The 130,000-nt window shown below is 40.8% G+C and overlaps 3 protein-coding genes across 5 annotated transcripts; all 3 read right to left on the bottom strand.

The window, feature by feature from the left end:
* Positions 1 to 15,133: 15,133 nt before the first annotated feature.
* Positions 15,134 to 76,398, bottom strand: sugct (succinyl-CoA:glutarate-CoA transferase). Of its 3 annotated transcripts, XM_061064313.1 has the most exons (15): positions 76,233 to 76,398; positions 75,287 to 75,335; positions 75,104 to 75,177; positions 74,925 to 75,010; positions 73,559 to 73,609; positions 73,233 to 73,353; positions 70,675 to 70,766; positions 70,089 to 70,232; positions 63,908 to 64,003; positions 56,113 to 56,184; positions 55,924 to 56,021; positions 55,189 to 55,291; positions 19,524 to 19,587; positions 17,767 to 17,838; positions 15,724 to 15,860 (listed from the first exon to the last, which is right to left on the bottom strand). In XM_061064313.1, the coding sequence occupies exons 1-14, from the start codon at positions 76,351 to 76,353 to the stop codon at positions 17,816 to 17,818; spliced, it is 1,194 nt and encodes a 397-aa protein (XP_060920296.1). In that variant the 5' UTR covers positions 76,354 to 76,398; the 3' UTR covers positions 15,724 to 15,860; positions 17,767 to 17,815. The 3 variants fall into 3 exon arrangements, with proteins under 3 accessions (XP_060920293.1, XP_060920296.1, XP_060920297.1); XM_061064310.1 differs by lacking the exon at positions 17,767 to 17,838 and having other exon boundaries at positions 15,134 to 15,860; XM_061064314.1 differs by lacking the exons at positions 15,724 to 15,860; positions 17,767 to 17,838; positions 19,524 to 19,587 and adding an exon at positions 49,877 to 51,061.
* On the bottom strand, positions 28,165 to 31,307 carry LOC132994140 (uncharacterized). Its single transcript, XM_061064315.1, has 3 exons — positions 30,473 to 31,307; positions 28,918 to 29,315; positions 28,165 to 28,729 (listed from the first exon to the last, which is right to left on the bottom strand). The coding sequence occupies exons 2-3, from the start codon at positions 29,292 to 29,294 to the stop codon at positions 28,276 to 28,278; spliced, it is 831 nt and encodes a 276-aa protein (XP_060920298.1). The 5' UTR covers positions 29,295 to 29,315; positions 30,473 to 31,307; the 3' UTR covers positions 28,165 to 28,275.
* Positions 76,399 to 82,223: 5,825 nt separating the features above from the next.
* LOC132994133 (activin receptor type-2B-like) lies at positions 82,224 to 116,813 on the bottom strand. Its single transcript, XM_061064304.1, has 11 exons — positions 116,251 to 116,813; positions 92,912 to 93,119; positions 88,947 to 89,053; positions 88,657 to 88,802; positions 88,081 to 88,224; positions 87,805 to 87,948; positions 87,081 to 87,229; positions 86,776 to 86,890; positions 86,528 to 86,666; positions 85,902 to 86,032; positions 82,224 to 85,362 (listed from the first exon to the last, which is right to left on the bottom strand). Exons 1-11 carry the CDS (start codon positions 116,300 to 116,302, stop codon positions 85,150 to 85,152), a joined length of 1,548 nt encoding a protein of 515 aa, XP_060920287.1. The 5' UTR covers positions 116,303 to 116,813; the 3' UTR covers positions 82,224 to 85,149.
* Between the last annotated feature and the right edge of the window lie 13,187 nt (positions 116,814 to 130,000).

Here is a 130,000-nt window from a genome sequence, read left to right as displayed (position 1 = left end):
ATGTCAACAGGTGAGTTGTGTAAAAATCCAGCCCATACAGTTGTCAAGAAGAAAGAAATGAGCTATAGAGACCAAAAACTGTTTTTGTACCGGGCTATAAACATGTTAAATCCTGCTGTAGAGTAGGACATTTTAACATGGGGCTAAATGGGGACTGACTCACTGCACGAGACAGCCTCTAGTGGACACTAGCTGCAACTGCAGTTTTTTTGGCTTCATTTCTCAGCCCCATGTGTTAAATGGTTGCAGAAAAACAATATTGAGATTCAAAGTACTAACAAACTGAAAGATAATAATTCACATTTTTTAAATAGGCTACATCAAAATATATTAGTTTATTTAACTGTAAACTCAAGGATATCTAAAGTTTGACACACTTTTGGAATGGGCTGAAATTTTTTATTAATTTATCCTTAATTAAAAGAAAAAAGTTCATCATTTAAACCCGTAGTTCTGACCTAGTCTAGCGTCAGGACCCACCACCGACTCCTTAAAAAGAAATGGCGACCCAATTCATGATAGTTTTAAACCTTTTAGATTGGTTTAATGAAATGTTGGGCAGTTTGGACTTCAGACAGAACAAAAATAACTGATTTTTTTTTTTCCAAGCACACATGTGCGACACTTAGAACAGCTCAGCCATACTCTTTTGGGTCACTACCAACTAGTTGAGAACCACTGGTATGAACACACACACACACACACAGAAACACACAAACTGTGCTCACTGCCTGAGTCCTTCTCCCTTGACACGGCTGAAACACACACACTTTCTGAACTTCTTCCCACAGAACAACACACACGTACTCTTCACATAGACACGTCCAACAATAGGCCCTCAGTGTGGTCTGACAGGCTGGTCAGGCTGATAAAAGACAGGACACCCTCTGATGAGACACACAGCTGTTAGATATTAAATATTAGAGTCTCTATTGTTTCTGTTCAAACTGCCTTTGTGTTCGTCGTCTGTCTCCGCCTCTCCCCACCTCTGAACGCTGTGTTCACACCGCTGCTCTCAATTCAAATGACTTTTTCTCCTCTAAGGCTCGTCAAGAACAAAAACCCTCAATTTCACCTATAATATATTCAGGAGCCCTCCAGAACATCCTAAAAATCATCAAGTTTTAAAGTTTTCTGCAGTATTTAAGTTTTAAGTGGAAGCTGCTGAAAGACAGTTAAATGGAAACAGTAGTCGGACGCAGCAACAACTGATTATACTTTTGTTTCAGAAAGGAGTGAAGAGTTGGCTTCACAAGCAGACGGCGTCTCCAGCCTCTTTACCGCCTGTCACATGTACTCAGTAGGAACCTGCCCTCATCTCTGAAGAGTGTTCTCTGGGAAACCCCAATTGAGCTGCACGTTGCTGGGCTGTGAGCACAGGTCCCTCTAGAGGAAGTTGGGTCGTCATTCTGTGGGGCTCTTCAGTGCTCCTCTTCACACAAAGGAGCAGATAGCGGTCCTGCTGCTGGGTCGATGCCCTTCATGCTACCCTCTTCAGCTCTCCTCGTGTAACTGCAGGTATCCTGGCATTCTCCTCCTCTTCTGACTGTGCTGGGAGACGACGCCAACCTTCTTGCGGCCGAACGTACAAATGCGTCATCCTGGAGGAGCTATACCTGCGCATCCTGACTGGCTGCAGGATAGCGCTTCATGCTACCAGTAGTGAAGAGGACGCAGACCACAAAACTAAAGAATCAGTCAGGAAGGAGAAGGAGAGGTAAACTCTGTGTACACCACATTTAGAGCCATCCCTGTTTGGGGGTCGTCTTGCTTTTTGACTCTCAGTTGCACCTGTTGTCATTTTTATTTGCACCAAAGCAGCTGAAACTGATTCACAATCACCTGTGATCCCAAATGGACAGATTGATATCCCTGAAGTTGAACTGACTTGGTGTTGTACTGTGATTCCATGTTCCTTTAATTTGTCTTGTATTATCATGAACCTAAACCGAGCAGGTATGGGTTTCTTAGTCAGAGTTACGATGTACAACATTAAGAAGTGAATCAGTTGGTAGAAATCAGAGAGTCAAACAGAGTTGACCTCACAGTACTGATCTGTAATCTGTGAACACACTTTAATTTTCTGCTTCTTTCACAGATTTCCAGGTGACTGAAAGGTTTCCTTTTAGGGGGAAATCCCTTTATCCAGGGGATCATGAGGTCCATAATGATCCTGAGAGTTTCTTTATTTTCCATTTCAGAGGAAATTGTAAAGCCTCACATATTTTCCACAGGCACATAAACACATTTTACACCACAACATGAAAGACTTCAAACATCCATGGTGACATTAAACCACGTCGAGCCTTTGCAGACTGATCTGCTATCAGATAAAACATCTCTCCGGGTTCGATCGGGCCAAGGCTTGACCCGACAATGTGTTCTGGATTATTCTCACACAATAGATCCCATGGCGGAAAACCTCGTCTTCACTCCTGATGGCTGCAGAGACGCTGGCCCGTGATGACCGCCATCACCGCCTGGTTTACACCATCTTGTTTCCATCGTCTTGGCGAGACTTTGGCCTGCTGGAGGATGTCAGGCTGAAAACAAGGCCAGATGGTTTTTGATTGATTTAGTCTGAGTCAGAGAGGAAACAGTGACTGCGACTTATGCATTTGTTTTTTTCTCGCACTGACGGACTCTGAGCCAAACCCAACCACATGTAGAGCATCTAAACTTCCTGACTTCCTGTCACTCATACACCGTTTTTCAGGTTGTTCAAAAACACTGGGGAATATGACAAACCCAGTGTTACAGTACTGGAGTCTAGGACTCTGATCAGACACGAGTCCTTCTGACTCAACTTGGACTCAAGCACTGATGTCGGACTCAAAAATGTACTGCATTTGAACTCTGAAGGTGGAGAGGAGTTCAGGTGCAGTCTGGTTCAGCCACAGTTTTAATATCTCGGTCAAGAATGTGCTAATTGGGCCTATAATCAATTGTCTAGTGTGTAGCCAGCCTTCATCCATCCTCAGTCCTCTTTTTTAGATTGTCTAAAGACCCTCAAACATATTTTTCAGAGAAATCAGTAAACTAGTTGTGGTATAAATAACATCTTTGTGTCCCGCTTCCTTTGGCTGGATTCAATCAGGAGTCTGCTTTGTTTCCGAGATGAATGAGCGGCTTCGTGCAGGGTTCCTGTGAGGTGAGTCTGAGCTCCTCTGCACTGTTTCGGAGTTGAAGAACTACAGTGGAAACACGTCCGTACAATGGATTCGAGTGACCTGAGGCCTCCGAATGTCTCACACATCGCTGTATATCAGGTCACGAAGGGTTTAATGAACCTGGATGACTGAGTCACAATCTGCTCTTCACCTTAAACAGTTAAATATGAACATTTATCTATTTGTTTCTCCTTGTAAGAACCACATAGGTCACCTGCTTCAGCTTTTGTTTATTTATAACTTATATATTTGACGATGACACTGCAGCCCACGGCTGGATGTCCCCGTCCCGTTCATGTCCCGTCTCTGTGACCCGTGTCTGTCTTCCCTCTGTTGTTTCCTCTGAATGGTGTGAGGCCCAGTTTACCCAGGATGACCCACCTCCCTCCCCTCCCTCGCTCACTCAGTTGTTCTCTCCCTTTTGTTTCATGTGTGTTGTTCACTTTCTAGAGGTCAGTATTTCAAACACTCGGGTGGAAACGACCCGAAAGCCTCGGAGACAGTCAGGCAACAACAGAAACTAATAAGTGGAACCGTTATGAGTTGCGATAGTGGATGTATCAATTTCCACAGGTTTAACCAAGAAAAAGTTCTACCAGTGGGGCATGAGAACCGCAGCAGAACAAGATGTGGATTAACGTGATCAAAATGTTTGATACTTTGTGTTTTAAACCATCGATTTTGAGAACCATCGAATTTCCCGTAAAATCCTGGGGCTTTACATTTCTAGGTATAGATAGATACTTTATTTGATCCTGAAGGAAATTCAAAGCATCCAGAAGCAGGTTACAAAGCACACTAGACATCCTTCTTCCAGTTCCTGTATTAAAATATTAACGAATAAAAACCTTTCAATTATTAAAAACAAAATTAGACATGTACTGTACAAATTAGACATATATTTCACAAGATAGATGTGTTGGGAAGGAATTAATCTATCAAAAACATTGGCAAGGTGTTTGTGCAATTAAGACAGTGTGCAGGAGTTTATCTGAACTTTTTGATATTGAATTCATGAAATGACCCAATATTGGGTGCAGGACTTCTATTTTTGTTGCCGTGATATCGAAACGGGCATCGATATGGTTTTATTTGAAGTAGTATCCTATAAGTTTAAAAACGCAAACTATCAACGTTTGAACTGATACTAGTAGCCTGGGTTAGGGTCAGAATTGGTAACCCTGACCAACTGTAATACGATGTTTATCAGGCAGAGTTTCAGATGAACTTGAGTATATTTTGGAAGAAGAAAAAGCTTTAGAGGGTCTCTTTAATCGACTCCTGGTTCGTGGTGAGCGTTCAGACAGTGACACAGTGAATGAGGAGGACATGTGTCTCAGTTTGAGTCAGAGAGGACAAAACGTGACCGGGCCCAGCGGGGGCAGACCCTCCGCCGGGCTCTCACAGGACCGGGGTATTGTTTCGTTAAAAGAACGCTGCTTCTGATCTGCAGTGTTCACTCTTCGGAGTTCAGGCCAAGGGCAGGGGGGGGGTCTGTGGGTTACAATTGGACTGAGTCACGCCTGGTGCTCTGGATTGTTAGGTAGTGATATAGCTGAAAGAAAGAAAAGACTAAAAGGGAAAAAAGCGGGGACATAAAGTGAGGCTGTGGTTAGTGCATGTCCCAAGCTGCAACTTCCAATGTTGGAAAATAAAGCTAATGCAAAAGTGTGAAAACAATTGGAGTTCTTTGAGTGTCCACTTGAGGTTGCTTTCAAAAACCAAGGAATCCCCAATCACAGACGAATGTAGTGTCCTGTAATGTCTGCAACCTAATCCTAGATGGATTGAGGTGTGTCCACTAAAATGTGTTGTCATTGTCCCTGACAGGCTCAGATTGATATTCTGTGTTTTCTGAACACCTATACGTACTTTATGATATTAATGTGACTGATGATATGGCTCATGACGACGATGATGATATTCAGGATGGTTTGGATGCGGCATAGAACTCTCAAGTCTAGCTGTTGTTGATTTTGTTGATGATGACATATTAACTTTACAGGATAACATTTTTTTCCTCTGCCTGTCAGCACCTGTGTCGGACTTAAAGCTGTTTGTGAGCACTTCCTGACATTGTTTCCTCCTCTCTAGATCCTTGCTTGTGTTGTACTTACTCTCAGATGTACGACGCTTTTGACAAAAGTGTCTGCCATATGACTTGTATAAGTGCCTGACAACAATACAGAAAGGATCCATACAGAGATAGACCTTTTTGTTTCAGAAGATGATTTTTTTTAACCCCAAACAGCTGTAACATAACTCTCCAAAAACACACCAGACTATATTGATAAAAAAAAAGACAGAGCAGTTAAACTCACACACAGAGATTCTAAAGGACTAAATTGAACGGAGGTAACTGAGGTCAGATGGAGGACTGATGGGAGGAAAAAAGCGGTCTGAAACAGAAGAAGTGAGTGCAGGGTGGGGTCTTAATGATCGTCATTACAGCTGAAAACAGGAACAGTGAGTCACCTTCAAACTGTGGACGTCCCGGCTCTCAAAACCAAACTACAATCAACAGCTGCACACAGTTTGTTCCATTACTGATCAATTTAACCAGAAACATACAGCGAAGGGTTTCCCTGCAAGTGAGTCAAACTGAAGGCCACAAAAACACTTCGTGTCACAGCTACACCTAATCATATAAAAGCTTAACCACTTAATGACAGCATGGAGACACTTTTGTCAAACTCGGAGGTTGAACAAGCGGCCATTATCTGATGTATTTTGGAGGTCTAAATGACTAAGCGATGACAATAAGTTTCTGAATATGTCCAGCAGATGAGTTGATCCTGCAGCAGTGATACAGGCTGTAATCTCTGCAACCTAATCCTTGATCGATCGTTGAAATATGTAGTTGTTTTTTTTCCCTGACAGGCTCAGATTGTTATTTAAACGGGCGTCGCATTGCGCATGACCAGACACTGCATCCTTTAAATATTGACTTTGCTCTGTGAGTTTCAGTCTGCTGTTGTAAAGATTATAACATGGGGCTTGGGATTGACGAGCTATCGACTCAAATCACAAGACTCAAAGTCTTGTCAAACGACTCCTGGTGAGCCAATTAAAGTTTTCAGAAAGGAAAGCACAACATTTCAATCACGGACATTAATAATGCACCACTATCTTGACTTTGTAAAACAAGTTAAAAAGCTCTGTTGAGTGAGGAAACCAAGAAAATCGTAGAAACGTTTTCCAGTAAACACTGCCAGTGCCTTGGAGATCCCCGTCCTTCCTCGTTCCTCGCCCATTCCACTCGAGTGAAAGGAATGTAAAAGAAACAGGGTGGTGCGTCATCCTGAGTCGTGCGACATCAGGACACTCAAATAGGAAACAATTGAATGAAGCTGATTTTGTTGCTGTCTTTGGCACGTGTTGCAAGCTGTTAGGTTCTAAATGTCTGAAAACATTAAGGATCCTGCCATCAGCTGTTCAAACACAACACACTCCACTGATTAAAACAGTAACTTAAGCTTGTACATCCCAGGAGTTGGTGCCTGGATCAGTTTGTTTTTTTAAAATTATATTGTGATCCAAACTTAAAAACACCAAAGTAAGACAATAACAAACAAACTGACCATTTAAGGCAGCAGTAGACCAGCAGGTCCACAGTCTGTAATAAACATGGACGTAGTCTCAGTGACATCAGTAATTGGTTTCTGAAGCAGCCTTTTGAAGCGCCAACAACGGTGGTCACCATATTGGAAATGCAGTTTCAAACTGACTATCGGTATAGTAACAGGCAAAGATTAGGAGTTAAGGCGGGGCTTAAGCCTCCTCACAAAAAACTCCCATGTGTCAGTCAGATAAGCCATGCCCCCTTACTATAACTTGTTTCCTTTCACAGTAGAAAACTGCCTGCAGGTTGATTTTGTTCAGAGGATGCGTTTGGAGCCAAACCAGCAGCTCCGGCTAAAGTAAAGCTTTCAAGCTGAAGTTTTTGTTGCCATAAAACTTTCCCTGCTGTGAATTTGACTGCTTTAATACTATATGGAGTTTCATGATGAATAGTTTAATGACATTTTTATTTCAAGATCTGTTTGTAAAGCTAATTTATTTAACCTGCGATTCTGATTTTTCTTCTTTTGACCTGAACGACTGAAGTTCATCAGCTCCTCGTCTGCAGCTCGGCAGCAGTTAAACCTATTTTCATTCAGTCTTCATGAAAACACACCTGATGAGATTTTACTGCGAGCTATCCATCATCAGCTGAGAGTGAAACCGTTGCCGCGTTCTCAGACGGCCGCCACAGGTTCTCATGTGGAAACTGAAGCAGTTTGAGGAGCATCAGACTTTTATTTAGTCAGCTGGAGGGCGGCTGAGCTCGCACACAGAGCTGCTGTGTTTCTGTAAGGAAACAGGTGTGTTCCTCATAACTCTCTCTTTTCTCCGTCTGTTTTATCGTCTTCCCTCCCGCTCTCACTTCTGAGCGTTCGGTACCAAAACGTTGCCTGTGTAATTGTGCAATTTAGACAAAGTGCAGGAGTTTGTCTGCAATTTTTGATGGATTCATTCCTCTCCTCCACATCATTTTTTTTTAAAGCTTTGGTTCTTTCTGATACTATTGATCACCAAAACAGAGATTGTATCATTTCAAAACACGAGGCATTAAATAGGAAAAGAGAATTAATCATTTTGACAATCGTATTTTCCTGCAGGTATGAGCTGTTTTCATCATCTATGTATGGTACAGTATATAATTTTTGTTATTTTAAAACCAGTTAAAAATCGTCACAGTTGAGTTTCAGGTTGAAATATTTGAAACATGCGTAGATCAGAGAGAGTTGAGCGTCTCTGTTGAATCTATCTCAGTCTCGCTCACTCAGACAGAAACGACGACCGAGCGACAGGAAGCGGAAAAAGAGGAGTATGGCCGTGCTGCCATGGCAACGGGGAGTCCACATCCTGTGCATACTGGAGGAGACAGGTGTGTGCGTGTGTGAGAGAGTGCAGGCTCTCTTCTAACTGGCTGCCAGCGTGCAGAGCAGTGCATCATGGGCTTCGGCTGCTTTAATGTTAAATCCAGCTGCTCCAGCTGCACAACACCTCTCTCTCTCTTTCTCTCTCTCTCTCTCCCTCTCTCCATCCGGCCCACATCATGAAGTGGTTTCCAAAGAGACTCTCGCTGGACGTCATATGAGGGAGTCCCGAGTTTCAAGAGTGTGTTTTTGTGTGTCTGTGTGTGTGCATCTGCGTTTTCAGCATGTGTGTATTCAAACCTGTGTGTCTCTGTAATTAACACCTCACACACTCTCACGGCTGCAGCTGAACCTGCAACTCATCCCTGTCACCTCCTGTGTGTGTGTGTGTGTGTGTGTGTGTGTGTGTGTGTGTGTGTGTGTGTGTGTGTGTGTGTGTGTGTGTGTGTGTGTGTGTGTGTGTGTGTGTGTCTGCCTCCTGTCATTGTCACTCAGTGTAATGAGTTCTGATTCAGGAAAGTCAGACGGGGTGGTTAAGTTTAGCGCGTCTGTCTCTGAACGTCACATCCCTGGTCGCCGTGTAACTGAGATGAAGTCAGGCGGAACTAGAAGAAGGAAGTCCGCCCCCATGTTTCCTTTTCAACATGGCTGCCAGAGGGGCGGGGTTGATCTGTAGTACAGTTTATGTTAACAATAGAGCAAAGAAACACTGATACGGAAAGTGAAAACTACTTTTTTTGGGGGGGTGTTGCCGTATGATATGATACGCTTTGTTGTCACCTTGGGGAAAATTGTCTACAACTCAAATGAAGTCCAGAATAACCCCTTGAATCTCTAAATTTGTTTGCTTTGTTGACAAGGACATGTCTTTATTTAATTTTGCAGCCAGTAAATGTTGTAAAGGATGAATTCTGAGGAATTTCTGACCTGAAATCTGAGCTAATGTGTACAGCTCAGCTTGCAGCCCCTCCTATCAGCTAAAGAACCCCAAGAGACTTTTTTTTAGATTATTTTTCAGGGTTTTTCCACAGGACAGTGTATGGCATCAGAAACAGGGGAGAGTAAGAGTAGGGAATGACATGCAGCAAAGGGCACAGGGTTGGACCTGAGCCTTGGGCATCAGATTAGAGGTCTATAGAGTCTGTACATGGGGCATGAGACAGAACCGCTTGGCAAACTGGCGCCCCTAATCTTGTTTTGTCAATCTCAATATTTTTTTTTATCCAACTGAAAGATTTGAGTCTTTAAATATCTAGAAGTGAGTTATAAAACAAGCTACTCAACAAGGATCTCAGCCCTCAGCCCCCTCAATAGCATCAAAACTCTGATGTGTAACGTGAAAACTTTTTTTTGTTTTCGGTATACAAATCACTGAATCTGTTTGCTTTGCGGAGAAGACCTCTTTACATAAATCTGCAGCCAGTAGAAACCTTTTGAAGGATGAAAATTCAGATGAAGAAGTTCAGACCTAAAATCTGAGCTAATGTGTACAGCTCAGCTTGCAGCCCCTCCTATCAGCTAAAGAGCCTAAAGATAAAAAAAAAAAAAAATGTGTCTTTTTGGTTTCTGCCACACAAATACAATAATTATTTTTCAAGTTGGTTCTGAAGGTTTGGTAAAGTTTGGAGAAACTGTTAAAATCGAAAGAGTTAACCCTCTGGAGAGCAGGAACAGGCTCAGGTTTTTCCACCACAGTCTGAGCAGGAACTTCTGAGAAGCCTCACTCTGCAGCTGAAATGTTGGACAGAAACAAACATGACCCTTGATAATAGCTCAGGAACATTTAAAACATACTGAGTGTTATACATTTATACTAATGTTTCCTCTGTGAGGTAACAGGTGATGTACAGGTGATCAGACCGCCGCTACAGTCCGTATAATATAACCCTTCAAAATAAAAGTATCATTTATCCCCACTGACGTGAAATCAGACTGTGACCTCAGAGTCAGAGTAACCCAACATTATATTAGTCTCTGTCTCTCTCATATAACCGTGTCTGCATTCAACATTAGGCTGGACAAAATCCCTTTTAGTTTCCTGCACACACACGCACACACGCACACACAGACACAGATACAGACACACACACACACACAGACACACACAAACACACACACACCAGATGTCAGGGAATAAGGGACACTTAAAGAGCTGGTGAGTTACGTACATCCGAATTTCTCTCTCACACACACCAAGTTCAACTCAGAGGCAGCCAACTGGGCAACCGAGCATGACGAGAACAGAGAGAGAGAACGGAGAGATGGGGAGAGAGAGAGAGACAAGAGAGAGAGAGAGAGAGAGAGAGAGAGAGAGAGAGGTCACTCCTCGCCCGTAAATTCTCTGCAGCAGCTTCTGCTCCGAGCTTCCTGTGAACAACACAAACTAACATTTGGAGAACAAAAGTCGACGGGGCTTCATTTCTGCTTTATGTTGCCAAAAGTGTGAAGACACCCTGCTCTGGTCCTATGCTCAGTTTTTTCTACATCTCTACAAGACTCTTTTTAACAACAGACAGTCAGGCACCACCACACTCCATTCACTTTGTAATTAAAAAACACAAAAATGTGTTTTTGTTTTTTACTTGGCGCCCCCTACAGTTTTGGAGTTTTGGAGTGCAATACTTCTCTCTCCAGCCACTTATGTTATTTGGTTTTTTATCTATTTGTCCTCCACGTTTTTATGACTGCAATATCTCCCCCCCCCCCCCCCCCCCCCAGCAGGGAATTCACTACAATTTGGCACAAATGGTCCCTCGGAGTGAAGGAAGATCTGTTTTGATTTTGGTGGTCAAAGTTTTTTTTGTCCATAACTCAAGATTTATTTTTCTAATTATTGGCATCATTTTACAAAAATGTTTAACAGGAAGAAAACATGACATGATGACATTTGTTTTCGCCATCTTCATTGAGACATCATGCCGTCAGGGAAAATACATTCTTGACATTTTTTCCATCCACATTTTTGCAAACAATATAACTCTAGAACTGTTATTATATTTGGCAAGAAAATCCACTGTGACTCAAGGATGAAACCTTCAGATTCTTATAAGTTAGTGAATTTTGATACATTTATTTATGCGTCAGAGAGAACAACACCATTCTTGATCGATCTCCCTTCTTTCTATGTTCTACTCGTCCTGTTTATCTCCCTGCCCAGGCCTCAGTCAGTCTGTCATTCTGTGGGAAACGGATGGATTGAAACAGTATCTTGACTGGTTGGTTTACGCATCAAGCTAAGATGTGAAGTTCTACTTTTTCCCTTTTTGAATGAAACTGTTTGTATTTCTTTAAATCAACTTTCACTTACACTTTTGCCTGATTCTTCCTGGATTTATTGAATCCCAGAAAAACTGAAGCTCTCTAAAAGATTACACCAGCTTTTAAAACACCAAAAGGTCTGTCAGACTCTATCATTACATTGTATGTTTGGATTTTGGACAACTTGACATCGACATTAAACTTTCTCTTTGTGTGTTTCTACAACACAAAGTTCTGAGTGTTGAAAGTTTTGAGGCTGGCTCTCTTTTAACCTGGACAGATTTTTGACCTAATTAGAGCTCCTGATTATTCTGCTTTAATCATGAGAAATCATTGTTAGAGTTGAAGTTGTACTGTGTGAAGTTTTCATGCTAATCAACTAAATAAATTCACGCAATCATTTTCTGCAGCGTCTTTCCTCCCGTACAGGCTCAGACAGTCGGTGATCATTAGTTTTGGTAATGAAAAAGCCTCAGATAATGCTAAACGCCTCTTTTAATGTGAGTGTGTACAGAGCCTGGAGCAGAAAGAGTTAACAGAGAAAGTTTAAAACCAGCTTCATGATACCTGAGATCTCTAAAACCCTTTTCACACATACGGAAATCTCCTGAAAAACTCCGGAGATTTCCAGGAGGAGCTGTACGTGTGAACGCAACAGCCAAATTTTTTACTCCGATATTACCCGGAGTTTATCCTGCCAGACACTTAGTATTTTTTCCGCAGATAATCCGGAGGAGCTGATGTCTGAACGCGGCCGGATATACTCCCGAGATTTTCAATTTCAGCCAATGGGAAGAAAATGACGTTTATATACAGTGACCGGCTAAAGTGTCTGCAGTGCACGTAATTAAACGGCTGCATTATGTTTTCTGTTCGTCAGTATGTTGTTCTCCTCTCTTTTGTGGATGTTGTCATTCCATTGGATTACACATAGCATTGATATGAAGGCAAATATTCTCATTATAACGTTGTGTAGTGGACTCTGTTGCTACGGCCGCTACTTCCGCGTTGTTTATTTACGGCACGTCTTACGTCGGGAAATCCCCCCTGCTGTGAGGAGCATATGTGAACGGCTAGTTCTGGAGAATCTCCGGAGAAGTCCCCCTGTAAATATCTAGATATTATCCGGAGTGCGTATGTGAAAACGGCTTAACTGAAGCTTCAGGCTTTGAGACAGGTGACTCCGAGACAGACTAGGTGTGATGAGCTTGCTTTGTGGTGCAGCCCTCAGAATCAGCCTCTCAAAGTACTCACCATGATTGTGTTTTTGTTGTCATTGTAGATAATTATCTCCTAATCACAAATAATAATATATTAATTAACGATTGACTTTATGTTATATTTTTTGTTTTCAAATTCTTACATTACATCCGGATGGGGGAGGAAGTAGCAGAGATAATCACTCCCATGATTCACCGCGAGCCTCGACATCATCTTTCGTTATTGTTTTGATTGAGAGCCCCCTGGTGGTGGAACATACATACTGCGCGTTTAAGTGCACAGTAATGACCCTTATTGAGGCTTTGAGAGACTTGAACTTTTTCGCAAACTACAGTAACTTTGCATTTTCTAGTATTTCTTTAATTTCTTCTACTGGAATTGTAATATTTTCTTTTTAGAAAGGGCCTCTATATTTGAATACGTCGAAGCATGAAAATCCTGAAAATCTGAAAAGAAAGACAGGATATGAGCGTCACCATTTTGGGGGGGGGTTGACTGAAGTGAGATTCTGAAGGAAACTAACTTATGTGACTTTCTTTATGTCAGTAAGATGATCTGATCTCCAGAGTTTGAACTTTCCTCCACAAACTCACAGAGCTGAATCAGGGTTCACAATCACAGGTCGGGTTTTTTTTCAAATCCAGGTCGACTGCCGAGTGTCAAAAAAAGAAGAGTAACTTCCATTTCTCATTCTTTGTTGAGCTGAAGAGTGTTTATGTTTCATTTCCCCGTAGAGCTCTGTCAGAGGTATCACTCCTTCCAGCAAAATGACAACAGATCCTGGAGCACTTTGTTGGGGTTTGGACGCTGAGACTTCAGAGTCCCTGGTTTGTGATGAATCACACCTGAGTCTCCCCCCTTCCTCCTGATATCCCCCACAACTCAAACAAACATGTCAGTCTGCGTGTCCCCCGACGACTCCGCTGCCTTCCAGATGCGTCACATTTTTTTAAATTCGGTAAACATCACGTCGATTGGATTCGTCCGCCTTTCACCAGAGGATTTCTCCAGCATTAATCAAACTGTCGACCTACCGCTCATCCTCCCACCCACTCTTTGTGACAACATCATCGACCCGATCAACGCTTCCAGCCGTTTCCCCGAAAGACGGGAGACTTCCGACATAAAGGATGAACCGACCTGCTGGGAGTGTTTGATTTCTGATGTGTCTCCGTGTTCTGAGTGATGACGGAGGTTAATTCACGTCATAAATAAGCTCAGCTGAAAGCCAGTGTTCTCCTGCTCGTGTCCTAGAACAATATCGGCACATCAGTTAGTGAAGCGCTCAGTCAGCATCCAAACTGTTCACACTTGATCTGCAGTGAAGTCCCCGTAGAGACTAAAGATAAAACAGCATGAATCTGCACATATCAGTCATTCTTTCATAGCAATGGGTCATAACTCTGCACTCCAACTGGGACATGTCTGATTACTTTATCAACTCTAATCAGGCCCCAAACCGTCTCGTGTGTAGCACAGAATAATGAAATAAAACAATAAAAGTGTTCTCTCCATTTATCCAGTACTTGAACAGGTTTAATGTATTTTTAATGCATCTGTTTTTCCCCCACATTATAACCCATAACTTCCAAGGAAGGTACAGCTAAAGCCTTGTTCTTAAGGGATTAGTATTACTTGGGGACCTCTGGGAATTCTGTACTTGGTGCCGAGCATTCACACTGGATGTGCATAACTTCCTGTCATTTCTGATTGGAAAAAATGAGACGCTGAAAGTATTGACAGTAAACACAGTGCTCTCTCTTTAAAAAAAAAAAAAAAGTACACAAAAAGTGATGCAGTGAACCTATGGTTAATGCTAAGTGTACACATACTGTTGGAACTATAAAGATTTCTGCTTTGAGCCTGTTGCTGCAGAGCATGTCATCCCTCTAACCACTGTTCAACATCTGGTTTTTCTGGTGGATTTTAGTTTGTTCTTTCTGTTAATAAGCCAGCTGAAGTTGCTGAAAAAGCAGAAATAGCCACAGAGACCTTCTTCAAAAAAGTTACGATGGTTAGTAATTGCCCCTGTGTTTTTACTTGATATATAATTGACATGGTCGATTCAAACTTGATTTAAAACACAGACTTTCCTTACATTTATTACAAATGATCAGAGGTCCCCAGGTAATACTATCCACCAGGTAATATAAACCTGTCCATCACTTCTTTAAGAAATGAAATTATACACACCAAAGTTGAGATGTCAATAAGATGATGAGATGTGTTAAAAATAAATCCTTAAATAACTCCAAAGTGTTTCCCAGATCATCCATCTGTTTTTAATTGGACTATCCCTTCCAGAGAGAGAAGTTAATTTGTGGAAACTTTAACGATGGATTTCTGGATACCTACAGAGTCTATTTAAAATGAAGTTTGTTGGTGAGATATCACTGCTGGTATTACTTCAAATACTTTCTCTGTTGGTGCATCCAAGCAATCAAGTACATCGACGAGATCTGCTGCCAATACAATAAAACAAATCAATACATGGTTGTGAGTATTGCCACATGTTGCCAAAAATGAAATGAAACAAGAAGTAAACACTGACACTCACAAAAATGTGATATCAAATGGAGTTTTATCTAATGATAAAAAACGTCTGCGTTTCCCTGAACACACCAACATAATCTCTGAAAAACAGAATATCAGTACATTTATCACCTTTTCTTTGGAGTTATGAACGCGTTAGCTCAGCAAAAATAAATGCATAATTACAACAGTTATTTTCTTTTATATAAATAGCAACCACTCATTTCTGGAGTGCAAAGGCAATTTACAGACAAAAAAAAACAAGAAAATGGAACCACAAATCAGGAGTGCTTTAGAACGTTTCAGGAGTCCGCTATGCTATGTAGTGATGTAAACAATATGATTTAAGTTGTGCAAAAATTTAGAAAATGTCAAATAATTAACTTTCAGATCTTAGAAAAATACGTATTACTGCGCAGAACCTTACCATTCAAATGACTGTTATTAAAAGTGTGTAGAAAATAGCTTCCCAACATATCATTAATAAATTCTTATTTTTCTTATTGATGTGAAATCGTCAATTTGTCCCTCCAAAATAATTCTTTGGAGTCTCTTTCTTATATTTTGATATTCTTATGTGTGATATCAGCCAATCAGGACACTTCATTCTGGGCCACCGCCTTCGTCTCTAGCAGCATTTTGATGATGTCATCACTGTAAGACAGGATGTCTCTCAGCACCTGCACTGTGTGCTGGCCAATCAGAGGAGGGGGCATCGGCCCAGCAGGAATGAAGCTGCTGAAACGGACAGCAGGGCCTGAAGACAAACAAACAAACACACAAACACAAGATACATTGAGTTTTTATGACATATATACGAGTCTGTTCGCTGGTTTATTATATGTTTGCATAATTAAGTTGAAAAGTATAGAGAATTCAATAATAAATGTTTGTATTCAACGCACAAATGAAGGCAGGTAAGTTTAAAAAGAGTGTTAAAATAAAAAAGTGAAATTATCCGTACTTTTTGTTTAATTTCCACATTACACCTGAACAAAACAAAAGATTCATGTTGTTCTAAAAACTCTTTTTAAACTCTTTGTTTCTGCAAAACACAACTGTTTCATACTTTCTCTTTTGGAAAACTGGTGTTGCATGACATTTTGATAGTGGATAGATTAAATCAGATTAAAAACAAGTTTGTTAATTATGGTGCTTTCTTTGTTTCTTGCTATATCATTGTTATCCACAGCAGAAATAACCTGTGGGGCACCTCAAGGCTCGATTCTTGGCCCCACCCTCTTCTCCATTTACATGCTTCCACTTAATAACATAATGTGTGAGCATAATCTTACTTTATGCTAATGACACACAGTTATACCTTCCACGGAAACAAAATTATCCACACTGCCATAATTTTCTAAGACACTGTCTTAATATCACAAAAAGTTCTTTTACTAAATAAAGACAACTATTTTTATATTCAGGCGGCAAAATTCCATGAAAGAGATTTCATAAAATTTCAGAGACTTATTCAACTTTGTGTTGTGTAAACTGTTGTTTTACCTAACATGTTATTTTTATGGTTTGCTTGCACTCTTTTTAAATGTAGTCATACCCTTTTTTTTACAAGTTACACAAATAAATGTTTAATAATAATTCATCAGCACAATGTTATTTTATGCTGACGACACACAGTTATATCTTCTACTATAACACAATGGATAATTTTTTGTAGGTCTTGACTTGGTTAATTTGCATATCCAATTTCTTACATATAGGACAAAGTAACCTCAACTAGACTTTCACTGAGGCGCTGTGGAGCCATTTTGCAATGCTCCAACACAAAAGCAGAATGACAAGTTAATTTAGCCCACTTTTGATTCTTGTTTGGAGAGTTAGGAGCATGGTAAAACTCCCCAAAAGCAATTAAAGAGGCAGCATACATTTAATAATAATTCCTTTCATTCCAAGAGGGTCCTCGCTCCAAGGGTTTGTGCTACCACTCGAAATACATCCAAGTAAATTTGTCCCTCACTCACTTTTTGTTTTGCTCATCTCCTCTTTTTGTCTTTCTCCTGTCTCTTCCTTCTTTTTCTAACTTCTGAGTCGAGCAAGCTGCAGAAACTCTGACTTTTTCACCTCTGACTGAGAGTGCGATAATAAAAGATGGATGTAACACGGAGCCAAAGGGACTCATTAAAGAGACACGGAGAGGAAGAAGATGATGATGAGAAAAAGATGCAACGATGAAGACATCACTGAAGACGCCTCTGACCTTTCTCTCTCTCTCTCGCTCCTTTTCTTTTTTAATTAATTTCCTCATCGTCCAAGTCTCTCATTTAATCTTCTGCGATGTTTTCAGTCCTTCTAAAAGGTTTCTTCTTTCCATTCTATATTTTACTTTTACATCAAAAGAGAACACAATTAAATTTAAAAAATATGACTTGGGGAGGCAAGTCAATCAAACCAACAAAATAAAAAAATTTAAAAAATGTAGGAGGACACTTTAATATATCATGCATGCTGTAAATAAGTTCTTGTGCATCTGAATTACAAAGACATTGATCCCAGGAAACGGACTATCTCCATCTCATCACACTTCATATTGGAGCGTTAATCAGGCAGAAATGCAGACAAAGAGCTCCTCCTCTGTGTGCTGCTCAGTGTGTGAAGTAAGCAGATTAAAGACCATTTTCAGATCATCCTTCATTTTTTTTCACCTCTTCATTCCCATGTGGATACACAACAGTCATGTTGTGTTGAGGCGGTTCAGAGGACGAAGCAGTCGGCAGCTGAGCGAACAAAACGAGTTATTTTAGGAAACGCAAAACAATCATCTGTTTTCTTAAAGAGCAGCACTAATGAGCTGAACTCTCACAGTTCTGTGTGTGTGTGTGTGTGTGTGTGTGTGTGTGTGTGTGTGTGTGTGTGTGTGTGTGTGTGTGTAAGCCAACACGTGCATCATTACATGACCGTGTGCGTGTGTGTGTGTTTCGACCTGGATCCTGGTTTTATGCATGACTGTTTCGGTTCTTGTGTGTGTGTGTGTGTGTGTGTGTGTGTGTGTGTATGAACAGTGCTTCTATTTTCACCCCATTAGCAACCTGTTTCCCCTCCAATGACACTCAACAAGTGTCAGGGGCACTGTGTGTGTGTGTGTGTGTGTGTGTGTGTGTGTGTGTGTGTGTGTGTGTGTGTGTGTGTGTGTGTGTCAGTGTGTGTGTGTCAGTGTGTGTGTGTCAGTGTGTGTGTGTGTCAGTGTGTGTGTAAGGACCAATTATTAAGATTATGTAATGCTTCTATTCATCCGTGCACATTTTTAGTTTTGTTTCATTCATCATAAACTCAATTTGGGTCACACATTTTTATCAATCGTCTTATTTATTTATTTGTATTTTAAAATATACATTTCAAAACAAAATTTGAATGAATACGATTTAAAGCAGCACTGTGGAGGTGTTCACCTGAAGAGTATCTGTTTTGATCTCACAGCAGAGATTAAAGTGAGACTGTGTCTAGATGAACTTTCTTGCTGTGTGACAGTTCCACCGTAAGTCACACTAAAGTCGCTGAAATCTGTCCGACTGCAGCGCTATGAACCACAAATATGCAGAATTGACTGAGATTTAATGGCAATAAATAGAATGAAAGGTTGTCGAATTACGGTCAGGGTGAGGATTCATAAAAAGTCTGAGTTCAAGATTTGTCCGGTCTGTGTGAGACGACAAGCAAACGACTCTTAAAATGCTCATTTTTTTAAATGGAGTTTGGTTCACGCATTTCTGCAGCACCTCAGGAGAATCTCAGCGCAGGTGACAGACTTTCACAATACAGTGGATGTTGCTCATTTGTGTTGTTTTTGATCCAAACACACCTTAAAATACAGGTAGGAATAAGGAGGAAATAGTGTGACAGGCATTGTGCATGTATTTCAAAAAAACATTTAGATCAAACAATTTTACATCCAAGGAGATATTAAAAATGGTTTTCAAGTTCCCACTGAAAACTGTGAAGACGAACCAAGAGGACCAACTATCTGCCCCTACACACGCACACACGCGCACACACACACACACACACACACACACACACACACACACACACACACACACACAAACACAGAGGAATGTTACGGCCAATGAATGTCCTAAGCTGCACGCTTTATATGCTCAATTAAACCTCTGAGGTACACACAACACACACACACACACACACACACACACATAGAAAATCAAAATCAAACACACTGGTGTTGTTTACTAAACAGAGATGGGGGGAACAATAAGAAGAGAGCAAAGAAAAGGATATTGTGAAGGCGGTGAATAGACAAACACGAACACACACACACACACAGATTCTGCTGTTAATACACGATGGAGGACAAACGGCCTCCTTAAAGTAGAAACAACCTGAGAACTTTCAACCAACAGAGGCTGCACTGGCATGTGTGTGTGTGTGTGCATGTGTGTGTACTCACCAGGTACAGTGATGCGTCCTGCTGTCGGGTGGTTCATGTCCTGAATGAGTCCGTTGTGTTTCACCTGTAAACAGACATCAAAGGGAAGTCAGCTGGTTCTTGTTTTTCTATTACCTCACACCAACAGCGATCGTACCACAGGTGTTCTACCTGTAAACTCAGGTGTCTTAAAGCTTCATTTGAAATCACGGTTACACCCAGGAAACACACACACACACACACACACACACACACACACACACACACACACACACACACACACACACACACACACACACACACACACACACACACACACACACACACACACACACACACACACACACACACACACACACACACACACACACACACACACACACCCTGCTGCAGCAAAGACTCACTAAAGCACAACCTGAGGATTCATCCACCCTGAAAAATAGTCCCAATATATATATATGTAGTATCCCCTGTGTGTGATCCCCATGGATTAATGAGGTATTACTGAATGTGTGAATGTGATTCAGAGTCTTTGAGGTGATCAGTTTCTGTCTGGGTTTCAGTTTGAATCTATGTTCCTAATGTCAGTTTGGAGACACATGATCATACAAATAAAAAGAGCTAATCGGTAGATCAAACTAGGGCAGTAACAACTAAAAGATCAATCATTAAAAGTGTTGGAAACTAATTGAATTATCAATTTTGTTGTGTCGTGTGACTGTTACGTCACTTACGGTGTCATGTAGCTGTTTATGTGACCTTCTTTTGCCCATTAATCTGCCAGTATGTCTTCCTTTTTCTCTGTGTTTGTCACGTTGTATTCATTCTTGTTTTTGGACTTTTTGTGCGTATTTTACTTTTGACTTCAGTTTCATTTTCTTCCAGTATCGTGCACTTTCAGCTCAAGCTGTGTTTAAATGTGTTTTGTAAATGAACTGTACTTTCACTTAATACAATGAGGGTCATAATTTAGCGATGAAGCTTTAAGTGATGATTTTCTTATGAAATAGTGGTAAATATGATGATAAATGTTTGTCAACGACCAATTTAACCTTGACGAAGACGAGACTTTGACGAGCTAAAAATAAATGATTGATAAAAACTCAGATGACACAAGTTTAGTTTCCATTTATGAGACATGACGAGACTTGTTAGAGGTGGGCTACTGAAAATCCAAGATATTTCCCCCACTGCACGTTTAACACGTCTTTCAAACTTAGGTTAGTTCCAGTCATAGATCAAACTCTTGTTGGTTGTCGGGTATGAAAGTGTGCAGTTACACCGTACATGTCAGAGCTGGTACTCGAGTCAGAACATGAAGCTGAATTATGACAGACTGGAAAAAGTGGAGGATGTGTGTGTGTGTGAATGGAAAATGAGCCTAGAACATAAACATATGTCTCACACACACACACACACACACACGCACGCTCCTCAGCATGTGTGTGTGTGTGTGTTTGTGTACTTCTCATGTCTATGAGCCTCAAACTGACAGAAAAATAACTTCATCCTTTTCTCCATCTCTGGTTTCTTTTTCACGTTCGTCCTTGTTTTCTATTTTATTTTTCCTCTTGTTCCCATCCAGTGTTTCTGATTCTGTCATTCTTATTTTCCATTAATCCCCCCCCCCCCCCCCCCCATCCCTTTTATGTCTCACCTGCATCCTTTCTACTGGATTCTCCTGTTTCTGCATCTTTAAATAATTCATGTTTTTCAAACCTGGGGCCTGTTTTTTAACATATTTGTGGTCTGAATAACTCATATATTCTGAAATCTTTGATTGTCTCCAGTAGATGAGTCATGCAGCAGTGAACAAGGCTGTAATGTCTGCCACATAATCCTTGATGGATCAAAGTTTGTCCACTAAAAGTAGTTGTTTTTGTCCCTGACAGGCTCAGACTGTTATTCTAAGTGTCTGAAAACATTACAGAAAGGATCCCTGGAGGGGAGAGATAGACCTTTTTGTAATAGAGGAAGTTGATTTTTTTTTAACTACAAACAGCTGTTCTCTATCGTATCGAGACTATCTCTCCACACAGTTACATATTCCATACGTACGGGGGACTGAGAGATAGTTTCTTCACTCAGAGAACCAAGGTTACAACGTAACCAAACATTCTCTTCAAACACGCCAGACGACACTGATAAAAACAGAGATTGTACCTCACATCGCCCATTCGTTTTGTCTTGGTCATTACAACAGTACAGCCTTAGTACAACTTATCAAGGTTTAAGAGTAGGGCTGACGCGATAGAGGGAAAAAAATGCAATCAATCGCTGTATTTCAATAGTTGATTTCAATTAATCACATTTTGAATCACATGTTTGAAATGCCATTATTTTGCTTAGTTTTAATTTTCAAATTGTGTACTTACTTGTCTTAAGCTTAAGACTATTTTTCTTCCTGTAAAAACCTGCTTTTATTTTGAAAGTAAATCATGAACATCCAGTAAAACACAGTTATAACATTAACTTAACCACAGAGAAAGGAACAGATTGAAAAAGAAAAAAACGGAAACATTGTGAAATGTTTGATGTCACAATGTGGATAATAATTCTGACCAGTCAAAGTTCTTTAAAGGGAAATGAGACGTTCACAGGCACAGCAGGGACGGTATTTTCCATCACTGTGACTATAGGGAGAGGCTGCGGTGGCTTACGTATGATGAGCCTAAAGGGACGACGTAGAATAGGATTGAAGAAATAAAAAAAATGATGTGTTACTTTCTGGACTTAAGAGGGAACTTAAAGCTGCTAATGAGATGGTAAACCATGATTTTTCTTACAGGACGAGACTGTCCTGACTGTCCCCCCCGCAACAGTCAATCTAACATTTAAATGATTTATTTATTACATTTAAACAAAGCAAATTAAACACCAAAGTCATATAATATCTAAGAAGGGATGAACTATTAACTTCTGTGTTTACTGAAAGGCTAAATTACTTTATCCAGATATCGTGTTCAACAGAGTGGAACACCAGAAACATGTTGCCTGTGGTCTCGGCTGCAAGGAGGCATCAATTATAATAAAAAATAACATACAGCAAAAATAAAATGTAATCTCAGGGGACGGAGATTAATAGATTAATAGATAAAACACACACACACACACACACACACACACACACACACACACACACACACACACACACACACACACACACACACACACACACACACACACACACACACACACACACACACACACACACACACACACACACACACACACACACACACACACACACACAGGGGTTAGCTTTAATAAGATACAACCACTGATCGATGGCTTTAATTTAAACATCAAACATGACACACTGGGCAGGAAGTCAACCAGCGCTAAGTGAATTATAGTGTGTGTGTGTGTGTATGTGTGTGTGTGTGTGTGTGTAGTCACTGCATGTACTGGTAGACAGCCTCAGAGTGTATATGTTTAAACCACATGCACTTAAATTACATCAAATATTTTGGGAACAAACGCTTTTCTTTATGAAACCTCCAGATCCAAGCCATATTGCACTACGTCCTTGTTGCTACGGAAACCATACAATCGGCAAACCATTTCAAGCAAATTATAAATGTTGACCAATTCTTTATTTTTTTCTTTTCTTGACGAAACCCAGTTTAATATTCTCACAGAGTCACGGCAAAACATTCAGCAGCTGCCGTCTGCAAAGTCCCGTTTCATCTTTCCCCACAACCGCAAACGATCAACACGAAACAAAACAAAACGAGGCCTCCGACATTCATCTTCCTGTGAGATAGACAAAACATGTTGACGAAACGGCGACCACCGGCTCAAACTCTCACAATCATGATGGGAAACAACACTGCACGGACATGATATCTGTCGACTCCATTCCTTCGCCGTGCAGTTTGGAGAGACGACTTTATAAAATGTTCAGACTTTGGTTTATTCTTCAGCCAGCCTGGAACTTTGGCCATTGCCACTGTGGTTTTCAAGAGCCACAAGTGATCATATATGGACAAGAGGGAGGAGCTGCAGAGGAGGGAGGGGTCAACAAACGCTAAGTTACCAAAGCTCAACAGTCTGTGGTGTGGCTAACTCATTAGCCGCTAATGAGCTGGGTAACATGTTTCCAGAATGAGACTCTGCTAGTGGTGAAAGATGGCTGCTGTTATTTATTCATCAGACTAAAGAAGATAAGGGAGCCTGCTGAGTGTTTCCACAAGACACACCTGGTGGCTCCTCCCTTTAATATTCTGACTTACAGTGTGTGTGTGTGTGTGTGTGTGTGTGTGTGTGTGTGTGTGTGTGGCTGTATCTGTACATGCGTGCTTACAAGTGTAACAGTATGATTGAATGCATGTGTGTGTGTGTAATTCTATCTGCTTGTTATGCAGGGTATCATTATATCCATATGGAAATATCTCTCTCTCTCTCTCTCTCTCTCTCACACACACACACTCTCACACACACACACACACGAACATGTTCCATTTTCCATTTTTTTTAAAACATTAAATTGGAGACAATAGCAAAATTGACAAAAAGTTTGTGTAGAGGCAGCAGGATAGTTAATCCACACACATTCTGGACAACACGGTTAAATAAACAGAGCTGTGTGTGACGTTTTTTTTTTTTAAAACACAAATAAACACAAATGATCCAACAGTCAGACTCGGGTGAGTAACAAACTTACACGACTCAACTTTTAGTCCGAGTACAGAATCAGTCTGTTCTGCTCTCTGACCGACTTTTAAAGTTGTTTCTCCTGTAATGAAGTTATAGATTTATTCGGTAAACTGTTTGTTTATTTGACACACAAACCTGAGAACTTCCATCTGACAGAAGACTTTGTTTCATCTTTCATCACTTTTTCCTCTTTTTGCTCTAGACGTGTGTTTGTGTGAGTGCAGTGTGTGTCGAGGGTTAAGATGACTTTTCTTTAATTTTCCCTGCATTATGTTGAGATGCTTCAATGAAGAACATCAAACGTCAAACACAGACACACACACACACTCACACACACACACACACAGGCATGCACCCAAACCCAGCTCTTCCTGCTCTGCTGTGTGTTTGAACACATGGTGTGTGTTTGACTAAAGCTTCACCTGCCAATCCTGTGTTTCTTTCTCAATGGCATGTATGTGTGTGTGTGTGTGTGTGTGTGTGTGTGTGTCTGTGTGTGTGTGTGTGTGTCTGTGTGTGCCGTGTGTACTTTGCCAGCCGCGGTGGAAAATGGCGAGCCTGAAAACCGCAGCGTCTGTGTGCAGTTAGCAGCCTGATCAAAAGACAGACGCACTGATCACAGAACAGTTTGTGGTTTTTCAGCCACGTGCCTCCTCTTCCTCCTCCGTCCTCGTTTCCTTTATTTATTTCTACAATTCTACAATTCACTTAGCAGACGCTTTTATCCAAAGCGACGTACATTTCTCTCTCATATTTATACTACTCCTCATATCCTATCCTTTTAACTCAGGGCCTGATTCACAAGAGAATTTTGCGGCTTTTGCGTCCCCTAAATCTGTGAAAATGTGTCAACTGGACACAGTCTATTTCACAAAACAAACAGAAATGGTTAAATGCTCCCCTTACTGCGCTGCAGAGCAAACAGCATCTCTGTGCGTCGGTGTATTTAAATGGCCTCACAATAAAAGTTTAAAGGGTGTCCCCTCCTCTCCGAGCTCACCATCATCATGCTGACAGAACTGAGCTCCGTCAGCATGAGAGTGCAAGCTCCACGGAGAGTAGGTGCACACAACTTCTCTCCACATTCAGACACTAAACAAGAAAAACACTGCACGGAGCAAGACCACTTTTTTGGCGGCATTCTCTGAAACAAAAGCTCTATCTCTGAAGGGGTCCTTCCTGTAATGTCGTCAGAGACTCAGAGCAACAATCTGAGCCTTTCACAGGGACTTTTAACATCGCAGCAATCACAGCCTGTTTCTCTGCTGCTGGATCAACTAATTAGCCAGAGCAAATGGAAAACTTCCTCCAGATCTCTGGTCTAAATGACTTAATTAGTACAAATACTTTCCGGTGATGAATCAAAAGTCTTATTTCTACAATTGAAAGAAAGGAAGAACCAAACCATTGAGAATTTCTTTGATTTTCTAATCTTTATTTTTTTTCCCTTGGTGTATACAAGAGTAAATAAAACAGTTTGAATAAAGCCAAAAACTCACACAAAGTTATCGCCAATCAGGTCATGACTCTTTAAACAGCCTTTTGAATGTGTTGACCTATCAGGAGCTTTGAATTCATTACAGCATCAAAACAGATTCAGGGTATATGTATATTAAACACTCGTCTAACTCCGGTCACCAACTTCTGAATGACTGAGGCCAACTCAGATGATGACTTCTTCACCCTCGTGTTTCTCTCTGCTCTCCTCGCTGTTTTAACGCCTCCTCTTCCTTCCTATCGCTCTTTACTCTTTTTACTCTTTGAGTCTTTGAAGCTAGCTGTGGCAGTCCATTAAGTCGACTAACCAGCACCCATGGGAGCCATCCAGGCCCGCTGTTGCATCATGTTACTGCAACATCAAGGCGCGGAGGATAGAGTGTGTGTGCAGCTCGATGTATGTGGAGTTGTGTATATGCGTGAAAGTGTGTGTGTGTGTGTGTGTGAAGATCTGAGGTTGCCTGAACCTGCTGCTCTCGGTTTGACCTCGACAATCAAAGCGGCGTGTGAATATCGCAGCGTTTTCATTCCTGTGAAGTGTCAGAGCAGGTTTTTCCTTCCATATACGGCCTCATATTAGCACTTAACAGGATTTTTAGATGCGTTACATAAAGCTGAAGCCTGAGTGTTTACGGTCCCAAGTGATGTGGTTTTTCATGATACCAGCTCATGACATGAATAATGCCCTTCATCGTGTTTTAGTTGGAGAAATATTTATTTCTAACTTTGAAGAATAAAGCAGCGATGTGTCACACTGGAGGAGTCATGACTCTCTGTTCAAACGTCTCCTTATACAGATCAGATAAACACAAATCATACCTTGTAAAAAAGTGACATTGCTGTTTCTAAAGTTTTTAATAACTCTGAAAGTACTGCTACAGCACTAGTAAGATAAAGCTAAATGCTGTTTCTCTAAATATTGCCAACGAAGGGAATTCCTAAAATCAAGTTATTCCCCCACAGGGCAGAGCTTCACGTTGTGTGTCACACTGAGTGGCTCACATCAGGCCGTCTCATCACTTTTAGGATCAACTTCTAGAACTATGAAGTGCTTTCTGAAACTAATGTTTGTGTCAGTGTGTGGACTAAAGGTCCAGCAGAGCTTAGCCTGATTGTTACTTCACACAGAGATGATTTTGCATTTGTCATCATCCATTTATACAGATGCTCAGATTTTCATCTTTGTAACTTTAACTACCAAACACTAGACCTCCTGCAGATTTTCACATCCAATTTGACAATTGAACCCAACAAACCAGAGCTAAAATAAAGTGACTTTAAGAATAAACAATGTCCAAAACGGGCTCTGTATTCTGATAAATGCATTATGGATCTAAGGCTGAGCCCAGGCACCCTTCAGAGGAAACTCATTAGCCACTTGTATCAGCAATCATATTCTTTTTCGATCACTACCCAACGCTCATGACTGTATGTGAGAGTTGGAACACATCGATGGTAAATGAAAAGCTCGGCTCCCTCTTCATCACAATGGTCCGGTACAACGCCTGCGATGCTGTCGACGCTGATCCAATCCGCCTGTCAATTTCATGGTCCATCTTAAACTCACCCCAGAACAAGGGGCAAAGACTTCATGTTTAGAGTGACTCTGCCATTTTCTGAAAGAGAATCATGGCCTTGGACCTTGAGGTTCTCATCCTAACCGCTTCGCACTTCGCTGTAAACTGCCCCAATGCCTGCTGGAGATCCCAGTCTGAAGAAACCAACAAGAACCACATCACCTGCCAAACCTGGAGACATACATTGTTTTAAGTGTTTTCCCAAACTACAAAACAGCATGCACACTACAAAGCAAGGTGAAGCTTAATTTATATAAAATTAATCTCATAACTAAGTTTGATCCCAATTTTCTCATTTAAACAGGTTGAACTGTTCCTGAGAAAAAACTCAACTTGCTCCTGTTGGTAGGCACCACGCATGGTCGATCCCTGCCATAGGCAACATGGTGTATTAGAAAAGTAGCCATGTATCTTTGAAAGTGAATTTTTGGTCAAACCAGGCTTTAAATTATCCGTCCAAAATAGCATTGGCCCTTCAGTGGAAGGATTAGCTCACTGGTCACACTGGCAAGCAGTACCTTGCCTAAGCAAGCTTCACACAGTTTGTTTGACCATAGTGACTGCTCCGTACCGTGCTCATGCACAATACACTTCCTTGGCCACGGCACGCTTCGGAGAGTTGTGCCTCGGCACGGCACAGTTCATGCACGAGCACAAGCATACGGGTAAGCAACGTTGACAGCCTTTATTATGGAGAAATCCAGAGTTTTCTGGCTGTATCTGACTAAAATGACTCAAATTAAAGACACAAAGTAGCTGCTCATGCTTAAGCACGGTACGACAACATTGCCAGTGTGACCACACCCTTAATCATGTTAGGATTCTGCATGGAAAGCATGCCTTGCTTGATCAGGGAAAATGTATGTTTGTATAAATTAATCTTAGAAAATTAAAAGAAATAAACGCAAATTTTGCTCTGCATTTTTAAAAAATTATTGCATCAAGAGGATTTCGAGAGTAGGAACAGAGGGCCATGTTTGGTCGTTTTTTTATGTTTGTTTAGGCTGATTGACCCTGAGGCCTAGTTGATAAGATCAAACTCAGAACTTGATGCAGGGCAGTTTTCCGGCTCTGTGGAGATAGAGCAGAGGTGGGATGAACCCGCTGATGATGCTGATGAGCAGGCTAGCTAATAGAACCTTTATAAAGACATGAGCTGATGCATGCATCAGTGTTGGAGCCAAGACGAAGACTTGGAGTGACAGAGTCAAGATGGAGAACCCCTGGGTGATCATGATGACCTTAAAGGCCTTTCTCTTCATGCTGTTCTGGCTCTCACGCTCTCGGCCCCCATCGCCCGGCCCCGGCTGCTTCAGCACACAGAGAGCGTGGACACCGAAGTACAACATGATCACCAGGAAGAACGCAGCTTTGAATATGAACAAGTAGGTTGTTTCCAGGGGGGAAAGTGCAGTGACAGTAATGGAGCAGTCCAGTATAATCAGCAGCCAGGTGACTATGCAGCACGCCAACCTGTAACTGAGAGGTCTGAACCTGTCGGGAGGAAAGAGAAAACTTTCTATAAAAGGAACAGATGGTTCTGCTGATAACACAAATGACTACATTCAAAGTTTTGTAAATTCAAAGCCAGTATTTTAAAAAAGGATACAAAATAATATAAAATCTGGCCCACCTTTGGACCTTACAGATTTAGTCAGTCCTGTCTGATATTTTTTGATTACCTGAGAAAGATGGTGGGATGCACCACAGCCATGTAGCGTTCCAGAGAGATCCATCCCTGAAAGACTGCTGGTGAAAGCAACATGAGCTCAAATATTACCATTAACAGAATATTCCCAACATTCAGATCCATCCTCAGCAGGCCGTTGAGTAACATATAGACAACAGACAAGATGCAAAAGAGGAGCTGTGCAGTGGACAAATTTAGTGCAAAGAACTCTGAGGCCACGGCTCCGTCTCCTCCACCGGCTATCTGCCTCACCACGTAGATGTTTGCGGGCAGACTAAAGAAAAAGTTGCAGGAGAACAAGCCTCTCAGCCCATTAAAGTAATAGCTGTAGTCCATGTAAAACGTGGAGTTGTCTTCGGACTGATTCATCTTCACCCAAATTTCTAGAACCTGCAGAAGCAAAAAAAATGACAGTGACAGGTCAGTTACTGACCGTGAATACTACCAGCCAAAGAAATAAATAGAATTCAACTTTTGGATATGAATTATACTTAGCCATTGGATAGGTTAAGAGCAAAACATTGGGTATGAGTGTTCTAACCCCGCCATATAACCAGTAGAGAAAGTGAATCTGCTTCATATCCACGAGGAGTTATTTTACAGGCTTAAAACTTTTTCCGAGATCAGATCGGCGCAGATAAAAGGTTCCTAAAATAAAACCATCTACATTAAGGTTTTCCTCACCGTAGTCACAAGTGTGTGTTTCCAGACTGGAGTTGCATCTAAACAACATCTATCCCCTCTTTGTTTTGCATTCAAGAGGAACTCCTGTTTGTAATTTGGCCTTTTTGTTTCTCAATTGTTTCACCACAAGCTCATTTTAAACTGGACCCACCTGTTGATTTGCATGGCAGACAGCGGGTGTACATCTGGGGCATTCAAAACAAGCTGAATGAAGACATGGATATGGTTTCTGTGAATGGCTGTGCGTTGAGGCTACGACCATATTTGCATCAGGTTTTAATTTCATAAAGTAATCTCTCAGTGGAATTTACAAACAGAACAGCAGCTGGAGCAGGACGAGATTTATCAGAGTTCAGATGACACATAATTGTGCTAATAAAAAAAAACATCTGTTTTTTAGACAAATGAACTTGTGGCTAAATGTCAAACTCTGGGTCAGGTTGGTTTTATTTTGTATAGTAGTTGAACTTTGGGGCAATGGATAAACATTGACATGTTATAAAGTATAAAGTGTTCCCCAGTAGTAAAATTAGCATCAGCATGTTTCACTAAACCATCCGCAGCAGTAACAATAATTCTAATTCAGCAAAAATTAAACACAATCCTGGTCTGGTAATGGGATGAAGGTAGAATATCAGAGATGGATTTTTGTAAACTTGGGTGAATAAAACCAATGCTGTTTGATTTGAAACACACCACCAGAACAAAACTTTAAAGATATCAGTTCTTAAAAAACAAAATGCAACTAAGTACTGATAAAGAGCATTTTTTGATTAAAATGTGTATTATTTTTTGTAAGCGTTTGTCTTGAGGTGAATAAAAAACAGTTTGTTTTAAAGATTTTGTGTGTGAGTCAAACTTACCTTCAGCTCGTCTTCAACAGAAGTAACTCAGTAATGAAGCATCATTTGGCTTTTTGTTCTCGTCACTAATGGACATTCATCTAACATCAGGTGGAAGAAGAGAAGATCTGAGTCAGCCCCCCTGCTTTATTTGCATGACTGATGCATTCATGTCGTGCAATGTGGAAGTTATATGGGTCAGAGTTTTCATATACGCTTTAAGTTATAGAAATACATGTATGTAGATATTCTGTCCAATTTCTGAAAAATGCCAGCTCACTTTCAAGAAGCTATTTCAGTAGCTCGCCAGAGTGACCAGCAGGAGCCTCAACAGTGGAGCCAACAGATTGCTGACCAATTTAAACAAATAAAGAATAAAATACAAGCTGCAGTTACAGATACTTATCAAAGAGGTTGCTTTTTCATACATAAACCTTTGTAAAAAATGATTGATGCAATTAACAACTCAATGAAATTTAAACACACGTCAAAAAATGTTTAAAACTGTGCCACTTACCCATCATGTCTGTTGACAGAGATTCTCCGAAGCATCATTTAAAAAATAAATGTTCCTCTTATCCTTAGATGTTTCCTTAAAAATTATCATAATCTGGAGATGTTTTCATCATAGTAGTAATAGAACTGTTTCCAAATCACAACAACGGCAGAAATGCAACAAAGACAGGTACTGACGGCTAGTTGTCAAATGAGACCGTCAACATTTAACAAAAGAATACTGATCACAGATATCCAAGTTTCACTTATCTATAACTACCTTATCCCTTCACAGATTCTGGTTCTGTAACAGCACTGTAACAGTGTCAAAGTTCACTCATACACATTGCATTGCAATGGCTCAATATTGGGTGTCACGATTTGCGCTATGGTGTTGTTGAATGCTGAGAAGAGTTGGAAGGACACGGCATATGAGCACACTGTGGTAGCTTCACATACACAGAAACTCAAACATGCACACACACACACACACACACACACACACACACACACACACACACACACACACACACACACACACACACACACACACACATACATACACAGTGGTGTTTCACCTCTGATGTTACACATGTAAAGGCTCATTGTGTTGCACATAGCAGGCGAGGCATAACAAGGGCGTAAATATCCGCATTACGCTGTCAATCTGCCATATAAGTGATTTCAATTTATAAGACCTTAGTTATTCATGAATAAAGTATATTATTTCATACATTCATATTGAATCGCCAACCCTATAATAATAAATTGTTTTTTATAGCGCTTTTCTAGAAACTCAAATACGCTTTGACAAGGAAAAAAAAACAACCAAAAAAAACCTTAGCAGCACAAACCACATGTGTTTAATACATTAGCAAACAACTCAACAACATAACAGTAAACTGTGTTCGGTCATTTCTTGTGTTTGTTTGTGTGTTTTAGAGAGTGTTTGTTTGTGTTTCCCACAGAGTTCCACTTCTCTTGATGTCCCCGTAGAGGATACAAACACAGAATTTAATAAAAAGGAGGAGGAGGAACAGTTTTAAGAACAGTACATCCGATGGCTTAGTGGTCAGGACACATAGCAGAAGACCACAAAGCCCCTTGTTTGATTCTAGTCAAACTCCCATTCCCCCAGTCGATATTTCTTGTTTGTTACTCGACTGTCACCAAAAATACATGCCCTAAATAAAACTAGATGAATACATTTACTTCAAAAACACATCAAGATTAACATCGTCCGACAGCCAATCACGGAAGCTCTGTAAGTGTGTAGGTTCCTCGAGCCAAATGCAAATATTGGCATGTTGACATGCTCTTATTGAAAATACTAATAGATGATGTAAAAATGGTATAATGACGCACACACACATACACACCCACAATCTGCATCACCAACAAACAATAGCCATTGTTTCTTTCATGATCGGAGGGGGCGATAGATTAAAAGGGCATGCCTGCTGTTGCCATGGTGATTTCACACGCTGACTGTCAGTTTGCGCAAAAAAAACATTCCATGACAAAAATGTCCCACAGCAAGGGAATCGGCTCATGCTGTCCTGCTCACACTGTGATTGTGTGCAGTTGTACGACCGAAATAAGTCGGGGGGGGGGGGGCAGCCGATTGAACGGTGACATTTCCAATATGACAACCACCATCGTTGGGTTTCACAATTTCTCTTCAGAAACCAATGGGTGACGTCACTGACACTTTTATACATTCGATGGGACGCACACATACACATAGATTCAATTTAATGTCACTTCCATAATATACTCTCAGCATACATGGGAGCGAATCAGGCACACTGTGTTTTGGTTAGCGTGAGAGTCTCTGTGTAAGAAGTGGAAACTTTAACAAATGGATGGAGTTTGTTTTGGATCGAAGAGTTGCCCATATGGAGACAAACGAGGAGAAAAGTTGATCAAGTGCGTGTCTGTGTGTGAAACAGCAGCTGCGCTCCAGGTGTGGAGGAGGACAGTAACCTCCTGTCAGCAGGGAGCTGTTCAGGAGCTGCAGACAGTGAGGAAAACAGCCAAGTATGAGTTCACTGTGTGGAGACATTAATCCCAAACCTTGGCGCTATGAGAGTCTGAGCGACACTGGCAGCATCAACATGGGCGGGTCAGATGAAAACATGACAAAGATAAATGAGCCTCAGATGTCAGATCCCCCCCCCCACACACACACACAGTCTGACTCATCTACTTTAACTGCTGCTGATTATTCCCAATGCTTCATACAGTATCAGAGATGTGGTACAGCTGTTAGGTAAAGGTGTAAGAGGAGAGATGGTACGATAGAAAGGGTGATGAATTAAAAATTGGAACACACTCGTGGATGAAATGACGTTGGCCAAAGTGACGTGCGACTGAGATACTTTCCAAACCACAGTCCATCGAGGAGAAAAGCATCGGGGAAATTAAAAGAACCCAAGATAGAAACGTGGCTCAGTGTGCGTGATGTAAAAGATAGATGCGAACAAATCTCTGAGAACTCATTCAGGTCATGCTACCAATAAGCAGAACACATTAGGCTTGCATGTTGAGGAAATTACGTGATGTGCGATAGCATCGTTCAATATAGCGGTAACAAAATACATTTCAATAAATAAACTAAAAAAGAGTGCATATAAGCTGTAACTTAGTTTATGCTGTTATTCAAATTTCATACAATACCTGTGTTTGCAACATTTACCCCCTGAATAAAAATAAATACAAATAAATGGTTTTGTTCCTCCAATCAATGTATTCAAGAAGTCCAGGTCAGGGCCAAATAAAAAATAAATCCAAACTCCTTTTTAGACACTCTGATATGCCTCCAGCCAACAAGTAAAATGTACACATGCTGAAGGAGAACGCTTTGCTTGACTACATTAAAAGTGTTTTTTTTTTTTTTATTATTAATTGTGATACATTCAGACTTTCCAGATGTGTTTATTGCCAAAGCTCATAGTGCTACAATATTAGTTTTTAAATCTGTATAAATACAATATATGGGTGTGGCCCCCCCCTCCTTTGTTCAAAAATGATCCATTGAAGAAGGCCTCTGGACCAAATGTTGTGATTGTGATGAATTAAAGCTTTTTGTGGCATTTAAAGAAAGTGTGCAGGGCTATCTTCCTCCTCAAGGCTCACAGGCGCGACAATATTTAAATTACACTTAATTTGGCAGCTCTTGAACATAGCACAGTGACTTGGATTGATTTGAATTCCCCGATGTTACAGGATTTACAAAGACAGTATAGACATCAGAAGAGTCAGAATGAAGCTGCTGGTTTTCCTGTCAGCCATGTCAGCAGCTCGTCTCCATCTCATCTCCCTCTTCTACTTGTCTGTGCTGCTGCAACGCCCGAATTTCCCCTCTGGAGATCAATAAAGTATTAACCTATCCTATCCTATCTCAGCAGCCCACAGTGCAAGGAAACAACAACCAATTGAATCCAGAGGATCCCCAATGAACAACGAACAATGTAACAAGTAAACTAATAGAAAATGATTGCCACAAAAGCTTGGGTAGGACAGGCGTACATGCCACTGTAGCGAGCCACCAGCTTCACTCACGTCTTCCATGTCAGTACTGTCAGATGATGAATAAAATAAAGTTCTGTCTATGGGTTTCTCTGGCGGTTTTTTTTAAACTTGCAGTTTAGTATTTTAAACTCTGGTTCTTTAAAGCACTTTAAAACACAACAACTGACTACAGAGAGAAGTGGAAAATTAATCTTTAATGTGATCTAAAGTCTATACGAAGGCCTCCGGGCTGAACGTAGGCCAGCAGATGTTTGAAGGGAGGGAGGACGAGGTGAAGAGAGGGTGAGAGGTCTTTGATAGGAATCCCCGCTTAAAGACGAGCGTGGTGAAGTCCACAGAGATGGAAGTGATAAATTCATAAAGTCGGCATGAACTCGGCACTGATCCAGGACTTATGGAGGATAAAGCTGCTTTATAAGTGATTTTTTTACGGAGGCTTTGACATTTCATCACAGACCTGCTGCCTGCCAGAAGACCTTCAAGTCATCTGTAAAACTCAGCGAAGCAGGCTGAGAAAACATGAAGATCTTACAGGAAAATACTGGGGATCACTTCAGTCACTGCAGGGTCACTAAAAAAAAAAAAAAACAACATGTAGAAATATCCAATCAAAGACGAAGGCAAGTGTTTAAACACTGAGCTACAGAAAAACATCTATTTTAAATTTCTAACCCAATTAATCAGTGAAAGAGATTAAAAAGAAAACGGACGCAGTTGGCTAAAGCTGACGTCAACACAAAGTTTGAGTCCTGAAAGTTCTCAGGTGGTGAAAAGTTGAAATATCTTCGGTTAAACAACAACTGGACAACTGGAAACGAGTCAAAGTTGAAGTTTCTGACCTTGATGCTGAGAAAAGCAGCACGACTCGTCTTCAACCTCCCTAAAAGAGCGCATGTCTTGAAGGCCTAGCTCACACTTGGATGATATGAGTTCTCGCTTGGAGCATCAGCTTGGATGAAGGTATTGTGAAACTTCATGAACCATAAATGGGAGCGTTCAGCTGTTGAATTATGTGACTGTGTTTAAACTCATAAAAGACCACACCACAAACAGCCAACGAGAGACGGATAAAAGGAGAGGATGAGTGTTTCCTCTGGATCGGGCTGAGCTCAAGTGTTCAGGCAGGAATAAAAAATGATTTCAAATGATGCTCAGTGAAGAGACAATCATCCAATCGCACATCTGATCTCTCACACACACACACACACACACTTAATGACATTTTTCCACCTCCTTACCAATAACTGATCTGTGTGTAATATCGTAAAGCTTAAGGAAAAAATGTAAAAAGAAAAGAAAAGATAAAGACAAACAATGACAAAAAACAGGGTATATGAGGAGAATGAGAGAGTAAACGACTAGGGGAGGAGAGGAAGAAATAGAGGATATGAATGGTAAAAGGAGAAAGAGGGAAGAGGAGGAAGGAAAAACGAAGAGGAGGGGTGGCAGAAAGAGGTGGGAAGAGAAAAGAGAAGGAGAGGAGCTGCAGTGATTTTCATGAATGAGAGTGAACAGGTTTATTGCGACTGAAAAAGGCAGCGTGTTTTCCATATGCAAGCCCCTCTCACACACACACACACATACACACACACACTTTGGCTCTGTCCCCTGGACTGCAGAAGTTTCCGGAGAGCAGAAAAATCCCTGCTGTGCTCCAGTTGTTTCAACCTGTGCTTGTATATTGAGCCAGTGCAGTTGTGTGTGTGTGTGTGTGTGTGTGTGTGTGTGTGTGTTTGAACACGCTGCTTTGTCCTTTATGAGTCCAAAAGAAACAAAGTTCACCTTCAGTTCACTTTTTTTCCCCCTTGTTGTCGGTGAGGAGGCTGAGGTCAGACAGTCAGAGAAAGGCTGCAAGTCGCTGCAGTTCCTCTAGTGTCCACTAAAGCCGTCTCCTGCAGTGAGTCAGGTCTCATAGAGTCCCATGTTAAAATGTCCAACTTTAGAAATAATCATTTAAACGCTGATAATTAATGATTAACAGATTAGCGGGCGTGTGCCGAGCTCTCTTTACATGTTAGCACTAATTAGTAGCTTTCTTTTTCTGTATGCATGCTAACAGCTAACTACGCTAAAGGTGGATTTAATATCACCAGCTGTAATGACTAATGTTCAAATGGATCCTGCTTTCTCCTCTGATTCTTAAACATATAAGACCCTTTGTCCACCTGCTGTTGAGGATAAAAGCTCTGAACATGCGTCTTGTCTCTATGACAACAGTCCCTTGACGGCCGCTTTATGACCGACACTGCTCCATTGCTTTTGACTGTTTCATATTGGAGATCCTTTTCTTCCTTCACTATGAGGATCGAACGGAGGACGCTTGCCCTCCTATCCTTTGTCTGGATGATGAGCTTAATAATGATGACGGACCCTCTATCACGGCTCTAATCAGACACAGAGCAAGGACCTGAGCGATCTACTACATGATTGGCTGGTTGTAAAGAGCACCGGTGACATCAGCTGTGCCCTTCTGAACAGTGAAATGATAATGACTAGAGGTGCTCAGGGCGGCTGCATAAGAAAAGGCAGTGTGATCTGAAAAAAGCACAGTGGGCGCCATGCATTTTCTCCAGACGACCGCCTGCTGCTGCGAACGCTCTTTGGGGACAATTGAAAAAGACGCTGGCACTAAGAAAAACAAAAAACAGATGGACACAGGCCCTTGAGCTACATTAAGACTGTCACCTGATGTCGATTAAGGTTTCAGACACACAAAGTCTCTTTATGGTCTCCACAGCAACGATTTCTTATACATAATAATTCATCAACAGATTTTTGTTGACGCATAAAAAGAGTCAACTTTGATTTGATATTTTGACCATTTTAAGGATAGGATTTATATGTGTTTTAAGCTCTGGTATAAATACATTGCTCCACATGTACGTCATTGGGATTTCATATTCAAACATCTGAAAACTCCAGCCTGCTCTCCTCTTGTTTGATCTCTTATATCAACACATTTTGGAATTTCAGCTCATAAGCAGCCACACAAACTCGTTTCTGCTTCTGAAATAGTCCAAAAATAACATCTGAAACATAAGTCGATGTCCACATATGTTCTCTCCGTCTCCCTCCCTTCTTTTGTTTGGATCTCCGTCCGCTCCTGATTATTTTCCGTCTGTTTATCTCTGGAGTGTCACCGTTTAATTGGACGTCCCCTCCTCCTCCTCCGTCCCCATGGGAAAGTATGCAGACACATTTTGATTTGATTATGGCTCACAAACCAAACTATGCTCAGACACATTCCAGCTTCCACAAACAGACGACGTGAGGAAACTGCATAGCAAGGCCGTGCTGCATGCGGCCACCGTTTGAGGGTTCGATTCCCTCAAACATTCGCCGTTGATGTTGTTTCGACGCTTCTTCTCCCTCTAGATGTGTCTGACTGACTTCAGGTGGCGGTCTCACTGCCAAATCTATCAATGAACCGATCAAATCCTTCACGCTCTTCTTCTCCATACAGCTGACGCACGACACCCTCTGCAGGCGGGAGGAGTCACTGCATCAAAGTGCAACAACACAAAATTGTCTAGATGTCATTCTGACTTTCATCAGAAGTTAGAAATAAGTGGAGAAGATGAGGAGAGAAGGAAACAAATAATAAAGTTCAAGTGGAAAAAGAGAAGAAACGAACAGGAGAAACTGGAGAGGAAAAGAAAAGAAAAAATAGAAAAGAAAGCAAGGTTGTCAAAACTCTCCGTACTTTAATACCTTTTCATTACCACATTTTTTAAAACATAACATACACATAACATAAATGAAAAATGAAAGAAGACGGAATAAGAAAGAAAGAAAGAAAGAAGATGAGAAGGACAATTAGGAAGAAAGAAACATAAATTAAAAGAGATTAGATAGATACAGTAGAGGGATGAATGGATTGATTGACGGATGGATGTATTTTTGTATTTGCACAATAAACACCACAGAGATTTGTGTGTTTGTTGATTTCATTGTAAAACTAAAGAAATGAAAATATATATTTTATTGAACAGGACTTTTAATTGATTTATTTTGTATATTCTAAAGTAAATATTGAACATTATCTACCTTTGCGTCAATAGATTTCCCCATGACTTCACATTCAACTGTTGCAGTTCAAAGTCGTCAGACAAATAAATAATGATGTCACATCCTGGTTTAAAGACTGCTTTAGAGAGTACAAACCCTCTTCTTCTCATTTCTCACTTATGAATTCCCTTCTCCTCTCCTCTTCCCCCCCTCTCTCTGTCTCTCTCTCTCGATCAGAGCATTTCTAAAATATGTTCCATGCTGGTTTCTGTGAGCGAAATCAGGCTCAGATGTATGTCAGCTCATCACTCTCTTATTTTCAGGCTTCCTTCTGACGACCCTAATCAAGTTTTGAGTCCAGTTGAAAGGATTTCCTGATGCTTTTAAATACGTCCAAAAGAAAACTATCAAGAAGAATCAAGGGCTTCTTTTTTTCCCTGGATTGAAGCTCAGATCACGTCCTCAAAAGATAAAAACAAGTGGTGTTTTGAATTGTGATTCAACTACTGCACTCTGAACTAACAAATATTGAAGCTGACGGTTATGAGACCCTCCCGAGTAGTCGCTGAACAAATTGGGCAAGTAAAGGTGATGAGAGGTTCCCACGGTTGAGATGTGGGGGCCAGAAGGGACCATGCAGTAAGACAAGTATCGGCATTGTTGGTACCTGACAAGCGCACAGAAACTGAGCCAGGTCTGTTGAAGGTGGCAATGCTGTTTTGGTTGCTGGGGGCAACTAAGGGTGGCATAGGGTTAGGGTTAACGTTAGGGTTAGGGTTATGTTAAATAACTTATCAGTAGAGCATAGGGGCCTAAATGGGATGAGGGGTGTCTTCCCCAGCGGCTGTGGCTCAGTTGGTAGAGTCGTCGCCTCTCAACCGGGTGGTCGAGGGTTTGATCCCCAGCTGGGCAACATGTCCAATGTGTCCTTGGGCAAGACACTTAACCCCGAAATTGCTCCTGCTGCTTCGGTGGTGGTGTATGAATGGGATTAGTTACTTCTGATGGATGATACTACATAGCGATCACTACCATGGGTGTGAATGGGTAGGTGTGACATGCAGTGTAAAAGCTCAAGTATATAAGCTCAAGTCCATTTACCATTCCCTGAGTGCTAATCCTTTCATTAGGGCACCTTGTGTTTATTTCAAAAGATTTGACAATGAGCAAGAGAAGCACAAAAAGGTCTCCATTCAAACCCATTAAAACATCACATTTAGTCCCGGTTGTCATTATAACGTCAAATCATATACTGTTTTTATTGGCTGCAAATACTTGTATTTTTCCTTTTACCACTATGAGGCGTTCCTGAGGCCACTGAAGGTTGATGTGCCAAATCTTGTCAACTCATACAGTCCCTTTATCATTCATGGCAGTTTTCTCCTGAGGAATGTTTGTCAACTTTGTCCGCACGTTACAAAAGTTTGAAACCTTGCAATCCATTCCATTTTTTTGGACAAAATATATTTTGTATTGATTTGTTTTTCAAGTATTGTATTTGTCAAATTTGTTTCTCGTGAAAAGTAACATTAACTTGGTTAATCTTGTATTTCTGACGCCTGGCAGCTGCTGAGTTTACGTGTAACATTTCACAGGAAGTGGTGACTGACTCTGTAGCCCTGTTTTCTGCTGTCAACAATCAATATCCGCGAAAAAAAAGTTCCTCCATAGTGTTTCCATCTTTTACAGGAAATACATAATCGTGAGGAATCAAATACCTTGTAAGGTTACTTCTGGTATTTAAAAACGTTGTCCTATTTTTGTTTCATTATTTAAAGTCTGAATGACGAGAAGATACAGAAGTTTTTGAATGTCTCTTGCCGTTTTGCTCGATCCTGCAGCAGCGACACAGGCTGGGATGACTGCAGTCGGTGCAAATATTCAAAGGAAGTAGACATAAAGTGCTTCAAGTTTCATCATTACTGTTGTAATGGTGATCTGAACAAACACGGTCCTCCTCCTCTTAGCGTGTTTTAAATTGACTCTGCAAGGTTCTCGTAGTCTGACGCGTACATGGATTCTATCAAACTCACCTCTCACACTTTCCCAGATGTCCCAGAGTTGCTTTCCACTTACCGCTGAGCTGTTCCAACTGATTATTTTCATTATATTACCCTCCCTCAGCGCCATCACATCCTCTTCCCTCTCTGATTACTGTCGACAAGAAAACTCTACTTATTCCTTTTCCACAGTCACTCAGAGGTCACAGCTTTGTTTTGGAGACAAAAACCTCTGAACTCCTGCATTTTACTCGTAATCTGGGTCGTTTAGGAATTGGAAAGTCTAAAACAGGTTGCTCAGTGTCCTCGTGAACCAGACATGGTCGGCCGACTGAGGCCCAAAGTTACCTAAAAACAAATGTTTCATTCATCAGAACCATAAAAACAAAATGTTCCTTTAGATTGTCTCTGTTGAGGTTAATGGTTTAAAATCCTTCCTCTGAGAAAACTTCACATCAAGATCTCTGAGAACTTCGCTGATCTAGTGAGGAATGCACTTCCTCTTCCTGTAACATTATGACCTGACAGAGTGAAGAACCTTTTCAGCTACCTTTGTGTGAACTTATTACTGACTGAATATATCAATGTAGTCCAAGGGATGTCCACAGATGGATTGTCAACTGCAGTTTAGAACTTTGGCAGCAGCCAATGCCATGTTTGGAGCCTAAAGTGGCCATATTTGAACAAGAGGGTGGGGCTTGAGAGAAGTGAGGGGTTAGCAAACAATTACTTATGGTGCGTTCCATTTACCTCAGAAGTCAGATAGCGGGGCTATAAATGACGTCTTACCGAATTGACCGTGTTCCAGTAACCAGTTGACAACAAGTCAGACAAACAACATGGACACCTCCAGGACTACTTTTGTTTTGTGAACTTATACCAGACGATGACAACACACTATGCCATAGTTTAAATGCAACATAACAACATGTCCACAGGTAGAACTTAAACAATCCTATCAGTGTGATTGGAATAATTACACAACATAAAGCCCAAGTTGCTAGGAAACACTATAGTGTACAGATTAAACTTCACTGTTGATACCTGTAGCAAGCCATGTTGGATTTTAACTTCGGGCTATCGAAGTTCCTCTAAGTTTCTGAGTCCGAGTTCCAACTTTAGGGCGCATGCCTGATGACGCATCTGACTGGCAACTAGGAAATTTCCGACTTCTGAGATCAAATGGAACCCACCACTAGCAATGGTGAACAGTCTGTGCCTTAGGCTGATCCATTAGCTGGAGAATTAGCTAGTTGGTGTCAGCTGACGGGAAATTAGGAAACATCACACCCCTGCTGCCCGCTTGCACAAATCTCCAGTGAGAAAGTGGCAGGTGACCAACAATAACTGGCTAACTTAAAAGAAACAGTCATCTCATGTCTACATCGGGTTGTCTCTGCTTAAGAAAACAGCCATCCTGACTCCATTCTTGGGCCACCACAAATATATTGATAAATAACAAACAGTGAACATGCTAAAAAGCAACATATGGTGAGCACATACAGCTAACACACCCTAGGGACACACCCTGATGCTGTCACTAATTTTGTTCCTGCTTCACATCAAAACATCATCGTCAGGAGGAAGAAAGTGAATCATGAGGATGAAATGATGAGTGGAAGAGGAAAAAGTGGAAGAGAACATAAAATAAACAAGCAGAGGAGAGGAGAGGAGTGGAAGAAAAGAGAAAAATAAACCAAACCACTTTAATCAACGTTTGAAGCTCCTGCCCTTTTTGACAACATAATTAAAGCTGTTGGCAGCCGGACTAAAATGTTTGAAGGTAAAATCAAAAGTAAACAGAATTAACCGGCTGTTATTTAACTAGATCAAATTGTTTAATATTTTGTGAGAAGGGGTTTTCAAAAATAATGGATAGCATCCCAGAGAAGGAAAATATTGAGACATTCATAGAACCATAAAATAAACATTTCCTCCCTTGGAAGGTGCATTTAGGGATTCCAGGTCTTCCAGGTGTTTCCAGGATGTGTGGGAACTTCCCCATGACCTGACTCCAAACTTAAACAGCTGACAGTACTCATGATTAATGCGTCGGAGCAGGAGAACATACGTGTGATCAGAGAGCAGTGAGGTGACAAATCGGAGTGTGAATCAACTCCTTTTCAAAGTCAGGACTCTGCTGAGTCATGTCAGTTTACATTAAAGCTCAGTCATGGGACCATATATGCTCTCTGCTGCGGACTACATTGCTCCACAGGAGGACATGTTGGTCTGTCAGACAACAGACTGGTTCAGATTTGAAAAACTATCTGATTGACTTTATTCAAACTTGTATAGATATTAATCATCTCCACACAGTCAACCCTTATTGGTGATTCTGATACTATTAACTCTTGGAGCGCCATTTTTTTCAAAAATTTTGTGCCAAAGAAAAAAAGTTTTTGTAACAGTCTGTAAACATGTTTGTTTCAGTTGTGAAGTTGGACATTTTAACATGGGCTCTATGGGGATCCACTCACTTTTGAAGCCAGCCTCAAGTGGACGTACCAGGAACTGCAGTTGTTCCCACACAATTATTTATTGGCTTCATTATTAATAAGTTGTTAACACAAACGATAAGCTTGCATATGTTATCAAAGAATAATAATGCTTCTTAAAAACAGATCCTGTTTGAAAATCATCTTGTTTTAAGTATTTTTCTGTACCAACATCATCAACATGTGGTATCAGTTGCTTAGCAAATTAAGGAAATAGATAAAGGAAAACTTGAACCAAAACACCCCAAAATATGCAGCTATTCCTCCTGCATTTGAAAAGGTTCAGCAAAAGTGTAATGTCAAATTTCTATTATTTTCTAGTTAACTGGTTAAAACATTGTTATACTATCGACTGCATCTCACTTTCAGCCGATAGTTAAACTGGAGGCTTGAATTCGTTTAGAAGTGAGAGTCGATCTTCTATAAGGAGGTAATTGAGGTATGAGTGTCTTCAGAAATAAACACCTCATTCTCTCCATCCGAGAACACAAATTACAGTGAAGAGGAACAGATTGTTCAGCACAGAGCAACCAGCCTAAAACCTGACAAGATGAATGACAAGGAGAATACAGCTCCATTGCTCTGCTCATATGACAGGACATTTAGTTCCTCGTTTCCTCAGAACTGCTCTCAATGTGCTGACGAACGAACAGGTTCTGTATTTTAAAGAGACCAAAGGTTCATCTGACCTCTGAGATCAATCACAGCTAATCCAGAAACCTCATTTATACTCATGCGTCAAGGGGTCACAGGAGCTGACCTATCCTTTAAAAAACAAAGATTTCACTCTGCAGAGACAGCTTATGTCAAAGAGCAAACCATATCTAGGAAATAACTGCAGATAAATCATGCAGAAAAGTTTCTGTAAGTGTGAGCCCCGAAAGTTTAGACGTACAGTATGATTTTTCATGAAGAAAATCAGATCCCCAGCAGCCCTGAAAATAACTTAACTCAAAATTGGACTGGTGTTAAGGCCTGTTAAGGCCTGTATCCTTCTCTTGTATGATCATACAACATAAGGAATACAGATTTTATGTCATCAGTGTTGTCCATAAAATCCTGGAAATGGAAACTTTTTTTTGCTGGTATTTGGTCAAAAACTAAAGTGTTCAATGGACAGCAGAATGATGGACAAAATAGATAAGTTGACGCGCTCCCTATAAAATCTAGAATAGAAATAAAAATGATTCTTCTGACTTAAAAAACTTCTTAATGGTCAGGGACCTTTGTATCTTAAAGAGCTCATAGTGCTGTATTACCCCTGTAGAACATTACACTGCCAGAATGCAACCCTGCTCCTTGTCCCTACATTCTCTAAATGTACTATGGGAGGTAGAGCCTTCATTTATTAGGCCCCTCTTCTTTTGAATCATCTACCAGTCAGGTTTTGAAGGCAGACACCATCTGTACCTTTAAGAGTATTTGTTTGTTTGTTTAATAAGATCCCCATTTGCTTCTGTTAAACAGTTGCTACTCTTCCTGTAGTCTCCATATCTTTTTGACAAAATTCCAGCTAGATGCATAAAAACACATCCATGACATGCATACTCACAGTACAACAAAACACATCACATAACCAATAAAAAACACAACAAACTCACATTTTAAAAAAAATGTCTGCTCTAACTTAATATTGTTCACTTAAATTGTTCAGAAAAGAAAAACCAAAAGTATCTGGCAAAACAACAAAAAATCTACAATATACTAATTCCTTTGTAAATAAACACAATCCTGCTTTTTGTGAAAACTATTATACTATTATTACTTTCTAAAATCAGATAACTTGATAATGAATTCCCTTTGCATTAAACTAGTTCTACAAGGCGGCAACAAAAAACGACCCTCTGATGACTGTCGAATAGAGTTATCATGTATATCTGAAAAAAATTACAGTTTACTGTAAAGTATTTCTGGAGTAGGCTTCCCTCTTTATAAATCCGCTGGTGCAGGTATGGACCAGCTCCTAGTTATGCTGCTATGAGCTAAGACTGCTGGGGCATCTGGCGCATTGAGCTCATGTGCCTCTCTCTCTCTCTCCCTCTCTATGCATTCACATCATATTACTGCATTTAACTCTTCCTGGCAGTTCCTGAGCTCCCTTGGCTATATTCATGAAATGTTTACGAGGATATCACCAAGAGGGAGCGTGTAAGTGGAGAAAAGAATGGGACCTAAAAGTGAGCCCTGGGGGATGCCATAATTAGAAAGAATCACCTAAGCTAAATAAGAACAGTCTACTAGTTCAAATAAAGATTAAACACTTCAGGGCAACACCAGAGACACCACACAGTCCTCCAGACTGTTTAGGATGCTGCAGTTTGATCAATGGTGGCAAAGGCAGAACTCAAATTCAACAATACCAGAATTGAGAAGTAACCTGAATCAGTTAAATGTTGACCTTATGATGGTGCTACATGAAACCTCAGAGGATCATCAAGTTAATTCTCAAGGAAATATGAATATTTGGACCAAATTCCATCCAAATGGATATTTTTGGTTTTGACCAAAGTGGTGAATTTATTATGTGACACTGCTGACCCTGAAGCTAACAATTCCTTCAAAACAACAAGCAATGTGAGGAATGTTTGCAAAGTCTGCACCCCAACTCGACTCCCTGGAAGTCTACAGAAAGTCAGGTCCAGGTCCGTGATGAATTTAATGGTTCATGGATTTGGAAAGACCATAGGACTCGCACAATCCCTGTGAACTAGTGCCTTGAGTCAACAACTTCAGGGAATTCTAAACATTTGGAATCAGCCTTTATTTTTTCAACTCTTTGTTCCTGAATATTTCAACACAATCTCAAAAGTGGGATTTGAAAGCATATAGCTGACAAACATTATCAATAAGTCAGCACTAAAACAAGCACATGTAAAAGCATCAAGTTTGACCTAAAATATGCTGTTTTAAAACATTTTTATCAGTGCATCACACAGAAGTTTCTGACAATCTGGAAGGCTGTTTGGTAATTTCATGCTTGTATATGGAAACAAACAAACCGCTTAGGAATATTGATACATTTCTGGTTCATTGTGCTCAAATCCCTCGACGATCAAAACTGAACTATAGCACTTGGCCAAAAAAACTTCACTAAGTCATCTTTTTTGACTACACACCTCTTTCCAATACTTTTGGGATAAAATAAAAGACTCTAGTTCAAAAACACACAGATCGACTGGAGAGTCTTCACAGGGACTTAGAAGGAAGAATAAATCCTTCGTTGAGTTCAGCAGATAAGAGCTATTAGTCGCAGGAGACAACAGCCAGCTGGAACAGCTCCTCCTCTAATTGAGTTTCAAGAGTTTCAAGAGTCTTGGTGGACAGAGAGAAAGACAAATGTGCTCAGGCCATCATTCTTTCAGCAGGTGGTATCACCAGAGGAAACAAAACCTCTGGAATTACAGGGATTCAAAGCTTTCATAGAAACACTGAGGCACAAACCAGGGGGGATTCCTGCCTGATAAATACTCGTCTGTCATTTCTGGATCTATCTCAGGATGCTCAGGATGGTAGAATCAAAGAAAAAGCAAATGTTTTAGATCTGAATTAAATTTTCATTTTAAGGTGTTGTATAGTAGCTATATCTGCTGAAGAATAACTTTACAGTAAATCCTGCAAAGTTTGACAAAAAAGGAAGAATACCAAACTTGCCTGCAAAAACGCCTACATTATGGGCTTATAACCATGCTTCTTCACAAATATCACAACTTTTCAGAGTATAAACAACAGTGAATTTCCCCTCGCAGGATTAATAAAGGATATCTTCTTCTTCTTCTTCTTCTTATTATTATTATTGATATTCCCTGCTCAATTAAATTGTTTTATTGTAAATCTCTCACATATCAATCACATTAAGAGTCCGCCATGTCAACAAGCCGTCACTGAAAAATGTAAGTTGAGCAACAAATAAGTGACATTTGTTAGCGATATACGCCACTGCTTCTGTTGATTTATAACAGTGCATATTATTCTGAAGTTACAAAGCCATTCATTATCCTCAGTGTGCATCCTTGTTAGGTCACATTGTGCTTTCTAGGAAGAAGTAATTTAGTTTTGGGTCATCTGTGATTTCTATCCCAAGTGATGGATCTTCTGCTCAGGAAGATACCGATAACATCCTTCAACAGTGAGCTCCGGTTAATTTGTAAAGCAGTTTTTAAGAGTAAGTTATGACTGATTTCAAAGAAGGGGCCAACAGTGTTAATATTCATGTGTGTTTTCTCATCACTTTTCTGTCATTGAAGCTTCTTCTTGGGTCTGTTACAAAAAAACGGCCGCAGTAGAGTTATAAGAAGCTATCCCTGCTGACTCAACACTCCCTATGATAACACAGTAGTCATCGTTTGACAGAAAGGAAGATTTATCTGGAGGAGAAACATTTCTTAGCAGAGGAAGAAGCTTAGTGGGTGTTTTCCAAACCACCTAAACCCCCCAAGAGAAGAGACAAAGCTTTTATGACGATGTTCTTTGTCCCAAACCACCAAAACTAAAGGAACATCAGTTCAAAGAGCTTGTGACTGTCTAGAAACAAAGATTGATCTACCTAATGGATTCAAAGTGCCACTCAGATCAATGCCAGGTGAACATAGGTTGGCATTTTCCAATCCTGTTAGGAGAAGTTTCATGTTAAGTGGGGTACAAACTACAAGAAAATAGGGCTGATAGCGACCGATTCCCCCTTTCTGACAATCTTTAGCAAAGTCACAGTTTTTCAAAAATGGTTCTATAGATGATCTTGCCAGATGTTTCTGTGCTGTGAGGTGTGTTAAGAGTGATCCATTCTGATCGAAAAGACGTAGGGGCCTCCCTGATGCAAATTGTACTGTATACATTAAACATGTTCAATACTTATGATCTGATCTCCAGCTGTGTGTGGACAACCCAGAGGACATCCAAGCACGCATTCTGTGAACTCTAATGTAAAGAAATGATAGCCAATTGGGAAAATTGAGATGACTAAAAAAGGAATCACAACAACTCCAGAATCACTTTTTTAATACACCTCCATCTCGCTCTATAACTTCACCACAGACTCATCGATAGTTAAACTTTTTTTCTCTGTGATTTTTCAGTTAAAAAAAGTCCCAAAAACTTTCAATTCCTCCTTCCCACTTTCAGTCACGTTTGTTTATTTAATGTCACGTTTGACAGCAAGAAATTTTGCATGATATTCAGTTTTGAGAGTCAAGACTCTTATATTTTGGTGAATATAAACTAAGTGTGTGAAGAGCAACAATGACCAGAACAGCACACCACACACAACAGGAAGAAAACTGTTGAATCCATGATTATTTTAAGTGTGGACCTGGTTTTACTACAATGCCAAAGCAGGATTGCGAGAAGCAAAATACTGGAGGAAAAAAGCTAACAATAAAAAGTGATGCGTTGAGGCAGGAGGCTTAGCCTCTACAATCTGTGGAAAGTTTCCTTGGAGGAGACGATCATTGTTTGAAACTCTGAATTTCTCTTTTGTGCCAACATTGAAGAAACAAACGGAACCGGAAACAGTGCTTACAAAAATTGTACGAGTCTATTTCTTGGAAAAATAACAAGGCCTCTTATAAACTCCTAAAGGATGTAGGAATAAAGTGATGTATTAGGTCATGTGCCATTATATTAACCAAAGCTTTAAGTTATTGGCTTCACTTTGAAACTACAATAAAACCCTCACTTGTCTTCTTAAGAATGTTTATTTTCTTGGACACTTCATTTTCAAACGTCAGTCATCAATTATTTCCCACAGCTCCACATGCATCCATCTAGTCCACCACTCATCCAGACCAGAAACATATTTCCCCAGAGCTCTGTTAAGCTGTCAGCCTGTGGTTTCTCTGGGAATAGTGGAGGTTAGGTCTATGTGACCTGGAGGAAGCCTTGAGTCTGTCGACACGATTTTAATCCATCCTTTCCTGAAACAAACCCCATACATTCTTCAATATCTGTTCAGAAAGTATCCAGTGCGTCAAAGTGTCAAAAAAGTTTCCTCCTCTTAAAAAATATCATCCATCTCCTCTTAGTCTTTGGGGTGTAAATATTTTACTGTCCCACTCCCCTCTGATGAATGTCTCCCCTTGTAATTATCAAATCCGAGTATTGGAGTCTTTCAAACAACACTGGGACTTATACAGTAGAAACTATGTATTACAAATAATCTAATGTAATGTGACATGACACCATAGAGACATGACAGCAGTAGATATTGTAGGGACTTGGTTGGGAACCGAAGGGTGGCTGTTTCAAATCCCGGTACAGACCAAAGTAATGAAGTTAGCCTTGTTACTGGAGCAGTACCAGGTTACTTCCCGAGTACTGCTAAGGTGCCCTAAAGCAAGGTACAGAACCCCCAACAGCTCATGATTGCTCCCTGTAAAGCACCCCCCATTACCCAGACATCTCTCCATTAATGCATGTCCAACCTGATATCATGTGCCATGATGTTCAATAACCTGAAATGACCTGCTAATTGCATTTACCTGCAATGACAAGCCATGAATTGAAATGGCCTGAATTGACCTGCCATGACATCACTTGCCATAATCTGCTAAATCCCAACAAGATGACATGCCGCAAGCTGCAATGACTTATCATGACCTGACATGACAAGTGAAAATGAGAAATGTGAATTCTACGTAGAATAAAAGTCAAATCAAGGATGTCATCAAGCATTCCTTGGACTCAAATATATTCCACCTTTTCCAAAAAAATATTAAACAGCACACTGCTGGAAGAAATGAAAAACCAAAAAGTCAGACTGAGACCGCAAATCAAAAGCTGCTCATATAAACTCCTAGTGATAAACTTCATTAAATGAGATTTGGAGCAGCTTCTGATGTGCCGACCCATGCCACACATCCATTCTCTCAGAACAGACGGATTGTTCCTCTAAATGTCCTTGAATTTGGATCTCTGACGAAAACTAGATCACATCAGGCTGTCAGGATAAAGACCAAACGTTTCCAGGCTAGTAAAAAACTCTATGGTCTGATCATTCCATTTATTACAAAGTCAGAAATACTGTCACGTCTAATATATATGAATAGAATCTGACGCTAAAGTTCTGCATCTGATCTTTCTGTTAACCTGGAAATCTGAAACGTTTTGTCTATTCCCACACCTTTAATCCTTCCACCTGTCCTTCAGTCAAGCCCATATGGAAGGAGTGTCTCTAAGAATGCGTCTGATCGCTCGCTTTGCCTTCCAATGATGCGGTGTGAGGTCCTCCTGACCTGGGAATGAGAGTTCAGTAAGGACTGACATCTTCTTCAGCAATAATTCTACGGTGTTTCTGTTTAATTTGTCAGTTTCCAGACAGTTATTAAGATTATTTGTAGATTTTCTTTCCAAACTAAGATAAAAAAAAAAAAGTGCTCTAAAGATAACAAGGCTATAACTCAACAAAAAAGAACGAGTAAATGCATTCAGTAAAAGCTCGGGAGTTCTCGCTCATCAGTAAAAGCAATAAAACTGTCCGTTACTGAGTTAGGTGCAGTTTCCGAGAAAGAGAAGCCAACACATCCAGTATTTACGGTTTAATGCTGAGAAGTTTTTATAAGAAAAACACAGAAGTAATTTACACTAAAAGGGTTTATGGTTTAATTCCATGCATTATAGTTTAACCTAGTTGGGCCAATAGTGACGAAATAAAATCACTTCATATCCATAAAGTAACGCACAAACATCCCCAAGAATGGAGACTTAATTCTCTAGAAATGAAATTGACACTAGAGGTGGTTCGGGCCTCTGATTTGGATGCCGCTTGGTCATCTGCCTTTGGAGGCTTTCCAGGAGTCCTCAGCGTAGACCACAATGCCCTGGAGGGATTTTTATATACCCTCAGTGCCTGGGAACCTCTCGGGATCCCCCAGGGGGAGCTAAATACTTTGCTGGGGAGAGGAACGTCTTGGGATGGATGGATTTTTTTTTGCATGTTTCACCTCTTGTTGTTCTTCCTCTTTCAAGTTCTTATTAAATATGTCCGATATAAACACTGTCTTCTTCTTCTTCTTCTTCTTCTTCTTCTTCCTCTTCTTTGGCCAATTAATTCAAGTTAAGAAGTAGTGACATGGTGAGTCAAACTGGAAGTGAAATATGTTCAGAGTGTCCTTTCTTAAATTAAATTAAGATTTTCAGGAGATTATATTGATATTTTGTTCCACCCTTACTGTCATGGTTTGTAGTTATATTCCCTCAATTAAGGCAGTGCTGTTTGAAGGAGCTACACATGTTGCAGGTTTAATTACTTGTGTCCATGTTTGGCCTCTGACAGCAAGGCTTTAAATCTCCACAGTTTGGTGTTGTCTGCATTTGGGTTTCTTTAGTTGATTGAAAAATCACGGCTGTACAAATCTCAGGGTTATGTCCAGCTGTCCGTGTTGTTGAGAGAACGGGACAGGGTTGGATAAATGTTTCCCCTTGTTGGCTAAGTATAGCGTAAGGCACTAATGATGGTAGAAGTGGGTGGTTTGAGCCTAAAGAGAGGCTGTCTTATCTGATCTTACATGTTAGTTATCCACTTCAGACGCTGTTTAGGCTTCAGCTGGGATAAATCAAATGCACCGCAGAAACTTGGAGAGAAGGGGGCAAACATCTGAATCAACTAATAACATTATTAGTGACAATGACATTTTAATAATTGCCTTTTTAGGTTGTAACCAGAAGATTTTTATTACTAGGTGTCTGCAGTGGCAGCAGGTTAGACTCATGGGTATTGTAGTCTTGAGAGCTATCTCCAAAGTTTAGAGCAACATTAAGTACGAATTGAGTTTGGTGGGCTTTGGTGCCCACCGAAGGTCTCTGAGTGCAACTGCACTGTTGTAAGACACTTTCAATGCTTTTAACACTCTGATGCTTTGTCAGAAATAAACTTCTAAAATTGAGGGAAAGAAAGAGAGAGAGAGAGAAAGAAAGAGAGAGAGAGGCCTCTTTGGTAATGACTTCCAGATTTCAGTTTTCAGTCGTGACCTCCTACTGTCCTGATTAGCAGCAGCTTCTCTGCAGAGCTGCTGTGTGAAGGAAACTCAGCTCCACAACCACACACACACACACACACACACACACACATGGCCCGTGTTATGTACCCTATCACACTTTGTGCACAAAGCAATGCGCAATGAATAGGAGTCCGATTTTCGATCACTTCAGGTGGTGTGTAGTGTGTGATTGTTGCGGCACATGGCCATGACAAGGCTTGAGATATATTTTAGTGCCTTACAAAACCTCTCCCAACATTTTATTGTAGTACATAGGATGCAGCCCAATTTTTAGGTAAAAAAAAAAAAGACGTTTTAAAAAGTGCATCTTATACACCAAAATTGTAAGGTTGTTAATTGTCACTGCCACTCTATGCTGATGAAGCGCTGATGCTCTGTTGAGGTCCATAAATCAACATTCAGAGATATTTGTAATTTTTTCTGGCCTTCTGTTAATATTACATTTGTAACAAATGATGACGAGAACTCAGGAATTATTTGATTCCCTACAGCCAATCAGAATCAAGTTTCTCCAACAACACAGCATAATAAAGTCAGTCAGTCTGGTCTGGTTTAAGAGTGGTAGTTTAGCTGAGTACAACACAAGTTTGGGGGGGGGGGGCTGCTATTTTCTGATGGTACCAGATGTGTTAACGTGTCTTCTATCAGTCAGCACTCACGGGTGTTAGAGCGGCGGGGAGGGTGTGTACAATCTCAGTTAAAAACAAGTTGGTGCAGCACGATCACAGAGGCAGATGGGCTGGTCTGACACACACAGTCACACACACAAGACACACACACACACACACACACACTGAGTCATAGCTTTTATATGACAGTGCCGTGCCAGGTGGTGATGGGAGCTGTTGTCCACCAAACACATTCAAAGAAAACTTGTCTTAGCCTCAGAGACAGCAGACACAGAGGATGGACTGGAGTCACATGTTTGTCTACACACTCTAAGTGATGTGCATTCTAACATTAGCATTAGCACAGAGCAGTTCATCAACTTTATTATGTTGTCTTCATTATTTCAATAAATACCACAGCACCATGCACAAGAATTCTAATTCACTGAGTCACATTTTGGGTCTTGAGTGAAACCTGTGATAAAAGCTCCTCCAATGGCGCTCCAAAAACAGACCCAGTGGGGTAAGGCGAGCGCCATAGGCTGGAGCAAGAATGTGGCGCTGATGGACCGTGGCTCAAGCAGACCCTGTTCCACATACTTCGTGCGCACAGCGGTTCTTCAGCGCCGCACACTCCGCCACCATGGCTGCCACTCTAAACAGTGATTGTGTTTCCACAGCAAGCGCCGCGGCAGTCTTTAAAGCGCTCACACTCCAGAAACAGACCCAGTGGGGCAGGCCTCACCGACTTTATGTGGACATTGGGATTAAGGCTCTTGGTTGGGGGACTCAGGGGCTGAGAGCTGAGCTGCAGCAAACTTTGAGCCAGCTGGTTGGCTTGATTCCAGGATTTAAAATACTGATATAAAGATTTTTTTGAACTGTTAATGAAGGATTTGAATCTGGAAATTTACTCAAGGAACCACAGCTGCGAAAAATGGGCGGTCACTGTGGAGCTCTATAGACACATGTCTGCAGAACTGATACTATCATGACGAAGGTTGTAAGTAATCCTGACAAAAATACACACATCAAGCAGAGCATTTGCCAATCAGCCACAGCCAACCAGTGATAAGGACTAATGGGGGTCACTGGGAGGAGGTGGAGCTAAAATTGAGCCTGAATCATCAAACTTATTCTCACATTTGATTGGATAAAATGAAAATAGAATGGTCCTTAACTCATCGACTAATCAGATTGTTTGTTTTTTATTCTAGAGAGAGAGAGAGAGAGAGAGAGAGAGAGAGAGAGAGAGAGATAATTGCTACATGATTCATTTAACTTCTACACACACACACACACACACACACACACACACACACACACACACACACAGGCCATATGTCCTGTTGCTTTGTTCCCAGAACACACACACAATGATGGGGCCTGGAGCAGTGTGTTATTGTAACACGCTGAGTTGTGTAACGTGTTAGCTGTGACTCATGTGCTTTCAATCCATATGGAGGGACAGTTTGATGAGCAGCCAGAACACACACACACACACACACACACACACACACACACACACACACACACACACACACACACACACACACACACACACACACACACACACACACACACACACACACACACACACACACACACACACACACACACACACACACACACACACACACACACACAGACCAGGTGTATTCTTTAACCAGACACTCAGCTGTGTCTTATTGAAGCGTTCACACACTGCAGCTCTTGGTTTAATGATGCGTTCAGGTGTCTCCTCCTTTACTCGTAAAGTCCTCAACTGATCACATGATAGATGAAAAAGCCTGACAGGAAATGAACACTAGTCCAGAGGGGTCTATCTCTGCATGGAGGTAAGGTTGTCAAAATATTATTGTACTTACGATACTTTACGATATTCCTTGTTTTAAAACAACACAATCCGGTGTTGTAATGATCGACTGTCTTTCATTCTTTTAATTTAACTCATTCATTTCTCATACATTTGGTTTTAAGGAATGAAATGTTGTCTGGGCCTTTCATTGCATGTACTGTACGCTGTACCTTTAAATGCATATGACGAATAAACTGAACTACTGAACTGAATATTGAACATTCCACAAACTTGAAAAAAATCTACAATATCTATTTGATAAAACAGGTATGTAGAGGAATGAGTCCATCAACATTTGACCCTTCACATTGACTAAATTGCACAAAAACATTTCAGTACCAGAGTGAACTATTGTAGGTGTGTTGGTTTTCTGTGCAAATAAGTACGATTTAATTTTCACAAAAACACCACACCTTTACATCACCATAGCAACACAGGAAAAAAACATAGGTAAATGAATAAGGATGAGGATCCTTCGTGTTTCTAAATACCCTTCTCATTGCTCTTTAGGAAGGAAGGTTGAGTTTAGACTGAAGCCATTAAAGGCCAGTCTTGTTTTTTATTGTACTGTAGGTTGTGCTGATCTGAAGGATGTGAAGTGTTTGAAGAAACTCCAAAATTCAACATCACGATAAACAAAAAATATGAAAGGGTGAGGTACATGAGGCAACAAGAGCAGACAGGGAGCAGGACAAAGAAGAGACGCAGGTGTGTTTCTGTGTGTTTGTAGTTACTGGCTGACTGACCTGTGCATCAGAGAACACTTCCTGGATGTTGTTGATTGGTCCAACAGGAACACCTGAGCCCTCAAACCTCCTCAGCCAATCAGAAGTCTTCTCCTGCAGAAACCTGAAAAAATCATCACAGACTGATCACTACCACGGGAGTCCCACCCACATTTTAAAATCATCATCTGGACCCCCTCAACTCTACAGTGTCATAAACTCAGCACATCTGTCTCTCCAGCCTGCGCTATTTTCAGAGCGCTGTGCTGTGCCTGAACGTGTTGAACGTGCTCATATCTTTGGTGAACTGAACGAGTAAATCTGTAACCAATGAATGAGAACGTGAGCGTCGTTCACTCTGGAGAGTCAAGGTCTCCAGAGTCGGATATGTGGCACATGGCATGCATCCGACATGGCTGCGGCATGCTTTTCAAAGTAAAAGCCTGATCTGTTATTTCTCTGATGAGAGTACCTGCATTTTCTAACAGAGCTTTTATTCTAATTTTTACTCAGTTACTCAGTGAACGAGTCACCTGCTGGTGGTTACACTCCGACTTGAGGTCCCTGCTTAAAGTAGATAAGCTGGGGAGCTCCAACTACTTGTCCAAATATTGTCACTTCCTTGGAGATTGTCAGCAATTTTTGATAAGTGAAAACAATAAATTACCGAATATTTTGTGTCTAGGACTTTTGTTTCCATGGTAACGAACAGGTATCAATATTGTTTATTGTGTGTGCTTGTTTGTGTATAAATACCTCTCAGACAGCGTGTGCAGCAGCTGTTTGCGGTTTTGGACTCTCAGCTTGTTTGTTTTGTACTTTAAATCGTCTGTGAGCTCCTTGAGCTCCAAAACCTGCAAACACCAAAAACAAAAAAAAAACGTAAATATTTGACGTAAAATCTTGTTTTTCTGTCAGAGCTGCTGATCTGTGGATGTGACTTACCTGACAGACTTTGACAAACTGTTTGTCGTTGCCTGCAGCCACAACGATGTGTCCGTCTTTGGTTTTGAAGCCCTGAAACAGAATGGAGAGTTTTTAGATCCACTTGAATAAACATAATAAAATGAACTGGATGTAGGAAAAAGGACAGAAACGGCTTCAGTGGTAAATTACTGCAGCAGGAAGCAAGGAAACACTTCCACAAAAAAAGTAATAAATACATGATCCCTGAGATTTTTATACGTCTGTTGATGTCATGGCATGCAGGATTTATATGATTAAAAACATGAAAAAAGAAGAAAAAGAAGAAATAGAAGCACAGCTTTGTGTTTTTCTCATATCAGGGATTTTTACAGGTTGATAAAGAGGACACAACTAAAAAAGATTATTTTTATTTTAATGACAGAGATCTTGATTTTTTTGCAGAAATGTGTCCAGTTGCTCAAACTCAGATGTGTTGGCTTCAATACATTTTTTTACGTGAGATATTGTGAATGAATTAAATATAAGATGCTGTTATTTCAACCGGTGTTAAAAGAGAAGTTTAGCTCCTTATGATCCCATGAACATGAATGGACTATTTCACTACAGCACACAGAGTGTCCTGCTATAGACAGACTTTTTGTATTTCAGCAGAGGACACAAATCATTCTTGAATTAATTAAAATGCTTCTGGATAATTTAGTTGGGAGAATACATTACATTTTTATTTACTAATCACATGATATTTTGTCCCTTTAGGCGCACCGTAGATATGCATAAGAGATTGGAAAGCAGAGTCTGTGGTACCTGGGTTATAAAGTACTTCCAGCAGTGGATTTAATGTTGTTTTAAGAGCTGCAGCAGAAGGTTCAGAGGCATCGGCGATCCAACCATACTTCATAAACTATGAGAATTATAATCAGTTTTATCAAGGTGATCATGTCCAGCAGGTAGATATGAAATTTACTCTGATGAATTATGAGGCTGTGAGTTTGTTTTTTTTTTTGGGGGGGGGGGGGGGGGGGGGGGGGGTGAGAAGATGGAGATTCATCTGTATCTCAGTCTCACATATGTTTTTAAAGAAGTTTAATCAGATGAATCTCCCTGAGGAGACCTGTTTAAAGGCCAGCTGTCGAAGGGGAATGTCTCTTCTTTATCCTCTTTGTCTTCTCTTGTTCCCCTGAATCTTTCCTTCCCCCAGGTCATCTTTCTTTTCTTCCTCCTCTACCAACACTTTCTCCTCCTCTTCCTCTCTCTCTCTAACAATCGCTGTAATAAAAAATTGTCGCCACATGAAAGGACGTAAAATCTGCTGTCTCACATCACAACATGCACCCACAGAGCAGTGACCACATACCACTGCTGTGTGTGTGTGCGTGTGCGTTTTCAGACCACTAACCCTTTCGTCACACCACACTCAGCACTCTGCCCTGGCCGCCGCCTCGCTTTCATCCCCAGCCTCAGGGAGTTGTGGGCACACAGTCCAAAGGGGGACTACGATGGGACATTCAACCACAAAACCTCAAACAGTCCTCAGAGACTTGGGCGGTGCAGTGAGGTCGCAGGGAGGCAGCTTCTGCCCCCTGCTGGCTGCAGGCCATACCCAAACCGCATCGACCCCAAACAAAACTGTCAAAGAGCTAAAAGGACGAAACTAAAAAGTAGAAAAACTCTCTCAGAATCCGCAGCTCCACAGAGCTTTTTAACATCTTCAAGATCAACTTTTGTAGCACATTCATTTTTGTAGCACATCAGACGGACACAGAGACTAGTTGGTGAACAATGTGGATCCTTCAGCATTTGTGGTTGAGGTGGAGGAGACCAAAAACCGAGCTTAAGCTAAAATAAGTCTTCTGACTACTCAAAGCGCTTACACCACAGGTCACACTTACTGATTCACTGCCATTCACACACTAATGGCAGAGGCTGCTATGTAAAGAATCCATCATCGATATTAACCAATCCATTTATACACATGCAAAGATGTGTTTAACAGCTTTTTGTGGGTCTTTAGTGGCCATAACGTCCCAGTTTCCAGCAGCAAACATAAAAAAGGTAAGAGTTTCAAAGGTTTTATGTGCGATTTTTTTACAGTTAAATGTAAAAGAAATCAAGTATATCCTGTGAAAATAACTCTGTGAGTCATGACTGTCTACAATGGGTGTAACACCTGAGTCCCACTGTCTGTGATGCTTTCAGAGTTTTCCAATCCTATCTTCAGTTTGCTTTCATCGCCGGGCCCTCACGTATAAAAGTTGTTTAATTGTGGGACTAGAGAAAAAAAGAATAACATACTGTACTCACTGCTTAATTGAATGTCACGTAAGCGTTTCTAGATCACGCTCATTTCGGGTAAATTTACATGCAGTGTGAAGATACGAGCATAATAAAGATCGCTAGCATTAGCATGCTAACACAACAATGCAGCGCAAGTTGTTTTGGTTTCAAGGGCGACATTTGCTGGATCAAAAAATCGCATATAAAGCCTTTAACAAAGTAGAGCATTCAGCAGCTACAGACACCTGTCACTCCGTTTCCTCTCTGGAAGTGTTCAAGGCCAAATAAAAACAAGCTGTAACAGTGAACACTGGATTTAGATGCATCAGGTGCCACAAACAAAATTACACAATATATATTTTTTTATATTTAATAAAAAACTAAAACTATTTGGACCAAGAATGGAACCTTGAGGAACCCCAAAAGCCAATATTTACATTAATTAGAGGATCATGTTGTTCCATAACTGATGACTCAGCAAAATGACATCATAGACAAATTGTTAGCTGCTAATATGTAAGAGCTGAGTGTCTGTCAGCTTCTTCTGCAGAAGTGTATTTAGTGTGACACTAGAAACACATTTAAAACAAAAATCATAACATTTAAAATGCTATGAGCACTTTGAATTTTTTTTATTTTTGTAAAAAGAAAAGTTTATTGGTTATCGTCCTGCAAAATACATTTTACTCTTAAAGGAATTATCTTAGTCCTTAAGCTATTGCAATTACCTGTTTATTAAAATAAGTCTATTTTGTTTATAGACATTTGAATCAAACCATAAAATATGTTGATGTTTCACAGTTGTGTTGCACAACATTCATATGACCTTTTATGATCTGATATATTTATGTATTTAGTTTTGTGTTGGCTCTCAGTTCATCTCTTCTTACTGACTGCAGTGAACCTCTCATGTGTCTCCTCTCCGACATGCTAGATGTCTCAGTTTGTGGAGATTGAAATTGAACCATCTCAGAAATCAGATGTGAACTCTAAAAAACGTCGGAGAGGACGGATGACTTCTCCTGCACTAATATCTCCCTCGCAAAGCCGCAACCATGAAACACCAATAATTCTGTTGTTTCAACTGTCATGATCTCGGAAGAACCCGTCTCCACTACTTTCATCTGCATTGCTCGAGGGAGAGAGTGCGGCATTGTGGGTAAGGCGGTTCACACGAGGATTAGATCCGAGCGGCGGACTACAACTGGTGTTATAGTCCGCCGCTATAACTATGACTGGTGAGAGACAACAACCGCAAAAAACGAGCCGCTGTCTCCATGTTCACGCCGAGCAGATGGAGGGAAACATCAGGAGGCACAGAACGTGTGTGTGTGTGTGTGTGTGTGTGTGTGTGAGAGAGTGATGGTTAAATGTGGGTCATAAACCTCCATAATAACATCTCTTCCCTCAGGCTCACGGTAATGTGAAACAGAATCTGATACAAAGGAAGCTCAGTGTGAAAAGCCTCTTTTTGTTTGATTGTGTGAAATCGATTTATTGGATATTAGAAAGTGAATTCATTGCACTACATTTTTCGATTAAGATATACTTTATAAATTAACAGACGATAAACGTTTTCATCTGAAAACTTTGACGTCTTTTCAGTTAGCATTAAAAGTCAGACTCACTAAACTTTGAGTTTTTGTACCAGACATCTTGAAGGCGGCCTTTCTGAAAGTGTTTTAGCTTCTTCTTGAATTCTTTCTTGAATTTTCTCTGTTGCCATCATTATGTCTTTATGTTTTGAATCCAAATCATGTATCCTCCCTGCAATACGATTACTAAATGCTCCATGGGTTTTATATTTATACTAACCTTTTATCTGACAGATCATTTTACTGTTTGATTCAATCTGGTTGTTTACCAGTCTAAGAGTAATATGTCACTTATCAGTCTAAGAGTAACATGTCACTTATCAGTCTAAGAGTAACATGTCACTTATCAGTCTAAGAGTAACATGTCACTTATCAGTCTAAGAGTAATATGTCACTTATCAGTCTAAGAGTAATATGTCACTTATCAGTCTAAGAGTAACATGTCACTTATCAGTCTAAGAGTAACATGTCACTTATCAGTCTAAGAGTAATATGTCACTTATCAGTCTAAGAGTAACATGTCACTTATCAGTCTAAGAGTAACATGTCACTTATCAGTCTAAGAGTAACATGTCACTTATCAGTCTAAGAGTAATATGTCACTTATCAGAATACTAACAGTGACTTGTCATGGAAAGAGAAAGTTGCTCCTTTTCAAAGTGCTCAAAAAGACTTTCCCCTTTCTTTGTACATAGTACAGTACAAAGTGCAAAACAATACGCTACATTCACAGTGTTCATTGTGACAAAAGTAGGTTAAATAAGGGCTGAAATATGTGTCCTATATCCTGATGAAAACAACTGACTCAGGGGATTTCATCTAAGGAATGTCCTTGTTTTCCCTCTGTGGCCACAGGAAGTTTTTGCAGCCTATAACCCTATGAATATAGGCCTATTAGTCTGTGTGACATAGTAATCTCTTTTTAGGTTATATTTCACATTTTAAGCTCTCTGTATACGTTTTGTCGTCTATAAGGCGCTGTGTTTTATTTGTATTGAATTAAGGATTGGTTTGCACATCAACAAAGTAAAGATTTGTTTTGTTCCTCTGTAACACGGCTCTGTGCAACAAAGGTTGCTCTATCAATGAAATAAAAAGAGGTCCAGCAAACATGAAACATTAAAGTTTGTGTCATTCATCTTCTTCACTGACAGGAAAAATGTGCTAACCAAACAAACCAAGAGGTAGTGAGTAGCATTAGCCTTAAGAGAGGCAATATATGCTAAAAAAAACACATTTTATTTTTCACATAATTGATCAGAAGTCCTTTTCACACATTCAAATTTCAGGACAACCTCGCCCTGAAATTTTCAAACATTGCCCTTTTACACGTGTCCCTCATGACAGGAGATTTTCCCTTTTGAACATAAAACAGGCCCTGCTGAAATCCAAGATTGCGGACAAAGAAACAGAGTCCAACACGATGACAGTTGTTTACCTTTATACCAATGCTGTGTGTATTTGGATGTATTCATTTAATTAAACAGAGTATGGCGTTATATTTCTGCAACTTCATTCCTGAGCGAAAAATTAATGACATTTATTTTAAAATGTTTTTAATGTTTTCCTGTGTGCTTCTAATTGTGTTTCCGCTCCTCATGCCGTCATTTTTAAATATCCCGCTGACGCCCCTGTGTGCTCTGGTGTATTTGTGCCATGCAGAAAACAGATAATTCATGTTTTTACATCAGCACAGAGAAGACGAGGGATCCGAAAAATTTGTTTTATTTGGTTTTAAATTCAATTTGATAAGGAGTGAAATCAGCCGTCTGCTACATAAGGGGAATTATCTAACTTGTTTTTTGTATTCTAGTAAAAAAAAAAAAAAAAGATTTACTGTATCGAAGTGTATTTTTTAGTGAAGCCGTTTATTCAAATTAAAATGTGAATGTCAGTGTGTGGTTTAATCTGGAAAAACTGAAACATTCATGCAGCATACGTCCCACTAGAGTTTGATATCAAAATGTTGCCAATGTTTTTGTGTAATTTAGGAGTTTAACTGTCATTTCTGGTCATTAAAAACAAGAAATTACTCAATATTCTAGGGTCTAGGACTTCTATTTTTGTTGCCGTGGTGTCAAACAGATATATCAACGTTTAGAATTCTGGTATGGTCATAACCATAGTTGACTGTTACTGTATGATATACACTTTGATCTCGTAAAACCTGAACTTTCCTTCACAGACATAAATCAAGGAGGACTGTATCCTCTATACAGGCAAAGAGGCAATCTGTCCTCGCTCTCCTGAGAATCCCCTGCTCTGCCAAGAGAGACGTCCCTCCTGTAAATGATACTGCAACGACTCGTGTTTATTGCAGGACTAATTCAGCAGTTGTTTATAAACTATTCCGATTGCACATTTTTTGCACAAACAGGAATAGTTGTGGTTGCCTCTCTTATAACAAGCATTGTCCACACGGTTTAACACAGGTATAAAAAAAAAAAAATTTAAACAGGGGTTGAGTTAAGTGACTTTAAAAATAAATGAAACTTAAAGACAGCGAGTGTCCAAAGCTGGCACACAAAAGGTTACAGGGCGAGTAACAGAATTTAGTAGCAGTGGTGAAATTTAAAGGAGAATAAAAAAAAAAGTGACATATAAAAGTAACTGCTGAATGAAAGATGAAGCATTGTTTCAAATATCTACAAACCATAAATAACTGGAAATGTACTGATTCTCCTGCAGTACTCTTTATCGAAATAATCAAGTTTTACTCATCAACCTCATGGTTAGACTTTTTTTTAAGCTTATTTTTGGAATTTTTATGCCATAAGCTGAGAGGACAGTGGATAGAGTCAGATATCAGGGAAAGAGAGAGAGAGTGGTGAAGGACATGTAGGGGAAGGAGCCATGGTTGGATTCAAAACCCGGGCCGGTTAGACTCTTCTTAATGACTAAATGTACTTCAATCCTTAAACAAAAAAATCAGAAAGATAAAAACATAGAAATGGAATCATGAAGAACTCCAAAAGATTTGGTCAAACGTGATCTTAACTGTAAATACTCTCCTGTATGGAGGCATAAAAACAGCATGTTTGACCTGTTAAGGCGTGGAACAGAAAAACAAAGATATAAAAAGAGTCTGGTGACAGCGGTGTTGATCAAGATGATATGTGAGGAGATAATGAGCGATAACAGGAGAGGAAATCACTTCCAGAGAGGAAGCAGAGTGACACACAGCAACATTAACACATCCAGAGTGACTGACACTAATGCTCTCTAATTGTTTTATAATTGTCTCGGTGCCTCCATTTGATTTCCCTCAACACTGACGTCAACTGTCAGGACTTTTGCTCAAATGTTCCACAACTGTCAAACATCTGAGTGTGTTCCCAACGACTCCACAAGCACCAGACTTAAATATGGAACTCTGCATTCTGACGGACCGAATTAACAAAAGTCAAAATGTAACTTTATTAAGAGAACACTAACACAACCGCACGTCGAGCTTCTATCCTGTTACCACTGGTGAGTTGGTTTCAGAGCAAACACACATTTAAATTCAAGCCTCACAGTGAACGCCACTACGCTCTGCTCAGTTTCAAATACTGCTGCTGGTCTATTGTCGCCTGTTTTCTGCCCGAATCACGTCTACACTCCAGCTTTGAAACAAGACATCTTCTGAACCTCAAAACCTTCAATCACTTCCTCCACTTCTGTAGGCCTCTCCTCTTCAACTAACAAGACAGAGGACAGCGCCCTCTGCTGGTTCGGTTGTCAAAAGAGTACTGCAATATACTTTTTTGTCAAATTGATTTAAATTGTCCATATTTGTATTGATGTTTTATTGTATTATGAGGCATTGTCACAGTGATGTTTACATGCTAACAGGACGTGTGTGTGTGTGTGTTTCTGCTGTTGTTACATTAGCAGCCCGATTAACACTTCCTGTGTGTGTTTGTGTGTTTAATCGACAGACAGTTGAGTGTTTAGGAAGTCACCTGGTAAGGTACGATGCTCCCGTGGGCTGTCCCCCAGCGCTGTGCCTCCTTCCCCGCGTTCAGATAGTTAGCAGCAATGTGGCTGAGACAGGACACCTGAGGAGAGAGAGGGTGGGGGAGAGAAGGAGAGGCAGTGTGTTAAATCTGAGCTGTCATCAGTCGTGTTGGAGGTTGTGGTCAATCATCACTCCTTCGTGTAACAACAGAATATAAAAGCTTTTCCTCCAATTCTTCTTCCTTTAAAAAAAAAAAAACACCATGAAACAAACCAGCGGCTCCTTTTCGCGCTTTCTCTAAATTTACAAGCTGCTGAAAACATGTGAATGAATTTCCACGACTGCTGAAGGACTTGGCCTTGAGTGTTGTTAGCCGCCTGTTAGAAACACCTCATTCTGCTCCGTTATAACTCCTCCTATGAAACACATGTTCTGTTTCATACTGACGGTGTTGTGTTCAGTGAAATCTTTAAGTGTTGAGAAGAAGAACAGGCGTGCTGGGCCTCTTTGGGTTAACACAATCGGCCTTTATATCAGCAACTAATATTTCACGGCTCTGAAGAGCTGCTGCCGGTTGAAACTCAACCTGAATTTCGGTTCGGAGCCACACATCCAAAATATAAGCAATGACAACCAATTTTACAGAGCTGGAAAACTTTCCAATACTTATCAAAGTCAAAGGCTGTATAAAGAAATGATGCACTGGGACCAAAAATTTCCCCCATTGTTTTTTTTTTTTCGACTAACAGCGCACAGCAAGACAGATAGGGCCCAGTGGTTAAGTTCAGCGACTGAATTAGCTGAGGTGACACCTAGCAGACAGCTAGCAGCTCCCACCTGTCACTCAAAGAGGCCACGCCCCTCACTCTGCATCACTGATACCTGAAGAGAGAAATAAGTTATACTGACCTAAACTGTTTTTGTACCAGGCTGTAAACATGTTTATTTCTGCTGTAAAGTCGGACAGTTTAACATGGGGCTCTATGGGGAGTGACTCACTGCAGGAGGCAGCCTCTAGTGGACACTAGAGGAACTGCACTTCAGTGTTGGCTTCATTTTCAACATCAGAAGGTTGCTTCTTAATAAAAAGGCAAACTATGAATATTATATTCCCTGTAGTTTTTGGTGAGACGTAGCCGCTCTCTGTCTGTTTTGAAGGAAGTTGTTTTAAAGTCCTATTCGTGATTGTTTCTGAACTTTTGCCCGAGGCCACTGACAAGAAAAGAGGACAACAGAGGAAGAAATGTGTGATAGTAGAGAAAGAGGAACAGTATGAGATCAGAGGTGATCAAAACGCTTTAAACAGAGAAGAGAAACAGACTTGAACTTATGGGTGGTTCTGTCAATCACTGCTCTGTTTGGAAAAACTGTTATTGTTAAAATCTTCTCTTACTCATACTACAGGTCGTGCAAGATATATTGTATACAGCTAACACAGCCAACTGTTTAAAAACATGTAAAATACTCTGCCAGGTTCCTGTTTAATCCAGCACGTAGATCAATTACAGGGGAATCAGAAGATTAATCACTTTTTCACTCTTCTTTTCAATAACTGAGACTATTATTGCGCATAATGTGTACAGCAGTTTATTTCTTCATTTCATTTCATACTTGCTTTACACTTAGCACTTGAAGCTTTTTGCATGTCTGGTTAGATGCTAAACTGTATTTGGTTGTTCAGTACTTGTACTTGTGCACTGACAATAGAGTTGACGCTAATCGGATCTAAAAGTTATTGTATGTGGTGCTGGACATGTCCGCTGCGATGAAGATAAAAACACAGATTGGATGAAGACATTTTAAACTTGACAGGTCCAAACAACACAAACTGATGACTCTGATAAAGAATAACAGCAAACAAAACCAAATTTCAACTCTGAGTATTATTCTCTTGTAATTGTTGTCGTATTCATCAGCCAACATTTTTTTTTAAATGGTGAATTGCTAAAATCCCAGTAAGTGTGAATTCTGCAGAGGTCAGATTTAACAGAGATCAGTACGGTCCTGTTCTCGTCGTGTTTGGGGAAAACTTTCCCATCTTTCAAAAACTGTTTCTCATCTTCAAACGTCGGTATTTTTCTGCATGACTGAGCCATTTCCTCAAACGACCACAACAATTTAAGACGTTGCAGGCTGAACTTCAGACTTATGACTCCTCAGCCTTTGGTGTGGAGTGTCTCCTGATGTTTACAGCTGTTTCAGGACCTGCAGGCGGCGTGCCGAGAGGCAGCGGTGCTCTCTGATTGGTTTGTAATGATTAAATTTCCCCCGACGACCAAACCAGAGTCAGCTTAAACCCGCTCCACATGGATCCACATCCACCGCTGCTGTGTGCTCTCATTGTTCAGCTCCGGTCCAACCGCTCTGTGGTCGACATGCCTGTGGTCGCAGCACTCCGTACAGGAATGCACCACAGGGATACCGAGAGGAGGAGGGGGGATTGTGGGTATTTTATGTGTAGCAGCAGTGGGAGTGAACCGCAGAGATCGAGACCTCACAGCCTCCAAACAATTACAGACCGCGTTTCACTTTTTACAGTGGAGTCAATTTCTAGATCTCTCCATCTCTCTATCATCCATCCATCAATCTATCATCCATCCATCCATACATCTGTATCTTTCTTTATCAATCCATTTATTGATACTTCATGGTTTCTATTTACCTGCTGCTGCCATGACGGTGCTTAGCTTCAGCACCAGGCGCTGTCTACTCTCTGCAGCCCTGCTCACAGACTCAGCGTTGTTGTTAAGAAAAATAACAAAATGAATTAAAACCGCAAGCGGTGACGAAGGGCCCTCGCACCCCTGTTTATGTCGGGGTGTGCTGCGACCGCGAGAGTGCAGCAGCAGCGGAACGTGGCTAAGCAGCAGGCCGTGCAGTACGATTTGTGTAAAAGACGTACTATGGTATGCTGAAATAGGCAGCGTGATGGAGATCACAGAAAATTTTGACGTGGAACAGTTCAGCCTGGCACTGTCATGATAGCTATGAAATATGGAGCAAATTGAGCATTGTGTAGTACGTATTCCTTGCAGTAGGAGGCTGGTTGTTAGCAATACGAGTGCACCCTGAACCCAGGGATCCAAGATGGCGCACGCTCCGCTGCGACAGCACAGACCGCACTCTGTTTGACTCCACACCACGTCCCGTCTAAGTGTCTATAGTTATTGTATTGTTAAGTGTTCTATCTGAGCTACACTGCTGTTAAGACATGGTCAAGTTGTTCCAAGTGATCGTCACTCAGCTCGCAATTCTATGGCTGGTCTGCGATGGCCTCGCACTACCGGTTGACATCAGCAACAGGCTACTCGCCTACGGCCGCGATGAGCTCCTGCTGCACCGGACCTCGCTGCTGAGCAACAACAAACCTGTCGTGGATCTCCCACCAGAGCTTCGGCCCGAGGAAAAGAGGACGACGCGGAGGTATTCGCAGCAGAATAAGGAAGCGTCCTTTTAAACCACCTCTGCCCTCCGTCATCCTGTCAAATGTCCGCTCACTCCGTAACAAAGTGGACCTGCTACACGCCAGACGCAAACTGGAAAAGGCCTTCAGGGACATCTGTATCATCGTCCTGACCGAAACCTGGCTCCACGAGACCGTCTCTGATGCCGAGGTCAGCCTGGACAACTTCACAATCATCAGGTCCGACAGAACGGGACAATCGGGGAAGATGCGGGGCGGCGGGGTCTGTATGTACATCAATGACAGGTGGTGTAACAACATCAAGGTGCACCGTAAGGTGTGTATGCCCGACGTAGAGATACTGACCCTGTCACTACGTCCCTACTATCTCCCCTGGGAATTTCCAACGCTTGTGGTCAGCTGTGTTTATGTAGCCCCCAGTGCTAACGTCAAGATAGCAGCGGAGCTGCTAGCTGAGGATGTTAATGTTATGATGGCAAAGTACCCCGGAGCGCCGCTGCTTATTGTCGGGGACTTTAACACATGCCGACTGGACAACGTTTTACCATCATTCCAACAGTATGTGGACATTCCCACCAGAAAGGCAAACATCTTGGACTTATGTTATGGTAACATCACCGATGCTCTCCGTGCCCTTTCATATCCACCGCTCGGACTTGCAGATCATAACATTATCTGTTTACTTCCGTTCTACAGGCAGGAACTGAAATGTCACAAGCCACAACGCTACAGTGCCCCACAATGGTCAGAGGACGCCATTGCTCACCTCCAGGGCTCCCTGGCATGCACTGACTGGGACATTTTCGATGGGAACTTGAATGACAGGGTCTCTGTCATCATGGACTACATACATTTCTGCATTCACAGCAGCATTCCTGTAAAAACAATAAAAAAGTATCCCAACTCCAAACCATGGATAACTCCCCAGCTAAGACAGAGCCTAAAGGAAAAGAGCAAGGCCTTTAAGCTCAAGGACTGGGAAGGCCTAAATCTGGCAAACAGAACAATAAAAAATGAGGTTTTCAAGGCAAAATTGAAATTCAAAGACAAACTGGAGTCTGAATTCGCCAACATGAACACCAAGCAGGCATTTCAGAAAGTCAAAACTCTCACCGGGTGTGAATCCAGAACCAAAGTAGGTACCATAACTGACCCAGCCTCCTTTGCAAAACAGCTCAACACTTTTTCTGCCCGTTTTGACACCCTGGACTGTACAGCTGACTGTGAAGCATGGTTAAGAGCCCTCCCTCTATCAGAACCCGTTGAGCCAGCCCCCTTCACGGTAGCGAAATTGTAATATGAACAATATGGCAGAGATATAAGCATTTACTTTTTTGGCAAGTTGCAAAAAAAAAAAAGTTGCACTGACACTAAGTTTGCGCCGTTTGGACGAGCGCCCTCGGGCAAGATCCTTCAGCTTGGAAGGATGAAATACGTGATTTTGAGCGATTTTGGGCCATTTTTGTGAAATTCAACTTGAATTCGTGGACTTCCTGTCAGGTTTTTTTTAGTCCGTCCCGAGAAGCTTAATATGCGTACCAATACCAAAGTGTACGTGAAAAAACCCTCTATGGGGAGGCCATTTTGAAAATTTCAAGGGGGCGCCACTGAGCCATTTTGCGCCATTTTTTTACGAAACCACCAAAATATCAAATTTTTCGCAAGACCTGATGACCGTGGAATGTTTGGTGAGTTTTCACGCACATTCAGGCCGCGTTTAAAGTGGAGGAGGAAGAAAAATAATAATTCCTAGGGTTTCAAGAGGGTCCTACGCACTTGTCAGTGCTTCGGGCCCTAATAAAAAGTCACAATCAGTTGCCGACCCCTGATTCTCAAACAAATCTGCTAAATGAATTAAAAAAAGGGTGGTGTGATAATATCGCAAACCGCACCATTGAGCCACCCTTAATCTCCGCCGTGGGAATTCCTTCACAGCGACAGCTAATATTGATACCTGTTTGATACCATGGCAACACAAACAGAAGCACTAGACACCAAACATGGGGTCATTTCTTCAAATCATCAAAAACTGCAGGCAAACTCCTGCACAGTGTCTTAATTGCACAAATACATTGGCAACATATTTGTGCAATTTAGACAGTGTTGTCTCCCTCTCAGCAGCTTCTGGTTAAAAATGTGACTGAAGAGCTGAAGTGTTTTAAAGCTTTGGTACTTATTGATACTATACATACAAATACAGATTGTTGGTTGTTTCTTTTAAACATGTTGTATCAAAGAGTAACATACTATTGAATATTTTGACAACATTTTATTGTAATAAACTTCAGAGAATAGTTTCTGAATGATGCTTCTCTGTGATTGTCTCTCACCAAATGATGTCCTTCAGATGTATTTAGATCTTCTGAGAGGTGATACAACCAAACATCTAAACTCTGTCAGCGGGCTGCATTTCTCTCTGGAGGATGATAACGTTTTATCAAAGAGCTGAACTGGTGTGTGTGGCAGTCTCTTTTCCTGCCAAAGACGTTCAAAAATTAGAGAATATGAAACATAAAACTTGTTTTTAAAAGCAACACTGTCACACAAGCAGCGTGATAAGTCAAACACACTCCCGGGTGTCAGGAGGCGAATAAGACGTTCGAGCCTAGAGACCGTTTCAAGATAACATATCGCTGTATCTGTTTAAACTGAAGAAAATGAATCACTGTGTTTAAAATGTTCAGACTTTACGATATAAATCTACAGCTTGTTTAAAGAAGTAATTTAGTTTAATAACACACACTCACACTCACTCTGGTACCTGTGAGGACAGCAGGTTACAGTCGATATGAACCCCTCTCCCGGTCTTGTGCCGCTGCAGCAGGGCAGCCATGACGGCGCCGTGTGCGTACAGTCCCGTGGCCAGATCCGTCATGGCAACACCAGGGCGCACCGGGTCTCCATCCTGTGCGCAGGAGTAATGCATTATGGGAGTAAGGGTTGTTGTATGACTGGAAACATCCACAGCTCCTTTTATGATGATCTTTTTACAGCCTTTAGAGAGCAGTGCATTATGGGATTGTAGTTTCTGATGGTTTTATATGGAGGATAAATGTACAAACTCAAATAAAAAGGTTGTTAATAGTGTCTTTTGTTGTTATGATATTAAAACAAAACACTCTGACGTGTATTTGATTTTCTAACATGAAGAAATATTTGGTTTGGATGAAGTAGAGGGGTTGAGAGGAATGATAAAATACAGGATCTGAGTGGACTTTTGGCAAGAAACTTTGTTTTTGGGGAGCTCTGACACTTATTTAAACTTGTTGAAAATTATTATAACTTGTGACCTTTAAAAGCTTAAAAAAATAACAGCAAATAGATCACATAGAAGAGAGGAGTCTGACCTCTGGCCCGGTGATGTGCATCATTCCCGATACAGCAGAGGCGATGGAGTCATAGCCTGGACTCTGAGACTGAGGACCGGTCTGCCCATAGCCTAAAAACACACACACACACACACACACACACACACACACACACACACACACACACACACACTAGCAGTTTCAATCTAATCAAAGAGGAAACACAGCGGGGAATTGAACCCTCGTCCTTCTCCAGCCGTGTGTTTAGTCTGCCTCTCTGACTGAACACAGATTGATTTCCTCAAGAGTTGAGACAGTTCACATTAACAGAAAACATCCCATCGTGTCTTTAAACGAAAACCAGATCTGAACTCTGCCTCACATGTTGAGATGAAAACTGAAGACGAGCTCCGAGACAGAAATCAGTTCACAGAAAATTCAAACACGTCTGTAACTGTGGAAGTGAACATGAGCTTCAGCAGTGTGTGAAGCAGAAAGACTACGGCTATCCAAACGTTCCATATACGCAACGTATACTTTTTCAATACTTGTTTAAAAACATACAATCTCTGTAATATTTCAATTATCAAGAAGTACAGAAGCTTTAAAAAAACTATTTCATAAGACAGGTGTGTATGAGAGGAATATATACTGGAGCTCATTCAGCGGGAGAGTTTTTTGGGGGCTGTTTGTGTATTTTTTAGGAGACAGTGGATAAAGCAGGAAAGCAGGGTGATTAGGGAATGACATGCTCGAAAGGGGCTGAAGGTCAAACTCAAACCCGGACTGCCAACTTTGAGAATTACAGCCTCTGTACAGAACAGCAGGAAATAACCGCTTGGCCAACCGGAGCCCCATGTTGCAAAAGTTTTTGAGAACTGCTGCATTCACCAGGCGGCTTCCTTTGCGATCGTAAACTGAAATGTTTCCAGTACATCTCCAACAGGGATCACCATTCTGCCTGAAGATTGAGGCAAATCAATTGCAACACTGATTGGCAGCTGATAGATGCATTACCGCCACCTACTGGACAGCAAGGTAATACAGGCAGGGCAAATATACTGTATGTATGGAGCACCATAAATAAGATTAAGATAAGATTTTACTTTAATGATCCCCGCAAGGGGAAATTTCTATTTTTTCACTCTGTTAATCATGCAACACACACATAGGCTGAAATATACACACACATGCACAAACAGGATCCTATGGACATGCACTAATGGAGGGATGTAAGGGTGACGGAGCTGCCCACAGCGGGTGCTCCTGAGCTGACGGTGGGGAGGGGGTTTGGTGCCTTGCTCAAGGGCACCTCAGCAGTGCTCAGGAGGTGATCTGGCACCTCTCCGCACCGGGACTTGAACCGGCGACCCACCGGTTCCCAATCCAAGTCCCTACAGACTGAGCTACTGCCGCCAAAATACATCTGGCACTTCAAAGTGTTTCACGCAGTTTAAAAAAAAAACAGCATTAAAAACATCATTAATCAAAAATAAGATGTCAAAATACTAAATCTATTCAAAAATAAACCCAACAACCTTTAAATGTAACAACATGAATGAAAATACTCGTGCTCAGGCATAAGTCTCCTCCTAAAGTTGCTTTTGAACATGTAAAAGAGTCATTTTGTGGGGACTTGAACCCTCTATGTTGTTGCATTTGCACAAGTGTTTAAAAATATTCTTAGATCATTTAAGATCAATTAAAAAGCAATTCAATGTGGATAACATTAGACGATTTCAGTAAAAGAAGTACCTGTAACGTTAAAAACTGCTGTTGCTGTACTCATCTCTGTTTATTATTAAGTTGTTTATCAGTTTCCGTGCATGTGTCACACAGCTTTGACAAGTAAATGCATCACCTGATGAGAGCAAAAGTTGAAATAAGAAAGTTGACAAAAAAATGTAAATGGTTTTAAGTCCAATCATTGTTTAAAAAGAGCATGTTTCTGCAGTGTGAGGTATAATTAGAGCTGTGATGAGCTGAGTGTCTCTGCAGGCCTTGAGGGTTCACTTCACATTCTGAAGAGAGGAAACATGGAGAGCAGCAGCACAGCTCGTCTTTCATTTGAGACCAGCGACATCTAGTGGCTCAGTCTGTGAACTGCAGGTCCGCAGGTAGAAGAGATGACTTGTTTGAACCAAAATCATCCATCCATCCATCCATCCATCCATCTCACACACTGATGGCAGAGGTTTGCTGTGTAAAGTGTCCATCAGAAGTAACTAACCCCATTCAAACACATTCAAACACATTCATGCGCTGCCTCCGAAGCAGTGGGAGCAGCCTGTGGTTAAGTGTCTTGCCCAAGGACACGTCGGACAAGTGGCTGCAGGAGCTGGAGATTGAGCCCACAACCTCCCTGAAGAGAGAGACCGACTCTACCAACTGAGCCACAGCCGCTCTTCTTTGTAGTGACGTCACCTAAAATGTCTCTTTCCTCATATCATAACATTTCTGTCGCCCTCGGTCTGTAAACATCCCCTCGTGTCTGGTAAAAAGCTGTGAGCGGCATGTCAGACTGACGGTTACTTTTTACACGTCTCATCAGGTTGTGAAACAAACAGCTGCAGTTGGATCAGGGATTGTGTCCGTACCTGAGATGGAGCAGTAGATGAGCTGCGGGTTCACTCTGCTCAGCTGCTCATATCCTAAACCCATCTCATGGAGCTTCCCCGGCAAGTAGTTTTCCACCAGCACGTCACTCACTCCTGCCAGCTAACACATAAACATAAACACAAAACGATAACATACTACAGCAGTATTTCATGTTTACGGACGTGTTTGCTCTGCAGAGGGGATTGATTCGTCTAACTTTGAGAAGGAATCCCAGACTTGTATATCCTGATTTAAATCATATTTTGTCATGTTTTTAGACTTTATTTAAAACCCATAAGAATGTACTTCTGGGAGTGACTGGTACCTCCTGGATGATTCTCGCTCCTTTGGGATGCTTCAGGTCCACAGCAATGCTCTGAAATCACACCATCAATGCATCATGCTATTAACAGTCATGAGACTAATAGAGCCTTCGGTGTGTTACGTTCCTGATAAATCAATCAAATGTATTTGAGATTTATTCCAGACATTCTCCAAATTATGCACACCTTCTTACATATATGTTTCATAAATGATCCTGCCATGACTGAGAACCAGACTTTAACCTCACCAGCTAGAAAGTGAAGCCAACACTGAATTACCAAAAACTGCAGTTCCTCTTTTGTCCACTAGAGGCCGTCTCCTGCAGCGAGTCAGGCCCCATAGACTCCCATATTAAAATGTCCATGTAGAGCAGAAATAAACAAGTTTACAGTGTTTAACCTCATATAACTATTCATAATTTCCTTTATAATGTTTTTTAACATAGATTGTTCCTTAAGTCAAAATATGCTAAGCTAGTTTCTTAGCATCTGGACAGTCTGTAAGCATAAACTGTAAATATTACTGGATGAAGCCTGAGTGATGTCACCCAGCTGCAACTGCAGGGGGCTTTTAGAAGCCATGGCGATTTCCATGCTGGAAATTCTGTCTCAAACTAACTTTCAGTCTCCCCACGACAGTGCTGAGAGCTGGAGCTGAAGCCCAGGTTTAAAGCCTCCTGACAAACAGCTACACAGTGTACGCATGTCAGTTAGGTCGGCTACGCGCCATTATTATAAATAACGTTTATCCTTCAGAACATCAAAACAGATGAGTTATCTAAAAAAAAATCACCCCAAATTGTCTGCCAATGGAGACACTAGAGCGAATCAGACCTATTTTGTTTTTGTTTTTTTTAAACCAGGCTGTAAACATTTTAATTTCTGCTTTAGAAACTGACTTTTTTTGAAGGGCTGTGTATGTATGACTTCCGGATCTCTCGAAAAAATGCAGGATATTGTACTTCAGCATTGGCTTCCTTTTTCGACACTGGAGGTTGCAGCTAGTCTGTAACACCAGTTGTGTAATTGGACACCATTGTTTTCTTCTTTTGTTATTTAACAGCGGTTAGAAAAGAGCTTTCACATAAGATACAGCCATCAGGGGTCAGCAGTTAGGGCTGGGAAATGATCAATTTTATACCATCCATCAGTGGCATGCCAGTCTGGTACAAAAACAGTTTTTGTATTTACAGCTCCCTTCAGGACTGTACAGGCTGCATTTTTAGTTTCAAACTCAGTCAAAACTTTTTTTTATTTAGATGTTACCACAAATTAGCAACTACCTGCCATCACAGCAGGGTAACGTCCCAGTGTCTACATTTTTTTCCTACATACAGTCTATGGTGTTGACTCTCAGGAAACACTTACCTTTTTGTTTCGGTTGACGCTGAGGAAATAGGCGCTCTCTGCACCGACAAATGGAGGCCCCCAGGCTCTGGTGTCGTCACCTGCACCTGTTCCACACAACGACTCCCATAAGTCTTGGCTCACACAGTCTGACATCCGGAAGGAGGCAAGGTAAAGTGAGATAGAAAAAGATTACTCACCTGGTCTCTCCACTTTGACAACCTCAGCTCCCAGATCTCCCAGGATCATGGTGGAAAAGGGACCAGCCAGAACTCTGCAGACATTCAAACACGCATTTTACATCAGAATATAAATAAATAATACATTAAAGAGATGTAAAAAAAAAAAAGAGAATATTACTGCAGTTTTCAGACAGACTTTACCTGGTCAGGTCTAACACTCTGACGCCCTCTAGCGGCCGAAGGGTATCACCTGGGGACATTAAATCTCAATGATGAATCAGATTTATTTGAATTGATTGTTTCATTTAACAGGAAAAGTAAACAATTAAAAATATAAATTACTATAAATAAGTAACAATAACACTCAGATGTTGCATACGATTAAAACAAGAGTTACTGAGAACACACCTGTTTTTATTGGTTGCAAAATATGGGCCAATACGTCAATCGAAGCTACAATCTACAAATGATTAACTGTATTTATGTGTAAATCACTGACTTCAGTTTAAAAGCTGCAAAAAACAAAGTTATGTAAGATGTATTATGCCGGTAAAAGCCGGTCAAAGTGGTACAAAAAAGTCCTATCACCGCAATATTACGTTTCAAAAGGACAGTTATTAATTAATTCAAGATTAACGAGTTATTCTATCACGTTGTAGTTACATAGTTATCTGCGTTCACGTGGCGTACGAAAAATCGGAAAAATTAGTTTCCACTGTGGAAAGAAATCACGTGTAGCCGGAACAATAACAGAGAAGTCAAACGAAAAAGTTGGTTCATTAATTTACAAAGTTGACATACAAACAAATAAAAAATTGACTTAATACATATTATGCACACATCTTGAAGGACCAAAGTAAAATTGGGCTGCATGGTCAAAAACCAAAACCGAAAGTTATTGACTGTTAATTATAATGCAGTTAAATGGTTTTTGATCACAAGTTGAGGGAACAAGATAACTTTCATATCATTAAATAAATCTGTTTATTTTTAATGTCCATGTTCTTTTGAAGAGGGAGGGGCGCCTTATGAACTCTCGTAATTGGACCATCCGAGCAGCACCTGAATGCAGCATAATCCCGGTGAAAACAGTAAACAGAACGGTTTGGCTAACATCAGCCTGTTAGATTTATCTCCCTCTTTGTACCTGTTTGTGAGCATGACAGCCACCGTCCACCCACCGAACATTGCACCGGATGATTCCTCGGTGTCAGTAAGAGACACAGAGCCGACACACGGCTGTTCAATACTCTGAAAGAAGCCGACATCTTCAACCTGTTAGCATCAACCTCCACCCGCCGAAACTCATCTTCCGGCCGTCCCCTTCAAATTAAAAGTAAGGAGGAATTTATGAAGTCACGGTTTAGGAAGCTCTTTAGTCTGGTGCAAAGTCCTATAAAAAAGATATACAAAGATATATAGAGCTATAATATATGTATATATATATATATATATATATATATATATATTATAATGCTCTGGTCTGGTGTTTTGGACGACCTCCCTGACTCGCAGATTCCCTCAATTCTTTTAAATCCCTTCTTAAAACATACTTTTACAGACTTGCTTTTATGTAATGTCGTCTTCTTAATGTCTTTTCTTACTGGTTTTACTATTTTTATCTTCTTTTACTTCTTACTGTTCTTTTATTTATGCTCATATCTTAATCTCCTCTTGTGTTTTAATTTGGTAATTTCTTATCTTACTTACTTTGTTCATTTATGTTTCATATTTATATTTACTTTTTATTAATATTATAGTTTTGGGTTTTTTTTATCCTTTAACCACTTGTTTCTATTTCTTTTACTGCTCTTACCTTCTTATTGCTGTTATCTTTTTATTTTTTTCAGCTCTTTTAGTTTCTTACATATTTTTAAATCTTTGGTCCTCTTGGTCTCAGCTCGTGTTGTTGGGTTCTTGTGTTGCCTGGGTTCTTATAATGGTTCTTGTGATGGTCGGGTTATATATGTCTGTTGGGTATCGTGCACTTTGGGTTCTTTTCTGTTGAATTGTATTTAATTATTTTTTAGTATTTTGCATCTGTTATATTCTTACTGTTGTTAATGTTCTTCTGTGTTTGGTTTAGTTTGTTCTTGTTTTTGCTGTTTGTCAAAGCACTTTGTAAACCTGTGTTTTTAAAAGGTGCTATATAAATAAAGTTATTATTATTATTACATAAGAAACTAGTAAAAAACTAGATATTCTTGCCTGTTTTTGATTTAAAAAGGGACCATGTTAACTGGTAACTTTCAGCCAAACGCATGTTTGTTGTAAACTAGCCTATATAAACCATAGACTGTAAATAAACTGGATCTTGGTTTTATTATGGAGCAAAAATAAATTGTTATACTCAGTTTAGATCCATACATCTAAATTTAAAGCAGTCTGATCTAATGCCCATCATCATTTTTGTTCAGTGATTTTGTCAAACATTACACAAAGAACACAAAACATTTAGGTGATAGGTGGCATCTTCTGATCTTATTGGCGCTGCTGAAGTGTGTAAAGTTTACCATCAAACAATTGTAACTTTCAGTTTGTTTTCTTAAATAAAAACTCAGAATAAGGCTCTTAAATTAATAATTTGTAAAGACAGAAATGAAAACAACAGAGGTCTGTGCAAACTGATTTGACAGTATTTATTGTTTATTTCCATATACAAAAAGATACAATTGTAATAACCCTTCTTTTTCTACAGTGAGTTTATTTATTTTCTCAGTAACCAATCTGCTGTGTGTGTGTGTGTGTGTGTGTGTGTGTGTGTGTGTGTGTGTGTGTGTGTGTGTGTGTGTGTGTGTGTGTGTGTGTGTGTGTGTGTGTGTGGACTGGAACTACATTCATTCAGACAGTAATGATCCTGGCACTGGGTGGAGAGAGGAAGATAGAAATAGAGTAAACTACAACACAAACGCACGCACACACACACACACACACACACACACACACACACACATACACAGCAGTTTTCTCTACAAACCACCACATTAAAAAAAACTTACTGGTGTGCAGGTATTTGATCTGGACAGTAAATTAAACGTCTATGTTACAGTGATCATTGCTTTTTTTTTAATGAAAATAAAAAAATAACCCACTGGAACTTTTGAACAGCATCACGACAGGATGGACAGCACCTGGGGCGGGGGTGGGGTTTATTTACTTATGTCCTCCACCTGCTGAACGTACATACAGTATATTTATATATTTTAAAGACGTCATGAAAAACAGCTTCGCCCACATGTATTCAGTTTCAAAGACAATGTCGGTTTAGTTTTTTATACAGTTATGAAACCAGCTCTCACACATTCTTCTTCTTCTGTTTTTTTTTTTATAGCATATTTGTTGAATCAGTAGTCTCTGGGTTCTACAACAGTAAAACATTGGGTACAAGATTTACATTTCACATGATCTTCATCATCATCTTCGTCACCATACTGGAGAAGGATGGAGATCTGTCAAGATGGCCGCCTCAAGTGAACATGACCAAAACAGTGTTTAAGGACGGTCCCCTAGTTCATGTATTTATTATGTTCCAAAAAGAAAACTGGTTTCTTTCTCTATATTTATCGTCTGCTTTTATCCAACTTAATTTGGGCGCAACTGGTAAATAAATATATTTATTAAGGACTTAAGCAAATCCACAAATCAACTTAAAAATCATCCAAATTTGAGGCAGATATGAAGAAAATAATATTTGGATTATATTTAGAAAAAAAAATGTCTTCATCTAAAGTTTTAAGGTTATATCTGGAAAGTCTTCAGAACAATGTGAAATAGGGTTGTTAAACATCTTAAAGTTTTTGATAGCTCTTTTAAAAAAAATCTCTTTTATTACACTGATCGATATCGAAATGTACTGAAGCGTTAAAAAGTAGTAAAATGGGGGCGGAGGGGGGGGGGCAGACAAAGTCCTGCACATTGTCTAAATTGCATAAAAACATTTATCTGGCAACGTTTAAAAACGAGAAAGGTGGCTAATGTTTTTGTGCCATTTAGACAGTGTTAAGGTGTTTGCCAATACATGGATCACTAAAACAAGAAATAACCAAATATCGGGTGTTTAGGACTTCTATTTTTGTTGCCATGGTATCAATAACGTTTGGTTTTTATTAGTATCGTATTGAAATTGACAAGTCTCGGGACAACCCTAGAAAGAAAAGGAGTGAATTTTAATAATCCTGCTCGTGTTTATGGCTTTTAAATTCTGATTTACATTTTAAGAGGTTATAGGACCAAGACATGGCCAAGGATTGTTGTGCAATGAAGACAGTGTGAAGGAGTTTGCCTGTAATTTTAGTTAATCAAAAACAATAAATTGTCCAATACTGGTTGACTTGGACTTCTGTTATTGCCGTGGTAACAAACAGGTTCGATATCGATGGATTTTCACAAGAATCGTTTCAAAGTTTAAAATTCTGGTGTCATAACCAATTTCCTCCTCAGCAGATTTTGTAATTGAGGGTTATGCCAGTGAGAAAATGTTTTATTTCACGGTTCTTCTTTTCTTAAGTGAATTTTTAATCGTCAATACTGCTGAACACCTGGGACAGGATGTTTCATCAAAACATGAGGCGGCCATCTTCACACACCTGTTTGTTCAGAGGATAAGAGTCATGGGACTCCTGCAGTATCGGGGAGAAACAGCAGCAATTTGTTCAAGATGGCTCCTTGACAACATGCCTGGGAAACCCCTTTCATAAACCTTGTTCAGACTGCAGCAGAATTCCTTTTCTTGGTAGGTTACATCAGGACTTTCTAAAGACCAGAAAGGAATTAAAACATGAAGTTCTTTTTTCCACATTGGCACATTCGTCACCAGAGCTTCTTACGACTCAGAATATAAACTAACTGGTGATGTCTGGACAAGTTTAAGATCTGATCACTCACTTATAACAGCAGTCTGAAAAAAGTGTTGAAATAGAAAGCTCTACAGCTTCAGCCAAGAGAAATGTTCCCAGAGTAAGAGGGTCAGATGTCAGTTCTTTCATGTATTTGTATCTTTTTCACACATTTCTGTTTGACTGTACCACAGTCTGTCACACTGTCCCTCTGTCAATGACTAAAACAACAAAGATTCCTCGATGTTCTGAACAAATCAACAACAATTTACTTCATGATTTCTTCTAACAGGCACTTGATTGGCCACAGAAAAGGAAGCATCGCCTACAAATATGAGCTTTTCAACGGTGACTTTCAGTTTAAAATACTGTGAAGGCAGAAACAGGGAAATGCCGTCCTCTATTGTAACTTTATCATCGAAATGTTACGACTTTCTCTTCGTAAAGTTACAACTTTATTTTCATAATTTTACGACTTCAATCTGGTAATATAACAATTCCCTCCTTATGTTACGATTTTTTTCTCATAATGTTATGACTTAATTTTCATCATGTAAGATTATCGTCTTGTTAATTTTACGACTTAATCCTGAAGTTTTTTTCTTTAATGTGGCCCTCAAACTCTGTCGGATATCACCGTAGTTACTAAGGTTGCATGAACTCCTAAGAGGCTTTGCTATTCATGTGTGATATATTCGCCAGCTCAAAGCTGTAAAAGCTAGCTCTGAGTATTAAATGTGTATTAGCGTAAGTCAAAAATGACTTGTTTTATTTGAAGCATTGATTATTTATTGAAATGAATTGAACCATTGTCGTGTATTTTTCAATTTAATTACTTTGCGAGGGGGAAATATCTGCTGTTTGGCACTTGGGTTAGTTAAAAACAAGAACTTTAGCATCGTTAGCATTCTCCTCATTGGTCCCCCTTTGTTTGTTTGGGCTGAATACTAGACTGGCTTCCCTGTGGGATGCTAACAATGCTAACAGTATTTCTGATCTCTAAATGCTGGATGCAGAAGCGTTTCCCCCCACAGTTGAATGTTTTTAGATTTTGGTTTCGATGTGAAAATGAGCATGTGTTTCTCATCCCCAAACCTGAATGATAATATTGCCCGAGTTTTCCCACCGTCACTGACTACTGACGCATTCCTAGCACATCGTTTCTGCCCGTGTGGCTTAAATGAGGTAATATGTTCCTGGAAACACCTGGAAACACCTGGATCTGAGTGGGTCTGCATCCTGACAAAAAAAACAGCAGGTCAGCATCATCTGAGAAGAGTATTTGTCACATAGAGATCACATCTGGTTATGGGTACAAAATACATTTAGAATACTGTTTTAGTTATTTCATTAAAATCAGATATTCTAAACGTGTTTTGATCCAAAGACACTCAGGTGTGATTTTAGAAATATCAGAGGTTTTTACATTCAAAGGAAGGATAGAGAGGAAGTAAAGAAGGAAGCTCCAGAGATGAAGTCAAATAAAGGCACAACGAAGACCACATTGGAAAACGTCAATGATTCAGACAGATGTGGAGGTAAAAGGAAGAGAATCAGTCAAATCAAAGTACAACAAAGGCAGAGAAGTAAGTTAGAATGAAGGAACCATTTAATGGGACTGGAAGACGTGAGAGAAAAGGAGGAAGAAGTGGATGAAATGGAAGGTTAAGGCGGTAAAAGGCAGCGAGGCGCAAAGAGCCGAGGAGGAGAAGAGAGGAAGCAAAGGAAAGGAGAAGGAAAGTTAACCCTATAACAAAAAATGTATCATATCTGATAAAACAACTTTTGAGACTTCTGAAACTTTTGTTTCGTCGTTTTTTTTCTCCTGAAAATCCCAATGAATACAACCTGATACATGCAGTGCATAAAGTGTCCACCAGGGCACTGCAAGCTGCCCAATAGGACGTTTCTACATCAAAAATAATGAAAGTCAATCAGTGACACAAATGTGATTCCTCAAGGATATTTTTGCCAATTTTGAAGAAGATAAAGAAAGACTGTTCAACTTCAACAGGGACATCTTTAGATAAATACTGAAACGAAGATGTATCCAACAAAAACAATCAATAAAGGCCAGAAGTCTCAGAGCGGGAATAAAAGTTTGAACTTCCAATTCTTAATTCAAAATGTAATGTGTATGTTTTACGTTTTTCTGAAAAATTGTATTCAGTCTCTCTTTTTAGAAAGTTTTACAACAACTCCAGATCTTAGATTAGAATTCTCTGATGATTATATGCTGGTTTAGCCTTACAGGGTTAAGAGGTTAGGAAAGGAGATGAGATGAGGGGATGGAAGTAGTCCAGCTCAGTCCAGGTGCTTTAATGAAATCGGCAGTTCAGTTCAGTCTAAAAACAAAAACACACTCTAATAACTATTTACAACACGGAGGTTTCGAGTCTCGCTGTTACCTGGTAGCATTAATCTTCAATCAGTTTGTAGATTTTATGAAAAAAAAAAAAAAAAAAAAAACCTCTTCAAAGAGTGAAACAAAAACAAAGAATAAAAAATATCATGACTACAAGTCGTCAAAGAAACTAAAAACACGTAGAAAAGTCTTCTGAGGTATTTCTGGTGTATTGAGGTGATCTGTGGTTTATGAGCAGTATTGTTTCAACTTGGTTTTTTTTGTTTGTATTTTTTCTTTCAGCTTTTCTTTCTTTTTTTTTTTCTGCACTATTCGTTCCCGAAGCCGAAACGCACGACGCTCCTCGAATGCCTCGTCTAGCTTCACTGACTTCGTACAAAGACAGAGTGTTGCATGTGTTCAATGCACCGCAAGTCAAATGAACTTAAAATAAAGGAATATACAGAAATCTTTGACTGTGAATCATCATCATCATCATCATCATCATCATCATCATCAGCAGCAGCAGCATCATCATCATCGACATTCACTGTTAACACGTATGGCATCACAGAAGGAACTAAAACACAACAAACAAACAAAAAGAACTGTAAAAAGAACACACTGCTCCTTGTTTATGTTTCAGCTTCTTTTTGTTGGGAACAATGTGTTGTTGTTTTTTTTTTTAAGGATGACATGAGTTTCTGAACTGGACTCACTGTTTCCGAGGCAACAGACAGACGCCCCGGATTTGGTCCCAGTTGAAGGAAAGACAAAAGAGAGTGACAATGAGAGGAGAGGAGGTCAGTGAGTAGAGGGCCGAAGACTTTGAATGACTTTTTAAACATTTGTGGATTTTTAACAAACCACAAAAGGAAGAGTGGATTTACTTGTGGACTATTTTTCAGTGGCGGATAAATCTATATTTAGAATAATTTTGGAAAATAATTTAACTTTTAAAAATAATCTTTTTTTTTTTACTTTTTGATGACACGTGTTTTAAAACAATGCAATTACTTTTATCTTATATTCAACAGTATAAAAAGGTTTTATAAAACATCTATTTTATAAGACAGGTGAAATTCATCTACCATATCAATCACTGAAAGAGAACTCACAACTGCACATACAGAAATGTTGCCAATGTATATGTGCAAGCCAATTTCTGTTAGAGGACAAAAAAAAAAACGGAGCACTTTGTGCAGAATTCAGTTTATACGTTTTTGCCAGATTGTTGCAGTACTGCAGCTCAACCAGAAGGGGGCGACGTTAGAGTTGAAGTTCAGAGTCACAGGTCTGTCACTTACCTCCTCTTTAGAAAACAAACAACCAGACTGAAAACTTGAACATTTAGCACAAACAGTATAAAATTAAAATTGAAAAAAGAAAAAGTGTCACATCTTGTGACTTATGTGTTCACATTGTACCACTCACTAACATACACACACACACACACACACACACACACACACTCTCACTCTCTCACACACTCTCTGTCACTCACACACACATTTGCACATTCACTCTCACATTGACCTGAAAGCATAAACCACTGTATGCATCGAGGTCATGCACCTTGTCAGGGTAACATTTGTTCCCCTTGTTTGGGCACCTTAACATATTCAGGATAGCCAATAGGTTAGACCCCTCAGGGAAGCTCCTCCCATCTGCTATTGGCCCTGCCCCTTGCCTAGACTGTGTGGAAACCTGCTGCTGATGTCGGGTCACAATCCCCCTGTAGACCTGGTTACCTGAGAAGTTTTATTCCCGAGCCAACCAAAATGCTGTGGTTGAGCGCAGTCAGCCAATCAAATCTCTGCATGCAAGATGTTCACTTCCTGGTTTCCTGAAAAACCGTCGGACCTCTCTTGATCGTCAACCTCAAGTCTTTACAGTCGAACACCAAAAAGAGAGAGATAAACCTTCATACAATCACGACCAGTCCTTGTATGTTTTATTTTTCCCCGTCCTTCCTTCTGACCTCACTTCCTGTTTCCTGTCTGTTTGGATGCAACCCGTTGGATCCGAAGGTTAGTCATGTGTGAAAAGTAGCATGTGGTCTCAGGAGGATAATCGGAAAGAAAAACAGTCCAAGAGAAGGTAGAAAAAAAACAGATATCTGAAGGTTCGCTGTTGGTGTTTTTGTAACAGTCATTGCGTTCCTACACGGGTTTTGCAGCATCGTAGTAAAAAAAAAAAAAAAAAAAAAAACATCCCATCCGTGGGCGGATTGAGGTGGTTGCTTGCTGACATGGTTGCAAAGTTGCCAGGTAGGTAGAAAAGTCCAGATTTGAAGGAATAGAAGAAGACAGCAGATGTAAGAATGCACGATAAAAATGGTTTAAAAAATTGGCGAAAGTAATGAAAGTCATCGCTGAGGTACCTGGAGATAAAAGAGCATTCACTGAGTCGGGACCTGAATGCGTTTCAGTGTTGGGTTTTCCTGTGAATGTGTGTGTGTGTGTGTGTGTGTGTGTGTGTGTGTGTGCGTGTTTGCTTGGTGTTCTCATTAAAAACACACACATACTTGGTTAAAAAAAGACACGAATGACTCGAGGAAACTCGAAGAAAATGAAGACGTGTGCTGGTAATATTTGTCCAAAAGGACGAAGAGAGAGACAATCCAAAAATGAGAACGTAACAAGTCCAAAAACACAAGTCCAGAGAGGTCGAAAAGCAGCTGCTTTCGCGCCATTTTCCGCTTTAAGTTTGTAAAATCCACTGAGAAAAGATGAAGTGTGTGTGCAGTCTGTGAGTGTATGTGTGTGTTTCTGAGATAATTCAGTCGTTTTCACGGGAGGATGAACCGAAGTTGAGGAGAATCTCTTGGAACGTCAGGCCTGCAAAAAAAGTTTTTTGTTTTTTTTTTCTTTTTAACGTGATCCTCATATACTTGACTCTTTGGGCGGTAGGTCCACGTTGGTTACCATGGGAACAGGAGCCAGAGTGGAAACGTTGTGGTCCGAGGTAGGCGGGGCGATATTGGTGGTGAGGCGGCGAGCCTGGGAGATCCTCTCCTCAACGCAACCGGCCGACAGTCGAGCCTCAGCGTCGTGATCCCAGCACTCCTCCGCCGTCTCACAGATCTGAGCCAGACCCTGCAGTGAAAAAAACCAGGAAACACGAACTCAGTGAAGTCATCCATTGGTTTCTGAAAAAGGCAACGGTGGTCGCCATATTGGAAATACTGACTCAAGCTCACTTCCGGCTAATCTAGAAACAAGCAATAAGGTGGAGCCAGATCAATCTTGGCTGCTGAAACACGCTCAAAAAGCCGACAGCTTAAAGCCAGTGATGGAACTTAGCTAAAGCCTCCTGACGAAAAGCTACAACACACCAGGTTGCATAAAAAGTTGCATAAAAATTCAACCCATACAGTTGTCACTAAGAGAGAAATGAGCTGAAGAGACCAAAACTGTTTTTGTACCAGGCTGTAAACATGTTTCTTTCTGCTGTAAAGTTGGACATTTTAACATGGGACTCACTGCAGGAGTCAGCCTCCAGTGGACCACTTGAATTTGTCTTCATTATTCAAAACTGCAGGTTGCCGCTTAGAAATTTCCCAACAAAAGTACCTAATTAGGGTGTGTGTGTGTGTGTGCGTGTGTGTGCGTGTGTGTGTGTAGGGGATGCTCACGCTGTGTTTGAGCCACAGGTCTTTAAAGGCCGGTCTCAGCTTCTTGTGGACAACTTCTTCCTGCAGGTCCTCCAGTGACGGATGCTGACCAACTTCCTCCTCAAACGGCAGCATGTATTCATCAACAGGACCTGTGACGCACAAACACACACGCACTGAGTTAACAAACCAATGCCCTTCTTTCTTATTCATTTAAAAGGATTCATCATTAATCACAGAATACACTTATTTTGTCTGGGTATAAGGCATCACCTGTAGTCTTTCTGATGTCCAGCAGGGGACGACTGGACTGATTGTATGTAGCTGACTGATTGTATAGACGTCTATGATAAAATGTTTGTACTTGTCAGATGGTTCATTCTCTCAGTAAACATTTTCCTTATGAATTTATGGTCTCAATCTATCTTGTTTTAAGTCATTTCAATACAGCTACTACTAAATGTTAGTTTAGTAAATTGGTAAGTTCCTGGTTCGAAAAAAATATGGTGGCGACCAAATGCCAAACTTAACTCTTTAAAACAGTCGACTACAAACCAGTTGGAGTTTTTAAAGTGTTTTGAACCAAAACAATTGTGAAGTGTAAGCTTTTTATTATGTACATATGTCTTGTGTTAGTGTGTGTGTACCATCAACAGCCTTGCAGCGGGACACCAGCTCCCACAGGACCAGACCCACAGCATACATGTCTATGCGGAGGAAGGCGTCTCGCTGGAAGTTGATGGCTCCTTCTAATACCTCAGGAGCCATGTAACGCCTCGTCCCCACCTGCAAACACACACACACACACACACACACACACACACGCACACGCAGAGTTATGATGGGATGTTCAATGATTAACACACACTGTTGTGCTTCAGTCAGAGCAGCTCACCTGTCCATGGGTCTCTCCAGGTGGCTCCCCCGGCTCAAAGCGAACGGCAAGACCAAAGTCTCCGATCACGGCTGTGAGGTCTGTACGCAGCATGATGTTTTTACTCTTAAAATCCCTAAAAGAGAAGCAAAGGGTTAAATATATGAAATGTACCAGTTTGACATCTTACATTTTTGCCTGATTCCCATGACAGCCATTTCTCTCTGACATCACAATCAGGCTTATTGTCTAAGCAGCAGGTGCAGCTCTGGGACCTTAAATGTTTTGCCCATGACCAAATGGTGGACATTTTCTTTGTTGCAGACCTGTGAGCGATGGCCGGTTTAGGCCCCTCCCCCTTCTGTCGTGGGACGTCTTCGTGAAGGTAAGCCAGGCCGCACGCCATCGACTCGGCTATGTGACACAGCTCGGACCAGCTGACGATGTTTCCCTTCAGGAAGTCTGACAGAGAGCCCTGCAGACACAAACAAACACAGTTTTATTAGTTTTTTCTTCCTTCAAAACCAAAACAAACTAATAGAGCTGATACTGTCTGTTACAGAATCCTCAAAATCTTTTTTTCAATACGGATTTATTGATTTTAGACATTCAATGGCAGCAGATTCATAAACTAAAGCTCAAGGGTTAAATTCCCTCTACGTTGTGGTCAATAAAGGAGTACCTCAGGGATCTATTCCGGGGCCGCTCTTATACGAACTGGACTTATTCCTTTGTTGCAGTGGTACAAAACCGGTTTAGATATTGGTTTTTTTTAAAATCAGAATCATACTGAAGTTTGAAAATGCGGTATTATGACAAACCTTTTGTGATATCACCAAAAAATTTAAGAATTTAAAAAAATCAATCATTTTGGAGAGGACACAATATTGTATTAGTCTGATCTCTCAAAAATTAAAGTAATGCACACAAGCCACTCAATCCATCAAACTCTAGCTGATCTCTTACATTGATGTGGACATCAACTCCATTAATTGTTTCTATTAGTGCTGACTTCTCCCTCTCCCTCTCTTCCTCCTTCCTTAACCTCACCCTCTCGTGGAACTCTGTGATGAGCCAGAGTTCGGCCTCCAGGTGACTCCCTCGCTTCTCTGCACCGATGTACCTCAGGAGGTTCTCATGTCTCATCCCTGGTGTCATGAAAATGTCTCTCTCGTTCTGCCATGAGTCCTTATTCTGTCCACAGTGGGAGGGAGAGGAGGAGGAGGAGAAGGAGGACAGGGAAGAGGAGGAGATGTGTAAAAGTTGGTTCGACACAAAAGAAATAGCACACAAAAGAGCATGTCACGAAAAATCTGCCTTTCCAACCTGAATGGGGAAGATCTTCACGGCCACCTGTTCATTCATCATCTGGGCCTTCCAGACGCAGCCGAAGCGCCCCCTGGCTTTCACCTCAAGCAACTGCAGAGGTTTCAGACACAGCAGGGGGGAGGCTGGAGGAGGACCGGGATCCTGGAGGACAACAGAGAGGAGAAACAGGTTTGATTTAATCACAAATTCAAGAATATCAGCAGAAGGATGACGAACATTAAAATAAGAACTATTTGATTTTGTAGCATGAAAATCTCAGATTTAGAAAGTCATCATTGTCATTTTATAATATTATTGTTTCTGTATTGAATTGTTGTTGGATGTGATGATGTTGTGAGTGGACGGAAAAAGATTCTGCTCTTGTACAACTTGATCCTCTGTGTTTGAGTGATGAGCTGACAGAAGTACAGCTGCAGTACCAACAAACCACCACTAAAGGGGGCTATAACACCATCATCTTCAGTGATACAACGGCAGCTACAATAAATATGTGGGTAACTTTTTATTTTTTTACACCAACATTTAAGCCTTGTGTGTGTGTGTGTGTGTGTGCGTGTGCGTGTGTGTGTGTACCTCAGTGATGTCTACATGTCCGTAGGGAGGTTTCCGGTGGCGGTACATCCATACAGCAGTGAGCAAAACAACTGACAGCATGGTAACAGGAAGCAGGCAGTACACCATCACATTTAGCACGCCAACGCTGGGCGGGGCTTTAATCACTGAAACACACACACACCGGAAAAAAACCCACAAAATCAGACATTTTCATTTAAATGTAAAGACCCTCCATGACACACACAAAGCTTCACTTAATATTAGAAAAAGACGGGACTCTTCACTGTCCAATCGTAACGCGGACTCACGTGGACCGGTGGCGTCCGGCAGGTGTGTGAACCTCTCGTTGCAAAAGTTTCCTTCACAGCAGCAGAAGAAGACCTGAGGACTCTCCTCTGTGGCCACACACTCCTGCCTGAGAGACGGAGACACACAACAAGTCAACATCAGCTGAAAATATTCTAAGCACAACAGGTTAGTGTTCATCATCTGGGGACAACGAGCGCGTCAACTTAATGTTTCAAAAGTACAATAAATGTGTCCACTAAATGTTTGTAAAAAATAAAACCAATAACTGTGAAGATGTTTCACTCTGAACAGTCCAGTGAATTACAACAGAGTACTGAATGATTGGAGTAAAAGGAAACTTCTCATGAACATGTTTACAAGATCATCTTTTTAAAAAGATAATTTGAAGTCATTTAAAGTAAATACTAAAATACTAAAGTAATACTAAAGGTATTTTTTCCCAGAATGGGTGTTATCTGTTTTTGCAAATGAACTCTTCAATAAGTCAAAATAAGAAAGATCATTTCAAAACTTATTTTGTCAACACAAGATCACATTTTTCTTCAACCAAGATAATCATTTATGTTACAAGACAACAAGAATGAAGCAGCAATAAAACCGTGTGGGGAAAAACAATCGCACCCTGTGTGTATGAAACACTGTGCAACCAAATAAGATATTCATTTGTAGTGACAAGATAATATTTTGTATGTATAAAAGAAGTGAATCACTAAATAAAACTAGATGTTTATCCTTGCAGAGAGAAGACAGAGAGAGAGATTTGTGATTGGATTGTGTCAGACTGTTCATCATCACACACCAGAGGCTTCACATCAGCACAGAGACTCGTTTATCTCAACAGCATGTGAAACTCCTTCAGTCTCCACACCTTCAGGCTGCTTTCAGCCCAGAAACATCCGCCCTCCCTCTGTCAGACCAAACTACACTTTTTATCTGTTTTAACCTCCATCCTGAATTTCAGCTCCGGTGTTCATTCCTTCTTTCTCTCTTTGTAGGTTTATCCCTGCACCTTTACTCATCCTCGTCTCTTACTTCCATCATCATCTTCTCCTCCTTTCCATCCACATCTCCTCCTTTCCATCCACATCTCCTCCTTTCCATCATCTTCTCCTCCTTTCCATCATCTTCTCCTCCTTCCCATCATCCTCTCCTCCTTCCCATCCACATCTCCTTTCCATCATCTTCTCCTCCTTTCCATCATCATCTCCTCCTTTCCATCATCTTCTCCTCCTTTCCATCATCCTCTCCTCCTTTCCATCCTCCTCTCCTCCTTCCCATCCTCATCTCCTACTTCCCATCCTCATCTCCTCCTTTCCATCCTCCACTCCTCCTACCTATCCTCCTCTCCTACTTCCCTAACCTCTTCTACTTCCCATCCTCATCTCCTCCTTCCCATCCTCATCTCCTCCTTCCCATCCTCCTCTCCTCCTTTCCATCCTCCTCTCCTCCTTCCCATCCTCATCTCCTCCTTCCCATCATCCTCTCCTACTTCCCATCCTCATCTCCTCCTTCCCATCCTCCTCTCCTCCTTTCTATCCTCCTCTCCTACTTCCCATCCTCATCTCCTCCTTTCCATCATCCTCTCCTACTTCCCATCCTCATCTCCTCCTTCCCATCCTCCTCTCCTCCTTTCTATCCTCATCTCCTCCTTCCCATCCTCCTCTCCTCCTTTCCATCCTCCTCTCCTCCTTCCCATCCTCATCTCCTCCTTCCCATCATCCTCTCCTACTTCCCATCCTCATCTCCTCCTTCCCATCCTCCTCTCCTCCTTTCTATCCTCCTCTCCTACTTCCCATCCTCATCTCCTCCTTTCCATCCTCCTCTCCTCCTTCCCATCCTCCTCTCCTCCTTTCCATCCTCCTCTCCTCCTTCTTATCATCCTCTCCTCCTCTCCTCCTTCCTCTCCTCCTCCCCTCCTCTCAGATCTTCCACGAACAGAACAAAGTGATTGCACACTAATCTCTGCAACTACAGAGCAAAGCCTTCTGGGATACCAAGGCCTCCCCTCCCCTCATATGAACCCAAACTGATGGAAAAGGTCTGCGTGAGAAAGATGTGAGACCAGAATGATGTTCCCTGCTGAAATACTGCTACTACTACCAAAACTACTACTGTTATTAGAAAAGCTACTGAAGAAAACAAAAACTGCTCCTTCACAATCTACTACTAATACAACTATGGCAAAGTTAAAAACTACTACTGCAACTACAAAATACACTACGACAAATATGAATGAATATGAAATAGATGTTTTAAGTTTTGTAACAGAGTTTTGTACAGATGTTTTATAAAGAAGCCCTAACGTATTTGTGCTATTTCGACAGCATCCGGGAGTTTGCCTGCAATTTCTGATGGACTCTCTTCAGGAACCAGTTGTTGTTTTTTTACAGCTTCAGAACTTTTCGATGGTGTTGATCACTAAAATAACAGAGGATTGGATCTTTTGCGGTATGTGGTATTGAAAAGTCACATGTGTATGGAGGTGTGTTATAGTGATATCATAGGGCTGGCTGAGGCTGTGGTGGAGGGGCCCGATGTGACATCTGTTCATGGGGCCCAGAAATCCTGGAGACGCCCCTGCCTCACACTGCACAACTTCAACTACCAGAGCTACTTCATCTCACTACTCGAGTCACATTTGTTACTAGCTGTTTCAGATTCACTCAAACTACCACTCGACGCTATCAACAGGACATGTTCCCGTGACTGTACTGGTGACTGTAGTTCTTCTTTGTTCTCCTGTACTCTGACAGAATGAAGTTTTCTCTGTAGACGGCTGCAGAGATCTGTTACGCTGAGCGACGCTCCACTCTGTCAGTCACCGGTGTAGTCTAAATAGCCGAGGGAGCCAAACAGCAGACCTGTCAATCAAACAGTGTCTGGGGAATGCTGAGTATTACCACAGTAGTCTGGCAGCAGTTGTACTTGACCCAAATAGCATTTTTTTTTCTAAGGCCTCGGGGAAAATGTGAAATTTGCTGCAGATCAGTCGCGTCCGGGGAAAAGCTGTGAGCATAAAAGTGTTATAAAAGAGACGTTTTACTATTTTTCCCCCTCACTTCTCTTTTCTGCTCTGCCTCAGTGTGATCTTTAAAGTGTGATTATGGAGGAGAACAGAAGCTGTTGCATCATGTGAAGAGCCGCTCTTCTCTCTGCTGCAGGTCGCTTTCAAAGCTGCAGATCCATAAAGAAGAGCCGCTTCATAATCACAGAAAAATGTTCTGGAACGAGAGCAAAAGGAGTCTGAATGCAAATGTGTTTCAGAAGAAACTAAAAACGGATACTGTTGGGATACCACAAGGAAAATAAACAGGTGAATTTACCCCGAAGAATTATAATCCTTTCAATGAGGCGATTTTTATTCATCCGTTTTCCAATGATTACAAGTACGTTTTGGTTGTTTTTACATCTTCTCCACATATTTATGTCGTTATGTTGAGATAACAAAAGTGGTTTTCACATGATACAAGTTATCAAAATCACAAGAAAACAACTGAAACTAACTTCTTATCGGAAGGAAAACCGGTGTGGTTATCTCGGGATAACGAGATTCATAGATTGACATCTCAAGAACAACTGAAAAGCCTGGTAAGCACTGAAAAACCGACTAAAGGAAATAATGGATTCATGTCGTCATTGAGCTTCTGTATTTGACAGTTTTTCATTTTTAGAATCAAAAGTTTGACGTCAATAAAGTCTGCGTTTACCTAAATAAGTAACACATGGACAGTGTTTAGACAGCAGCTGTCAGTCAAACTAGGGAGAAAGGGAGGGAGCTGGGGATGCAGTGGATGATGGGAAATGTATGCCTATTGCTGTAAACAGGATGGTTAAATAATGTGCTTCCATTTTTGGTGCTGAGGTATTGAAACAGGTATCAATATCTTTGGATTTTTACTAGTTGTCTCCTGGTATCGTGACCTAGTGTGTGTGTGTGTGTGTGTGTGTGTGTGTGTGTGTGTACCGGTCGTAGCAGTTGAAGTCGTCCAGCCAGCATCCTTTCTTAACCAGCTCGATGGAGCCCGAGTTGTTTCTCCAGGAGGCGTAGCAGTGCGAGCGTTTATCCTTTTCCCCCTCGCAGCGCTCCACGCCGCTCTGGTTGGTCTTCTCGATCTCGTAGTTGACGTTGTAGTAAAGACACTCGGCAGTGTCGGCCTCGCCATCGCTGAGTCCTGCAAACACACGGACACACAGACACAGAAGAGATGTCAGTGTAAAGGGACCTCGCAGCAGAGGAGTTATGTTATCTGTGATGCTACCCAATTAACATACAGCTGATCTGATAGCATTTTTTCCTTTAAGACTCTCTCTCTCTCTCTCTCACACACACACACAAAGAGAGGGGGCAAGCGAGAAACAGAGAGCGAGAGAGAGAGGAAAGGAGCAGGAGGAATTTTTTAGGCAACTTGAGCCTTTAGACACACACACCTCTACACAGAAACACACACACAGATCGTCCTTCATCAAAGAGCTTCGTGTTCAGGAAGTTATGGGCGCCAGATGTGACTTTTGACTTCTGAGGTCACTGAAAATGAGGTCACCACCAAAGAAGCAAAGCAGCGACACACACATACACACACACACACACACACACACACACACACACACACACACACACACACACACACACACACACACACTGACTTTAGTTATTTAAAAAGAATATTAACATAAATAACGAAGCTCATCCTGAAGTGCAAACAAAACTGCATTTTTTCCAGTGTCCACTAGAGGCTGTCTCCTGCAGTGAGTCAGTCCCCATAGAGCCCCATGTTAAAATGTCCAACTTTACAGCAGAAATTAAAATGTTTACAGCCTGGTACAAAAACAGTTTTGCTCTCTATAGCTCATTTCTCTCTTTATCACAACTGTATGGGCTGAATTTTTATACAACTGACCTGTTTACATTATATTATATATCATGAGGAGAATGGTCTCTTTGAATGACATATTGGAGCTTCAAGCAGTCTGCTAGGTAGTGCCTTGTTGTCTCTGTCTGTATAAACTGTTTAACCTGTTCCATAAATAGTATTTATTAAGTCTAATGTGGATGACGTCTCTGGCAAAGCTCAGTCTGTAACTTCACACAGAGATGATTTTCTGTTTGTTCGTTATCATCTGTTTATGAAGAGGCTCTTAGATTTGAGATCTCAGTAACTTTAACAAACAAACACTAGACCTCTTGCAGATTTCCATATTGGGAAATATGGAGGACTATATAAAAGAGTTTGTCATTTCCACATCCGCAATCTACAGTACTCAGATGGGGGGTTTGTACTCAGATACTCAAAGGTCTACAGATTATTTTTGCCCAAACTAAGGTTGTCATGATGCCAGAAATTCAAAACTTAAACCATATGATATCGATACCTGTTTGATACCACGGCAACAAAAAACAGCAGTCCTAGACACCCAGTATTGGGAACATATATTTATTATAGAATGAAAGCAAACTCCTTCACACTGTCTTAATGGTAGAGATTCGACCACTGAAACAACCACTCCTCACGATGGGAAAGACAGACCGTCACTTATTAAGATTTTTTTAATTAGTTTTATCTCTGAACATACATGTCCAATTAAAAAAGGGCAAAGTAAGTATGATTGTGCTCCAGGCCGCCACTGACTCTCATTATAAGTTGCACATGCTCACTTGTTCCTCTTCATTAAAGAGATAGGAGCCTCGATTGGCAAAGGAAAAATTGCGTCCTTAAAAGCATTTCACGCCACCACCCAAAGGGAGGCAGCAAAGGGGGACGTCCCAGGAAGACATACAGTTAAGAGCGACTCATGCAATGTCACAGGATCTGAGCATTGACTGCAGCAGACCAGAATAGCATGAGTCAGCTTTTCTTTTTTTTTTTAAAGTTAATAAATAAAATGGAAATAGAAGTTAAACTTATTGCAATGCTGATTCTGTTAGCCACTTGCATTTTCCAGGTTGGTATTAGCATCAAGCTAACAAACTAAGACATACATCCTGGTACATCGGTGAGAAATGAAGACTTCAAATGGGCACGAATATCCTGTAGTCTGAGCCAGGCTTTTCAGAGATTGTATCGTTTTATATCATGTGGCATCAAACTAGGGACAAGAGCTGGAAATTAGCAATAGCTATGTACTCTTTATGCAGCCCATCAGCTTCATGCTCTGTATTGAAACAATGTTAAATTGCATTGTCCCTTTTAAATAAATAAATTCAAATTCAAAAAAGAATTGAAGCGGAAAATGACCTTGGCATGAACAGGATATCTCCCTGAGCCTAAACAAACTCTGAACATTTGTTTAGTTTAATAAACTTGTGCTGGTTTGGGTTAGAAAAGAATAAATTACAGTTAATCTTGGTTTCTCATGGGACACAGCGCCCTCTGCAGGGTACAAGAGAAACAGCTTCATCCATCTTCATTGTTTTACAATCCCATACACTGTGTGATGACTTTATCATTTAAATCTCAATGCTCATCATCCTCAGTGTTTTCTTCCTCCGATAAGCGATAGAATCTGACCGTGTGTTCACCACCCTCATTTCATGCTGTCTGTGATGTTAATCAACTTGTTTCAGGAATGACAATTAAAAAAGAGAAGATAATAAAATCAGAGAATTAAGAAAATGTGTCCTGAATGCTTATTTATCAAATAAAAGAAATAAAGACAAAAAGGCTAAACTCAGAATAAGAATATTTTAACAACTCGTGATGAACTATGAGTTTACAAAGTCAGAGAAAAGTAAAACTTATTTTACAAATGATATATAAATCATGTGAAGTATTTTTATGAAGGTATTCAATCACAGCAGCAGAATAAAAAGAGGAGGAAGATGTGGAAGTTTTTCTAAAGTTGGATGAAGACGAGTGGAGACAGAGAGAGAGCAAAATCAGAGCGAGCAGCGTTTTTGGCAGCGATCACCGTGACAGATGTTACAGCCAATCTGTGCATTAATTGTTGCTAGGCAACCGGAAATGTGGGAGTACTCACTGACCCTCCCATCACCACCCACCCTCTACACGCACACACACACACACACACACACACACACACACACACACACACACACACACACACACACACACACACACACACACACACACACACACACACACACACACACACACACACACACACACACACACACACACACACACACACACACACACACACACACACACACACACACACACACACACACACACACACAGCAGCAGCTGTGATGGTTGCAGTCACAGCTGCAGTTAAACTTCAGGTCAGTGATGTCACAGCTCTGATACGACTTCCTGTTGTTGTAACTAAACACTCACACAAAAAAGTGTGAAGAGGTTAAAGTTTAAGGATCAGAAACAGAAACAGGAGCTCAGCCTCGTCTTCAGACATTTGATGGAATTCAAAGCCAGATGCATGCTGGGAAAACAGCACTACAGCTGATTGACTGTGGCTGTGTCCGAAATCACGCCCTACTCTCTATTCACTACTCTAGTGAATACACCATTTTGCAGGGTTTCTGAATTCTAAGTGAGCATTATCATACCCTTTCTAGAGTTTTGTATCCTACAATTCATTGTGAAAAGTGCTGTACAACTGATTGACACTATCCAAGCAATGTTTACCATCATGCATTGCAGTCCAAAGATTCTTACGAGCAGAAAGTGGAGTTTGACTGAAACCAACGTGAAACACAATATATTTCATATTTGGAGACATTTTCTCTTGGCTTCATTCATTTAGCCAGCTAGTGTGACACCATGTCTCCAGGGCCCGTATGATGAAAAAATACGCAGCTTTGTATTGTATGCAGCTTCATTTTTCTGTAATAGCCAAACAAGGGGCCATAACATTCACGCACTTAAATAAGGTGACATGATCTTAAATTCATAAGTCAATAGACAGAAGAATGCAGTCTTGGGGGAAGCCAGTGTTAACTGTGAGCACATCTGAGACTAACCCTCGTGAGTAATAGTGTGATTACAGACACAACCCCTGTATGTATGGCGGACATTTTTCTCTGACATCATAAATATTCTGACTGTATAGATTAACGTCATATACCTTTACAGATACAATACACCTTATTGTCCCATTGGGCAAATTTGTCTTGGACTCAAAGCGCTGCAAACATTCATCTGCCTCTACTGTAAAATCAAATCAATAAAAACATATCCAAACATAATCCACATGTAAACAGAAAAAGCACATAACAGTGCAAATCAAAAAAACACAACAGCATACATTGAACAAAATCTGAATGAAACACACCATGCAGATCTTGTGTTCAACCTCAAAGGTTTACACGTTATTAAGATCCAGACTTGAACAGTCTGACATACAAGGTTTTCAACATTGTTTTCCTCCTTTTCTGACATCACAGGTTTTAAAATGAGACAATCTTGTTTTTTTTTTGTTTTTTTTTAAAGTATGGGACAGTACAGATACATTAAATGATGTCATAATGTAGTATTTTGAACCAAAAGCTCAAAAAAAAAAAAAGAGAGAGAGCAGCGGTTCACAGGTAGGCAAAAGGTACGTTTATATATTTTACAGTGCTGTGTTGTTCATTGAAAACAAAGAAAAATACTTTGTGTATCTATTTCATAAGATAGGGGAGGAATGAGTCCACGAACAATTCAAGTACAGAAATGTTGCAGATGTTTTTGTGAAATTTAGACGGTGTGCAGGAGTTTGCGATTTTTGATCAATACAAACAATGAATTAGCCAACTTTTACTAGAATCATATCAAAGTTTAAAACTGGTACCATGACGACCCTCGTAGTAACAGTACTGTAGCAGAGTACACAGAGGAGCTCAGCACCTCGTCTGAACCCTCATCAGTATTCTGGAGGTCAACTCTGGTCGCCATGGAGATGTGTGAGCTAATGGGCCAGGCAGCTGTCAGCGAGTGTGTTTGTGTGTGTGTGTGTGTGTGTGTGTGTGTGTGTGTTAGTTGACATTTAGTACAACTTCTTTTTCAATTAAAAAGTTGAGCAGCGAGTTACACAAAGTTCAACAAGAGACGAACAAGCTGAGGCCACAGTTACACTCACACACACACACACACACACACACACACACACACACTTGAACTAGTTCCAACCTGAAACAACTTCTACATTTCTAAAATCTGTGGAATTATTAACAGCAGCATGAATCTTTCAGGGTAAAAACCTTGGTGAGTATTGAGAACTTTAAATAAAAGTTGTACTCACATCACGTCATGTGTGACGCAGCATGTTAACAAAGCTGTAAGAAAAGTATCCTGGCAGACTGCAGCAAGCGACCTGCTGCTAAGCTTTACGAAAAGAATAATGACGACACAAAGTGCAACATGAGCAGAAAAGACACTTCCTGCTTCACGCAAAGGAGGAAGCACATCCAATAACTATAGTATTGAACAAGTCGGGAATTTGAGGGAACGCACCGTATAGTCGACGTGTTGGGGTCTCCAAGCTACAAAAACTCCCCCCACAGCCAGCCGTAGAAACTTCTCATACTCGGGTACAAATCACAGCTGAGCTCACGTTCACATTTATATTGATGTAAACAAGTCACGTCTGATTCAAATCTACATTTTTCTCGGATGAGAATTCAGAGATAAAAGAGCAGTTTGTAACTCGGACACAGTCCAAATTCAAAACATTGTAGAGAGCTGTCTACCCCCGCTACCTCCTCCCTATAGTCAATGTGCATGCAGGTTGCCCCGTTTCAGACATGGAAGCTTCAGTGTTTAGCCAGCTCTGCATCCGTCTTGAAATCTTTCTGCGTTCTGTTGTTATGACATTTTATGATTTTACATATTGATATTTCAAAGCTGTTTCTACCGATCAGTCAATCTGAAATATGTCCAAACAGGACGTGTCTTTCATTGATTGATCTTAGTGATAATAAAATTGATAGAGAAGTTGCAGACCTTTGCAGAGCAGACCATCTCACAGCCTCTAGCGCAAACGTTTCTGTGCAGAGCTCAGATTTTGTCTCCGAGGTCTTAAACTGTGACAGCTGCAGGTTTGTTATGAAAAGCGGTGAGCGAGAGAGAGTGTGAGAAAAGAGAGAGAGAGAGAGAGAGAGAGAGAGAGAGGATTCAGACACACACATCCTCCAGCTGCAACGACCCAGACACACAATCACATCACGCACATTTACATGTCTGAACTGCATGCATGTGTGAAAGTGTGTGACCTCTGACCTAATGGGTCTCCTAGATGATATGGAAACAGACGTGTGTGAAATGCAGATCTCTCAGAGTGTGTGTGAGCGACTTTATCATGCTAAATGACCACAGAAGAATTATTAAGAGCCTTTGTGTGCTCCAGACACCAGGGTCAGGGGTCTCACACACACACACACACACACACACACACACACACACACACTAGCATCTGGCCGCCCAAGTGTGTGTGTGTGTGTGTGTGTGTGTGTGTGTGTGTGTGTGTGCATATTTTACTGAGATCAGAGGGCAACATACGAGATGCAAAGCCATGGGAACTTTTCACAGACATATAGACCCAAATCATTAATTGCCTCCATGATACGCACATGCAGGAAATCAAGGTCTCTCACACACACACACAAAAGCACATGCACAAAGACACAAACACACACACAATTAATGGTTATTGTGATCAATTTTGAAGTGGAACATTTAAGAGCACAGATGCTGCTGGTCAACTTTTGCACTCTTTGGCATTTTTCAATTTTGACCGAAAAGATTTAGCGTGAGCGAATGAAGCTTTGGTGGTCTCACTTCACTTTTAGTCAATTGAATATTCACAGAAACAGCCGTTTAAATGTTTCCATCTATTTTATAAGCAAAACCAAATATCACAGATTTGACTGACAGGGGTAAAGGTACCCTGTGGGAAAATAGACTCCAGAAAACTTTAAGGCTGGCTACACACACCCGAGACGATTATGGGATTGAAGGAGCCTCCCCTGATCTGTAATCATAAATACCAAACATGAATAATATTTACGAGTCCAAATTGGGCTGCCTCCGACAGAATGCCCGCAATAGCCAATGAGGGAAGCGTCACAACCCCCACCGTGACTGATGAGGCCGTGGCCGTTTCCGAATAGCCACAGTGCGTACAGGCAGGCAGTGCGTACTTTTCAGTAGGGAGTTTCAGTATACTGAACTTTCGTGGTCATTCTGCATGGATACTAACTTCCGGGTTTCATGCAGTATGGATCGGATGCGTCCTTTCAGGAAATGAATTGTATTTTACCACCCACCATGCTGTGCGAAATTAAACGTAAATCGTCACTTCACGTGCGCCTCCAAATCAAAACAAACGAACATGGATTCATTTAATACATTTTTAATCTAGAGTTAAAGTCCCGACTGAAATCGCTACTTTTAATTAACACCAGAAAATATAACAAATGTCTGCATTATTCTAAACCCTTTCCCCCTTAATTCACTATTTAAATGCGTCTTATTATTGGTTTATTTTATATTCTGTATATTACTGTCTTTCATTTGTTCTTTCATTTATGTACTGTAGGTTATTTAGTTATTTAATCTGTCTTTTACTTGATTTAAATTGTGATATTGTTTTTTTTTTTTTACCTGACTGTATATGCGCATCACTCTTCTTGAATAAAGCGAAAAAAAAAAAACGAAAAAAAAAAACGGTGTATGCGGCCGGTTTGGGTAACGTAAATGACGTCACTTCCTTACTGAATGAATCAGAAGAGGTAGGAACAAATATCTGCCTACTGTGCGCGCCTACTGAAAAGTAGGTGCTAAACAGTATACAGCACGGATAGTACGTACTGTCTACTGCCTACTGACAGACTGAGTAGGTACTTGGCAATTCGGATGCACCCCGTGTCTATACCGTCTTCTCAGCCAGGATTTCACCCGTTATTCTTTTTCTTGTTTTTTGCTGCAAAACAGAACACATGCCAGAACTGCCAGCTGATGACGTTGATCGTTCGCTCTTACTGACATTGTTCCCTTTTTTTCTAGATCCTTCCTCGTGTTGTACTTACTCTCTGATGTACGTCGCTTTGGATAAAAGTGTCTGCTAAGGGAATTGTAGAATTGTGGAATCCTCCATATCTGTTTTTCTTCTGAAGTCACGTTTGATAACGAGAGTTTCTCGTGAGATCTCATTGTCCGTGGAATCTTTACTGTGAAGTCATTACTACAAACAGCTGGTGTGATGTCTCATGGTCTGATTGAATCGTCTAGTGCGTGCGTCTCGGAGGATTATCATTTTAAAAATGTGTTGAAACTGTCCTTATGTTTGTGGTCTCTATTTTAAAATCTTCGAGTGTGTGGCCAGCCTTAGCTGGAACAAATGTCCGAAACCATTCACACTGAAAAGCGTCTCTGAGTTTTCAGAAAAGTGCTAAATAAGTACAATGTATTATTATTAATATTATTTAATCTAAGCAAAGAGGGGATATATATCTGTAAAGAAAATGACATATCATTAAGGTTAATGATATCAATAATTTCTCTTATTAGTTAACAAATATGGAAAAAAACTTAAGGAACATATTTAATCCATTTGACTGCTGGAAGAGAGAAGCCATCAAAGATTCTCAGCAAGACATAACAAGAGGTGACGTCATGACTATATCCATCATAAATTCATTAATCAAAGTTGAACTCAATGCAAAATTAGTTTTCATCGATCAGCTGACATCACGGAGTGGTTTTGTTGATCACAATGATCACACAGAATATAACTGATTTGATATTTTACTACATTCTGGAACTGATCGAGCTCTTCAGACTCTTCTTCTCTCCTTTCCGCACTTTTACTCTCTTCCTCCTCTCAGCCGAGTCCTGGCTCGCATCCATCTGGAACCCAAAACGGTCTTCCCCTCCCCAAACACACTAACACACACACACACACACACACACACACACACACACACACACACACACTCACACACACAGCCGCTATTTATAGCCTCTCAGAAATCTGTCTCTGACACTGCTGAACTCTTTCTGAAAATGATAAGACCTCGTCATTATCTTGCTCGCTCACTCTAGCTCCATGCAGACACACACACACAATGACATACACACACTTAATTGCAAACACACCCACACACACACACACAGCAGCTTTAAGTGCCATCAGCCACAGTGTGTTGGCCCTGACAGCACACAGGGCTGCACACAATAGAGCTGACCTCGGAGACCGCGGCCTCATCGCTGCAGAGAGCAGACCACAAAGAGAGAGAGAGAGAGAGTAACTCTACTCATCTTTTCATTTCTGTATATCCAGATGTTTTATTTTCATCCAAATATCAGCTTTAGAAAATTCAACTTTGGTTTGTTTTGCAAAACTAAACAGAACTTAAAGTTCTGAATGATCTGGTAGTTTTAACCCTGGGCCAAACTGGGTCTGATTTTGACTTTTAAAGGACTAACAGGTAATAATAGGAAGAAACTTTTTTTTAACCACAAACAGCTCTGACATCACTTTCAACAAACACACCAGACATGCATTTATAAAAACAAAAGATGTTTTTTTCACAGGACACAGGAGTTGATCTACCTCTTCAATCTGGGTTTGTCTTGTTCTATGTGAACTACAATTTAAATAAACAAAGTGACACAATAGAACTCACAAACGAACCAAGGCGGAGGTAGACCAACAACTCCTGCGTTCTCAGGTAAAATCTCTGCTTTTATCAATGTAGTCTGGTGTGTTTGTAGAGACTGATGTAACATCTGTTAAAAAAAAAAAAGTCATCTTACACAGAAAATAGGAGTTGCTGTGTGATTGTGTTCAATTATAAAAATCTAAAATAAACATGAAAGTCATGATGTTTTATTCTTTCTATCATCTAAGGTTGCCAACATTTTTGATGCTCCAATACCACATGTTTTAAAACCGATGAATGTTATTTTAATGATCCACATAATCAAAAAGTACAAAAGTAAAAAAAAAAAAAAAAGCTTCTGTGAGAGAGAGAACGAGAGCACCGTCTAAAGTGCACACCTAAGTTGGCAACATTTCTGTTGTCAACATATTTGTGCAATTTAGACAGCATGCAGGAGTTTGTCTGCAATTGTTGGTGGTTGTAAACATGAAATGACCCTATTTTGTGCGCCTGAGACTTCTATTTCTGTTGCCGTGGTATCAAACAGATATTGATGTTGTCAGTCGGTTAAAATTCTGTTATCAACACAATGTTACTGTAATCTTATTTTCAGACCTTTTGAATGTACAAAGTGATCACTGCTTGGGATGTCTTTGCCATCATTGGCACAAAAGAAAACTGTTGTCTTTGAATTCTTTACTCGTGTACTTATGATCTGAAATCCTCACAGATTTCCTGTGTGTACTTCTGTACAATGCTTTTGCAGCTTCTTCGTTAAACCGGCAGCCATCTGTTCGCTCGCTCTCTTGGGAACACACTCTGAACATATGCTCATAGTGGAAGAATCTGAATTATGGCCAACATCTGTATATTTGTAAACCTGAGAGCTGCAAACAGCTGCAACCCTGTGAGCGAGTCAGCGGGCATCAGATTCTGTTACAGCAGAATCTGACAAATCAGAGGAAAGCAAAGATTTATAACTTCATACAGGCAATTCTGTTTTCATCGGCTTCTGGATAACAAAAACTAGAGTACCAGCATCCAACCACAGCTGGGAAAATCTTTTTAGTGTCTTCAAAGAAAACCTAAAGACCACAGCAACCCCAATCAATAACTAAACCCCCATAGAGAGATCATGAGAACCAGCTATAAAATAATGATCATTTAGGATACCTGAAACATTTGAGCCTGATATAAGGAAGATAATATTACTTAATGCCCCTTTAGGAAGCATAAAAGTCAGAACTGGAATTCACTCACAAACACCTAAAATATATCTGACCTCTAAAAATCACAGAACCCCACAATCCCCCACATGGAGTCCCAGTAAAGGCCCTCCCTTAAAGTATCCAGATGCATTCATGGATCACCTTTTACAAAGTCCATGATGATACCAATGACCCTGGAATATCTAATAAAAAAAAATGTCTAAGATTTTTGAGGACCCCCTCAAATATTGTGATGGATCCTTTTGTGAGCCGTGAAACACCCTAACGAACCCTTAAAAATACTGTAGAAGATGTTGGGGTCGAACAGAGAGCTCTTTTTTAAAAAACAGCTTAAACCCCACCCAAGAGCCAGCCTCCAATTATTCAGATCAAAACAATGCAGACCTTTAAGAAACTCCAGAATAATGACTAACATTTTGTAGCCCAATAAAAAACTGTGGCAGACCCAAATAGAACAATGACACGTCCTATAAAAATCCAGAGAACACCCAGAAGACACCACATTTAGGGTCCACCTATAAACCTGAGTGGGGTCCTGCATCTCATTCAGTGATACCCTTAAACATAGAAAAAAAAACATCTTACAACCCACTGGGACCTAAATGTGTCTTTTGGTGTACCCCGCATTGTACAAAAGTTTGAAAATGCTAGAACCAACTAGGGTTATCACGATAGCAGGATTTTAAACTTAAATATGATTCTATTAAAAATCAAACAATAATAATACCGGTTAGATACCCCTGCAACAAAAAATAGTCACCCAAGTCACCCAATATTGAGTCATTTCCGGTTTTCAGTTATCCAAAAATTCCAGTCAAACTCCTCCCATATGTATTTTGCAAACATGTTGGTAACGTTTGGGAATGGAACATTGCTCAGGTATCTGTGTAATTTGGTGCAATTTGTGCGATTTAGACACACGTTCTACACACATGTAGTTATTTAAAGCTTTGGTACTTTAAGATCATGTTGATCCTTATATAACAAAGATTGCATTGTTTTAAAACATTTGAGAATTGCTGCAACCAAATAAGGTTATAAAAATACAAGAATTTTAAATTTTGATACGAGTAAAGTAAAAATCAATCAATATGTTTACTTGTTTCAATACACACCATGACAACAAGAGCTCTGTTTAAATTGCCCAAATATTGACAAAGTACTTGTACAATTCAGACTGTCTGCAGGAGTTTACCGGCATTGTTTGATGGATTCTTTCCTCTCCTGCACACCTGTCTTATGAAATAGATGTCGTTTTTTTAAAGCTTTGGTACCTTTCTATCCAATCGATCAATAAATCATTTTTAAAACACGTGTTTTGACATTTTTGACAACCTCCATCCAGCATGAGCAGACCCAGTTTACAGAAAGCACATGTGAGTTAGTTTCCAGAAGGCAAAGAGCGCATGTGACTTGTCCCGTTTTAACAGCTGATAACTGGAAATCTTCACTCTGACGCAACCCAAACAAATCCCAGCTGCAGGAGAGGAACCACCAGATAAGAGAACCAGCGTCAGAGTGTGTGTGTGTGTGTGTGTGTGTTTTGTTGTTGTTGTCCAGACAACATCTGCCCCCCGCAGACCAGACAGGACCACACTCCCCCAGACTGGGCCCCCCGTCCGTCCCTGCACAAATGGCAGCAAAGAGGGAGAGTCATTCCTGTAGACTTCGAGGGAGAGAAGAGAGGAACAAATGAGAGGAGCAGAAGGGGGAGGGGGCGAAGGAGGGCAGTCTGGGCCCCTGGGAGCCGTCGGTTTGTCAATGAAAGAGAGCCCCCCCATCTGTCACCGCCAGGCTCCAAACTTTACAGCCCAGCAAACACAATGCAGACCAACACTCTGCCTTTTACTGCTCCCAGTCTGAACCATGAGAGGAAACGCCGTGCTCTGATTGGACGGTTTGAACAGAGCTGGACACATCCCTGCAGAGTGTGTTTGTGTGTTTGGATAAAGTGCCCTGTGCTCCATTGTTATCTGTGTGTTTGGGTCCAGACAGCAAGATAACACTATCTGCGCAGGTACACACACTCCAACATACTTACACAATCTAACACACTCTAGCACACACTCCAACACACATTTAAAACAAACTCTTACACACACTTATAAGCATACACTAACACACATCAACACACTCTAGCACATACTAACACTTTAACCCACTCTATCACATACTTGCACACACTAACACACACCAACACTCTGACACAGTAACACAGATTCTAACACACACATTGGTTCACACAGCTTGTTAGTTAAAAGCCAACAGAGGACTGGACACCTGTCACTGAATGAACATGAACTGACTGCTTAGTGACTTATTCAGCACGTTTCAATGAGCAGACTTATCTGTAACTGTGTGTATGAAAACATCTGCAGCAGGCGAAGACCTAAAGATTTAAAAAAATAATTCTTCACTCTCTCCATCTAAAGCCTGAGTTATACTTCCGAGTTGAATCTGCGACCTAGCATATATTCCAAAGATTTGTGCAGCCCTGTACCAATGCAGACGCCTACATCATAGCCTAACGTGCACCTCCTCTATAATATAACTACGCATCAAAACCACAAGCCCTGTGATTGGTCCGTTGGGAAGCATTGTACACTCTGCCTCGACTGATCATCAGTCAAATTTAATGTATATAGAGCGTGACCTTAAAAGAGTAATCTTATTAAATGATGATCTGTGTCCTGTGTCAGCAGATGTGTATAAGTAGTGTCTTGGGTTCTGGTGAAGATGCAGGAATGTTTTGGATTTTAAGTTCATGTTACGAAAACTTATCAATCAATCAACTCACATTTTATATCATATAAAGAGACCCTTACAGCAGAGCTCCAAGCTGAACATCATATCACTATATACATCAAGTAGCAACCTACAGAGACAAGTTAACGGGATCAATAACTGATTTTTAAAAAAGAGTCATAATGTGATTCGCTCAGTGTTCATCATATAGTGCTCACAGAGTTAAATCAACCTAAAAACACTCTGTTCGACCTCTTAGAAACCCCTGTTAAGTTATGTTTACTGCGGTGATCATGCTGTCGAGTTAATGTGTTAGTAATAAAAATATGAAATAGCTGATGAAGTGAGAGGCTGTTTCAGAGCCTTTAGCTGCTCGTCTTTCTCTCCACTGCAGCCAGAACAAACACAACCTCACCAGCTCTCTGCTAATCACTTTTATGTGTTTCTCTCTGTGTGTGTTTTGCATGTTTGCCAAAGTGTGTGTGTGTGTGTGTGTGTGTGTGTGAGTGTGTGTGTTTGTGTGTCTTACAGAGAGTTATGATGACAGTCCTGGCCATAAAATTAGGTTTATACTCATTGGCAGACTGCTCACAGCTCAGCAGGACTAATTTATGAAAGGTTTCTCTGAACATCCAAACTGCTCAGAGGCGGTTCAATATTTGACTGCAAATTAAAAATATACACAATATGCAGTAACATCATGAAGTAACGGCTTGTATTTTAATGTTTAAATACTAAAAGGTGCATAGGATAGATCAAATCAAAAAACAAAATATACTCCTCGCCTTGAAATTATTGCCTTTAAAATTAATTGATCTTAAATTAACAAAGGAAAAAATCCAACAACACTCAAGCCCTGACACCACAGGGGACTGAGCAGTGTTCCCTGAGGAACTCCTTCAGAAGAGTCAGATGGACTTTTGAAGGAAAACTGTGTCTGTAGATTTTGTCTTTTGGTGTATCAAATGTCTGAATATCTTTATGACCAATTTGATTCATTATTTGATTAGAATTGTTCCCTTTGAAAACAACATTTCACCAGTTTTAGATCATTGAAATCATTCAGAGGTTTGTCAAAATCTGCTCGTGTTTAAAGAGCATGAAACATTAGATAACTGTGGCGTCTTTTTGTTCTGTTACTAAAACTGTGTTAATATTTGTCAAAGTTAGTCATCAATACAGTCCAGGGATCCGTACTAAAATACAGCTCAATGTTTTTAACGTTCAGATGCTCTCCTGTTTACTCCAAACTAAGAGTTCCAGGTTATGAGGCACAGAACTCCATAAATCAGTGACCACCTTCAGTACTGGTCCTGATTGTGAGGATTTTAAGATCAAAGCAAAAGAGACAAATTTCTCATTGCAAATTTTTAAGATTTATACAAAAAAAATGTAAAGGTTGAATTCTGTGAACAATCAGCTGGTGTTGTTGTTACCCATGGTGTGTTCAGGTACTGTTTGGAGTATGTGAGGCTTTCAAGAGTACTTTACAGAAAGTGTTTGCTGAAATTGCTTCTATAAAAATCTCTGCAGGCCTCTCTTAGAGATAATGATACGATACGATGTGTGTGTCCCTGTGTGTGTGTGAGAGAAATGAAAACAGGGTCTCCTCCTCCACCAGCAGTATTGATTGCTGAGGAAGCAGGTCAGAGGAGCTTTGGTCGTATATTACAGAGAGCAATGAGTGTAATGAAACGTGGACTCTGCAACTCGGCTACTGTAAACACACTGCCGACGTCTGAGCTGCACACGAGAAAAACACCCAACATACAACAAATACACAACTAATACTAAAAAAGAGAAGCTGGGTGATTACCAGAGGTTGTTTCATTAAACTGAAGTCTCAGTTTTTATTGAGGTTTACCAACAATACTGAAATAAACATGAAGAACCGAAGCTGTGATGAAAATTCCCCTTTTTTTAATCATAAAGAACATCGAACAAATCCCTTTGTTCTCTTTTGATACCACAGGATAAAAAAATATACAATCTACGTTATTTAAAAGATCCAAAGTATCGAAAAGTACTGAAACTCTAAAAACTACATCTATTTTATGTCTAGTTTATAGAAGAGGAATAACTCCATCCGAAATTGCAGTGAAACTCCTGCACAGTGTAAATTGCACAAAAAAAGAAGTACTTGTGCAATTCGGACCGAGGAGGAGTTTTCTGCAATTTACACTGCAAAAAAAAAATCAACCATGTCTTGGACCATGTTTACACGATAACAACACGGGAATCTGCCATTGTTGTTGTAGTCCACCTACTCGCTCATGGTTATTGACTCAAGGCATAACAAGCATGTATAAAAAGTCTCTGTTTTCAGAGGAACAGCATATTGCCAGTTTACTCGCCGACAGAGATGGTTCTGTTTTCAAACCGGTTTTCAGCTGAAAAGGTCATTGGTGCCATGGCATCAAAAACAGGTATCAATCTAGTAAGATGTTTACTAGTTGTACACACATGCAGCTCACGATGAATACTTCTGAAAACTTTCAGTTTTGTGTATGTGTGAAAGTATTGGACACATGCAAGATGACATAAAACAGAAGTCCCACCAGGAGCTGTGTGTTTCTAAAAATATCCACCAGCAGCTTGTGAGCAGGTGAGGTGTCAGAATCAAACTTTTTTTTGTGTGACTGTGACTGATAAACACAAGACAAGAGCTTGTAAAAGAAGTCATCCGTCATTGGAGGAGGTCTGACTTCAGGGTGAAAACGTCAAGTTCACAACACAAACAGTCTGCAGAGTGAGCAGTCTTCTCCCAGGGGAGGATCATGAGACTGTCAGGCCCTGAAAGTGTGTGATGGTGCAGGGACAAACATCCTGCAGGAAGAAACGTCCCAGGAAAACCCACGGGGGCAAACATACACTGTGTCTTTGTTAAAGCTGCAGACACAGTTCACTCCTGTTAAAGAGCATGTCTGGGTCTTATATTTATTTATTAACTACTATTCTTTCAGAGACAAAAAACAGTAATCTGAAGAGTGTTCCTGTCCTGATGCGACACAAAAGTCTGAATGTGTGTCCTGGAAGTCCAACAGCTGTGGAGACATTTCAGAGTCAACAGTAAAGCCCAGAGTGCAATTCTGCAACAGTGCCGTAACAAAGCTCCACTGTTATCATACAATATTATAGACAATCATATTGATTCCACAACGGTGTATTATTGGTGTCCCAGTCTGTGATTTCACATTGTGTTACAGAGTTGCGTAAGCACAACGTGTAGAGAAACAGTGGGAGCTCCACACACGCAGCACTGCTTTCCCGACACTGGTTCTGCCCTCTTACAGTGATCCCATCCCGCCCTGTAATGCCTCTGTTACTACCTCTGATGGTGGCACAGACAGGGGGGATCACTTGGTCCCCCTGATTGGTCAGTAAGGGGTTGGTGTTTTTATAAAGGCTGATCTCTAAGCTGTAGAAGTGATCCTTAAACTCAGAGTTTACTGAAGTAACCTTGAAAACAGCTCATCCTGCTTTCTACTGTAGGCCTCTGTTTCAAACTTCGCAGTTGTTGTTGTTGTTGTTGTTGTTGTTGTGTTTTGTTGTTCTTGTGAAGCTCTCACTGTTCTCTTCTCCTCCTGCAGTTTCAGCTCTGTTTTTTTTCAGAAGCTGGTTGGTGCAGGATGAGAAATCTGACGCTCCTGCAGCTCTCCTCGTTGAACCTGGATTCAGTTTCTCCCTCTGGGTCTGCTCTTGACCCTGCACCTCCCCCTCCCCCTCCCCCTCCCCCTCCCCCTCCTCCTCCTCCTCCCTCCTCCCCCTCTTGACCTCCTTGTCATCAATCTTAGGGGAGCCATGGGGAGAAAAAAAAACACACACTGCCCCTTTAAATCTTGCCTGCAGCCATGGGCAACCCCTCTACCATTGTGTGTCGTCCCCCCCTCCTTCCCCCTGCTGGTGTTCAGGCCCTGCAGGGAGTCCTAGTAGTGAGAGGTCAGCACTCAGGCTCCATAAACACTGAGGACTCCAGATAGGACTCTGATAGATCTATAGATCTCTAATAGAGATCTATTGGATCTATGAAATATTTCAAATAGCTTTGATAGATCTCTCAGATTTTTCCAATAGATCTCTCATAGATCTGATAGATCCCTGATAGATCTCTGATAGATCCCTGATAGATCTCTGATAGATCCCTGATAGATCCTTGATAGATCTCTGATAGATCCCTGATAGATCTCTGATAGATCTCTGATAGATCTCTGATAGATCCCTGATAGATCCCTATAGATCTCTGATAGATCTCTGATAGATCCCTGATAGATCCCTGATCAATATCTGATAGAGCTCTGATAGATCCCTGATAGATCCCTGATAGATCCCTGATGTTAGACAGAGGCAAGCTCCTTCTGTGTGTCCTGCAGCAGATGTAATCATCAAACACTCTCCGTGTCAGGATGCTGCAGATCAGCAAAGCTTCATGTTTCCACTGCCGCATAAATAACAATGATTTAATTTGCTGCAGCTTTGAGACACAAAACTCAGATTTAAACACTGACTGTCTTTAACATCTGCCAGAATAAGTTCTGTTCGATACGATTCCAATAAAATCAAACCATATCAATGACTTGAAGACCAATATTGGGTCTTTTAACATTTTTAAAGACCAAATATTGCAGACAAACTCCTGCAAATTAATCGCACAAAGATGCTGGCAATGTTTGAGAACTTAAACATTGCCAATGTTTTCATAGTCCTCAAAAAACAGAATATAGACCACGTTCAATCTCATTAATCACATTTGATCTTCTGGCTGCAGCTTTTTGACAGAAGATCTGAAGCTTGTTTTTTAAGCTTTGGTACTTTTTGAAACTACATATCAAGTGTCATATTTGAGCAGATTGTGTATGTTTGTTTTTTTTCCTTGTAAACTAAAGGACGCTTCATGATGACGTAAAGTCACGCGTGTCATATTACGGCGTGATGGCGTATGTACAAAAGGTAGCTGCACTCGGGGGGACAATCGTGCGTCAACGATTAAAGTGACTACCTGATGTGTTTTTGAACAAGCGCAGGACTTTAAAGGGTGAACATTACACACACACACACACACACACACACACACACACACACACACACACACACACACACACACACACACACACACACACACACACACACACACACACACACACACACACACACACACACACACACACACACACACACACACACACACACACACACACACACACACACACACACACACACACACACACACACACACACACACACACACACACACACACACACACACACACACACACACACACACACACACACACACACACACACACACACACACACACACACACACACACACACACACACACACACACACACACACACACACACACACACACACACACAGCTCAGTTTTAGCAAACACAGCGCTGCTCAGAGCTGACTTTGTGCTGTCACAGGAGACACTAGGACCAATGACTCCAGTTTGTGCTTTGTGGTCAATACAGTGACACACACACACGGACACACTCACACTCACACACACACACACACGGATACACTCACACTATGCTGTCATGTGCAATAACCGTACACTCTTGTTGTACTGCTGTGATGAGATATTCAAAAACAGAAACCGGCACACTCTCATATTTTCCTCTCTTATCTCAAACACACACACACAGCACACCAACATCTTAAAACAGCTCATCACTCATGCAGGATGTAAAGTTTAACATGTGACAGAGTGAGCAGTGTAACACCTTATTAAATCTCCTTCGTCCTATTAAAATCTCACGTGATTTCATATAAATCTCATGTGATCTAACCAATGCGAACAAACTGAGATTGGGTGTGACGCGCAAATGCGATGACCTTATTCGACAAACTAAAGCAGGAGGCCAGCTAACAAAATAGTTCGATGTACTTACATTTTTACTAGAATCATATCAACATTTAATGACCTGATAGGTACACAGAAGAAACTAAAGTTTAAAGTTGCACATTTTAAAATAAAAAATAGACTACAACTCCCAGGATGCATTTCAACTGAAAAACTCCCAATCCACAGCTGATCAGTTTATGTGTGAAATAAATATTAGGGGAATAAATCGAGTGAGAGCTCCACCTACTGATGCTGTCGGAGATGGTGAAGCGCAGTCGATGATCAGAAATTTAAAATTCTGAAATGTTTGTATTGATTAGAAATCCCAGATCAGTTCAGTATCCATGTCCAATTTATCATCAGGCTGCTGTGGTGGGTTTTGCCTCTCCTCTGTGTGTGTGAAAGAGTGTGTGTGTATGTGTGTGCGTGTGTTGTATTGATCGAGAGGTAGAGCTGTGAGCAGGAGAACCGCAGCCGATAAACATTCCCTTTTGTTCAGAAACCTGCTGCTGCAGCTCTTCAGGGCTCATACTGTAAAACACACACACACGTAGCTTTTGTGTGTGTATGAGTGTATTCTTGGAACATATTTCATCCTTACAGTCGGCCACCACAAACAAACTGTGAATCTTTAAGATAAATAAATATCTTGGTGCAGGAACGTACACAAACATCTAAATACCCGACTTAAATATTATCCAACTATTTTGAATAAAAACATCAGGAAGAAAAAAAATCCTCACTTTTTCTCATTGAAAAGTCTTACAATAAACTTAAGTGAACAATACTGAAGTGTGAGCTGTAATAAATCAATACAGAGCTTCAGAATCAGACTAAACCCTTTAAACTGGACCTTCAGCATCTATATTTCTGCTTATTGTGATGTTGTCTTTTGGGCTTTGTTGAAATTGTTCATACCCCTAAAATCTGTACAACATAAACTAAAAGTGTACGTGAGACAATAAGACATAACAGTTTATGAAACTATTGGACATTAAATCAAAAACCTCACTTGTGTTTTTGTTCATTTTTGCAAAAGGTACAAAAGAAATGTAACGTTTTCACATCAATTATTAATGTGTGTTGAACAAACATTGTGTTGGAGCTGCTCCAACAGTTAAATACACTAAAGTCACACAGAACAGCACACAAAAACAAACCAATCGAGCCAGTCGTAGAGCAACATCTCCTGTGTTCTTTGAGGTAAAACCTCTGTTTTTATCAGGGTAGTGTGGTGTGTTTGTAGAGTGAAAAAAAAAAAAAAACTCTTCCCCAGTAACAAAAAAGTATTTCTCTGTAGGGATCCCTTCTGTAATGTTGTCAGACACATAGAATAGCAACCTGAGCCTGCCAGGGACATTCTTAACAAATTGTGGTGGACACACTTTGACATGACATCACCTCACGGACTTAGACCACAGAATCTGGCCTCAGTTAAAGTTGAGAAATGTTTTATCTGGTTAGAAAACTGAATTAAATTAATATTGATGCTTCTGCATGACCAACAAAGGCAGACCAGCTGATTTGTAATCCTGCTCAGTCAGAATGTTTACATGCACTCTTTATTGGTGGTATGCCTCCTTTCAGCTCGTTACAGACAGACGGAAAGTCAAAACAGCGGTCACGACTTTGAAATCATTGTAGAAGAGACTGATGATGCAGAGGCACATATAGCATAATACATTATGCAGCTGCTCGCAACCTTGACGATTGTGCACTTCAGCCTTTGTGCTCAGTGCTCAGTATGTGCCTTCTACCATCTAAACGTCCAATTGTATTTAATGCTTTCGTTACCTGAAGACAAAACTTCACACCGTCTTCAGACCTTCTTGTTGCCGCGGTCACTTTTGTTTTGCCTATGCGTTAACTTGGCTAAGGCCGCGCCTGTGCAGGTAGTCGGCAGCTGTCAGAAACGAGGGTAAGGCGTGTACATGCTACTGTATCCTGCTTTCTTTGAGTTCTCCAGGTAAGAAAATGAGTTTCTCAAAAACAGGATAACTGCACAGGACCTGTTTCAACATATCCATGTATGCGTAGGCAAGTTAACCTGAAGTCTATTCATTCCTATGGGAAGCTCCCTGCTATCAAATGTGTCTGCGAAACTCCTCCCCTCCATAATATGTTGGTCCAGAATGTGCCTATACGGTCATTAAAAACTTTAACTTTTGCATTGGGTTTGGAGAGACCGTACTGCAGTGTGCTAGCTTAGCTTACCGGCTCCTAACTAGCTAATAGGTTATTCCCTTCAATTCAGTTTCCGATGTTGATTATCAAGAGGGTTACGGATCTACTTACACCAGTCACTAACGCAAGTGGAAACGAGGGGTTATCCCTGTTAATAAAATCATGACGTTTACAGAAACAAAAACAGAATACTTAAAAAACCCAATCAAAACCGATTGATATTCAAGTTCACGTAAACACACCAAATGTCTGTTGTTTACATCCGACATATCAGGTAGCTTTAGTTGTACACTGACTAAGATCCCGGATGCGCCCTCTAGTGGTAAACTCCAGTAACAGCAGCAGCAGCTTTAAATCAAGTACTTGCAGTATGTTCATGATGCAGCTGTTTTTTGTTCACGGTTAAAAAAGAAAGTAAACCTCTGATTTTATAAACAAGTTGGAATTTCCCTGAAAACGTGTGACTCAACACAAACACACAGCGACCACACGAACAGGACAAGAAGGTGATGACCTCCATGTTTGTAGGCCTAGTCAAATAGCCTTATTTAATGCACATGGCGGAGAGGTAGGCACCTGCATCTCCTGATGAACCCACCCGTAATATACCTGAATAATGATTATGGGATGTTCTCTGGTGTCACATGTGTCTGTCTGTGTAGTATTTTGCAGCACGCACGCGCACACGCCTCCTCTCTTCTACTACGAGGCCACATGACCGAGCAGCGGCAGCCGCTTCATTCATCCACCCCTCCGTGTGGTTGAAGTAAAAAAAAAAAAAAAAAAAAGGACCGGAGGAAACGATCCAAAAACAACAGTAAATCTGTCCGGTTATCGGTGGATTCTGAGACGCGAGCTCTCCGCCAGCGCTCTGCTGATCGAGTATCGATCCGTCTGCATGCCTGAGCAGACAATGGAGCAGCAGCAGTGTGCAGCCACACACACTCACACACACACACACACACAGAGAGAAGCAGCCAAGCCCCCCCCAAACATGCAGCCAAACACAACTGACAGTGAATGCAAATGCAGGCTTGCACTGAAGTGACCCGATCAAAACACGGATCAAACGTGTCCTCATGATGCTCCTCGGTCAACACTCGCGATGTGAAACCGCACACACACACCATCTCCCATCATTCGGTGCAAAATGAGGACACTGGCATGTTCACTATCCTCAGTCCACCTTTAAGCTGCAGCCACAGCAGCTCGGTGAGCACAGACACAACATGCACGGTTCGTCTCCTCACACTGAGTCCGGTCCGGAGGAGGTTTAAAATAAGATGAATCAAGATCAAACTGGAACTCCTTAAAAAAAAAAAAAAAAACCTGCATTATATTCCTCCCTCAGCCTGCACGAGCCCTGCTCTCCTTTTATCGCCATGTGCTGCTGCAGGAGAACCACTACAACACAGAGACAGACCCAGCTTACACGCATGCAGGAAGCTTTCTTAAAAATCAGTCCACGAGATTCGGCAGGGGGAAACAATTAATGCATTTATCAGCTGTGTACTCTTGTTTTCACGCGTGTATGTGACGAAAAAAACGCCACAGTACACGCGTATTTAATGCAAAAACAGTACAAATGTTTGTAGCATGCTGTGCAGGAGCCCGTGGGCTGTGTGTGATGTTTGCAGGCTGCAGTGTTGCAACCTGCAGCCCTTTCACCCACAAAACAAACAACACAACCCGCCAGGCCAGCTCCTTTCTCCCCCTCTCTCTCTCTCTCTCTTTACCTGCACATAAAGTTCCCAGCAGAAGTGCACAAGTCAGCCAGGAGAGCCACATATTCCCTTTCAGTCGGAGACGGTCGCTGCTGCGCCGCCGGGTGTCCTCCTGTCGTCCCCCGGATCCTTCTCCAGCATTTAAAAGACGAGTTCAAGAAGCGTAGAAAAAGACGCTGCGTAAAAGCGCGACCCGCAGCCAGGCCCGGGGGTTAGTCCTCTGGGCTTTGTGTGTGTGTGGGCAGTGTGTGTGTGTGTGTAGTGTGTGTAATAATCCAGCTAGCAGCCCCCTCCTCCCCCCGGTCTCCTGCTCTTCCAAAAACGCACCAGACCCGCACGGTTCTACGGAGAAGTTCCCAGCCGATCCGGAGCCATGCGTGGCGGACAGCAGCGGCGACTCAGCCCGGGGTCACTCACACTCTCAGCTGGCTGCAGGCTCCGAAACAGTCCGCAAAACTCAAAGGAAGGCAGCAGGAGGCGTGAAAACAGCCCGCAGAGCAGCTCTCCCCCGCCCGTCTCCCCCTTTCTGTCTATCTCCCCCTGTCTCAGTGCAGCTCTCTCTCTCTCTCTCTCTCTCTCTCTCTCTCTCTCTCTCCCTCCCTCTCTCTCTCACTTTGGTCGGGGCTGATGGGGACATGCAGGCGGGAGGAAGTGTCAAGCTGCACCAACAGGCCCAAAGTCACCTGCTTCCCACTTCAGAATAAAACACAGAACGGTGGCATTGATTTGCAATTGCACACTTGATTAGAATTTGATTCTTCAAAAATCTACAGATGCACGTCCTCTCAGGGCTGGATTTGTAAATGTTAAAAAACACAACACGTTATTACTTTAAGAGTCATTAACCTTCGAGGCCCCAGTTGTTGAAGGTGCAGCCGAACTTTGGAAAACACAAGAGAATCTGTTAGTGGTGGACCAATGTCTTCTCTGCACTGTTGACTGTCCCAACTCCTACAAATAAATCATGTCTGACAAATAGTAATGACAGTTAGCGCCCACCTGTCACTCAAAGAGGCCACACCCCTAATTCTGGTTCACTTTAGAATCAGAATCAGAAATACTTTATTAATCCCAGGGGGAAATTCGGTGTTACCATTGCTCTTCACACAATACAGTAGTAGGAAATAAAATAAAATAGAGGCAATAAAATAAGCAATAAGTACCAAGTAGGGCTACTATAATAAGATATATACAAGCTAAAGCAAGTTTAGTTTTTGTATTAATCTGTGTTTAAGCCTTAATATGATGTAGACAGGTGAGTTGTAAAAAAAAATCAGCCCATACTGTTGTCATGAAGAGAGAAGTCAGTTTTGTACCAGGCTGTTAATATGTTTATTTCTGCTGGAAAGTTGGACAATATAACATGGGGCTCTATGGGGATTGACTCACTGCAGGAGACACCCTCTAGTGGACACTAGAGGAACATTTGGCACCTCAGAGGTTGCTGCTAGTTCTGTTCAGTTGAGTTGATGTTTGTTAGTCGGTTTTATGACACTAATAATCAGTCTGTTTGATTATAGATCTCAAGAACTACCGTGATAGTTTTCAACTTCAGTGAAGAGACTGAAAGCACCAACCAATCAAATCAAACAGGAGGACAAAGTTTAGCTGTTAGAGCTTTAAACATCCTGCAGAGTGCAGACATTCATTTATTCATATAAAGTATATTTTTAAAGCAAACATCCAAACTGTCTATTTTCTTTGTGTTACATCTTCCATTAATCAGAAACACAAAAGACTCAATCAATATATTGTCACTGTAGCATGAATGTGTTATTTTTAGGGCTGTCAGCATTAACTAGTTAGTCGCAATTAATTAAGGTCTAAAATTAATGCATTATATACTTAAAGGGGACATATTGTGAAAAATCCATGTTTACAGTGTTTTTGAACATTTATTTGCGTAACCTGAGTGTCTACAGACCCATAAAATGTGAAATAAACCCATCCAGTCCTTTGTTTGTGGTCTGCTTAAGTCTTACAACACAGAGAGAAATGCTCCGGTTCAAATTTGCTCTCCTTGTGACATCACAGTGGGATTCTGGTAAAAAAAAAAAAAAATACCTCTCCTGGTATCTCCACCTATCGCTTCACCCCCGACTAGAGCAAAACTTTTGCGCAGGTCCGCCATTTTTATTCTCGCTAGTGAAGTGAGCGATGTCTACCGGGAAAACTCGGGGGGGGGGGGGGCTCATTGCATTTAAAGAGACACACACACCAAAACGGAGCGTTCTGAGAGAGCTGGTTTATACAGGGTCAAAATTTCAAACATACTAAAAAATATGATTAATTGCGATGAACTATTAGCGATTAATTGCGAATAAAAATTATGATCGTATGATACCTCTAGTTATCTCACATATCTTTTTAAAGTATACAAACAAAAGTTCAGTTTCCAGTTTGAAACAAAGCAAATAAATGCTTTTATTTTGATAATCTTGATCGGAAGTGCTGGCTCTCGTTTTAATACACTTGACCGTGTTTGGTGCACCCGAGCTGAACCGAGCTGAACCGAGTCCAAGATGGCTCCTAAAGAAGAGAGGGGGGGGGAGAGAGAGAGAGAGAGAGAGAGAGAGAGAGAGAGAGAGAATTATGACTGTGTAAATTGGATATTATGGTTTACACAGCAACACTTGCCTCTCACTGAGGCATGATGTGCAATCAAAACTTGAAGCTGATAATATTAAAATCGACCTTTTAAATCGACCCATTTAAACTAAATGCAAAGATTCAATGCATCCATCACTGAACTATCTGAATGATATTAAAGTCGGGATGGAGTTGAATTATTTAAACCTGAACAAAAATGAGACAGAGATTGTTTGGACAACCAAATAATGATAGGAAAAAAAAAATAAAAGTCCTTATGCACTTGCGGGAAAAGATTATTTACTTCTCAGGTCTGGCCCTAATACTCTATCTGAACCTTGGGTTTGGTCTCAGACATGAATGTGGAGTTGGCCTGCCCTTTGTTGGACAGGCAGGTGCCAAACACCGGTGGTTAGCATGAGCTAGCTTGCTAAATTATTGAATTTTCCGTTACAACAAATGTTATCTTGTGGTGTTGGCAAAAGCAGTAAACCTACACTCTAACCCTACAGGGTGTGCGCTTCTGGTGGTGACGAGACCAGGAGGAGGGGCCCAGTTTAAATGTTGAATTTACAAGCCGCAACAAACATTTCTACTGACTCTACCTTTAAGGTAGAGATGGGAATCGGACCCATGACTGTGGAGCCAGCCACCACAGATATCTTATTCTGTAGAAAACATGACGCTTAACTCACTCACCAGCAGCTCATGAATTAGCCTCGGCCTCCTCCTCTCCTGCGACACCCTCTCGTCCAAATAGGATCGTGTCTCGCTCAAAACATGGCGGCCGTATCAAGGCTTCAGATACACAGTCAAGCAATCAATGGGTGGAATGATCTGCACGCTGTGTGGACATTTCAGCTCAAGTTACATAAGTTCAGACAAAATACAGACTTGAAGCAGACAGCTGTGTTATTCTTGGCTCTGCATCAAACATCCAGAAACACAGAGACAGGAGTAGGAAGCACAAACACACAGACACAGACACACACTTGGTCCAAGTGTTTGAGGGGTTGAACTCCACCTGCGTGTGGATTCTGCAGTGACATCAGTGATCCATCACAGCACACAGAGGTTTTCACATATGCACTCCTGACAAACGTAGCGAATTTCAGGAAGACCGCCCCTGAAAACCTCCTGATCTAGTTGTTCACACATGCACCTCACAGCGGGAAACTATCCCTGTCTGACAGGAAGGGGGGGGGGGGGGGGGTCTCCTGAGGCAAGACCATGTTTTAGAAGAACAACGCGGGTGGACAAAGCATCAGAGTCCGATATATGTAACACTATAATGAGAATATTTGCATTTATATCAATGCTATGTGTAGTTTGACAGAATTACAAAATCAACTAAAGAGTGCAACAAACTGGAGAACAGAAAACATAATGCAGCAGTATAAGTATGCGCACGTGAATAAACATGTGTGTGTGTGTGTGTGTGTCCCGCCCCCCCCCCGCCCAATGTATATGAACATGAAGTTACCTTTTTTAGTTTGGTGTGTGAGCCAAATTGATTTGTAATATTGATTCAGTAGTAAACGCTTGTTGGGGGTTGAGAAACACCGTTTGGTAGATATAATTTCATCTCCTATCAAGACCACGCACACACACGCACACATGCACACACACACACACACACACACACACACACACACACACACACACACACACACACACACACACACCCTGCAGGCATTCTACAAACAGCAGACATAGAGTGATCTCTCCCTATTGCACACAAACACAAAATGTGTTGGATTTACTATTTCTGTCATATGGAGCAGGCTTCACACACAAACACTGTGTGGAGCTCAAACACACACACACACACACACACACTAACACATTGCTGTTGCACATTACTCTCTTTCTATGACTACAGTTTTAAGTTTTATTGGGTAAATAAAAAAGACGTCTGCAGAGTTGAAACGATTGAGCAGGCGGAGCAGCTGTAGCAGACGCTAATGAATTCATGTTTTCAGAACAGGATTTTAAAAAGCACCGACGAATCTGTTTGTGTTTTTGCATTATGCACAAAAACACTGAAAATCCCTGAATTTGTCAGGATGAGCTTCACGTGAATGCAAACAGACACTTTTTTTTATTGATATTTTAACTGGCATATTTCCTGTCGGCCTTCCCAGGAACACTCCCCCTGATGTGAGGTGAGCTGATGTGAGAACACAACAGGAAATATTCAAGAAAATTCAGCGCGAGCAGTAGCGGGTGATGAGGTTTATATCATGTAACCAGATCTTCGTGCAAATTATAAAGCTTCTTCATTTTCTTTTCTGCTCAGTGTACCTTACATTCATTAGATGCGAATACATCCAGTTACACGTAGCAGACACCTCAACCCTACCATAGCACATCTCCCGTCCGACATGGAAAACTTCAAGGACGTGTGTGAACAAGCAACTCAAAACTCTGGGGCAGACTGTCCTGAAATTTACAGAAATGTCCATGTGCATGTGGAAAAACGGTTAAAAATTGCAGTTCCCCTGTTGGTCCACTAGAGGCTGTCTCCTGCACTGAGTCTCCATATAGAGCCAAATGTTAAATGTTCAACTTTACAGCAGAAATGACATGTTTACAGCCTGGTACAAACAGAGTTTTAGTCTCTAAAGCTCATTTCTCTTGTCCTGACAGTGGTACGGGCTGAATTTTTATACAACTCACTTGTATAGATTATGTTAAAGTGATGTAGTATTAGGGGCGTGGCCTCTTTGAATGAAGGGTGGGAGCCACCAGCTGTCTCCTAGTTGTCACCTCAGCTTATTCAGTCACCGTGCTTTTGCTGTCGGAGCCTTTTGGAGATTTATCAAGTCAATTTCGGACAAATAATCTGTGTTGCTGTGATGAGAACCCGCTTCTTCAACCCTTTAGTGGATTACACACACACACACACACACACACACACACAGTGAAACACTTTACAAACTGTGGCTGCAGGGAGGCCATTTGTCCTTTGCAAGAGGGAAAAGAGACGTGTGTGTGTGTGTGTGTGTGTGTGTGTGTGTGTGTGTGTGTGTGTGTGTGTGTGTGTGTGTGTGTGTGTGTTGTTTCGGGGTGACATCAGGTGACCAGGGATCATGAGGGTGCAGCCTCAGCTCACTTACTTTCCTCTGTGGTATTACTTGTCTGCCTGCTAACATAAAACAGCTCGATGGATTGGCAAAATTAAGAGAAACACAAACACACACTACACACACACACACACACACACAAACACACTCTACACACACACACACACACACACACACACACACACACAGAGTGATATATAAAATAATCATTAAAAGGATTTAGACAGCTGTATTAAAGAATAAATCTCCCTCCTCGCTCTGAAATCCTTATATAGTGGATGATTTACACACACACACACACACACACACACACACACACACACACACACACACACACACGCAGCAGTGTGCTGTGTTAGCAATGTTTCATCAGTCAGAGCTGTGAGCAAAAACAGGGAAATCAGAGCTAAGCTGATAACTAATGCATGGATTCTCCTTAAAGCACTGCTGATACACACACACACACACACACACACACACACACACGCACACACACACACACACACACACACACACAGATTTAACTTGCCCTAGGGATGTAATATCCACATGGTTTCTTTCTGTTTCGTCCTCTCTCTCTCTCTCTCTCTCTCTCTAAGTTTGCCCTGGGATGTAGAAAGCGCACATATTCCTCCACCCACCCACACACACACACACACACACACACAGACAGACACACACGTACACACAAAGAGTGTAGCTACATACAGCAGACAGTTTCCACAACAACACATACATCAGTAATAATAGATGGAGAGATAATAGCAGCAGAATATTTTTGCTATAAATAAAACTTCTTTCTCTTCGTTCTTTTTTTAAAGTATGAATCTAATTCAGGGGTTTAATGCACGTCTGCTAAATTGGTGTATGTGTGTGTGTGTGTGTGTGTTTGTGTGTGTGTGTGTGTGTGTCACTGTGCGTTTCACAAATATTGCAAATCTGAACTAGACAATTTAAACGGTAAAATAAAATGATCATAGTGCCACAGATCATTTCGTTTAAAGCTGTAAGAAAGACCTCCAGGTGTCACACTACCTGGTCTCGTTACCAAACTGATATCAGGGACACTGTGTCCAGGGTACCACTTCACGTTTATTCAATAGCTCATGTCTTAGGGAATCCATAATGTTTTAAGCTTCATCCTTAGCTTGTGTTTCAAGATACCCGCGAGAATCCTTCTTTACCATGCAGCTTATATCTCTAATGTACCTGTTGCTGCCTGAATCTGTGTCTATGTACCCTTGGGCACAGCTTGTTATGAACTGATGCCCCAAAGAACCATTTAGCTTCTGTTTCTGTTTTTAGTTTGAAGTATACATCTTTAAGAATCACTCCCGGTGTTCACACCTCAAGGAACACCGTATTGCCTGTTTCGAGGTACCCTTTTGATGCAGTTTAAGCAACTTCAAGGATCTTTTGCAATCAGTCTGCAATTCACTCAGCAGACGCTTTTATCCAAAGCGACGTACACCAGAGAGTAAGTTCAACACTAATCCATCCATCCATACACCGCCACCGAAACAATGTGGGGTTAAGTGTCTTGCCCAAGTGCTTCTGTGATCTTTAGTGACTGTTTAAAGCACTTTTAAGTGTGTTTAATACACCCTTTATTGTGTGTTTTTAAGTACCCATAAGTGGCTGTTTCAGATGAACCTAATGCAAAGTAAATGTTTGTCCTTTAAGTATCAGTTTACTGTTTAGTGTCTGTGTTAGCGTCCATTTCAGGGAACCCTGTTCTTTTTTATCTATTTCAAATTAGCTTTAATCATCTGTTTAAGATTATTTTTGCATCTTTTGCTAAGTTCATTTTAGTCCTTTAAGTATCAGTTTTAAGGTACTGACTAGTGTCTGTTCAAGGAAGCATGTGTTACTATTTCTACTGACAAGGTATCCTTTGTTTTTGTCCTATAGTTTATCTTATTTCATGTAACATATCGTCTTATTTAATGGAGCCCTTAGCGCCTGTTTTTAAGTACCATTAAGGTTTTTTAATTCACGTTTTATTGTACCCTTCTGTTTCATGTTCTCTAGCTTGTAATGTAACACCCATTGCAACCCTTTGTATGTGATTTAATGCATCCTCTATATTTAAGGTACCCTTATCAGCTGTCTGTAAAGAGGTATACCCTTAAGCATCTGCTGCTGTATTTCCTTCACATGAAACCTTCTTTTTGCATCCCCAGGTACAGATCCCAGTTGGATTATGTTTTTGCTGCACATGATTGGACAAAAAAATAGTTTCAAACCAGATTATTCAACAGATTTCTCTTCTTCATCCTTGAACACAGACACCAGTTTACTTGTTAGCATGATCCTTAAAAATCATGTTTCTGCAGAAAGAAGACACTGCCTGCTCCCCCCCTCCTCCCTCCTATCCCTCTCCATCTTTTCCCTCTTCCTCTCCTGCTGGCATGGGTCTCTTTCTCTCTCTCTCTCTCTTCAGTCATACTATAGCTCGTTCGCCCTGCCAGGCTGTCGGCTGCTTATATAACAGCTTTATGTAACAGTCTATACGACGGGCCTTGTAAGAGACAGAGGGAGAGAAGAAGAAGAAAGAAGAAAAGAAGAAAAGGAAGACGTTTCCTATACTCTCCCTCTGTGTCAGTGGTTCTTCTATTAGGTCTGCAGAATTCATGCCAACTTCTAAATTGCTGCAGATGATTTTTCTCCAAGTAAAATTGTTTTTATCGTCTTTGTCAAAGTGGAAAAAACTGAGATCAATGTGATGGAGAAACAATAAAGTCTGACTGTAAAACTCAAACACAGAGAGAAACAAGACAACCATCAAGCATACATTTACAGATTAACATACAGTTTGTCCTTCTTTATGCTATTTTTAACTGTCTCATGACAAAACTCTCCTTCACTGTATAATACAGAATTTACATTTTAAACAGAAGCATTAAAAACAAGGTCTGCAGAGCTTAAAAAACGACATACCTGTATGCGTCTGGAGACCTCAGCTTGTTGAGGCTGATATCAGGGCTGACTCCAGGATTTCTGGGTCCCAGATCTCACATTGGGCTCTTCCACCACAGCGTCTGTCAACCCTGAGATATTACAATAACCACAACTCCTTTACACTAATGACCCATTCAAATATTTATATTAAGGTTGACAACATTTTACTGCTTTGATACTTTTCGATCCCAAGAATTTCAAAAGGAGACAATTAAATTTTAAGGATCAACACTATCGAGAGGTACTGAAGCTGTAAAAAAAATTACATCTATTTCATAACACAGGTGCATTAGATAAGAATGAGTCCATCAAAAAAAAAATGCAGACAATATCTAAATAGGGCTTCCTTGTGAAATGACTGTATGAAACTTCCCTATGAAACTACCATAGAAAACAAAAAAAAACAACAAGATTTATTTCACAAGAAATTTACCTAAAGTTAACCTCTTCGTCTGATCCCCATTTTAAAACTCAGCTAAAGTGTTACATTGCTGGATTCATAGTAAACATGTGAGAGCAGCCAATCAGAAGAAAGTGGGCGTTTAAAAGAGGCGGAAATGAGGGTTTTTACTGACGCCAGTACAAGATAAAGAGATGTTTGAGCTGCAAAGCTTCTTTATAGGTTTCATAGACTGACAACATGAAATGTGAAAATCTGAATTATATGGGATATTTAATAGAAGAACGAGTAACCAAAATAGCATTGGCAACATTGGGATTTGTGAGTTGGTGCGTTAGTGTAGTCCAACACAAATATCCTACCTCCTTTCGGGCCCATGTTAGTCAGTCTCAGTTTTCACCCCACTACGGCCATGCATGGCTGATATCAATGTTTTATAAAAGGATCGGAACAAGATGAATCCAGAGCAATTCAGGACTCATGAGAGCCTATCAACAAGCAGGTGTTGATTTTGTCAGTGTTTCAAAAGCTTCAGTTTTCAGAGCTTAAAAGTGTGGGTGTAGTGTGGACTGAAAGTATTGAGAAAACATTTTTTAATAGAAAAACAAAGCATCAAAAACTCAAGGACAAGGATTAATTCCTCTTCATACACACCTGTCCTTTGAAATAGATTTAGTTAATGAAAAACAACTTTCAATACGTTTTTAACTCCCGATCATGAAAATAACAGAGATTGTATCGTTTTAGATTCCTAGTATAGTTAAAGTATAAAACATTTGTGCAACCTTCGTTTCAGACTGTTTGCAAAACATCTTTTAAAAAACCAACATGTGTGTTTTTACGATGAAGCTGGTGAAAAAAAGGGCCTGAAGGCAGCCAACCACAACACATCACCTGATCTTCTGCACTGACCTGATTACTGCAGTTCCTCATCTTTCATGTTCATGTTAATATGATGTTAGACTCTGCATGTTTAAAGAGGACGAGCAGCTTCATGAAGAGCTGCCTGCAGAGAGAGACGGCTGGCCTCCTGCTGCGAGCGCTAACACACAGCTGCAATATTAAAGAGCTGAATGGAGCAGCAGCGATTGAGCCAAACCAATACACACATATACAATATTAAACACACACCGAGACTTGTTTTAGTCCCTCAGGAGTACACTGCATTGACTTACAATCATTACTGGAGAACATATTGCAACATTAAAACTGTAACTCTAAATACTCTTCAATTTTAAAAAAGTTCAGCAGCTGGTTTTGGTGTATGGAAACCAGCTAGAGAACATGTGGAGCATTTAGCAAATAAAGAGCCAGGTGGTGGAGACCAAAAGCAGAGTTAAAAGACAGATATAATTGGATTAATTATAACGCTCGGGGCGTAATTCACGAAGGGATTGTGCAGCTTTTGTGCCCACTAAACCTGGAAAAAATAGTCAAAATCACACAAAGGGTTAATGCTCCAATAATTATACATTTTATACATAATTGATGCGGGTCAACAGTTTCTCATGAAAATTTGAATCAGGTTGTGGTTCAATATTTTTCATGAAAATTTGAATCAGGTTGTGGTTGAACATTTGGTGGCGGGTCAACATATTTCATCAAATTTTGAATCAGGACCAGGGTTCATTTTCTTTTTCTTGCTCAAAATTTGAGTCAGGACGTGGAACAAAACTTTTCAAGCAACACTTGAGTCAAACGCGGGGTCGACATTTTTTTCGCTCAAAATAGGGGTCAGGACGTGGGTAAACATTTTTCATTCAAATTTGAGTATAAATTCATTCAATATTTGTAAGTATAAATAACAAACACCGGCCCTATAACCGTCGAGCACGGTTAAGAGTGAAAAAGTGAGCTTCTCCATAGAGTTGTTGGTAACTGCGCTGCAGTATTTGTAAGAAACTTTCCAGTGATCAGGAAAACAATTCCACCTTTTTATGACTTCAAAATAAATGATCTGTAAATAAAGTCTATCTATATGACTTTAATCGAGCTATATGCTGTGTGGATTAAACCTTGAGACGGAGCAGATACAGGGAGAAAACAATGAGCGATTTTTGTAGCTATTAATGACCACAATCCATTCTTAAAGAATCAGATGTTTTGTTTCTGGTGTGTACTCACGTGTCTTCAAATTCAGTTAATGCAGCTTTTAACTAATTTTAGGTGAACAATAAAGGGCAGTTACAAAAAAAAACCTCTAAACTTTTGCCTGAGAAAAACTGGGATGTTTGCTTTGTAAGTATTGTAGAACGTTTCACTGATAATTCAATCAAATAAAAAGCGGATTAATCTCTTATATAATCATTAGTTGGCTGAAAAACAGTCAGTAAAGCAGACAGGAGAGACTCAGGAGAGAATTAAAAACGGCTGCTCTGCTTATTCACCTCATTAAAGCCTGATGAATCTTCACTGCAGAGGAGGAAAAGTTCAACTGAGACACAAATTAAAGAGCTCCAAATATCTGAGTGTTCCCAGAGACATTCTGCTCCAAACAGAAGAGAATCTTTTATGTATTTATTACACGGCTTCTGTTCAGCCAGGAAAAGAGCATCAGTCTGGTTATACTCAGCTCTGTCTGCAGAGAAGAAGAAAAGATTTGATTTGTAAATTTGTTCCCGTTTTACAGTCCGAACCTGTCCGAGTGCCGGACACGTCGCAGGGATCGATGTGACAACACATGTGCCGTTATCGAACAGTGTGGATCAGAGGGAGAAAAAGAGCAAGCAAGTTCACCCTCATCAATCCCAGATGGGTGAGGGTGAGAGAGGAGGTAATTGAGGTGAGATGGGAGGGAGAGGTGGAGGAAAGAAGATTAAAACAGGAAGAAGAGAATCAGGAGGGGAGGAGAGTACAAGATGTGATAATGATTTAATATATACCATGATGTGTTGTCAGTAAACACTGATATGTTTCAATGTCAACATTATGCAACAGATGTGTTCAGCCTGCAGCAGGGAAACAGGTTGTACTGTCTGCAACAAAGTCCCTCATCTTGTTACATCTGTATTGTAGTTTGTGTCATGATGGAAGTCACTATCGCCCTGGCTGCAAAACAAATCTACCTGTGTGTACAACAAAAAAGTAACCTGACCCTACGACCGTCCAATAACCGGTGCATTAGCTTCTAAAGATTTTCTTGCAGCCATTACAGCCTGTTTCACTGCAATGCTGAAATAGAGTAAATAAAAAGTTAGAACTCTGCTTTGAGTCATTCAGTTCCAAACTTTTGAGCTTTGTCTGTGTGCTCCTCTGTGTGTGTGTGTGTGTGTGTGTGTGTGTGTGTGTGTATGTGTGTTTTAGTCCTTGTGTGCATGTGTACGTGTGTCACTGTCAGGGTGAGTCGATTCGTGTTCGATCTTCTTGTATTAAAACAGCAGCATTAATCAACATACTGATGACAGGAACGCAAAAACAACTTGTGACTCTGGTTGATTGCATTATAATATTCAGTTTGTTTTAGTGACGGTTGATGTTGAGATGGAAATGAGTCAGGAGCTAACGTTTACACAAAAACACTAAATTCAGAACGACGACGGACGATACGTTCACTTGAGTCCTCCAAAATCACTTCATGATCTTTTTATCACAGATGCCTCGAAGAAAAGAGCAACTTAAAGTCTGTGTGAGAACTTTACGAGATCCATTTCTAAACGCTTTTAAACATTAAAACTCAACAATACTGAAATCATGGCTGGATATCACACTGGAGCCATACTTACTGATGCAATGTACTTCATTAACCAACACTTTCTAATTCATTGCATTAAGACTATTAAATGAATTGCATCAACACTCCGGATCTCAGTGCACCAACAGAGTATTTCATTACAACAAAGCCGTTTACTATTGCAATAAAGACGTGGATTTCATTGTGCCAACACGTCGGATTTCATTTGCAACAAGTACAGGAGTAACCACTTCATCTAATCAATGCATTACATTGTTAACTAAGAACACGCTAAGCATGAAAAGTAATAGATCCATGACTTACGCATTCATTTTTCTCTTGCTCTCTGCTCGTACTCCCAGAGCATTGAGGAAAAGATATTCAAGTGCAATCACGCCAAAAAGCTGTTCTGCTCTGGTTTTGTGACTGATTGCACTTTAAAGCTGCCTGCAACTCCACTCGATCACATATATGATGAGCCAGGAGGGGAGGTTTTTCAAAGTTTATTGTGCAGCCAGACTCAATACATTTGAGTTTTAACATTTTAAACAAAGCCTCCTCCTGTGATCAAGCCAGCAAGTGCAACTGTTACAAAAAAAAACCACACCCATTTTCTGTGTAACATCTCCACACACAATGAGAAAGTGTACAACCACTTATTATAATAATAAAAAAATACTTTCAGATTAATATTGACAGACTTTTTTTTGTTTTTAGATCAAACAGAAGTGGTATTGTTTTCCTGATTACTGAAGCGTTTGAGTGTGAAATCTCTTTCAAAAACTGCAGCGCAGTTACCACCAACTCTCAGCAGACAGTAACATTTCACTTAAACTGTGCGCAGCAATAATCCCAAGTATGTGAGTTAGACCTTATTTTCTCATATTCAGAGAAAAGGGGCAACTTTTTTTTGCCCCAGAAGACTGCATTACGGCTCATTTAAATATGCTGGAGCACGGAGACGCTGTTTGATCTGCAGCGAGGGTTTGGGATGCAAGAAGCCCTTTGCGTGTGGTTTGTAAATCAGACGTCCTTATGACTCTTTTGCACAGGTGA

This window comes from Labrus mixtus, chromosome 19, assembly GCF_963584025.1.
Source record: "Labrus mixtus chromosome 19, fLabMix1.1, whole genome shotgun sequence".
NCBI lineage: Eukaryota > Metazoa > Chordata > Actinopteri > Labriformes > Labridae > Labrus > Labrus mixtus.
This window is presented reverse-complemented; position numbering and strand designations above follow the sequence as displayed.

Excerpts from the sequence above, each read along its gene's own strand:
- LOC132994133 (XM_061064304.1), bottom strand. The coding sequence starts at position 116,302 with ATGTGGCTCTCCTGGCTGACTTGTGCACTTCTGCTGGGAACTTTATGT. Across the intron at positions 88,225-88,656 it reads GACATGTAGACATCACTGAG|GATCCCGGTCCTCCTCCAGC; the intron begins GTACACACACAC and ends GTTGTCCTCCAG. Across the intron at positions 86,667-86,775 it reads CTGGAGAGACCCATGGACAG|GTGGGGACGAGGCGTTACAT; the intron begins GTGAGCTGCTCT and ends GTGTGTTTGCAG.
- sugct (XM_061064310.1), bottom strand. The coding sequence starts at position 76,353 with ATGTCGGCTTCTTTCAGAGTATTGAACAGCCGTGTGTCGGCTCTGTGT. Across the intron at positions 73,354-73,558 it reads GAGCGAGAATCATCCAGGAG|CTGGCAGGAGTGAGTGACGT; the intron begins GTACCAGTCACT and ends TTTATGTGTTAG. Across the intron at positions 56,185-63,907 it reads GGAGCATCGTACCTTACCAG|GGCTTCAAAACCAAAGACGG; the intron begins GTGACTTCCTAA and ends ATTCTGTTTCAG.
- LOC132994140 (XM_061064315.1), bottom strand. The coding sequence starts at position 29,294 with ATGAATCAGTCCGAAGACAACTCCACGTTTTACATGGACTACAGCTAT. Across the intron at positions 28,730-28,917 it reads CATCCCACCATCTTTCTCAG|GTTCAGACCTCTCAGTTACA; the intron begins GTAATCAAAAAA and ends TCCTCCCGACAG.